Here is a 144,179-nt window from a genome sequence, read left to right on the forward strand (position 1 = left end):
TTATGACCCGAACTGAAACCAAGAGTAGGACACAACTGGCTGAGCCTCCCAGGCCCCCCATTTTTGTATTTTCTATAGCTGTTTTTGTACTACAAATCCTGAGTTGAATAGTTTCAAATGAGACTGGCCTCCAAAGTCAAAAACATGTACTCTAACTCTTTAAAGGAAAAACTTGCCAATCACTGAATTAAATCTTTAGATTTCGAGAAAGCCAGAGAATAGCTTAATCTAGGGCAAGTGATCTTAAACTGGAGTCTAAAAAGAGGCATCAGGGGTCCATCATTCCAAGAAACAATTTGTATTATTTATTGTATATGTGCATTCTACTGGCTAGAGGGTCCCAAGTCTTTCGTCAGATTCTCCAAGGGGTCTTGTGACCCAAAATGTATTAAGAATGAATATTTTAGGTGAATATTGTTTATTTGTTCTTTGGAAGCCTTGTGGAATGGGCTAGAAGATGAAAGCATTTCCTAAAACTGGCCCAACATAAGGAGATACCACTTTGCCCCTATTAGGATGGCCAGAATCAAAAAGGTTAAAGAGAAGGATGGTGAGGATGTGGAGAAATTGGAACACCTGTATCCTAGTGGTGGGAATGTGAAACGATTCAATCCCTATGGAAAACAGGATGGAGGTTCCTCAAAAAATTAAAATAGAGCCCTCATACAATCCAACAATCTTACTTCTGGGTATATACCTGAAGGAAATGAAATCAGAGTCTCAGAGAAATGTTTGAGCATCCATGTTCGTTGTAGCAATAATCTCAGCAGCCAAGATGTGTAAACAACCTAGATGTCCACCAGCGGATGAATGGATAAAGAAAATGTGATATTTATGTATACTGTGGAGTATTATTTCTCTTAAAATGAAGGAAAACTGTGTGATGACATGGAGGGACCTGAGCATGCTGGAAATAAGTGGAAACAAGCCAGTCACAAGAGGACAAACACTGAATGATTCCACACAGATGAGTTATCCAAAATAGTCATACTCACAGAAAAAGAACGGAATGGTGGTGGTTGGGGGCTGGGGGGCGGAGAGGGAAATGCGGTGGCGCTGTTCAACAGGTACAGAGTTTCAGTTATGCCAGATGAATGAGTTCTAGAGATCTGCTCTACAATGTATGTCTATAGCTAACAATACTGTGTCATGTACTAAAAATTCATTAAAGGGTAAATTTTATAACAAGCATTCTTATCACAAGAAAAAACCTGATGGGTTTTTTTTTTTGTTTTGTTTTTTGTTTTTTTGAAAGGATGGGAAAGTAAATAATGTTAGCTCAGGGAATTTTGTGTGTTCACGTGAAAAAATTTTTATAACTCTCTAGAGTTACCTCTAAGTCATTTACTTTTATCGACTGCATGCCACCTATTGTTCATCATGTCTTATTTTCACAACCTTTCCGGAGGGGTATTCATCTCTTGTTTTACAGATGCATGGACTTGAGCTCTTTGAGAATACATAATTTATTTTAAACAGCAGCTAGTAATGGTAAAGATGTGAAATGGAGTATGATTCTCAGCACTGTTCATCACACACCCTGTCCACCAAAGATTCATATATTATCAGAATTGTCTATGACATGTAATTAAGGAAATTGATGCCAGTTTTAAATGGGGAAAAATCTTCAATTGTTGCTCTCCCCTGGGAGCCCCAGGACTTGAGGTCCATTCCCACTGGACCCCTTATACAGCTCTTCCCCCTGAACTCAGATCAAAGAACTCATTGACTTTCCACAGTCTGGGGAAAATTTTTCTCTTGCCTGTGGTCTTCCTCAGAGTCATCCTTTTCTCTCCTCTCTTTGTCCTTGATACATAGTTTGGCCTTAGCAATGAATACAGACTTGCAAAAATGATAGTTTTTTTCAAGTTGCTTCTGGTTTAGACACTGAACAGACCCTTGTATAAGAAACAAAAAATACAATCTTGCTCATTCTCTGTGTGGGAGGTGGGGTGAAGAGAATCAAACCACAAATGAATTTTTAAACACATTATCTTATGATAGTCTTATTGGCAGTGAGAAGCCATTCAGTTCTTTGTGGAGGGAAGTGATGGGTGGACGCATTGCTTTAAGAAATAGGAAACTTACACATTTGCTATAAACTTAGAATCAAGATTTGGCCTTCTCACAACAATATAAACTAGCTCACAAGAAGCAGGTCCTGGTGCTTCCAGAGATCTCGCTACTATTGGCTGGAATAGATGCGCTAAAGCAGATAAACAAACAATGACTGGTAAAACGGATTAGGTAATAAATATCCAGATTTAGACTCGTTGAGGATTTTATTGGGCACCAGGGATTATAAAGGCAAAGGAGGAACCTAACAGGGAAAGCATATTTTTCACTCCGTTTCAATCAACAGTTTCTTCTAAATCTTCAAAGTACCCAAATTTTATATCTATGGTGAAAGCTGAAATTATGATGAAATCAAGTTTACTTCGGTAACTTGAAAATAATTGCAAATACATAAATAGCCACCAGTTATCTAACGTTGTAATTTGCAAATAGAATGGAATTGAATGGGCTTTCCTACTGCCCATCCCCTGCCTTACACCTTTGGTGACTTTTGCACATGAGAAGAATAAATGAAAATTGGAAAACACTTTTGCACTATAAATTCCTACTGCATTAAATCACCCTTTGAAAACTAGTAACTAGTCTTTGCGATACGAGTGTTCCAATGCTACCTTTTTCAAGTTATTTCCTGGGAAAGGCATTCTGCTTCCTGGATGTACAAATCATTCGTATGATGTTCAATCTATCATTCTGGATTAAATTGCCTTTGGTCTTTTTCTATCACTGTGCTCGGAGAACGTAAGGTCCTGGCAACGACATTTGTGCTTCCTGAAGTGGGTTACATCCCTTCTGCGTAACCTTTTGTGAAATCACATGAACGGCAGCTGGCCTAACACTGGTCGTCCTCCTTTAGGCAATGACATTTGAGCTGCTGCTGTTTCATTGCACAATCTCAAAGCCAATTACTCACCCAGGTTTTCAGCAGCATTAATGATATGACTCTTTTCTTGCTGAATTTATAAAATGTGTCTTGGCATTTTCAATTACCCAAGTATTCAAGAAGACAAGCTTTTGTGGGAGTGTTGACTCAGGCCTACACCCACACGGATGATGGAGGTCCTGTAAGGATGCAGCCAACTCCCCATAATAAGGGAATGTTCAGCACATACCCCGAAATGGTTTTTTAATCCTATTATTTTAATCACCAAAGTAAAATTCTGGATTATTCTTACTAAATCAGAGGAGCAATTTACAGCTAATCTAAAATATGTGTGTGTGTGTACACACATATATACATACCTATATACAATTTATATGTGTATGTATATATAAAATTTTTATATTTTATTTCATATTTATTTATATATAAAATATATATAATCTAATACCTATATTTTTATATATCATATTAGGTAATTATATCTCATGAGATTGTATTATATATATTATATATGAGATAACTATGAGAGATAATCATATCTCTATATGAGATAATTAATTATATATCTATTATATGAGATATAATTATTTCATATAATAGATATATTATCTATATATAGCCAGAAGAGAGCTTTCTGGCCAGCTGGATGTGATATATATATATATATATATATATATATATATATATATATTTATATATTTAAAAAAAAATATATATATGTTTATATATTTAAAAATATATATAAATATATATATGCTTTGGTATTAGATTTGGCTCCTTGCTTACCATTTACTACTACTAATATAATAACTGATTAGAGTAGGTAACACAAAAGCATGTTCATTCTTGCAGCTAGAACTCATTTAAGACCTAGAAAATAAAAACTCATTTGCAACCCAAAACAGGGTTTAGATTTAAAAAAAGTCATAGATCCACAATGCGAATAGTCTGTGTATAAAGAATAGGACCCCTGGGTGGTTCAGTCCGTGAAGCATCTATATCCTAATCTCAGCTCAGGTGATTTCAGGGTTGTGAGTTGAAGCCCTGTGTTGGGCTCCAGGCTGCGGGAAAGCCTACAAAAAAACAAAACAAAACAAAACTACAACAAAATCGTTTTAAACACCTACTATAAATAGTGTTTTTAGAGAGTCTGCCAGTTTAGAGAGTCTGTGGGGTTTTCCTTAAACTGTTCCCACATCCATCCCCATCCACCTTCCCACCAGCCGGTGCCTGCAGGGAACTGCCGCTGGGGAAGCATGCACAGAAACGCGGAAGGTAGAAGGGAATGGTATTACTCTCTACCCTCTGCTTCAGAGAAGGGGTTTCTGGTACTCCCTGCGCCTTAAAGTCTATATAGCTCCTTCCCAGGGACCTTTGCTCTTCCTCATGGTTTCAGTCTGGGCTTCGGTTTCCCGCTCTTTGTCCCTTTCACTAGAAACTGCTTATCTGCTTCCCACTTTTTCCTGTTCTCTTAGAATCTTGTGCTCCTTCTTTTTTTCCCTTCACCCAGCCTACACCTGTCATGGTTCCTGCAGTCAAATCTCTTCATTTGAATCACGGGTGGGACCTCTCCGTGACACAGACTAGAAATGAATAGAGGCGGACTGCTTTGATTGGTATCTTTTTATTTTTCATTGGAAAATTACACATTGGGATGTAGGTGTTGACAGGGGAGAAACTTGTGATAAAGGATCTGATTTACAAATTTTAACAATTATGGGTTAGCTATTCATAGCCCTTCGGTTAACCTTTATCCTCATGGTCTGTATTTATAATTTGGTGGCATGGAAGCAGGGATTCTTTCATTTATTTTGTTTGGTAAATTCTCTGTCTGGTACTATTTAAAGGAAAATGGAGTTGTATAACCTTAGCAAGCATAGAATGTCTGCTTGTAAATCTCAGCATTCATAGGTCATAAAGTCAAACACTTCAAGTTTCAAACTGTTATACACTGAAGTTGGTGAGGTTTAAAAATTCTTCAAAGAGCATATCAAAGTAAATAAAAGAATTCAAAATAAATAACTTGCATATTTGCATAAGCAATCTGAACTTGGACTCTCAACTTTTCAACTCAAATACTATTTTCTTTTCACTTGTCCAGATGTCTACAGTTAATGTATCAAGCATCAATGTTAATTTATTATATCCACACCTAATATCAGCATACTGGTAACTATATCTTCTTGTTTACATTTACATTTCAATCTATGTTCATATACATATGTGTGTGTGTGTGTGTTTTAGAGAAGGTATTTAAATTTTTAAAATTTTAAATGGAAATATTTCTCAGAGTTTAAAGTTGAGTCCATCCCAAATAAAATAAAATGGTCCCTCAGAAATGTCTCTTCTTTGCATTTGGTCTCAATTATTGCTTCTCTAAACAGTCTAGTTATCAGAATTGCCTGGAGAGCATTTTTTTTTTTTTTAAGATTTTATTTATTTATTTGACAGAGAGAGACACAGTGAGAGAGGGAACACAAGCAGGGGGAGTGGGAGAGGGAGAAACAGGCTTCCTGCAAGGCAGGGAGCCCGATGTGGGGCTCGATCCCAGGACCCTGGGATCCTGACTTGAGCCGAAGGCAGACACTTAATGACCTGGGATCCTGACCTGAGCCGAAGGCAGCACTTAATGACTGAGCCACCCAGGTACCCCCTGGAGAGCATTTTTTTTTTTTTTTAAGATCTTATTTATTTGACAGAGAGAGATCAGAAGTAGGCAGAGCAGCAGGCAGAGAGAGGGGGGAAGCAGACTCCCTGCTGAGCAGAGAGCCTGATGTGGGGCTCTATCCTAGGACCCTGAGATCATGACCCAAGCCAAAGGCAGAGGGTTAACCCACTGAGCCACCCAGGCGCCCCCTGGAGAGCATTTTTAAAACAGATTAGTGGATTGAATCTCAGTTTCTGTAGCAACTAGGGCATAATGGTAATATGTCTGTCGTATTTGTCATTGTGTACCCTAGAATGTAACATAAAACTTCCATAATCATGTGTGGAATGAATGAACCAGAATGTCTGAAGATAGGGTTTAGGAATCTGTACTTTGAGAACTGCCCCAGGTGATTCTGATGATCAATTGCTTCCAAAAACACTGGTTTTTAACTTAGAATTCCAGACCTGAAGGTGGTCTTAGTCATCATCTGATTTAACTCACTTGTTCTGGAAATGGAAGAACATGAAGTCTGAGAGATCCTATAACTTGTCATATGGAATCATAATATTTTCATACTTATCCACACATTTTAGGAAAAATGATGAAACAAGAGAAAATGGGACTTACCGATAGTTTTTACCTTAAATACAAGTCATTTGGCAAGTTGGTCTTAAGGATTATGAGAGGTCAGCTTCTATGGGCTGAAGGGTATCCTGAGGCTGGACTTACTATGGCACATGCTTACCTTAGATCCTTGGTCAGGACGCTCTGTCAGGGATAACTCTGTCAGGGAGATTTCCCTGCTCTGCTCCCCTTCTCTCCACAGGCTTCCAACCAGTTATGTCAAATACTTGTGCTGTCTCTGTTGGCTTCCTCCATAAGAATTTCTCAAATAACTCTCATCTTCATGCATCATGAATTAGGCAAATAGTAGTGAAGTCACTCTTCCTTCCAGAAAATCTGTCAATAATGTAAAATTCACTTGCTAACATGATATTTTGTGCAAATACACAAAAAATGTTTAATACCCAACCTTTTTACTTTTGCCTGCATATTAACATGATTAGAAAATATTTGTGGCTAGATAGTCATCGGAAAGTCAACATTTAGTCACCTAGCTGTTATTCACAAAATTATTTCACTATGTTTAAATGGAATTCATGGCTAGCCACAGTAACTCTTATCTCTCTTTAAAGGAGCTATGCAGCTAATATCTTAGGAGTATTCAATATCCCAAAATAAAAATGCTGGCCAAAAAAAATAAGGAAAGTAAATTTTAGTATCTGCTAGAAAATGACCCTCATTCTTTTTTTAAAAGGGGATGTATATTGTCTCAAAGATTATAAGTAATAATGATAAAGTAATAATGGTCATCAGCACTGATTAAGGCACTTACTGTGTACTAGTTAGGTGTTAAGCACCACACATAGAGAACTTCATTTATCTAAAAAAATTATAAGATACTTAGGGAAGTATAATGTTTGAATATTTGTATATATGCATATGTACATATACATGAGCATATATATGGCATATCTACCTTTTTTAAAAGAAAGAACTTGAAGTTCTCTCAGCTTATTTATATATATATTTTAAGATTTTTTTTTATTGGCCAGAGAAAGAGACAGCAAGAGAGGGATCACAAGCAGGGGGAGTGGGAGAGGGAGAAGCAGGCTTTCCACTAAACAGGGAGCCTGAGCAGGGCTTGATCCCAGGACCCTGGGATCATGACCTGGGCCAAACACAGACGGTCAATGACTAGGCCATCCAGGCGCCCTAGCACATCTACTTAAAAAAAAAAAAAAAAAATTAGTTACAGGCACCTAGGTGGCTCAGTCAGTTAAGCTTCTGCTTTCCACACAGGTCATGATCCGAGGACCTTGGGACTGACCCCCACATAGGGCTCCCTGTTCAGTGGGGGAGAAGCTCCCCTCTCCCTTCTGCTTGTGCTCTCTCTTGCCCTCTCTCTCTCTCTCTCAAATAAGTAAAGAAAAAATTTACTTAAACACATATAGTTACATATATGTTTATATACTTATAACTTTACTTAAATATAAATAGTTATACTTAAACATATAGAGAAGCAATATCTCTGGGCAGATATTAGGACATAGTTAAGCATTTTCATTTTTGTGGTCACTAGTGGGAGCCTACCCAGTACCCAGTCCTCATTCCTTCTCTTTCTTACCAACAGAAAACTGATTTGGGGGGCATCTGGGTGGCTCAATGGGTTAAAGCCTCTGCCTTCGGCTCAGGTCAGGATCCCAGGGTCCTGGGATGGAGCCTCACATCAGGCTCTCTGTTCAGCAGGGAGCCTGCTTCCTCCTCTCACTGTGCCTGCTTCTCTGCCTGCTTCTCTGCCTGCTTGTGATCTCTGTCTATCAAATAAATAAATAGAATCTTAAGAAAAAAAAAAAAAAAAAAAAGCAAGCAAGCAAGCTAGCTGATTTTGCTCAGGAAGCCTTGTGCCTGGTCCCAGGGGGTGAGTCCTGACTGACCTAAACCAGCCACGGCAATCTCATTTTCTTTTGCTTCTGGTGGCCTGGGGATAGGCAAGTGACTCAGGTCTTCCCTGAAAAGGAGAGAGAAGTGCAAGTCTACTTAGGACTTTTGGAAGAATTTTCCTTCTCAGAAAACAAAGATGTGCCTGAGGAGAAAGGTCTTTCTGCTTGTACCCCTTTCCTTCCTGCTCAGGAGGCTTTCTTTTGACAAGATGCAGCCTAGAGCTGTGACAATGATGTCTGATACTGGGAATGAAGGGTAGCTCCTTGATTGTGTCAGGTATTACAGAGCCAACCCTGAGACGCCTACCTCTGAACTTCCTGTACCTTAGCCCGGGTTAGTCGGGATTTTGTGACTCACAGTCCAAGCATCCGTGGTGTATTTACTGATAGAGCAGCTCCTGGGAAGTGGGATAGGGAAAGCAGAGGCTTACTGTTTATTGCATATCTTCTGTTGCTTTAATTTGTTTTACCATGTGTGGACAATACTTTCATTTTAATTTCTGTCAAAATTTATTTATTTGTTTGAGAGAGAGAGAGCAGGGGGAGGAGTGGAGGGAGAGAGAGAATGAGAATCTCATGCAGACTTTCTGCTGAGCACAAGCCCAACATGGGTCTCGATCCCAGGACACTGGGAGTGACCTGAGCTGAAATCAAGAGTTGACCACTTAACCGTCTGAGCCACCCAGGCAATACTTTGAAAACTATAAAGCAACCAAGTAAATATTTTTCATTTGCATTTCTAAACGACTGGTACGTTAATCTAGGGAAAACTGAGAGTCATAATGTTCCACACAGCACCTTTACTCCTTAGCTCACAGTTTATGCACGGGTGCTCTCTGCACGAACATGAAGCATGTATATCCTCACTTGGAATATCTGAGCTAATCTGAATTTTACCATCAAATTTTTCCTCTCCCCAAATGCTTTGTAAGCCTGTGTATATCTCCCAAACTCAGTGTAAGAGGAATCTCACTAGCGTAAGTTTGTGTGCCTCTTGTGATTTACCTCAGGCCCCAGTGGTATCTTTCTGAGGTAAGAGTGCGAATGAAGAGTGACATCCGCTAGCTGGGGCCAAAACAAGCCAGCCGATATTTATGCCAGGTGGAGACATATGTTGACCTGGATGAGGAAGAAGGGCTGAAGCATCAGGGAAGGTCAGCCAACATGCTCACGAGAGTTTCTCCAAGAAAGGACCTTTGTTTTTGTCCAACCTAATTGATGTTCCCATCAATTTAACCACTACTGGTCTATGAGAAATGTTATACTCCCCTTCTGGAATGTACTTGTGCAAGATTTCTGGGACTGACTTTCCAGGGGCTCCATTACTTCCTTTCCATGTCTCCTCAAGGCTCTCACATCTCAGGCTTCTCGTGTTAGCAAAGTGAGTTTACAGGAATGGGACAGAAGTTGAAACTCAAACACGATTGCTTGGAGAAATGACAAACTACTGTCATCCCTGACCTCATCAGCAATGAGGTCAAGCTGGCATCCCTGACCTCATCAGCAATGCTCAGGTGGATACAGGGTGAGGAATTGGGATCAAGAGAAGTAGAGTGAAGGCTGAATATTGCCACTACTATGAACTTTCCCACGTAACGGTCCTTCAGTTCAGGATCAAATTTACTTCATGTGTTTATAATGCCAAGACCTATTGAATTTTCTTTGAAGTTCTTGAAAATCTCAATTCTTTGTCACTTCTTATACTCTCATAACTATAATATCCTCCTTTCTGGATCTTTACTTCTCCAGGGCATGTCTATAGAGTATTAGATTAATCTATCTCGAAGACCCTTGTCATCATATTTCCCTATTTCAGATTTACTGAGAAATAGAAGCAAACATTTGGACAAATGGAGAGATCCAAAAATCAATCATTTGGTGATAAACGATGGGATCTCCATTTTTGCCATGAGATATTCCTTCTCTCACCTTTTTGTCCCACTTGTACATATTGACTTCTGGGATATAGATAGAATAACCATGAATCTATTTACAACATTTGCTTCATTAATTCACTTAGATACCCACAGGACTGAAAATCACAAATGTAAAATTACAGATAAACTTAAAATATTTTTCAACATGGAAGGCAAAAAATGATTTGAACTTCACGCGGCTTCTACATCAGTGTCAGTGTTGTCTCTACCCTTTGCCGTCTAATAAAGGCGGACATGCACATGCTCTCCCTCTGGGGGATTCACTTCAGAGGAGGAGGAGAACAGAGGATCTGAGAGCTAAGCCCTGACAGGAGATCCGGAAGAAGAACCCGAGTCCCTAGCGTGAGACCCTCTGTAGGCAGTATTCTGAGTAAAGCCCTTCCTGGCACCAGCCCCTGGGCTGATTGTCAAGTCTGTTTCATTTTGTTTGAGAGCTAATAACAATGTCCTCATTCTAACTAGTTCCATCCATGACTCTTTAACTTCCAGAAGATGCTGGAACCTATTTCTTTCAGCCCTTAGTCTGTACCCACTTGGCAAAGGGGAAATAACTATGAGGTCTTTTCCTGGTAAGATAATCTTCAGAATCTCAAAATGTAAAGCAATGTTCCTTTAATTGTAACTTTAACACCATCAACCTTAGAACACTCAGAAGTAGAATAGCTTTTCTGTTGCTATTTTCATGTAATCACGCTACAGTGTCTGTGGGTCTACTTTAGCTGTAATTCAAACCTAATGAGAGTTTCCTGCACTAGGATCTATAGCCAATATATTATCACCTACTTTCTTCTCTTTTATGGGGGAAGGCAGGGTTGTCATAAGGGCATAGAGTGTAATTCTGTAGTGATGAGGTGAGATAATCACTTTCCTACCACCCCAGCATGCCGCCACATGCACAAACTCTCAAAATGAAATTTTTAAACCAAATTGCACTATAACTAATTCAAACATACATTTCTTCCGCCCTAACAGTACGTGCCACTGTGAATCCAGTCTTGTGAAACCATCGGGTCCAAGAATGCAACAGACAGAACACGGTTTGGGAATCAGACATCCCTGAATTAGAAACCAGACTCTGCCACTTACTAGCTGTGTGACCTTTGGTGAGGTACTTAACCTCTCTAGCTCTCAGATTTCTTATCTGAAAACCAGGAATAATCCTGACCTATCAGAGCTGTTGTTTTTCCTGGAAAAGCAACTGAAAAATTCTGCTTAGCTGTCCATCTTCCTTTACCTCTCCGCAAATGAAGGTCAAGGATTAAGTGTCCACCAAGTGTTAATGTCTAATCAATTACACATGCATTTACTTTCTCCTCTAGGAAAACACTAGAAACTGTAGTTGGATTTAAAATAAAGAGTTCTTGAAGTGTTCAAACCATAGAAAATATTGGAATTTTTTTTTTTAGCTTTAGGCTGAAAATGTAACCATCAGTTATACACAAAAGTTTAACACTAGAAGACTTGAACTTAAAACAATGCAGTGACCAAGTAACACAGAAATTGGATTTCAAAAGAAAAATAATCAATAATGCATGCTTCAAACAGAATACAAAATCAAAATGATAGGCAAAAATTAAGTTTTCATTTTTAATATCTGAAAAATTGAAAAAAAAACCCAAATTTTGAAACCCTCCAAAAATGTTTGCAACTATAGTGTCAGACAAATGATTATTTTGCTTCAATAAAATAAACAACCATTTATTTTTAAAAACAGAGGTAAACATTTTAATATTTAAAAGGTTGCATATCCTACATTTTCATTGAAAAATTAGCTGTTAAGAATAATTCAGTATTTTGGGGCACCTGGGTGGCTCACTGGATTAAAGCCTCTGCCTCCGGCTCAGGTCATGATCCCAGTGTCCTGGGATCGAGCCCCGCATGGGGCTCTCTGCTCAACAGGGAGCCTGCTTCCCTCTCTCTCTGCCTGCCTCTCCACCTACTTGGGTTCTCTATCTGTCAAATAAATAAATAAAATACTTTTTAAAAAAGAACAATTCAGTATTTTAGGGGCATCTGGATGGCTCAGTTGTTAAGTATCTGTCTTTGGCTCAGGTCATGATTCCAGGGTCCTGGGATCAGGCCCACATTGGGCTTCCTGCTTGATGGGAAGCCTGCTTCTTTCTCTCCCACTCCCCTTGCTTGTGTTCCCTCTCTCGCCATGTCTATCTTGGTCAAATAAATAGATAAAATCTTAAAAAAAAAAGGAATAATTCAGTATTTTATAAATATAAGAATGTTGTGCCATTAAACTATTCTACTGCCAGAGATAAATTCTCATCCTGAAAAGATGAAAAGTTGAAAGTCAAACCGGGCAATTACATCCCTTAAGGTTCCTGATGTCTAGCCCCCAAGTCTGGGTGGGGCTAGGCTTTGACTCTGAGCTTTGATCCTGTTTGAGGAGATGGTGGCAACAGAAGCCATCTCTCCAGGAATGTCTTGATCTGGGCCCTGCTCTGATTTAGAAGCTAACTGTAACTGGTTAGGTGAAGGTGTCAGATGACAGCTGGAAGTGGTACTCTCTACTGACTTTCCTGAAATTTTTCCCATTGTCCCAGTCAAGCTACAGCACAAGAAAGAGGAAATTTGCTTCCAAATTGTGTATTGATAATTATTGTCTGCACCTGAATTGAATATGTCTGCCTAATGTATCTACAGTATGTTGATCTTCGATATACAGCTTCATTGGTGTTTGCCCTAAAAAGTGCTTAATGTTCAAATATATCACTAAATTTTTATTTCAATTTTAGAACTACACTTCATGGATGAAGAGGGCACTTAAACCTCATTCAGTGGAGTATAATTGACATATAAATGTCCATTCTTCCCTCCTAATGGCATTGTCCCAAAGCCTATCCCCATATTTGGACTTACTCTTTTTTTTTTTTTTTTTAAAGATTTTATTTATTTATTTGACAGACAGAGATCACAAGTAGGCAGAGAGGCAGGCAGAGAGAGGGGGAAGCAGGCTCCCTGTTGAGCAGAGAGCCCGATGCGGGGCTCGATCCCAGGACCCTGAGATCACGACCTGAGCCGAAGGCAGAGGCTTTACCCACTGAGCCACCCAGGCGCCCCTGGACTTATTCTTGGTGATTATCTCAGACACTGAAGATTCCAGGACACCGAAGCACTGGATGGGATCACAGAGATTAGAGACCCCTTTTGAGATTTCATCAGCCCACTCTCTTAAGAAAAAGCCTTTTCCCTTGCCCCGCTGGAGCACCAGTTGGAAGCCTGTCTTCCCATGTTTATACCAAAGAAACCCAGCCCTCCTAGAAAAAAGGTGACACCTGACTCATGAACCATACCAGTTTGAAGAATTTTCTCTTGACAATTTGAACTGAGACACAGGCCGAGAGTCAGGTGGTGATGGTCACAGGAGCTGCAGGGTCCTGTTGAATGAGAGACCGAAGGCCACAACTGAGGGCCAAGCCAGGTATGTGAGGAGATCGCCCAGAGCCAGTCTGTGGGGCAGGGCTGGACAGTCGCGGGGCAGGGGGACAGGAAAGCCTTGGGGGGCGAGAGAAGAAAAGCTGCACGGCTCCTGAAGACTTTCCAGTGTCCAAGTCTAACTCCCCCCGGGGCTCGGCTGTCCTTCCTCCTTTGAATTCCAAGAGGAGCTGCTGGATAATAAAGCCTCTTTTCTTGAAGTCGCTAGATTGCGTTTCTGTTCCCTGCAACCAAATGAGCCCGAGGCAGAATGAGGAATTTCGTGTAGGAATTCTCAACGTCTCACTCCATTCACAGCAACGGAGTATTTGATAATGACATCTTCCTTGAAATACTTCTTCCCAAGATCCATGGATTTATTCTTTGGAAACAACCGACATTCACACTCAATGTTAATTACACTACTGAATCAGAAAAAAAAAACGGCCTCAAAGCAAGTCAGACCATCATATTTCATCATACAATTCCTTTGCAGAGAGTGAGTTGTAAAATTTATGACGCACTTTCCTTTTGCTCCCATTCTTTTCAACGTGGAGGTGTTTCATCTTCCTGGATAAAAAAGAAGGGTAGCCATTGAACAGCTCTGCCTTCTTCCTGACATCTGTTAACATTCACTGTCTTCCCCAAGCAGTCAGTCCATTCTCTTCTCCGTGATTTTCAGTTTTTAAACATTGCTAAACAAGCTCTGGGTGGCTTTAGCATTTGTGTTGAGTCTCAAGTTATTTGGGACCCAGCAAAAAAAAAATTCTGATAGGAAGTCAGTTCATTTACTCTTTAAACTAAGGGATAGGGTCAAAGTAAAATGAAGTTGGGAAGATTGAAAAAAAAATTAGGAGAATAAAAAATATGTAATAAAAATAATTGTGGTAAGGAGATGAGTCTGACTCTGGATTTTGACTCAGGTCAGGGCCTTAAGATCTAGCCCTGCCTTGGGCTCCGTGCTCAGATGGAGTCTGCTTGAGATTCTCTCTCTCCCTCTCCCTCTGCCCTTCCCTCAGCTCATGCACACACTCTCTCAAATAAATAAATAAAATATTACAAGAAAAAAAGGAATTCATTCTGTGGGGAAAATGCACATGACTGCACAGGTTCTGAAGACTGTCCTTCAGCCAAGTGGATAGCTCGAAACTTCCTACGGATCATTTGCCTTTTCTTGGCATCTTTTACAAATATAGTCTTTCAAGAACAAAATGTGTGCTGTTTTGACAGTCATAAATAAGATGCTTCCAGTCTTGTCCTGGTGGGCGCAGATCTCTCTCTCTCCCTCTGCTGCTCTTGTCAATGAATGATAGTATAGCAAGAGTGATAAGCGTGATGATTACAAAATCACCCTGAAGCCAGACTGTCTAGTTTTAGATTCCAGTTGTGCTGCTTAATAGCTGTGTGACCTTGTAAGTTACTTAACCTCTCTGGCCTTGGTGTTTTAGTATGTAAAATGCGATAATACTAGTACCTACCTAGTATTAGGAGAAGGATGTGAGAAGTAAATGAGTCCTGGTATAATGTACGTCCTCAATAAAGGCCTTTGTTATTGTTAGCTTTGTTGTTATTAGTGTTATTTGAGCTACTCATTGACTCTGAGGCCTTTTAAGGCAAGGCAGTGGGAGGGGTCACAGGAAGTTGAGCCATGACTCTCCCATGGCAGAGTTTACTATCTCCACTGGATGATATAAGCCAGGGGGTTAGGAGGAAGGACTATAAAGTTAGGTTTTACTTCTTACTAACCTCATGACCTTAGCAAAATTACTTAACTTCTGTAGGCCATGGTTTGCTTATCTAAAATTGGGTCTAATAATAGGGCTTACTACATCACAAATGCTCCAAGTTTTTTACATATATAATACAGAGCACGCTTTAAGTACCAATGACTATGTACCATCATCAAGTCAATGCTATAAGGATTTTGAAAATGATGACTGCTGCCTCCATTTCCCCAAAGTAACTGACAATAGACAGAAACACAGAGTACAGCAAACTCAAGTGCACTTGCCTATGTCTCACACAGGCTCTCACACAAAGCTATTCTCTGAAAGCACACTTAAGGAAAGGAAATAGTCAATGAATTTTTTGTCTTTTTTCTTTTGCCTGCCTTAAGATTTCTGTCTTTGGTTTTTCCAGTATTGTCTGGGTATGGTTTTCTTTATATATGTCCTGCTTGGGGTTCATGATGCTTTTTAAATCTGTGGCTTGATACTTTTCAAGAATTTTGGAAAACTCTCAGCCAGTATCTGTTCATATGTTTACTCTGTCCTGTTCTCTCTGTCCTAATCTTTTTTCTTCTAGAATTACAATTACATATATATTTGATGTTTTCCCCTATTCCATATACCTCTTACTCTTCTGTATATTTTCACCCTTGATCTGTGAGTCAATCTAAATATTTTCTTCTGACTTACTGGATTCTTTTCCAGTTGAGCCAAATCTGTTATTAAACCCATTCATTCATTCATTCAATTCTTAATATCAGTTACTGTGTTTTCAGAATTCCAGAAGTTCCTCAAATTTCTTTTTTATTTCTTTTTATTTTTTAATTTCTTTTTGTTTTTTTCTTAGGGATTTTATTTATTTGAGAGAGAGCACAGCCAGGGGGAGGGGCAGATGGAAAGAGAGAAGCAGACTCCCCGCTGAAGAAAGCATCCAATGTGGGGCTCGATCCCAGGACCTGGAGATCATGACCTGAGCTGAAGGCAGATACTTAACTGACTGAGCCACGCAGGCACCCCTATTTTTATAATTATATTTTCATTTCCTCTTCTTTGCCAAAATTCTCAATCTCATTTTTTAAATTTTCTTATATGTATTCATAATTTTTAAAAATTCTACTGAATAATAACAAAATCTCTATTACCCTATGAATCTGTTTCTATTGTCCTCTGTTTTTCTTTCTGTCTCATCTTATGTGCTTGATACTTTTTAATTGATTGTCAGACATTGATATAGAACATTCAGCGATAATTTGTGGCCATAGGTGATGTTATCTTCCTCCGGAGAGGGTTTGTTTGGCCTCTGGCAAGCAGCCAGGTTGGGACACTAGCTGACTTAGATCATCTAATCAATGCGACTCTGCTCTTTGACAGCACTACTGTGTATCCCCTGTCCTTGTATTCCTGGGGTACACCCCTTCAGGATTCCAGCTAAACACCCAGATGGTTTACCAGGTCCTAGCCCTCCTGGCAAGCTCTGAATTCTAATTTTTCTTCCCCTCCGCTGACCAGGCATCCATTGAAATTCTGCTCAGTATCTCACCTTCAGCTCCCACTTTAAGAACTGGCTGTCACCTGAGGAAGAAGAGCAGTGCAAGTTCAGGCTCATGTCTTTGGGCTTCCCTGTGTTCCCATATCCAACCCCACAAACTCAGTTCCTAACCACCTAGATAGCTTTTCTAGTTCTCAAACAGAAGGTTGGTTCAAAACATCCTAGTCCACTATCATTAGGAACAGAACTCTTTTTTTTTTTTAATTTTATTTACTTATATGACAGAAAGAGATCACAAGTAGGTAGAGGCAGGCAGAGAGAGGGAGGGGGAAACAGGCTCCCTGCCAAGCAGAGAGCCCGATGTGGAGCTTGCTCCTGGGACCCTGAGATCATGACCTGAGACGAAGGCAGAGGCTTAACCCACTGAGCCACCCAGGAGCCCTGGAACAGAACTCTTGCCTATGTTTTTATTATATATCAGATGACTTCACTCTTCAGATTTCAAGCAGCAGGTAGATTTCTTAGAAAACAAGTGCTAGAGTTCGAAACAGACTGCCCAAACAGAGCTTAATAGAGAAGATGGGTTTTAAAGACATGGGTAGGTCAATGGGAAAAACTGGAAACATCCTTAAGGAGATCCAGATCTTCACCACAGATGGTAAATTCAATGATGATTATATATGTTATTTTATGTTATAAATCACATCACCAACACCTTGAGGAATGCCCTCTGGGATCTCCTTCAGTTTCCAGGATGTTCCTCAAGTTCTTGGGACCCCTTATTCCTGACCTTCTAGGTTTTAAAGTCCTTTCTTCTAGCCTATAATTCCAGGGTTACTCTTGATGAGTTAAAAAAAAATTTATTCATTATCATAAATATGGCAATGGCCTGGTGACAATAACCAATCTTATCTGTTGCTGCTGTTGTTTTTAGGAAAACAAAACCAAAATAATGACCACAGGGATGAAGCTGGAAAGGTTGGATAGGACTTAGGTGTAATACAGTGCAATGCACATAAGAATTGTGCAATAGATAACCTGTTAAATTATTTATTAGACAAAATTAATCTCTCTTCTTGTCTATAAAGAAATTTGAGCTGATCGCACCAAGGGTTGACATGAGGCAAGGGGACATCTCCTGCCTGGCAGGGAGGGTTTGGCACAACTCCTAGAAACTGAACCTGGATATAAAGTCTGGTCAGGGCTTTCTGTTCCTTCCTCTGAGTTGGTATGTATCACTTTCATCTTTATTCCATTAAAAATAACAAATTCTTTATGTCTCTAGTCCAGGTGAATCCCTCCCTCTCTGGAGGCTTAAATTGGCTATTCTGTTGGCAGAACTCATACCTGTTGTTGAAAGACAGGAGCCTCTGTTTCCCACCTCGATCACAGTAAGAAATAGGAAATCCCTGGGGGGGGGGGACAAAAACTAGCTCATAAAAATGCAGAAATGGTCCAGCATTCCTTTCTATGTAGATACTGTGGAAGGAGACAGAGGTGCAGTGTCGGGAGCCAGTACAGGAGGCCTACTCTAAGAGCTGTAAGGGACTGAATATGATTGGCTGTTCATTTAGGTCCACTCACGTGGGAGGTGCATGAGCACTGCGGTGATTGGCTAGGCGGGCTAAGCTGCCGGTGTGTATATGCTTGAATGTACTTGTAGAGGGGCAGGCCCGCCGGGAGCCAGGCTGCGCCGTGCTGGCTGGAGGGGGCCGCAGCCCCGACCATGGCGGCAGCGGCCGCGGTGGTGGCGACCATGGCGGTGGGCACCGAGGGGCGGCGCGCGGCCCTGGAGGCGGCGGCGACGCCCGAGCGGGGCGGCGGGAGCTGCGTGCTATGCTGCGCCAGAGGGGGAAGAAGATAAAAAGAAGCCATTAAAGAAGTTTGCCTCCAGGCGTGTCTCCGTGTCGTTCTTGCTGGCGAGAGCGACAAGTGGTGCCGAAACCCGGGAACTCGTGCAGAAGAGATGCGCGGAGTTAGGCAACGATCAGGTAAAGAGTGCGCCTATTTCTGTCTAGTGACAGGGAAAGTTCCTCAAGTCGAGGACGAGCGTAGAAAGCTTTCCGGGATGGGAAACGAGATGGCTGCAAAGTTCCTAGGATAAGGACGAGAGTAAAGCTTTCCGGTATGGGAAACGAGATGGCCACATATAAAATGCTGGGGCCGCTTTCTGATATCCTTAAAGCAATTGGTACTCCTTTAAAAAATAAAACAGCTCGTTTGTTTTTGAGAGAAGTGGGACAAACGGCTCCCTGGCTTTTGGAAAGGAGCAGAGGAGGGAAATCGCCCAAAAGCCACAAGGTGAGCAAGATGCAAAAGGAGCTTGCAAAAAAGGAGGAAAAGCTAAAGAAGGCTATGGCGCAGCTCAAAATGCAGGGGAAAGTTATGGCGCAGTTGAAATTAAAAGTGAAAGAAGGAGCCATGGCGCAGTTACAAACAAAGACGGAAGTGGTAGATAACTTAGATCCTGTGCCCACGCGCCCAGCCCCAACAGTGCCACCTTACGAGGGGCCTCCTCCGTATAAACCTTGCTGCACCAAGGCCTGCTATTGTGCGAGCTGCACCGCACGAGTGGCTGCCATAGTAGCCTCTCAGGAGTTTGGGTGGGAACAGGATTCTCATTCAGTCCTAAAATCCCCACTTACTCTAACTCCACCTTTTTTGGCTATAATTATACCTACCAAGACCCGGCGCAAGGCGCGTCAGCTCACCTTCTAGATAGGTGGCTGCTCTGCAACGCTGCACAGGCATGTACAGGCTTGGAAAGCCTTCACTTTATTAATGGGTCTACATGGCGTAACTGTACGTACAACTATCACGTAGGCTCTCGATTTGAAACAAATGTTACTTGCAATTGCACCTCAGCTAAGCACATAAGTTACTCACCAATGCCCGTCTGTGTTAGAGCTCCCTTTCTCTTCATAGTTTTTAATGCTTCTACTATTAACAAGTCATCTAGTCTCTCTTATGAGTCCCAGAATTGTCTGCTATCAGAATGTTGGAACGCCACGGTGGGAGACTCGGCAGTAATAGCCAAGATACCAACGTATATCCCGATGCCAGTACAGGTGAACCCCAACAACCTGCTGGTGCTGCTTCGACATACACGAGACTTTGGAATAACAGCAGCCATTATTGCAGCTATCGCAGCATCCGCCGCCGCTGCTACTGCTGCTGCGGTAGCGTTGACAACCTCGGTACAGACAGCCGCCACGTTCAACAACGTCACAGGAATGGTCGCTGAAGCATTGGCTACGCAAGAACAAATTAACGGACATTTGCATGCTGGGATCCTTATTGTAAATCAAACGGTTGATCTTGTACAGGAACAACTTGATATCCTAGAGTCAATTGTGTCGATAGGATGCATACATAATATGGCCAGACTTTGTATCACCCCTATAGCTCATAACAACTTATCCTTAGCAGCTAACCTCTCTACAGTTAGGAAATATGCTTAATGGTACCTGGAACCGTCAATTTCAAAATTTAACTAGGCAATTACGAGCTCAAATTATATCCATAAATTCTACCAAAGTAACTATTGCACCTGTTAGTGAGTGGAAAAAAAGTTACAGCAATCTGTTTCATTCCTCAAACAGTGGGCCGGACTTGGTGCCATGGCTGTCCTCTTAATCACAGCTAACGTATTAATGTTACATTGGGTGTGTGGCCATGTCCGTCGCAATCAACGACAATAACACCTCATGGTTCAAGCCATGATGGCTCTTGAGGCTGGTACCTCCCCCCAGATATGGCTAAGTATGCTAGATCGGTAGTCAAAGACGGGTAAGACTGATCCCACACCATAGCAACCTAAGACAGGGGCTCTTCGACCAGGGAGAGTACCCGATGACGGGTAAGCATGTGTGCTGAGGATTGGCAACCTAAGACAGGCACGATCTCAGCCATTAGTGCAGACACTAATGATATACTATACAGTGGTTAATGGAACCTAATAAAAATATAATAATAAAAAAGAGGTACAGACACTCCACAGCTTTATATTCAGATACACCAGAGCATGGAGTGTGACCAGATCATCGATGTTGGGGTTACGCATCTTATGTTAGACTTACTGTTCCTAACAACTACCATTACTTGACTGTTTTATCTGTAGCAAGAACTGTAATGATGGCATTGTATTTTCACAGTAACTGCAAGACACATGTTGGCTCATTTATATTCTTTATAAGAAGGTCAGTCCAGTATGGCCACAAGAGGATACAGAAGAGAGGGTCAGGCAAAAACAGAAGTTTACTCAAGAGTTTAAAGATTTTCTAGAGAACAGAACTCTAGTGTCCTAAAGACAGGAGGATGCAATGTGGGGCCACATGGAAAACACCAGGGAGGTTAGCAGGCAGAGGATAGGAGTAGGAAGGAACACCCGTCACTAGGATTTCTGTGGGAAAGGCAAGGAAGGACAAGGTAATGAATTTAGGATTAACTAGTTTGAATAATTTTGGTGGGTTTTGGTCTATAGGGCTGGTCCCTGGTCCCCTGGCACCTGGTCCTGAGATAAGGCAGAGTAATATTAGTTCTGGCATACATAGGCCAGTAGCAGAGGGATGCTTCTAGATGGGTTAGTTTGCATATCAAAGTCGTGTTGGGGTGGGGGGAGTGGAGGGGAAGGGGAAAGGGGGGGAATTGGGAGGGCCTTTGGCCATCTGTGAGAATTAGCCAGGGGAAGAGTAGTTTCTCTCCAGCCTGAATGTTTTCCCATGATGTCAAAACAATAAAATACACAGAAAATTATATATACCCAATACATTAGTATTCCTGCATAATAGAAAGAAACTGAGGTTCAGAAGTTACAGTCAGAGCTCAACTAGTAGTTGTCAGAGTGGAATTAAATCTGAAGACTGACCCTAAGTGTTATCTTGCATTAATTTTTCCTTAATTAAAGTTTTTCCAACTCATAACATTATTCCTAGACATCCATTAAGAAAAAATGAGACAATACCATTAAAATGCTTTGATTTCTTTGGTGGATAATTTTGCAGACGAACTGTAGTTAACGTGCACATTTACCAGAGTTGGAGACACTCTGTAATTAAAAACATTCATCTACCAGTATCCTCCAACTATTTGATTTCAGTGAATTTTACATTTCATCTTATTTGGGCTGGACAGTAAGGCCTTGCTCATTCAGTAAAGCATATAGCTTGAGATGTATATGGTATGATGTTTCCTTTTTTCTACCTGGAACAGAAAAAGTAAAAAATTACACATAAGGAGCTTTCAGCCAAGAGTTGTGAGGTCTTGGAACTGCATTTTGCATCTCCATTTAGGGGAAAAAAAAATCTCTTCTATAGGAGACAGATTTTATTGTTTAAACAGAGGGGGAAAAGGGGATTTAAAGAAGGTGAACGACCCCTTTGTAGGGAATATAGTACAATTAGAAATTTAAAGGTTGTCTAGAGAGCAGAACTCAGTGTCAGAAGCAGAAAAAAAAAAACTTTTATGGGAAATACTAGAACAACAAACAAATAAATAAGCAACAGCTTTTAGATCAAGCCTAAATGTTAATAGTTGGGAGACTATATTTTTATCTTTTTACTTATTAAAATTTTAATCCTGCTTTTTTCCAAAATGGACTCAGAGAAAAGTCTCAAGAAATCACAGCATAAAATAAGGGTAATAAAAGAAAATTCTGTTTCTTTCTTCTTATAACACTTCTGATACCAAATGTGTGGGGTTTCCATATCAAGTAATTCTCTAATTCTCTGTAGACACCGGCTGGGTATCCTGCAATTTAATTATGACAGCAGCTACCCGGAATGAGGGTAGACCGCACAGGCTCAGTGCTCAGTCACAAGACCGCTCCCCCTCCAGACACCAGTCACAGGTTGCAGGTTGTCACTGGTACCTGTGACTGACCAGCCATAAATCAGGGGTTCCCATAACTCTCTTCTCGGGTTCAATGCTTCCCTAGAATGGCTCACAGGACTCAAGGAAACATTCTTACCAATTTATGAGGTATACAATTCAGGAAAGACCAGATGGCTGCGTTGCAAAGGGAAACATGTAGGAAGGGGCGCCCTCTCCAGGCTGCCACCCACCTGGCAGGAGGATCTGCTCACCAACAGAGACTCTCTGTTTTCATGGAGGCTGCCTCACGTGGACATGATTTATCAGATGGATCACTGGTGCGTGTACTCAATCTCCTACCCTCGACCCTTCCTCAGGTGTCTAGGATTGGGCCTGAAAGTTTCTGGGCAACAGCAGAATCAGCTTTTTTTTTTTTTTTTTTTTTAAGATGTTATTTATTTATTTGACAGACAGAGATCACAAGCCAGCAGAGAGGCAGGCAGAGAGAGAGAGGGGGAAGTAGGCTCCCTGCTGAGATCACAAGCCAGCAGAGAGGCAGGCAGAGAGAGAGAGGGGGAAGTAGGCTCCCTGCTGAGCAGAGAGCTCGATGCGGGGCTCAATCCCAGGACCCTGAGATCATGACCTGAGCTGAAGGCAGAGGCTTAACCCACTGAGCTGCCCAGGCACCCCAAGAGTCAGCTTTTAACTTTAACTCAGCTATGGTCTAAAGGGGGCTTATTAGGAATAACAAAAGAAGATCCTCTCACCCTTGTCATTCAGGAAAGCCCAGGGGTTTTTAGGAGCTCTGTGCCAGAAACCAGGATAAAGACCACATACTTAGTTCTTCTATCATAACGGCTCATATGATAAAACAGAAAGGGAAAGTGATAGTCAGTGAAAGCAGGAGACCATACGTGCTAACCCAACTTAAGAGTTAAAATGACTCTTGTAGTAGAATTTTAACTCTGGGCTTCCTGGGAGGTGATAATATATATATTTATGTCCCAATACTTCTCCCTTTCAGACACCAGCTACAAGTTTGTATGTGTATATATATATATATTTGATTATATATACACAGTATATATTTTAGAGTAGACCCGCACAGATATGTGTGTGTGTGTGTGCATACACACACACTAAATATATATATTTAATTAGTTTTTGTATGTGTTCTTCCAAGTTTATGTGAGAATTTTAATTGTTGCCTACAATTTTAAGTAAAAACATTAAACACAACTATCATATAAACTATAAATTACTGGGGAAATTCATGGCAAAATATATATACTTTCTTCTTTAAAAATGTTAATAGACTATTTTTTAGAGTAGTTTTAGGTTTACAGCAAAACTGAGTGGAAGTTACAAAGATTTCTCATATACTACCTGCCCTCACACACGAAGAGGTTCTCCCAATTACCAACATCTCCCACCAGAGGGGTTCATTTGTTACAACTAATGCACATATGTTGACATACTGTAATCACCCAGGGACTGTAGTCTAACACCAGGGTTCACTCTTAGCCTTGTATATTCTATAGGTTTTTACAACATATAATGACATGCACCCAGCTTTATAGTATCTTACAGAATAATTTCCTTGCCCTAAAAATCTGTGCTCTGCCCATTCATCTGTCTCTTCTCACTAACCCCTGGCAATGACTGATTTATTATTATTATTTTTTTTTACAGTCTCCATAGTTTTCTGGCGACCATTTTTAAAAGGGAAACCTGATACAGTAAGTTTTAATCTGAAGGTAAAAGACGTAACATTTTCCCAGAAGAGACAACATTTTTTCTTGGCTCTAAATTCCATAAGAAACTAGTTACCTTATGGGATCGAGATATCTGCAACAGTCTTCCAGAAAGTATAGGTGCAGAACTTAATTATATTTTGAAATAAACACCTAAAAGCTGAAAGTCTAACTCAGTAAGAGAAAAGTCTTCCAAGTTCTAAGTTAAGTTCCAAGAGTCTAACTTGATCCAAGGTTGCTATTTGAAAAATGCACAGTTGTGTATAGCACGTCCCCTATCTAGACTGCCTTCCAGAAATATCACTTATTTTAACAAGGACTTTTATAAGCATGAAAATTTTACCTAAAGAACTGGCCTCCCGTGTTGTTCCAGAACACACAGATCCATGTTTAGAGACCAGAGATTGATCAATTTTTATGAAAGGTGAAAAACTTAACTAGTACTTCCCCCATGTGGTAGTGGGATGCAAGAGGATTTGGCAACTTTGAATTGCTCAAATACTTTGATAAAAGCTCAGTTGGGATGAGATATTCACAATACAGCATGTCAGAGTTGGTTTAGGCATGGAAAATGTTAATGTGACTGTCTCCAGTTGCCTGCCTTGGACATAGAAAAGTCTTATAGCGAAGCTTTTCATTGCCAGCCGTAAGACATTTCTTAGAGGTAATCAACTCCTATCGAGCTTGTACTACTTACACCATGTGCTGGATGGAGTATTTTATACAATTTACCTAGTTAAATCGGGTGAATTATATGTTCAGGATCCCAAATACAGTGACTTGTTGTATGATGAAAATCATTGATTAAATGAATTTCAGAGAATGATTTTCAAAGACAATGATTTTTTTTTTTTTTTTTAGTATTGTTATAATTAACGTTAAGCTTTCTTTCCGGCAGCAATTAAATACCAAGTTCACTAGCTACTTGAGGCCAGGACAAAGACAAGGTTAGGTATTCAATTTAAAATTTTCATTTTCCTCCTTGGCATACTGGAAAAACACATTTTCCAATTTTTCTTGCAGCTACCTTGGGAGCGGTGTGATGAGGTAGCGGCCAACGGAATGCCACATGTCCCCAGGTATGTTTGCTTGCACTCTTTCCCCATTATCTGTGTGGCTATCTGTGTGGCTAGGTGAGGAGAACTCTAGGAAGACCACAGGAAGAAAGGAGCTCTGATCCCTGAATAGCCACTTGTAAAGGAATGCTTAGGAGACTGTCCAACCTGCATTAAATTGTACAGTAATGAGAGGAACAATTTTGTGTCAAGCCGAAGATACTGGAGGTGATATGCTAGAGAAGTGTTCCATTCCTGGTTAATGGATCCTAAAAATTCATTGTCAACATAAAAGAACCTTTCCATTTTTAAAATATATTCATTTATCTTAGAGGGAGAGAGCGAGCAGAGATGGGGAGGGGTAGAGGATGAGAGAATCTTAAGCAGACAGCGCTGAGCGCAGAGCCCCATATGGGTCTCGATCTCATGACTCTAAGCTCATGACCCTGAGTTCATGACCTTAGATGACACTAACCCACTGCACCACCCAGGTGCCCCAACGTATCCATTTTTCTATATGAAAATATAAATCCTGGGGTACGTGAGTGGCTCAGTGGGTTAAGCCTCTGCCTTTGGCCTGGTTATGATCTCAGGGTCCTGGGATTGAGCCTTGCATTGGGCTCTCTGCTCAGCCGGGAGCCTGCTTCCCCCTCTCTCTCTGCCTGCCTACTTGTGATCTCTCTCTCTCTGTCAAATAAATAAATAAATAAAATCTTTAAAAAAGACCTGTGAATCCAAATTGCTTTACCATTTGCATCAGATCACTAAGATATAATTCCAAAAGGCTGAAAAGTAGAAGACTAAAGCATGACTCTAACTATTAGAACTGCTTTCTAGGGGCTCCTGGGTGGCTCAGTGCGTTGATCCTCTGCCTTTGGCTTGGGTGGTAATCTCAGTGTCCTGGAATCAAGCCCCACACTGGGTTCGCTGCTCAGCAGGGAGCCTGCTTCCCTCTCTCTCTCTGCCTGCTGCTCTGCCTACTTGGGATCTCTCTGTCAAATAAATAAATAAAATCTTAAAAAACAAAACAAAACACTGCTTTCTAATTTTGTCAGCCATTTGTGTCCATTTCAGTTCTTCCAGTGATATTAAAATAGAATGAAAGGCCTATCAAGTAAAATCTTCTGTTGTCTTTGTCAGAATTATTTGAAGGTAGATGAGAAACACTGACAGTAATAGTTGTGCCTGATGCTTGCTGGTTGCTCATGTGTGTTATATTAGATGAAACACCAGTGCCTTCAGTTTGTAAAAAGAAGGCTGGCATAAAATTTTGGGGTTTAATCTTTTAAGTTGATAATTTTTAAATTACATATCAACTTTTCACATAGGTGTGTGTTTATAATTTTAAATCACCATCTTACCAAACAGTCTTATTTTTTTCCAATAAAATTTCTTAAGACTATTTGGCCATTCGAGTTGCCTAATCATATCATCTGAATGAGAACTTTGTTTCTTGCTTTCAATAATTCACCTTTTTCCTTGTCGGACTGCATCAAATCCTACTTCTGGGACATTATGAAAGTGGTGATATGGGCATTTGCATCTCATTCCCGACATGAATAAGAATTTCCCAAGTATTCACATTCTACATTATTTAGTTATTATTAGTAGTCTATTTATTTTTTAAAATCAGGAATCAATAGCGCTGATCATGGAGTCCGCAGTCACCTCAGGTCTTCTTAGGTTTAAGAAAAGATTCTGAACATTTAGGCTCCCAAGACTAATGGTCCCAGTTGGATTTACGTATTCTGGGTAAGGGACAGGGACCAGGGTTTGCCTGCACAGCGGGATCAAGGGCTTCTCCTCAGTGTAGCTCCTCACACAGTGGAACAGCCCAGGGGCATGATGACAAACACTTTATCCAGATGGGAAACTTCTGGGACTCAACAGACTCACGCCCCTCTGGAGCCAGTCTCTCCTCCGCATAGTGTCCAAGTGCTCTGCAAGGGACACATCCAGTTAGAAGAGTTCCTGAACTCAGGTTCATCCAGTGCTGTGGTTTGCTACCGGGTATATTTTGTCCTGTCTACATGCAGTTGATCAATCAGGGGTCCATTTTTACCAGCAACAGAGCAACATCCTTCACAAACCACCTTATCAGGTTGCCAGGGGAACGGAGCTAGAAAGTTAACATAAGGTCAAATTCTCATATGGCGGGGGCTAGGATTTTGTTAACCCTTTACCCACACGGACATTTTCCGTGAACTTGATTATAATGGATTTTTTTGTATGTTAATAGATTATACTTGTAATCCTTTTTTCAGGGCTTTTTGCATTTATATTTATATCAGAGATGAGCTGTATATTTGTGTGGGAAAGCTATTTTTTTCCAGAATTAATTATCAATGACTCCTTAGGAATAATTATAAGCACTCTTCTTTAGATATTTAAGAGTTTAAGGAGTACTGGAATTATTTACTCTTTAAAGAAATGATGTGCTTTGTGGTATAACTTGAACGGCCCTGTGTGAGCTGGAAAGGCCCTAGACACACTATTTCATAAAATCATTACTGATGATTACGTGAAAGACATAACATTAGGGAATACCTTTGTAAAAAATGAAAATGTTAGTGTATTTCACTGCTCCTTGTTGCTCTGACAAGGCACTTTAAGAAAGAGATGAGCTCGGCCAAAAACTGGTTTCTCTGCAAGCAGGAATGCAAAGAAAATGAGAATGTCCAGAAATTAAGGGCCTCCTAGGATTGAAAAAGACAACAGCTTTGATGCCCCAAACATTAATATCAATATAGGGTTCTAAGCTTTGTGGCAAGGATCATAGTCAGAGTGTTGCCCTTCCAAACAACCCTCTTATTTCAGCTCGCTTCAAGGTGGCCTCCATTAAGAGGAGAGAGTAAGGTATGGACACAGGGAAGCAAAGAATTAAAGCGGGTTTCAGAACTAGGAGTCGAAAAGATTTTGGTTATGGGTGTTGGTACAAGGAACTGACTGGAAACAATTAGATCAGATGCCTATTGGGGTTTTAAAGAAATCTGGTAGCCAAGGAAACCATGAGTCTGGTCTGCAAATATCTGTCTGTCTCTGTTAGCCCCTCAAAGCAACACTCAGACCCTTAAGTTTGTACCAGTAGACAAAGAGCTGTGATTGATGGATAGCCTAGAAAGAAGACACATGTTCCAACAGTCCCTCCTGGTGTGGCCACGGAAGACGAATGAACACAGTTGGAGAAACAGAGGTGACCTGACTGTCTGACCAAGGCATTTCTTCTGCTGTTGGAGCAGAGAATCACCATAATTCTTGCTCAGCTTGGGGTCAAAACTGCAGTGAACAGGCAGTTGCGTGCTCCTCATTCTTCTCTTTTCTTTCTTTCTTTCTTTTTTTTTTTTTTTTTAAAGATTTTATGTATTTATTTATTTGTCAGAGAGAGAGAGAGAGAGAGAGAGAGAGGGAAAGTACAAGCAGGCAGAGGCAGAGAGAGAAGGAGACTCCCTGCTGAGCAAGGAACCCCACATGGGACTCGATCCCAGGATCCTGGGATCATGATCTGAGCTGAAGGCAGTGGCTTAACCAACTGAGCCATCCAGGCGTCCCTCTTCCCTTTTCTTAATAGGAGTTCTTAAAGCAGGTATCCTGTCCTTATGCCACCACTGTATGTGGGATAGGGGGAGAAAGAGCTTGCTGAGAGCCACTATGAGAACTTGATAGAAGACACACATTTTCTCTGCCTCCTGCCCAGACACCATCTCACAACACACCATCACCTTATTCAGTCTCTCCATAAATGTCACCTCTCCAGAGGGGACCAAATCACTCTACCTAAAATCCCACCCCATCTCCTATCAGCTTATCCTTCCTCTACCCTCTCTTCATACCTTTATCCTCTCTTCACAGCACTTTATTCCTCGACATCCCCCATCCCACTCCAGTGTAAATGCTCTCAGGGCACAAGCTTGTCTTTTTCCCAGCGGAAGTCCCAGTACCAAGAAATGGCCAATACACTGTATGCTCTCAATAAATATTTGTTGAAAAAAAAAAAAATAAAGACAAAACAGTGGAGAGTCTCTAAACGTCCAAGTGTCTGAAGTTGTGCTTGGGTGATCCTATTTTGTTATTTATCTGTATCACATTGTGATTAGTGATAATTATCTGTGAATGAGAACACTGCAATTAGTACTTGCAAGGTGGCATTATCCAGTGGGAAACCTTGGAAACGTACAGATATGGTGAAAGGCAAACTGTTTTGAGCTGGTTGTGTTCAAGACTGTTCAGGACTGTCACTCCCATGGGGGCTTCACCTCATTTCAGGAATGGGTGCCAGAGCTGCAGCATACTAACCAGGTAGACCTTGGAAATCCTTTAGCATCTCCTCATGCCACGATTCAACAGAGACTGATCTAATCACCTTCTGCGGACTCAGGGGAGAAGTTAAAGTTCACCAAGAAGAATTAATTCAATCCAATTCAACATTTAATATGTACTGAATTTAAACCTTGTGCCGGGACTTGTGCCTTCCTATTGGTCACTGTCTCCGAGAACTCAGAGTGGTAGCGGAGCAATGCATGAAACACACACTGCTTTTGAAGTGATAGTATGGGATGCATAGTGTTGTAATTATCCCACAAGAGTCTCAGCCTAGCAAAAGACTCAGAAAAGGCTTCCTGGGTAAATGTCAGCCAAACTTGGATCCAAAGGGCAAGTGGATCGTCTAAATGAAGAAGGCAGATGAATGGAGTGTTTTCTAAGCCAAAGAAAAAGATATGGGAAAAAATGCTAAAAGGCCTGCTGATGAGGCATTACATTGTGCTTCAGATACCGTCCTGTTTTCACCTGTCACCTATCCTCCTTTCCTTCTATCTCCAGCTTTTAGCCTATAGGTTAGCCCCTTCTTGATACTCATCCGTTGCTCTGCTAGAGTGTCTTTGCAAATCCAATCCAGGAATCAATAAACAAAGAAAATGGCTAAGGAGTAGCCGCTGGAGCCTGGAACCAAGCCTACATTACACTTACAAAAATTTGATTTTCTGCAGAAAAAATATTTTGACTCCTACATTTTTGGACTTCATTAGAAAGATCTGAAATAGATGACACCAAGCTGTTTGCCTAAAATAATGTCCCAAGCCTGAATTGGCATGGATATTTCCTGAGATTAAAATAGAAACTTGTTTTGCTAACAGAAAACAACTTGGAAATCAAAGAGTCGTTTAAGTTGAAACCATTATTTTTCCTTTTCTTGCATAAAATTCCTGTTTTTATACACACCAAGAAATCTGGATAGTGAGATCACCCTGCCACAGAACTTTCCATTAAAAATCTGAAGTTGGAGAACTCCTAAAAAGAAAACAAAGATAGAAAAAAGGTCTGTAATGTAACAAACTCATTCAACAAATATTTATGAGCACCTACTGCGTGCTAGGCACTGTTCTAGGCACTAACAAAGAGGCACTAACTAGGCCCCTGGAAGAGTTTGCATTCTAGCAGAAAGAAGACATACAATCAGGAAACAAATTATACAGGATGCTGGAAGACCAGGGGTATGGAGTAAAGACAAAGTAGACCAAATCATGGGGCATCCTGAGGGGACAACTTAAATTTGGGTGGTCATGGTTGGATTCCTCAAAGAGGTGACATTTGAGCAAAGCCTGAAGAAGTGAAAATGTGAACCAACACAGATATCTGGGCCCAGGCAGAAGTATCAGCCAGTCAATGGCTCAAAGGCAGGGGCATGCATACCTGGAGGCTGTGAGAAAGGCAAGGAGGTCATGGGCTAGGGGAAGCGTGAGAACAGGAGACAAGGTCTGAGAGATATGAGTGATGGCACATCTCTGCACCAGGAAGTCACTGGGACAGGGTTTGAGAAGAGGGGTGACTCAATGGATAATATTTTAATATGCATTTTAGGATGATCGTTGTGTATTTTCATTTGAACAGTCGTAGTACATTATTATTATTATTATTATTATTTACTCTGCAATAACAGAATGATTGTTTAAAATGGTTTCTAAATGTTCTCCCCAGGATCAGACACCACAGACTGCTAAGTAGTTACAGCCCGCCCTCTCTGGCCTGCACGTGCCCCTGGAGGGGCAGCCGTTGCTATTCTTCTAAATGCTCGAAGTTGAGCTGGCAGAGACAGAAACAGTCTGCACGTTCCTTCTACAAAACTCGACTGGAGAGCCAAACATTTCTTTCGGTTGGTTACAAAATAAAAAACAAGCCTTTGCCAACTCTGCGGGAGAAGCAAACTCCCGGAGTTTGCCTCCGCTAATTTGTCCAAGTCGTCAGTCGTGCTGTGGTTTCACTCCGTGTAGACACTGCTCAGCTCCTGCCCCAGAAACATCTCCCATCTCCGGCTTCTCCGCCCTCCCGTGGAAGCCACGGCTCGCCCCTGCGGTCGCCACCTGTTCGGGCGGAACCCGCGGAGCGCGCACCTACGCCCCGGGCCCCTTCCCTCCTCGGCTCACCCTTTCCTGCTGAGCGCCCAGCGTTCCCTCGCCCAGGCCGGGCTTGCAACTTTCCTCGCAGCCTGGCGCTCGCCCCACTTGGCTGGCCCTCAAGAGACGCCGCTTCCCTCGGCGCTCCGGCTCCCGAGCTTCCCGCCGAGGGGCCAGGCGGCCTCACCCGCGGCCCCGCGCGGCGAGGGCGGTAAGGCAGGCGCACGCGCGCCCCCCGCCCCCTGCGCCCCTCCCCGCGGGCGGCGCAGCTCCCCCTGCAGCACCTCCCCTCGAGGGGAGGGAGCCAGAGGGGGCTCCCGGCGTCGCGCCGCAGACCTGCCCCGGCTGCGCGCCGCGCCGCTCTCTTCCGACAGCAGCTGCAGTCGCGGCGGCGCCCGCACTCCTCCCGGAGCCAAGGAGACGAGCGCCTCTCTCCTCCGCGCCCAGCACCCCCAACCTGTTCCCCGCGCGCCGTGGCGCTGCCGCCCGCGATTCGCCGCCGGACATGGATTTCCTCCTGGCGCTGGTGCTCGGCTCCTCGCTCTACCTGCAGGCGGCCGCCGAGTTCGACGTGAGGTGAGTGCGGCCACCGGGCGCCCTCTTCTTCTAGCGCTAATTTCGCGCTCGCGGTGCTGGGGTCCCCTCTTCCCGCCGGGTTGCGCGGCCATCTGGCCGTCGGCGGGAGGAGAGCCGTCGAACTGCTCTCGCAACCTGCGGCCGTCCCAGGCTGGGGAGGGCGCCCCCCTGAGAGTCCGGGAGCCCAGCCGCGCCTCCGGCTCGGGGACTGGGGCCAGGGAAGGAGTGGGAAGGCTCCTGGAGCCCCGCACCTCGGCTGGGAGGGCGCGGGCTAGCCTCGTAAGCCCAGGTGATGCCCAGGACCCCGCCGGCCAGGAAGCTCTCGCGTGGGATGTAGACGGCTCTTTGAGCCGCGCAACTTCAGGTGGCGGGGCCAAAGCCGGGCTGGACGCTGTCGGGGCCGCTCACACAAAGGGCGGGGGCGTAGGGGCGATGGGGCTTCCCGGGAGGACCCGTCTGCCTCCGCACTTGGTTTTCTTGAGGGAAGAGGACTTAAAATAAGGACTGGGGCGGGGTGAGGAGCGCCCCGTGTGTGTTTGTGTACGGCTACGCACGCACACACAGCTCCGGGACCTGGGGCGAGCCTGGCTGCGGCGTGCTCTGACAGGTTCCAACAACCCCGGCTCCGTCGCCGCTGTCACTCAGCCGCTCCTCTGGCGGCGGCGCGCGGCGCGCTCTGCCCCGCCGCGGGATCCGCTCGGGCGACTGTGTGTGTGTCTGTTTGTGTGTGTCTGTGGGTCAGGAGGGCGTGCTCGCTTACCCCACCTCCGTGCAATTAGAGACCAGACCCGCCCCGAGCGCCGATCGCTGCTGCTCGCGCGGAACCAGGCTGGAGCAGCCGGGGGAGATTTTAACCCGGGTCACGCCGCCATCCAGGCTTCCTCTTTCAGAGAACACCCCTCCACCCCCGCTCTGACCGCGCCACGTATTTCTCTGCGCCTCCCTAAAGACAGCCGCACCTGTTTCACTTGTAATCGTGGAACGAATCAGTTCCGCGATTGATTAGCTTTCTTGTACCTGGAGGCGAACTGGAACCGGGGGAGCCAGCGGAGCGTTGAGGAGGAAAAGCGCAATCGCTTGTTTACCACCTGGTCGGAGGAAATCCAGAGTTCGGGGTTATTTTGTACTTTGGGCTTGAGGGCATAGGAGGAGAGAAAAGAACCAGGAATTGGAAAGATTAGGAGTGTTTTGAGAAAATTTGGGGAGCGGCCAGAGGCTGGTTTATTTTATTAAAGCAATTCTTTGCTCAGAGTCGGGTATGTTGTGCATTTCTGGCACACACATTTGCAATAGGAAATATATCACATGGTTATGCACAAGATTTTAAGGTAGCTTTAATTTTAAAACAGCCAATTAAAACATTGACCCTCTGGGGGCAGAAAGTCAGGTGTGAATATAAACAAAGAAAAGGTTCACCAAATAAGGTGTGAAAGTGGATTCTGGTGGATAAATTGGTTATATACTGAAATTGAATACTTTTAGCCCTTATTTACATGAGTGAGGAAGATAACATGAATTGTTGATGCAGAAAAGTTTCAAACCCCAAGGACACTTGAGATGTTAGCTACCCTTTAAACTCTTCTTGGTTTTATTTATACTGTTTTATTTTTTTCTGGGAACATTTTCTACCCAAGAGTCTTGCAGAGAGGTCTGAGTCATTTGATTTTGAGGATGCTCCCATCTTTCTGCCCTTTTCTAAGGCAGAAATAAAAGGCAGAATTTTTTTTTTCTTTTGGCTTTGACATGTCCTATTATTTAATACTTTTCAGTTTATGATAAATCAGTCAGAACTGGTTTTCCCCCAAGTAACAGGTGTGGGTCTTTGAGGAATCTGTTTTATTTCAAGCTTCAGAAGCCACCCTGTGAGTGTCAGCCTTGAGAATTCTTGGTTTTAGCTGGTGCTTTTTCCATTTAAGAAAGGGTCTTCCGCTCCCTTTCCCCCTACTCCTGTGTGTAGTGTGTGTGTTTAACTTTCTGAAATTTGGAATTAGATCACAGCAGAACTATTTTCGTGAATATGTTTTATCCTTAAATTTCTGCAGGCATGAAGGAGTTCATCAAAAATTGTGGGGTGTGACTTTAATTAAAAAAAAATAATAACAGGAAAATATTTTTTAATTTCAAAGGTGTCTTTATTTATTTTGAATCTTTTTGTTTGGTAGGTGGCCCAGGCAAATAGTGTCTTCAGTTGGCCTGTGTCGTTATGGTGGGAGAATTGACTGCTGCTGGGGCTGGGCCCGCCGGTCCTGGGGACAGTGTCAGCGTGAGTATCATCCCCCAGGGACTTTCCACCTGAGAGGTGCGGCTTTCCACCATCATACATGGCTTCACTCTGCACATCACTGGGCTCATTACTGAGCAAGACTTGGTGGTGTGGTTCCCACATTTCTTGCCCCTTCTCAACCTGAGGCAACAGTCCTAAATTGCCTGCTTTGTTATTCAGAGAACCACCTATGATGCTTATTGTAGCATTTGTCCCCAGTACTTCCAGCTCCTCTTTTCTCATCAGACCTTTTCTGTGCTCCAGACTCTGAGATGGGGGTGAGATAATTAGTCTAGACTGTATTTACACTAAACAGACTCTGAACCTTATAGCACTAATAAAATCCTTACCATACCTGTTGTGGAAAGTGGCCTATTTGTAAACCTTTTTATTTTATTTTTTTGAAGTCAGATTGTATTGACTGTGTTCTAAATGGACCACCCACCATAATAAGTAACACCTGTGAAAAAGCATTATTTTTAAGTTCTAGAAGTAATCATGTAATAAGGGCCAAATCAGAACACTGATATTTACCTTTTCCATGGATATTTTAATGGTAGAAATCAGAGCCACAACTTGGAAGTTTGAGAAATTTGTTCTTTGCAACTTTATCTGGATCTCAAAACTATATTCCACTTCCCCTATGAGAAAATCTGCAATTATCGAGTGAATTTCTGGGGCATTGTGCTAGGTTGGTGTGTTTGGTGAGATGATGGGAACGAAGTTGGATTCCTTAGATCCCAGTGTTTCATTGTTCGTGAGAAAGGAGCTTAGAGTAATAGAAAAGTAGAAAGGTGGGTTGAAGAAGGCTGGAGCTGGACAGGGCAGAGCTTGCCTTAGAGACATGTTAATGGTGGGAGCAACTGGGTAGATTTAAGTTTAGGAAAGCTAAGAATTCCCACAGCTGGTTTCATCTTTGAGAATTGTGCACGTCTATCCCTCCTTTGAGGAGGAGGGAGAGTAATGGTCATGGGTTGACATCCCTCATTGGATACGGAACAGGAAAGCGGATTAATGTTTGTCTTTTACCTGCAAGCCACTGGGCCAGACTTTTGCACGGTTGGGCCATTGACCCTTTTTATAAGGGGAGATGATGGTAACTCTAGTTTCCAGTAAAACAAAAGAATTAGGCAAAGCGACTGTGCCCTACTGGTTAATTGTTTTTAAGGGAAGATGGTCCAAAAGAAGAACGGTACCTGGTGGAGTTGTCTTCTGCCCATTACACAGGGTGTTGGAAGTATTCACACAGCTGGAGGCCACCAGGGTAGGGAGGGGTATTTGAAGAGCAATCAGGCTTTGACAATCAAAGGGTGAAGAGAGGACCCTTCTCTTGGCCCAACACACACACACACTGTTCCCACATTTAAACAAATGAGTAGTTTCTTTGCAGGAATGGAGATAATTTCCTCTTTTGCTGCCTTAATTGGCAGGGTACTCCCAAAATGAAGGTTGGAGTGCTTTCGGGTGTGTACAGTACCCCAGGCCTACCTAGGACAAAGCTGTTTTGGCAGAAGGCCCTGAGCACAGTTGGAGCACACCTTCTCTGGAGGCAGAGTGCCAGAGCATTCGGCAGGGGCAGGGGTGCAGGGGTGTAGGAGTATGTACACACTCTGCCAGATGCACTCTAAGAATGCCAAGGAGAAAATTCCTCTGTCTCTGAGAGGTTCATCAACTGTGGAATTCCCCAGAAACAACCTCTCTGAGCTGTTCTGTCTTTTTACATGTAATTAAATTTTCTCTGGTATACACCAGCTGGGTGATTCTGAATTTGAATGAGTGTAAAGACCTTTCCAAGTTACAGTGGCTTACTGAATTGAAATATTCAAGTAAGTTCCTAGCAAACTAGCTTTCCCAGCAAAGATGAGACACTGTTTTATTATTTTCTATATCTTTGTTTTGCTTCTAACAGAATGCAAAGTGGTGAAGTGTAATATTTGATTGTATTTATCTTTTCTTTCTTTGTATTCCTTTGTATTCCTTGAGAATCTGAGGAAGCTGTAACAATGACAAGTCATTGATTGGTGATGTTATAAAAACGTCTAAGATGATCTTGCATAAATCAGAGTTTATCTCAACTTAGATTTGGTGAGAAGTTTGAGAGGAAACATAATGGAGGGGAAAGTGGACTTTAGCTACACTGCCTGGGTTTAAATTTCAGTTTTACCCCTTTTAGCTGTGTGACCTTGAGCAAGTCATTCAACTTCTCTGTGCTTTATTTTCCTCATCTCTGAAATGGATATAAAATAGTATAATACCTCATAGAACCGTAAATGAGGTGTAAATGGGTTATTCATAAAGCACTTAATGCTGTTCCTGGCACAGAGTAAATGTTATGTATATGTTTGATGAAAGTAAAGAAATATAAAGAAATACTGCTTTTGAAAGAGTGCTCTGGAATGGGGCATACCCATGCTATCAGATTCTTTGTTTTCTAGGCATGATAAATGTATTTTTGTATTTTACTGCCAAAATAAAAACAATGATTCCAAGACTCTCCATGTACAATAAAATAAAATGCTTTTAAATTAGTAAAAGCAAGGTGGATCATTACCATTAATATTATAAATGGCAGAGTTGTAAAAACAAGTTCAAAGATGGATGTTTACTTGTGTTTTTTTGTTTTTGTTTTTTCCAGAATCTCAGATGGTCCAAATGTCTCCCATCAGCTTAGAGCTCCCCTGTCTTTGTTTTGCTATAAACAGGTAGAGGAATGTAGGGGCCAGAGGTCAGCTCAAAGTAGGAAGAACACCAAACAGAGGCTTGCTGGGGACAAACAGAAAGCTCCTGATTAGTTTTTAAAGGAAGCTTTTATGAAATTGAAACTTCTGTCCCTCCATTTATTCAAGGAAAAAATGCTCGCTGTTCATTAACTCTTATACCTGGTAATGGACTACCTACAAAGGTTCCAAAGAGCTTCTGGGAAATTTAAGGTGAAAATTGTTTTTGTCTTTCCGACCCTCAGATCATTTCAGAGTTCTTACCCATGAGGAGCATTCTCCTTCCCTCAGCAAAGGTTTGGTTCTTGTTTTTTCCCAATGATTCACTTAGGAATTTTCCTTCAGACTAGCTCAGCAAAGCAAAAGTAAGCTATGTCCACCTGGACACAGAAGCTCCCACTTTATCCCTTAGAAGATGTGTAAGTCGGGGAGGCCATACCCTCATTATATATATTTTTTTATTATATCTCATATTCTAGTGCCATGACCCTTTGGTGTTTAATCCATTTGGCCGAGCATATATAAGATGTTTTGACTCTCTTGCTGTGAGACAAGCAGATGTATTGACATAGAACATGCTTGCTACTCCCCTTTCCATGGCCTTGTTTGGGGTCACTTGACTTTGCATACAGCTCGGATTGCTCAGCCCCCACTCTTGGTCACGGTGTCCAGCCACAAGCCGCATTCAGCCGGACTTCTCGTCCTTCCCTCTGGGACTGAGGAAGGAAGGATGCTACCCAGACATGCATAGGAGCTATCTTCTGCTTCCTGCCTGTGCCACCTGACATTCTATCCCACCGTTCCTCCCCGGTTGCAAAAAGCAGGACCTAGTCAGGTTGTGTTTTCATAGTTTTTAGAGGTCATACCCTTACCTTCTTTCTATCCTTTGATTCTTTGTTTTATATTCTTTTTTTTTTTTTTAAGTTTTTATTTAGATTCCGGTTAGTTAACATACGGTGTAATGTTAGTTTCAGGTACACAGTATAATGATTCAGCACTTCCATACATCACCTGGTGCTTTTCACAAGTGTCCTCCTTACTCTCCATTCCCTATTTCACCCATCCCCCCACCCACCTTCATTCTGACCCATAAATCGGTCCCTATGCATTGAGAATTCAAAACTTGATTTTCCAGTTGTCTTGAGCTTTATCTTTATCAACTATTGATGTGGCTCTTTGTGGTAAAGTGAGATTTTCTTAAGCACGAACACTGATAGTCACAGATTTACAACCCACTGCATCTTAATTACTCAGATTGTCACAAAGTACTTGTTTCTTGTTCTGTAATTATTCTATTCCTTCACTTTCCCATCATATTAATGATACATTTCACTTTAATGATTTTAACAATTTCTCCTACCAAGTGGAGATCTCTGTAAAAAACGATTTCTCAAGGTTTGTGTATTTTATTTTAAAAAACAACTGTGTATGCTGTGGAACTCTTAACTAAAAGCATTAGATAGTTTGGGACACGTGAGTGTCATTAATGTTTATACCTGTTAACTATTTAAAGAGCTTCCCTAATATAGAAGGAGTATCGAGGATCTATATATTGTATTTCTATATGGTGATTTTTCTGTTTACTTGACTTACAGATTTGGCTGTGTATGTGGCTATGACAGTAGTGTTTCTGTGGAAGGCACTATTTAGAGGTGTGAAGAAAAATTAAAAATACAAGTTCCAGGTTTTAACAAAGCTATTTTCTGAGTTCTTTGACTATCAGTAAGCAGTTTGTGGTTTCTGAAGGAAATATGTGAATTAGGGTGATTTTGTATCATTTTTCCTTAAAACCAGGCAAAATGCAGATGTTCTGGTATATTTTTCTGAAAAATTTGGAAAGATGTAAAACCTGTATCTGGAGTTTGACTTTGCTTTATTAGTTCTAAACCTCTTACCCCGTCCCTGAGGTTAGTAAAGGCTATAACTGTACAACTGTCAGGGAAAGTGAAACTTTTGAATTCTTATCAATGTTAAATAAATGTATAGGTTAGTGCAACAGGGGACGGAGAAGCAGTAATTTATTCTGAAACTGTTTTGAAGTCGTTAAATAATTTTGCTGGATAATATATAATACTGGCTCAGGAATGTGGACCTTTGAAAGACAGAGCAAATTGTTAAATTTCTGTATTTCAAATGAAAAGATTATTAGTTTAAGCAGAGATTTTGATTTTGTAAATGAAACATTTAAATTTCACGTTTTATTCATTACTTGTATCTGGGTCCAAAAAATAGTGAAAATGGAACGTGATTTATTAATTTTTGCTCCCTATACTGGTTTCCTGTTCCTAGTCACAAAATTGTATAAATTGTACCTTTCTTTAATTATTTAAATTTTGAACACTTTCTTTAAAATAATCTAGAGTAAATGAGAAATATTGGAATTGGCTTTGAAGACCATAGGGTTTCCCTCACAGAGAGATTATACCTAGTAAATGCCTTTCCATTTTGAGGCAGCAACTATGATGACCTCCATTGAATGTGGTTTTGCATTTTATAATTAATCTCCCTTAGACCCATACATACCTAGTCCAGGAATAACTGGGGGTCTCAGGTAGGCTGTACTGCCCAGAGCCATGTTGTAGAAGGCCAGCAGGTCCTGGGGTCACCTTAATGGGGCTGAGCACAGTTCACTGCCTTAATGTCATTTTAGCTTCCTTCTCTATTTTGAGTGGTGGTAATGCAGATTCTGTTTTTTTTTTTTTTTCTTTGTTTTTTCCCCAGGTAGGAATAAAAGCAAGGCAGTGGGCACTCCTATAACTACTTTTAGCACTCCTATAACTACTTTTAGCACTACCTGCTCCAAGTCCTGAGGAAGTGAAGTTTTTGATTAAGATTATTCAACTACCTCTTTCTGTGAAAAGCTTATTTAAGAACACCATGTACTTTCGGTAACTTCAAGTGGTCTTGGAATGTAGATTCCAAACTAAAATCGGTGTCGAAGAAGTTTGACCTTTTCAAACAGATAGTTTTGAGTATGTGTAGTGTTGAAAGTTAAGTTTCACAGAAATTACTTCGTTCCTTCGTCTTTTCTCCTATTGGAATTTATCTTTATTTATGTAATGCTCTTAAGATATACTCCTTTTCTACCATCGTCTCTTAATATTAATCTGGGGGGGTCTTAGCCCTTATGGATTAGAAACGTTGGTACTTCCTAAGCTGGGAGGTTAGGTCACGGAAAGGGAAACAACTCGAGTTGCTGCAAGGTCTGCTGCTACATCTGACTTCAGATCCTGGCCTCAGAGATGTCTGCCATGGAAAGTGAAGGAATACAGGCGTACTCATTGCTACCAAGCAGGCACTTCTGGCCCCAGAAGCAACATTGTATTTCTACTTGAAAACTTTCCCATAAGCTTCAAAATACATGGGTGTGTTTTTCCTCCTTTAGTCTCTGTTATAGCAAAGGTAATAGACAGCATTTTTGAAGAGTGCTTTTTATCTGTAGAGTTCAGGTTATATGCATTTTGAGTCTATTTTACTCAACTGCATGCTTTTAAAGCAATCGTCCGGTGATGCTGAATGATTGCATGCAGCATCTCTTAGTGAGTAATGGAAGATACTCACCGTGTGGGAGATGAAAGGGAAGGAGAGGAGGGTTCTCATGGCCTCATCCTTGGTGCTCCCCCTCCTTCCTCAGCACCACACACATAGTTTCAGCCCTTTCCCACCAACTTGATGCAGGTTTAAAATTTTTTTCCCATCAATCCTTTAAAAATACTTACTTTGTGAGAAAAAAATGCATTTATTTCCTCAAGTATCCCTCTTCAGAACAATGAACATTATCAGCTTTTTTTGTACCTTTCAGAAAGGTTTTATATATTTATGGGCAGATTTCTCTCTCTTCTCTACCCCATCTCTTTTACAAAAATGAAAGTATACTGTATACATTGTTCTGTAATTGCTCCTTTTCCTTAACAGTGTGTCTTGGAAAGCTTTATTTATCATCAGTACATGAGGAGCCTGCTTTTTTAACGGATGTATAGTATTCCATTGCATGGCTATATCATAATTTATTAATCAGTTTCTTATTGATGGACATTTGTGTTGATCCTAATCTTTTACTAATACAAACAATTCTAAAATAAGTAACCTTGAAATATACAATGGAGAAATATTGTTTTGAATGTGTGCTAGTATTTCTACAAGGTAACTTTTTATGTGCGATCAAATGGTATATACGTTTGTGGTTTTGACCAACTGGCCAAGTGGTTTCTTATTTGGTAGTGAATAGTTATGGAAAAGACTGGACTGGAGTGCTGACTTAAAGCTCTGGCAATTCCATATCCAGAATCTGATCTGTTGCTTAATTCTAGGATACTCTGATCCCTCCTGTTTCTCCCAAAAGCCTCTCTGGTAGGTCAGTGAAGGACCTTTGTCCTCCTTTTTCTTCTGTTTCCTCTGGGAACAGAGGCAGCTGGCTCATACTGGGAAGATGGAATGTGGTTTGTCCATTTGCCAGGATTTCTACCTGGCATCCTGACAATTGGCTGTGTATTTTTTTATGGATATGAAGTCCTTTTTGCTTGTAAGAAGGATTTACACATTCTTTAAAGAATTGCTTAATTCATTGACCTTTTATTTATAGGTCAGTCATAATTTTTATCACTTTGTATAGAGGATTTTCTTTTTTATTATTAGGGAGGATTATGTAGAATTTTGGTGTCTGAATAAAGTTTTTTGGGAGACCTGTTATAAAAAGATTTTCAGGAAACATTAAAATATTGTTGTGTCAAAATACTTTAATAAAATGACTTTAAGACAATCAAGGCATAACATTTCCATTAGTGATTCTAATCTTTATCTTAATTATGTCTTAAAATCATTTTGCTTAACAAAATAAATGCATGACTAAGTGAAAAATTAAAAGACTTGAAGAGAGAGAGAGAAGGTAGTGAAGGTAAGTCTTTCTAACTTCCGTTTCCCTGACACCTAATTCCAATCCCTGGAACGGTTTCTTACTGCTTTTTGTGGAGATTTGTAAGCATTTGCAACTTATTCTTGTTTATAAGTTGATAGCATAAAGTAAGAACTATTCTGTGTTTTCTTTTTTCATGTATCACATTTTAGATATCAGTCCTTATCAGTTCATGTAAACCTGACTCATTCTTTTATTATTTTTTTTAAAGATTTTATTTATTTGACAGAGATCACAAGCAGGCAGAGAGGCAGGCAGAGAGAGAGAGGGGCGGGGGGGAAGCAGGCTCCTTGCTGAGCAGAGACCCCGATGCGGGACTTGATCCCAGGACCCTGAGACCAGGGCCTGAGCCAAAGGCTGAGGCTTAACCCACTGAGCCATCCAGGCGCCCCTGACTCATTCTTTTAAATGGCTGTATAATACCTCACCAGATGTAAATACCTAATTAATTTAAAAATTCTTATTTGTGCATATTTAGGTGATTTTCAGCATTTTGGTTTTATGAAATGTGCTGTAGTCAATATCTTTGCATATTCATCATCACTGTTATATACATTTGGATGTGGGAGATTTATAGGGACATTCTATTTTTATGGAAGTACAGTAATTGAAGAACTCATTTTATTTTTATAAACCATCTTCTATAAAATTTGTCACTTAAAGGAGATTAAATCATGGATAATATTTACACAGTGGAAACCTTCTGTTCAGCCACATTTTATTTTTGATTCCCTGAGAAGATAGTTTAAAAGAGAAATAGAATTTGTTCCTTTGTTTCTTTTTGTTTATCTTCTACTTTGTTTGGGGGAGGATATGAAGTGGCTGTCAGGAATGCATGCAATAAAATAGGAAAACAGAATTAACGAGGGCTGGGGGAGGGGAAAAAAAAAGAGACAATAAAAGGTAAGCTGGCAGGAGGAGAGTTATTGACATGTAGATATGTCAGGCATAGGATCCTAACTATGTCTTGTAATGTCGCTCTTAGCTTCTGGTAGCCAACAGAAAAAGAAAAAAGTGTTACTGCTCATATAATTCATGATGTTTGTTAGGGGAAAATCAGACCAGTTATTTGGGGGAAATTATGGCTTTTCCCACATGTAGTTCTGAAAGAAGACTTTCATGTGGTCCTTAACAGAGTGGGATTGAATGGTGGAGGGGAAGGGGCCATAGCAACATTTGTCATGAATCCAGTGGTGGTTGTACAAAGCTGTTTCCTAGAAGATGCTCTGATCTAAGATGAGGCCCCCCTACTCTAACAGTGCAGTTCATGGAAGTTTAAGAAGCATTATCCGCACATTAGCTTTCTGATATTTCTGCTCAATCCAGCTCAGAATAGCTGTGATTCATGAACTCTTTAGGGCTTAATGGACAATTCCAGGTTAGAAAAGGCAGTTTTAAGTTAGGATCCCTAACAACATCCTGAAGTTTGCTGTATTATTAAAGTCTAGCCCATACCTCCCCCCCGCCACACGCTTTATATTTCCTTCCTTTCGTGTATTTTAAACATCAGTCAACACTTGGTACAGTGCGTATCCAAAGTCGTCGTGATTGGAGTGTAGATAGATATCTCCTGTGATCCAGTATAAGGAGGTTCTGTCAATAAATCAGTGGGAGAATTTTTTAATATCGATCTTGTATGAGTTAACTTTTGTATTCATTGGTATCAGTATAAAAGTTCATCACAATTTTGCTATGGTCTTATTCATCTCTAAGCAAATTATGGCTTGGAATAAGAGATAAGGCATAAAGATTGCCTCTAGGCATCATTTACCCTACTTGAGCTGTTCCATGAAATAGGGCCAGTGAACCCCAAAACAACAAACTCCTTGATCAGTGCTCATTTCCCCCAAAGCTCTGGATTGTTACAGATATGCAGAGGAGCCCAAATGACCCTTAGTTGTTATCCCAGTTTCCCTGGATCTCATGAAGGACTGCTTTAAATAAGCCTCTTAGGCCTGAATAGACTCAAAGCAGAATCTGTGGTAGGTATTCTTCATGTTCCTAACCAGCCTCAAATTTAGCTCCTTTTCGCTGGGGTGTGAGGAAGCACTGGTTCTCCTGCAGTCATGAAGCCCCAGGGTCAATGGAACCTGAAACAGTGATAGACACATGTCCTTAGAGAGCCTGTCTCTCAAAGCAAGATAGCTCAGTGTGTGTCTTGAGAGGACACTAATCCAGGAGGTACCCCATTTCCTTGGGAGAAGCAGAGAAAGAAAGCAGAGGCTTTAAATGTCTCTTCTCAGAGATCTGTACCACCCCGGGAATCGAACCGGTTTGAGAATTGTTATCCTGTGTCAGTCAACCTCGAAGGGAGCTAAGGAGTTTACATTTTAGAGCCAAAACCTTCTATTCTGTCATGGGAACAAATACATAATCCGTTATCAAAGATAATAGAATACAGCCAAAATAATTTGGCTTGAAAAAATTTCAAAATGATATCAGTCACTACAACCATAGAAAAACGTTAGTAGCATAGCCTATTGTGATTCACAGTGCATTCTTGGAAATCTACCAGGACGAATTAGTTGCAAAATGTACACCCAGTTACTAAAAATTGATGTGTTACAAAGTATAGAGTTCAGTTAAATAATATCAAATTAAATACATTTTATGTTTGTTTTTTTTTTTTTCTTAAAGAGAGATCACAAGTAGAGAGGCAGGCAGAGAGAGAGAGGGGGAAGCAGGCTCCCCGCTGAGCAGAGAGCCCCATGTGGGGCTCGATCCCAGGACCCTGAGATCATGACCTGAGCCGAAGGCAGAGGCTTAACCCACTGAGCCACCCAGGTGCCCCATAAATTTTATGTTTTAATGCTATAAAGGTTTTCAGCTTTCTGATATCATCATTTAATTAATAGTAGTGCATAATTAAAGATATAATTGTGGTCATAATAGAATTTTCTAATAAGATTACTAATAAAGCCAGCATAAAAGAATACATTAAAGCCTTAATCGGATAAAATGTTATGTGTGGTAAAATAGTGCCAGATATCTGTGTTCATTCCATATTCTTTCATAGATTCTCTCAATAATTTTACTTCTAACTTAGTCTAATAATAAACAATGTGAAGTGAACTTGTTATTGTCATTATGCAAGGAAAAAGATATGAATAGGCAAGGCAATTTCTTGGCTTTAGAATACAGTAGACTTTGAAGAAAAAAACCTTTTTTATTTATATATTCATTATAAATTTAAAAATTTATAATTTATTAGATGGGGCGCCTGGGTGGCTCAGTGGGTTAAGCCGCTGCCTTCGGCTCAGGTCATGATCTCAGGGTCCTGGGATCGAGTCCCGCATCGGGCTCTCTGCTCAGCAGGGAGCCTGCTTCCTCCTCTCTCTCTCTGCCTGCCTCTCTGCCTACTTGTAATCTCTCTGTCAAATAAATAAATAAAATCTTTAAAAAAAAATTTTATAATTTATTAGAGACCCTCATTTTCCACCATACCCTGACTAAAGGCTAGAGAGACATCCTTGCTTATGTACTAGATGTACGGGGAGAGGCAGTTTGAGACTAAGGATTTGCCATCAGTTATTTGCATGTGGATAACCTAGAGTCAATTAAATTTTAAAATGGAACACTTCATTTGGTCAGTATCTTTTTAACCATTCTGTAGATTACTGATAATAAATTCTCCAGAGCTGACACGTTTTCCTATTGTAACATCATCCTATCACAAGGTTGGGGTTGCCTTTTATAGATAGTATTGATTTATGGTCAGATTTTAGGAAATATGTCATCATGGATTAAATTTACACTGGTATACACAAAGGAAGAAACAATTGGAAATTTCTCGATTTATGCTTACCTTTTCAAAAATTATGTTGTTTTTCAAAAATATTTGCCTTATTTTCATAGATTAGGGTTCTCAAACTCAGTTTCTAGGAGAGATCCCTAAATGGTCAAAGGTATGTGTTGCGACATTTACAGAAACTAGTTCCACAGATAGACTATCCAAATATAAGCTTCCTGCCACCCAAAATATTTTTCTAAAGCCTTTGGTACTCTTTCATTTCAACATTAAGATTTGTAAGTGCTTAATAATTACCTGCCAAATGTTTGCATGCCAACAAATAGCAAATAGAAGAAACACAAATTGCAGTTTACACTTAGCTGTATATATATATATATATATATATATATATATATATATATATATATTTTAACATGCATGGGTATTTATAGCTGATTTTATATCATACACATTTACTATGGTAATAGTTTCTACTGGATAAACTGTCCCATATCCGTATGATTACATAAATACTTCATGGTGTTTCACATAGATAATGGTGGTTCAAAGTCCTTTGTCCCTTGGATTTTTATTTTTACTTATTTATTTCTGGATTGAGTTTTAAAGTCATCAGTGAATTAAATGTTCATCATATCTTGGTATCTATGGGCAGGAATTAAGACATTCCCATATATAGACATTCCCAACTAATGCAGAATTATTTTTTTTTTGGAAACTATTTGGGGAATTGGGGGAAAACTATAAAGAAATGATTTGTAGATATGTTCTGTTCTCTAATCTTCTTTTGGATTCTGATGAATTCTATAGCTCTAATACTTAAAAAGTAGTGGTCTGAAAGTTAGGATTATCCAAAATACTTAAAATGCTATTCATGGGATCTCTTGTCCTGGATCTTGGTGTCTTAAATATCTGGCATGGGGGAGTTGTCTATGAATAGAGTTTCCTGGGCTAGTATAAATTTTTTGACAATGAGAAATACAGCGTGAAGTTTAAGGTTGGGGTGTAGAGAAATTTTTAGAGCTACTACTTTTCCTAGCTGCAGATTATGGTTGGGAGGTAGGAGGACAGGGTCAGGCAGGACCTTTCCCTTTCATGCATGTACCTGGCGTTTGTCTCCTGTGAAAATGTGCATATGTCAGGCTGTGCTCTTTGCTTAAGAGGCATGTGTGACTCCTATCTGGAGCATGTGGTAATTTTATCTGTCCTATTAGTCTGGGGTATTTCATTATTTCCTTTTCAAAGGTTGTGCTTGGCCTAACATTTGGGCATTTTATAATTAAATTTACAGTAAACTATATTCTAGCAGATAGGCATACCTGTGGATAATAGATGGGGCCAGTTCCTTAGGGCTTTCTTAGCCCTCATTTTTTTAAATGTCCAATTTCAATTCTGAAAACCTGTGTTTTGCAGGCTAGGAAAACTAATCTCCAAATGGTTTAGTTTCACCAGATTTACTTAGATAGATTTAATTGAATTATTAGACTTAGTTTCTCACAATTTCATAAAAGCATCAGAGTGCTTGTTATTTTTAACTATGCCTGTTATTGGTTAGAGCCCTCAGCAAAGTGCATGGTATCAGCATTCAGATGAACTGAAATATTGGTTCGGGGCAGGTCACAGGAGAGAGGTCTAAACTCCTAAACTATGAGTGGCTTTGCTGTCAGAGTCGCATATGTTTACTACTATGGCTGTTTACAGTGGCTATAATATCAGGAGATGATGGGACAGATTTTTCTACATTATTTGCTACTAATGAATCTTATTTTAGCACTTCTTACAATGGAGTTTATACCATAAAAAATACATGTAGGGTATTTATTTGGGGGCAGCTTTCACAAAAATTATGGTGACCACTGCCTGTGAAAATTTCCTTATGCATCAATAGAAAATAGACCTCAAAACCTTCTTGGAAATAATCAACTCTGGGTTTAACATTGCTTTGATTTAAAATGCAGTTTTGTATAGTTTTAAAATGCAAATTTAAAAATAGGCGACATGGGCTAAAATTTCATGCTAGAAATCTTATTTAATGGACGCACATATTGATACCATAAAATTTACTAAATCTGTGTGTGTCAAGGCTGATTTACATTAAGTAGGAGAAATGTGACCCAACTTTAAGATATTATAAGACAAAAATAAACTATACAGAACTGTTTGGCTGCTTAGTATTAATGTAACTAGTTAGAAAATAATGATGTTTGCTATTCTTTATTGTTTACCTTTATTTAAAACCATTTAATGTATTTTTCTTGATAAATTAGATTATTCAAAATTGGCAACCAAAGAGTATTAAAGAAACGGTATCCTTTTATATTTTCCCTTTTAATACCTAACCATAACCAGTTTTTCTTAATACATGATCCAGAATGTCATTTGCAATTTATGCTTTGATTTACTTTCAGCTTTTTGCTAAGATTGTACTTGATATATTTCATTATTCTATTTTAAGAAATGTGTTAACATCAAGGTATGGTGAGTTCTTTTAAAATTAACAACATAAATAACAATAGATACAAAACACTAATTTGTTATGAACCTAATCAATGTGGGAAAAAAAACCTCTAACAAACAGATATATATGTATATATAACAATATGTGGGCCTTGAAAAATACAGAACAATCATTCTGGATCAATAGTTAAATTATTACTTTAATTGAATCAATTTGGTCTTGGACTATTTCTCTTCTGCTATTATCCCAAAGAAGGCTTCATTCACCTAACTTTGATTTATGCAAATAAAAGCACAAATCAAAAATAAAAGTGAATATTTTATGCTTTAAAGAGGGAAGGTGTTAATTCACAGAGAAGTAATAAATCATCTCTTCCCTTACCTCTAGGACCTCTAAGCTGGTCAAACCCTAGCCACGATTAGTATTGTTTCAAGATTCTTCCATTTACTTTCGTTAAACTGGGTTATTTATGTATCTTCAAGTGAAATGGCTGAGCTTTCACGGTAATTCTTGTTGCTATTGACAACCAAAGCAGCCATGCAAGAAGAAAATGCCGTGGAAGGAAAGAAAAAACAAATCTTAACATTTCCTCCCCAAAGTTGGAGAGAAAAGGGAACACAAAGTATGTAAGAAACAGGTAAGTAAAGATCTATCAATTAAAAAACTACCATCCTTGGTTATTAATTGATCCAAAGTTTTAATTTTTTACAGATATTTTGTCCAACACTCATTTAAATAAAAGGATACTGTCTCTTGGAACCAAAATTAATATTCTGAAAATGAAAAATTGGATTGGAAGGTACAGTGCTGCAAGAGGTCCGAAATACTCTGATTTAGAATTTGGACTATGAAAGAATAGCACAACTTCAATTATTGGTCAATATTTTTGTTACAGAATGTTTTTGAATGACAAAATGGTGACTAAAATATTACTATTTTAAACATGTCCTAGATTTTTTTTTTATTTCAGAAAAGCACTGAGCGTTGAATATGTGTAAGTCTCCGGGAATGTAACAAGTTGCTAAATACCCAAGTCCAGCCTCCTTACAGAGAAAAGATCTGGAATTTCTTTTTTTGGACATTTGTTTTGCAGCTTTCTACGTCTTAAGACAGAGACTAGCCAGGATAAGGTGCCAGCTCAAAGGTTAGATGAACATATTTCTTGAAATAATTTTGGCTAATCTATGTCTTGAAAGGCATAACCTCTAGATAATAACTTTACAGAGCTATCAATAAAACTTAATGTTAGTTGTGTTTTTGAGTTGCCAATTTTGGGGAAAACTATGTTTTTTGGAGATGTGTTTATTCTGTTCATAATTATACAAGTTCATTTCATTTCAGTTATTACATTAAACTTTTCCCTTTCAGTTTATAATTCCTTTCTCCTGTCTTATGAATCTAATAAATTGACCTCCATTCTAACCTAAAGGACAGTTTATATTTTTAATACTTAAGGAAGGAAATTAAAAAAAAAAAAAAGTCCACCAAATGAAATTACTAACACCAGCCTATCATTAACCTGAGGGAATTGTATCTCATATTCACTAATTCTTCTTGGAAAAATTCAGGTAAGAAATATTTTTATTGTATGAAATATATAGTCAGACCTATGAGTTTTTATGCTATATTGTCTTGGTACATAGAAGATTCCTTTTTAAAAATATTTTTGGAAGTGAATAATGTGACTTAATGAATCACCCTTATGGCGCTTTAGTGGAAAATTTTGGTGAAATACATGAAATTCTTTTTGATGGAATGGGGGCCGAGAAGACAATGTACTTTAAACTGATAGGTGAAAGATACTGTCACATGTTCTTAAGAGAGGATTTCAATAAAAACATTTGGGGAAAAAATTGATAGTGCTAGAAATAAAAGTTAAGGAATTTCTTTGTTCAGAGACACTTAAAAAAATCTCAGTGTATGTATCTCATAAACTGTTAAGAGTCACAGGATTAATGAGAAGAGATAGGGCTGAGGTTAAGGAGGCAATGCCAAAGAAAAGTACAATCGACTCGAACAAGAGAGGTTTGCACGAGTATGCTTACACATGGATTAAAAGAAAAAATACAGTATAGTAACTATAAATGTATTTTCCTTATAATTTTCCCAGTAGCATTTTCTCTAACTTGTTTTATTGTAAGAAAACCGTATATAGTGTATAACATATACTATATAATACATAGAGCATATGCACATATATGTATAATACACAGTATATGACACATATAGCATAAAACTGTTTATGTTATCAGTAAGGCTTTCAATCAACAATAGGCTATTCGTAGTTAAGTTTTGGGGGAATCAAGAGTTACACACAGATTTTTAACTGTAGGCGGGTTGGCACCCCTAATCCCCATGTTGTTCAAGAGTCAGCTGTAGAATGTGGGCTTTCTCACCAACAGATCCAGGTTCAGAACCTCTTCCTGGGACTTACCAACTGGCCATGAGTGCCTCATGCAGAACAGTTCTTGATAAACGTTTGCTATTATTAGCATGTGGTCAATATATAGAATATATAGAGAGAACAATATATAAAAATATATAGAATACTTTGAATACCACCCTAGTGTTTAATTAGATTCCATCCTAATACTCACGGTATAGCACGTTTTTAAAAACATTTGTTTATATGCCCGTCTTTTTTTCTAAAAAAATATTTATTTTTTTAGATTTTAGTGGAAGAGTGTGGGGGTGGGGGGGTGCAGAGGGAGAAGAAGAGAGAATCTCAAGCATGCTCTGCTCTGAGCATGAAGCCCAACTTTGGGCTCTATCCCCCAACCCTGAGATCATGACCTGAGCCAAAGTCAAGAGTTGGACACCTACCTGACTGTACCATCCAGGAGCCCCTATATGACCATCTTTTGAAAGTAATCAGTTGGAAGTAGGAGATTTCCCACATTATTCATTTCTAAAATTAAACTTTCATTGAATAGCTATCTATGTTTCTGAACCATTCCTTTCTCACTTCTCTAATAATATCCATTTGCAAACCTCAGAGTAGAGTCTGGTTTTGATTGGCTAACCAAAGGAAAAGGAACTGGAAGGAAGTAGAACATTTAGAGTTGCTGTGGTTTATTCCACAAACATTTGAGAGCTTACTAGAAGCAAAGAGGTGCTGAGAGAGGTACAAAGAGATCCATAGACTCTGTGAGGAGCTAATTTGGTAAGATGATTGTCTCTTATTCCTTCCAGGATTCTAAAGTAGGAAAAAGTGGCAAAGAGTTGAGGTTGCTCAGAGGAAAAGACCCTTCTTGCTGGAGAGGATCAAAGATTTTATGGACTTGGTGGTGTTCAGTTGAGTCCTTCATTGACAGTGTGTGCGTGTGTGTGTGTGTATACACACACTGAGTGCTATTACCTTCATGGTATCTCTGAACTACAGATAACCACTTGCAGATATCATCCCTATAAGATGAAGCTCTAGGCATCCATGTTGTTCACTGTCAGTGTTGAAGGCCCACATATTAGGACAATACTGGGTAAGAGGTGTGTTTTGATCTCAGATACTGCAAAACCATATCTTAGGGAGCAGGATCCCAGCCCAGGAGTGATGGAGTAGTGGTCCAACTAAATCCTGAGGGATAAGTCAGTCAGGTGAAGGGCACCCTGGCCAGACAGAAAAGTGCATTGAAATGTTAGAAGCCAGAGTCAGGGGGTAGATTCTAGGAAGTGTAAGCACCCTACTCTGGTATGGGGTATGTGTTTGAAGGGCATCAGATAAGAGATGCAGTGGAAGAAGTAGCAATGGGCTGACTCATGGAAGGCCTTTGATGTCATCTTAACTAGATCAGCCTTTGTCCCAAAGTTGCAGAGGAACATTGTAATGATGTTAAACAAGGAAATTACATAATCAAATTTATATTTCAGAGGTTGTAAGCTGGGCTAATAGGTCATATCTAGCATACAGGTGAATTTAGTCTCATTCATAGAGATTTTAACATTTCTTGAAATAGTTGCCAATATTTCACAAGAAACATAGATATCAGGGTTTGCTGAAAAATCAGTAATCCTGCATTACTGCAAGGAATCAGTGGACTGGAGGGGCTTAGCAGCTGTCTCGTTTGGAAAAAGCACGTAGGTCATTGCCATGGGGCTCACTTCTTCAGGGCAAATGCCTGGAGCCTGTAGGCACTGAAGGTTATAGGGCTAATTTCTGAAAGTTCTCCTGATTGGCAATTTAGAGAATAGCTTTTTGAGGCTTGAGGCTTGAGGCTATTACAATAAACCTGACAAGTTAGGTTTTATCGTAAGTAGTAGAGGTAAGAACAGAGAAAAGGATAGGGATTCAAAGATACTTTTAAAAAGGGAGGCAGGTCACCTGGGTGGCTTAGTCCTTGAGCTTCTGCCTTCAGCTCAGGTCATGATCCCAGAGTTTTGGGCCCACATCAGGCTCCCTGCTCAGTGGGAAGCTTGCTTCTCCCTCTCCCGCTCCCCCTGCTTGTGTTCCCTCTCTTGCTGTGTCTCTCTGTCAAATAAATAAATAAATAAATAAATAAATAAATAAATAAATATAAAAGAAAATTAAAAAGGAGGGAGAGAGAAGCAGGCAGCATCAGGACAGTGGTGGGGAGCTTGGGCTTTGCAGACAGCCGCCGCTGGTGTGGCAGCCGCTGCCACTCAGAAATGTGTTTTTGAGAAACTGACTTCATCTTTCTGAACAATAGCTTCTTTTTGGGAAAATAGAGCTAAGAGCCCCACCTCATAGGGTTTTTATGAGGATCAGATGAGAGAGCACTTGGCTCAGTAATTGGCTCCATGTTAGTTCACATTCAGTAAAATGGTGGCTTTTGGTGATGATGGTGGTTGTGGGAAATGACGAAGATAGAATCAAGGTTGGTGTCCAGGTTCCTGGTGTGTTACTCAGTGACCTAGAGAACATAGAAGAAACTGCAGATGATGACTTCCACATTGGATGTGGTATGTTCTGAGGGCTCTTGAGACTTTGCTGTGGAGGGTGTGGTAGTGGTTGGATTCTGGGTCTGGAGCTCGGGGGTGAAATCTGAGCGGGGCCGAGGCGGTGATTTGATGATCTCTCCAGCACTGTCCTCCTACACAAGGGTTCCCTCCCCAGCTTCTTCAGTCAGCATTGATAAGCATCGCTACTGTGTTATAGAGGATCAACTTTAGACGTGTATGAAGAATGGGGGAGAGGTAAAAACACTATGTTACATATTGGCTGAAGTGTTACCTACTCATTTAAGTTTTGAAAAAAAAAAAAAAATCCTTTCCAGTTTACCATTTTGCCTGGGAGAAAATCACCCTGTATGAATGATACGTCCTATTTTCCCCCTTTTGGTTGGATCACTATGACTTCTAATTCTAAGCAAATATTCAACTAAAAGTGAATCATTGTCAGGAATAAGTGACTACACTTATTTTGGAAGTTTGTATTCTTTCTTAACTGAATACACTGAACACCAGCCCTGCCTCAAGTCCTGGCTTAGATGCTACCTTCTCTTCTCTGCCTTCCTTACTTCAGCAGGGAGAGGTTTCCTTTCCTTGCTCTACACTGAGATACAACATTTGCATAGAGCCTGTCTCGTGCTGCCCTACACTGTGGTGACTTATGGATCTATGTTTTTGGTTTTCTCCCAGACTGGTTGTTCCATGAAGCTGTTCACTGTGTCTTCTGCATCTTTGTACCCAGGGCAGTAGCTTCCTCTGCACCCTGTCCAGTTCAGTTCAGCTCAGCACACTTTTGAAGGTGTAAGGACCAGACACTTCTACATACAAGGGACAAAAAGGATAAATAGGATGTAATCTTAATAATCAGATTGTGGTTTTCAGAAAGGACAATTTACTGGGAAAATGAATATATTTAATTTGCCTATCTTATGACCTATGTTATAGTTCATAGATCTTAACTCTTGATTCAGGTTCCCAAAAGAAGCCAATTTACATGCTTGAAGATGCATAAAATATAATCTGTGGCATCTGCTACCAACAGTCCATTGATTGTTCACAGTGATGGATAGACTCCTGATTCTTTGAGGCCAACGACCTCCAGGCTGACACTGCCTTCACTATGAAGGACTATTTTCGGTTATCTAGACCCTGTCACAGTGGACTTCCCTTGTATTTCTAGACCTTCTGCTGCTGTGTCTCTGGATTTGCCTATGTCGCTGGTTCTCGAATGTAAGGCACTTCACCCATCCACGTGGTGAATTGCTCCTCATCCATTAAGATTCAGTTTACATTTCCTCCTATAAGCCTTTCCTGACGTTTTTTCCCTATCCTTACGTCTTTGCAGAGAAATTCCTTCTCTACTCTCTTAATACTTTGTATGCCTGTCATGTCTATCTTTGCCAAGAGACTGTCTGCTGTTTCAGAGCAGGTACAGTGTTTTAAAGAGCTCAAAGTTGGGGCGCCTGGGTGGCTCAGTCGATTGAGCATCTGACTCTTGATTTCAGTTCAAGTCATGATCTGGGTGTCCTGAGATCGAGCCCTGCACTGGGCTCTGAGCTCAGCGGGAAGTCTGCTTGAGATTCTCTCCCTCTCCCTCTGCTTCCCCGGCTCTGTAAAATAAATAAATCTTAAAAGATAAATAAAGAGCTCAAAGTGTAATGGAACTAGATAAGGAAAATAACTATGTAATAATGATCATATAGCATGATGTGTATATATTTATGTACATATATGTATATAAACATATATAAGTAACTTATGATAGAAGTATGCTTATAAAAGCACTGAGAGGCTTACAGAAAGCACTAAGAAGGGCTTCAAACTCAGAATGAGGGTCTAAAGCAAATCTCTGAGATGGTAACATTTAATCTGAGTAGTACTGAAGCCTGACTGAGTATTAGTCCAGCCGACAATGGAAGGAAGGACATCCCATGGAAAAGCATGGAAGTATCAGAATACGTTGTTTTCTGGGGATTGCAATTGGTTGGTATATATGTGGATGTGATTGCAGAGGAGGCTGGTGGGATCAGCAGGCATCAATTCAGAGCTGTGGTGTCAGCGTTTGAGTCACTAAGATGAGCTAAGTAAACATGCCTATGTGAGGAGTCAGTGACTGAGTGAGAGTAAGGAGGAGAGTGCATAGTCAAGTCACCGGTTTGTGAGGTCCCTCTAATCGTAGATCAGGACTGGTTGCAGTCCACAGTACTGGAGGCTGGGAGGCCACCGCGCCATTACTTACTTAGCCAATCCTTGATCGATGGTCATTTAGGTGGTTACTAAATTTTTGCTTACGCTTCTTCATTAATAAATTTAAGAACAATTAATGAACTAATGTTTTCTTAAAAAACAAAACGAAAACCCAGGAGGCCAAACTGACAAATACCTCATATCCTGTAAATCTCTGCATAGTCACATAGTCATAATCACAAAAGTGATTCCATTTTTTTAATAGTAAATACATGGCTCAACTCATTATAAATATCAGTGGCTCTTTTAAACTTAAGGATTTTGATTGCTGGTGAGAATAGTTACATTAAATTTTGCTGGCCTTCTGTGATGATTGCTCAGTAAGCCTCAAAATTACCGCATCATCTCCTCAGCTAAAATAAATAAAAATAATTTTTAATAAAAACAAATATTCTTCATTATATTCTAATGAATTCTTACATTACAATGTCAGATGTCTTGAAGATTTTTTTGCTCCTTTCTGAAACCCTTTCTGAGTCTCTTAAACTATGTAATTGATCATTTCCTCTTCTGTATCCTTTACATGTGTCTGTTATGAAGACATCTTTGCTTACTTCTGTTTCCTTACTAGACTTACCCTCTTGAGGATGAGGACTTGGCATCTTACTGATTTTTTTTTCTTTTTTCTTTTTTTTTTTAATATAATTTTTTATTTTTTATAAACATGTATTTTTATCCCCAGTGGTACAGGTCTGTGAATCACCAGGTTTACACACATCTTACTGATTTTTATTCCCTCAGTTCTTAAAACAGTGTCTTAGACACTGCTACTTTTTCCTCTTTGTCGTTCTTATAACGCTCATTATAGCTAGCATTGTATTGAGCCCTTACTGTGAGATGGGTCCTGTCCTAAGTACTTTATTTGGATTTTTCTCTGTTGACATTCCCAACAACTCTATGGCTAAGTTCTATATGCACCCTGTGGGTTTACTATTTCTTTAGTAAAAAAAAAAAAAATTCTGGCTACTTTCTCTGGCTTAACCTATGGTATGCATTTTAGAGCAGAGAGAAGCTGGGTAATCTGCATAGGTTACATGTTTCCTAAGTAGTAGAGCTGCGACCCCATGGGTCTCAGCACCTGTATTCTTAAGCCCCTCTCCAGAGTGCATTGATAAGTGAACAGTGGCTCACAAGTTAAGTAATAATATTTATCAAGGTGTGCATATTATTCTACTGGTGTTTTTATAACTTTTTCCCATTTTTGTATTTGAAAATTTTCAAATCCACAGAAAAGTTGAAACTATAGGAACAGTAAACACCCATATACTCTCTATGTATGACTATTAATACATTGTACATTTTTTTTCTCTCTCTTTCACTGAACCACTTGAAAGTAACTTAGAGACATAATGGCACATAATGCTAAGTATTTCACCATGCATGTCCTGAGAGCAAGGACATTCACCTACATACCACAATATAATTATCATACATAAAAATTTAAACATAGATACAATGATATCATGTAATAAACAATCTATATATAGATTTCCCCGACTATCCCAATAATAATTTTTATGGATTTTTTTCTTTTGTATCCAGAGCCAATCAAAGATCACTTAGTACATCTAGTTGTCATTCCTTCTTGGTCTCCTTTGATTTGGAACAATTCTGCCGCTTTCCTTTACTTTCTCTCTCTCTCTCTCTTTTTTTATTTTTATTTTTTTTTTGCTTCTTGACAATGACATTTTTTGAAGAGTCTACATCAGTTGCTTGGTAGAATGTTTCACAGTTGATTCTGGCTAATTTTTTTTTTGCAAGAATATTACAAAGGTGATCATGTATTATGATACTCCCTTTCCACATGGTGTAGTTCTGTTTTTGGTGATGCTAAATTTGATCACTTGATTAATGTTCTGTCCCTTAGATTTTTCCACTGAAAGTCACCTTCTTTTTATAATGAGGAAGCTGTCAGATGATACATTGAAGCTGTTTGAATATCCTGTTTCCCAACAAACTTCTAACCAGTGAAAGTTTTAAGATCTGTGGAGAATTTTTGCTCAAACTAATTAATTCAATGGCGGTTGTAAAGTCGCCTTTTTCAAGGTCTGTCATTCCTTTTACGTGTTAGGTGTCATTCTTCTGTAAAGAGGAACTCTGTCCTGTTTTAGAATCTCTTTGGATGTATGGGTTCTTTTGTTATTTAATTGTTACCAAATACTGTCCTTATTTTCCCTGGTGCTCAAATTATCCCAAATTTGGCCAGTGGGAACATCCCAGCCAAGCTCCTGTATCCTTTTCACACGTTTCCATCACACTTTGAGTTCATCCCTGCTTTTTGTCACAGCAAAATATTCCAGCCTCCCTGGCTCAGCCCTGATTCCTTTTATTATGGTAGGTATTTAGAAAAAAAAAAAAAATCTGGGGCTAGGTATGCTTATTTTTGCTCTTAACCTACTTAAAAAACAAAAAACAAAACCTACTTCACACTTCCAAATAAATAGTAACCATTTCTTATGTGTTCATAAAGTCTCATTTGGCATTAATCTAAATTCTGCCTTTGTATCCCATTAGAAGCAGAAACATTAAAATTGCAAATAAACTCAAAATGATAGCACTTTCTAGAAGGTTTTCTAAGTGGAAAAAGATAGTGCTTAATTATGTTAAACAGCAGTTGGTATGAAATACGAAGGTGCAGATGCAGGCACTTATTTTCTTTGGTCAACTTCAAGAATTAAGAGTAAGGTAGTGAGGGGTGCCTGGGTGGCTCAGTTGGTTAAGTGTCTGCCTTCCGCTCAGGTCATGATTCCAGGGTCCTAGGATCGAGCCCCACATCTGGTTCCCTGCACTGGTTGGGGGAGTCTGCTTTCCTTCTCCCTCTGCCTGCAGCTCCCCTGCTTGTCTGTCCATCTGTCTCTCTCTTTTTCTGTCAAATAAATAAATAAAATCTTAAAAAAAAAAAAAAAGTGAGTGCTGAAATAGGTAATTGGTAAATGACTCTGAATTAGATGTTCCCAAAGACAAAAATAAAGTTGTTGTCACACTACTCTTGGAAGATGACCTTATATAGACCAGAAGCCCTTGGCTATTTTAACTTCATGCTCTTGATGATCAGTTGATTGATTGACCTAATATTTGACTGTAGTTCATGACTAAGGCCTTAGTAAAAGATAATGTTGGGCACAATGTGTGAGATCAAAAAACCCTGATAGCTGTAGCAGTACTTTAGAAGAGATAGCAGTTACAGACTTCAGGAATCTGTTACAGAATAAGCAGTGGGGGTAGAGATCACTTGATATCTATATTCTGGCAAATCTACTTTAATTTTCTCAAATTACAGATTTTTGTTCTCAACTGCAACTTTCATTTCCTATACAGGTAACTTAAATACCTTTACGCCTCTGATCACTTTAGCCTCTCCCCCTCTCATCCTGTCTTGCTTAGGGGTTTTCCTCTCCTGTCACCTCCAAAGCCACTCAAAATGCTAAGCTTTCTGGCCTTGTTCCTAACACAAGAAGAACTAGGAGACTGATCATGAGATGGGGATATGCATTTTTTTCTGAAATTGAGCAAGTCAGTTAACTTTCTGTGCTTTCATTTCTCTGCCGGTTAACTGAGTATAAGGTCTGTCTCTCTCCTGCCTTTTATGAATACTGTGGGAATGAAGCCAGTCACAGAAAATGTGTTCTGTATCACTGAGAGCATTTAACACATAGTATTTTGTCATGATAACAATCAGAGGCACTTTTATTTCAGTTTTTACCACAGCAGGAATTTAGATTTGAAAATAGGATAATGGACACCAGAATACAGAATATTGCGAAGGCTGCAGAGTTGTTTTCCCCTGGAGATCTTAAAATCCATAGGATTTTTTCCTCTAGATTTGGTCGTACCGATGCCATGGGGTAGGTGAAGGCCCTTTCCACTGGAGCGCTATGGAATTCTGTTTCCCGTCCTTCGGCCCCATGAGTACAGCGCTGAGCTGTTTCCTGTTTCTTTCAACAACTGTGTCTCTTCCAAGGCCAAATGCCCCGTGAAAAAGCTGTTCCTCCTCATATGTTCTTATTCCCTCATAATGAGTTCTTCCACAGCTGGGTTCTCCGAAGCTTGTGCGATGTGATGAGAGCTCTCTGAACTCTCCCAGTTTTGTATCTGTTCATTTTCCTGCCTGCCCTTGCCTACTTCTATATCCCCTTTGTTTCTCAATCACACACCCTGGAGGACAAGGATTCTTGTTCTGCTGCATCTGACGAGCAGCTTGATGTAGATGGCAAAAATCACAAGCGATGCTTGGGACTCTAAAGACAATCTTATTTACATTAGAAAGCCCTTCTGAAGTTCCTAAGGACACCTGTGGTTGAATTGGCTTTTCCCTTGTCACTCTCCAGAGCCATCGCCTGCTTGGGCATCTCAGCATGTCCTGATTTCTTCAAATGTTGGTACTGGACACCCACCATAATTGGTTTACGTGAGAAATATTATATAGAACTGAGGTGGGAGTTTTACTGTCCCCTACCTTATTTGAAAACTCATTTCATGGGTCTCTCAGAACCCCCGTTACATCAGGATGAATTTCCAAGGGTAAGATTGTAGATTGCAGTCCCACAGAAGAGATGTGGAGCTATGTCTGCTTTGCCAGTTGAGACGTGTTTCTTTTTCTAGTTCAAAAAGTGACAGGTTATTTTAAGGATGCTTTGGAGATGGTGCTGTAAGAATGTTAGTAAATTTTGAGTGTGGTTTGCCCATTTGGGCTTAATTCTGGCATCCAGTTTTTTGGGGAAAAATTTATCATTATTGGCTGTGTGATCCTCACCTGACTTTTATTTACTGAGCTGCTAAACCATATGTGATAAAAGAGGAACGTGGGCCACCAAGAACGAACGGCCCAAAGTTCTCTCCGATCCATGTGAAGGTTAGAGGAGCAACACTTCTTTTTCCCATGTTAACCTTTAGCACCAAGAGACACGTGATTTTCTTTAAATCGAGTGTATCACCTGTCCTTGATGTTTTTAGAAGAGCACTCTAAAGTGTGTACATGTATTAAACCACTTAATCTTTTGACTTGGGTTTTTTATGCCCCTGACCTGCCATCCGCAGTGGGTTGTAAGGGTTGGTATATGCTGATTGCCGAAAGCTCATGTTACACAGTGGAGAGGATGACCAAGAGGGGGACCAGTTTAACAGAAGTTGGAAGAGTGTTTCTCTCATTTCAAGATGAATATGTATCTTTTAATCTAGTTTTTGAGATTTAGAAATGAAATTCTTTAGATATTTCTATGATGGTTTTTTAAAGATTTTATTTATTTATTTGACAGAGATCACAAGTAGGCAGAGAGGCAGGCAGAGAGAGAGGAAGGGAAGCAGCTCCCCGTTGAGCAGAGAGCCCGATGCAGGCCTCCATCCCAGGACCCTGAGATCATGACTCGAGCCAAAGGCAGAGGCTTTAACCCACTGAGCCACCCAGGTGCCCCGTACTTCTATGATTATATGGTATCATAGATGTAAAATAAATTTGACAAGTTGTATTTTGTTCCTAGGATCTACTCCTAATATTTCTATCCTAAATGTGTACCAAAGAAAACATTTGCAAGCTTGATAATAAACACAGATGAAGTCAGATTCCATGACTTTGTGTTCAAGGGTAGTCCATTAGGAATTGTATTTAGCTGCAAGTAACAGTGACACAAGAAACAGTACCCTAAATTGCTAGGATGCTAAGTTAGGGTAACTGTTATGACTTCTTGCTCTCCTCAGGATCATAAAGTGGTCACTGTAGTTCAGTGACTAGTCAGCCCCCTTTTAAAGTAGCATTCCAAAAACCCCACCCAATAACTTCTGTTTACCTACAATCAGCAGAATTTAGTCACTTGCCTACCCAGATCTACCAGGGAAGATAGGGAATGTAGTTTTCCATTGTTACCTCATTCCCCACTCCCAAAACAAGCAAACAGAAATGCCATCCTAATTAAAAAAAAAAAAAAAAAAAAGGGAAAAATAGATACCGGTAAGCACCCAGCAATTGCTGCCACCAGTAGTGCCTTTTATGATTTGTCCTAATCTTTCTTTTGATCTCCTCTGCTGTTGTAAGCACTTTACAGTGTAGCTCAGCCCAAACACTTGGCACTCACTGAGAAAACCTTCCCCTCCCTTCCCCTACCCTCTGTGCCTATTCTGAAAGGCTTTTGTCTTGCAACCCAATCATCTCAACCTCTTAACCTCTAGGACATTGCTCAGATGACAATTTTCTAGGGGAGGACCGTAGTCATAGTTGTTATGATTATACTTTATAATGACCCTCCTGCCCCTCTCCCCTTTCTTCTTTCATCTCCTTTCTCTGAGTTCTTGGTCAGTTTGGGCCAATGCGTTCTAGCTGCACAGCTAATGTCTCATATCCTCAGTGACTCTCTCATCCCCACTCCCCGACACTTGCCTACTGTAATACATATAGGTAACAAATGTTCAATGTATGTTTATTGAATCCATCGCAGACCCAATGCCAGCAAGATAATAGGAAGAAGTTCTTTTATGCAACATTTTCCTGAATGTTTTCTTTTTGTAAGAAAAAAAAATTGGTGATCCCAACATTTTGAATATCCTATCCCATTAGTAGCTGTTGGCTAATATATAGGTCCTTGGTCACTTCAGTGAACAGTCTGTTGGGTAGAAGTGCAGATAGCAGTTTGTTTGAGAATTACACTCTAAGCATGTAAGAAACATTAACTGTCTTGGCCTCTTGGAATGTGTGCATTTGATGTGCCCAAGATTAGGGCGCTGAAAACAAACAACAAGAAAGGGTGGGGGCAATAAAAACTTTGTTCCTCTACAGCACCTGGAAGGACGATAAATGGATGGTCATCAAGCTAGTCAAGGGGTCAGAAGGCAAAACAGCCTACACCTGGAGTTTGTTTCATAACCTGTCCTCTTCTCAATAAACTTTTCTTTCTTTCTTTCTTTCTTTCTTTCTTTCTTTCTTTTTTTTTTTTTTAAAGATTTCATTTATTTATTTGACAGACAGAGATCACAAGTAGGCAGAGAGGCAGGCAGAGAGAGAGGAGGAAGCAGGCTCCCTACTGAGCAGAGAGCCCAATGCGGGGCTCAATCCCAGGGCTCTGGGATCATGACCTGAGCCGAAGGCAGCGGCTTAACCCACTGAGCCACCCAGGCGCCCCAACTTTTCATGTTCTTAAGTGGTACTTCCTAAACTACTTTTTCATATTTTTAGAGATATTTTCAAATTCCAGCTATATGTGGGGGGATTATTAATTCAACTCATACTTACTGATTTTGAGATTTTATTTTTGTTAAATTATGACCCTCTGGGTGCTTCAGTGATAATTGATTCATTCAGGTTGTGTTCATATATAAATGTTAAAAATTATGGCAAATCTTTTTTTAAGATTTAAAAAACTTTAACTTGTATTTCTTGGTTATGGGGCCTGGAAATTACATAAAGATTGTTTTGTTTCTGGGACTTACTTTAAAAACTGCATCTAAACCATCTACTCATGTACAGTTGGCTGAAGAATAATTTTGGAAGGCCCTTCTATATAGATTATGTCTTCTCACAGATCTGAACAAAATTGCTTTCTTTTTAATTTCATGCCATATCTAAAATGAGATTTTAAGAGTTTTCCAAGGGAAATTTGCATTTCTCTTATCATTTGCACTTTCTACTCTGCTCATCCCTTCTTTCTGCAAGCTTTTTAATACTTCCGAGCAGCACTGTCTAAGGGTTAGTAGTGATAGGGTCCAGGTGGGCTGACAAACAAGCAGGAAAGGCTTGAAGTAAGATTGGCAAATAAGCCCCATAGAGTGCCAGGTGAGGGAAAGGTCAGCGAGGGTTAAGTGAGGAAATGTAGAAAACACCAGAAATAACTTGCCCCTCAGTTTTACAGGAGTATTTGAGTTTTGAAGGAAACGAAGCTTGAGAATTGTGATAGAGGAAACTAGGAGCACATCCCAAAATGAATACAGCCTTGGCTGATACGGGAAGTCAAGTCTGGGACCTTAGAACTCAGAGTCATTGTCAACTCCACTCCCTTTGGGCTTTAAGATGTGTCGACTCTCACTCAGTGCTTCCTGAAGCCCATCTTTTCTGTAGCAAACAGATCATGCCTTTCTCATGTCACCTAGACTTTTTCTAGTCTATCCCTCATATCACCACCAAGTTAATATCCCTAGACTTTTATTTTTGTCAGGTCATTCTCATGATGATGATGATAAACTTGCAGAAACTTCCCATTTCCTATAAAGTATATATTCCTTAGCCTGAAATTTAGGGAACATCATCATTTGACACCACTCACCTATGATTGTCTATGTCTCATTTTTCCACTGACATTAAGCTATCTCTTTCACTTGATTCTGCCTCGGTGCCCTGTGAGTAAATGATAGTGTTTTGCTATATAACTCTCCTTACCTTGGAGAATCTTCCCCTTCTCTGTCTTCCCATGTGTGAAGAACCAACTCAAGTCTTTTCTGAAGCTTTCTGTACGAATCTGTGAATATGCTTATGGGATGATGGCTTCACAAATTTCATATGTGCCGCCCATTTTGCTCGTTAACATATGTTGTGCTAAATGAAAAGTGATTATTTTGTCTCTTCATCTATGTCGTAAGCTCTTTGAGACTAGTGACAGTGCTATACAATGAATTTTCTCCTATTTTCACATCTGGCATAGCACCGTGCACCAATTCAGTGTACAGCAAGCTCTCTAAGTCTGGCGCCATCACACTTTGGCTGGGTAATCTGTTTGTACGACGTTTAGAGCATCTCTGTATTCTACCTGCCAGATGCCAGCAGTACCCTCTCCCCTGGGTGACAACCAAAAATGACTTTGTTTTTATCAAATGTTCCAGAGGGGACAAAGATGGCTCAGTGGAGAGCCCCTGGTATAGAGTAAACAAAAAATTCTGACCAGTGTCTTGGCAGGAATGAAAGACTGAAAGCTTGGAGTGATGTTTTATAGCATTTTGCCATCCTGAGGAAAGACAAACTCGGTTGGTAGAAGATCATAAAAGTAAAATAGAACTTCCTGTTTGCTATGATAGGTCATGGCAAGGGTTACGGCCATTGTACTACGCCAGGGTTAAGAATGATCAGAATGACAGAAGTATTCTTAAGTGGGAGTTCCAAAAATACTGAGTTTTGGGTTTTATTTCATTTAGAACCATTTCATACTAGAAGTAGCATTTCTAGTAAAATAAGTATTATTTAGTGGGAAGTTTATCTTAAGTTCACATATGCCCATATCTTTGGACTGAGAACTACTTTTGAAGCATATTTGGGGGAACACATTTGAAATTTGTGATACAGGTTATTATAAAGTTGTAACTATTGACAAACATCAGTTGTGTTTATTCATAGTTTACCTGTTTAAACATTTTTTTCACTATTTTAACATTCCACTTAGGCTTAGCCAATTTTCCAGACCCAAGTGATTCACACACATGAACACACACACACACACACACACACACACACACACCTCAGATGTATGTGAGACTACTAAGTCTAAAGAGTCCTTACCACTCCAAGACATAGTGATTTTTCATATTTCTGCTACTCTGATGTAAGTTCCTAGTCTTCTCTTTGATTATCAAACTACTACATGACATAGATGCTGTCTGGTTGATGTCCTGCTGACCTAGAAATAATGCATGATGTCCTCTTTTCACAGCTGTCTGCCAGCCACAGTGCAAACATGGTGAATGTATTGGACCTGACAAGTGCAAATGTCATCCCGGATATGCTGGAAAGACCTGCAATCAAGGTAGGAAACCAGTTTGACACCGATTAACAATCATAAGCCCCCTCTGTTTCTGCCTCATGTAAAAGTTTTAGGTTCTCAGGCCAAACCATTTTTCCATGGCTTTTGTTTCTAAAACATGTGATCTGCCATTTTCTGAAAGATAAAAATATAACGGTAAACCTTAAAATACATTTCATCAGATTTCATCCTCTTATTCCTAGTCACAGATTCTAATTAAAATGTATTTTAAATAAGAGAATCACAGCATCAGTCATGTAGAAACCTAATAATCTGCTAGTCCTCGTTCTCCCAGGAGATTAGTGGAGAAGCCCTGGAAAATTGTGAGCCTCCTTGGACCCACCCCAGTGAGTTGGAACCCCTTCAGTGCTCAAGTCAGGTTGGAAGTCTGACTCGAAATTTTGAGGTCCCTTCAAACTCTGGACCCTTGATCTTTGAGATTAAATTCCCTTCAGCTGTTACCAGTTTACAAAGTTCCTCTGAGAAATAAAGATTTTAACAGACTTATTTTTGTTTAAAGTTGCTTATAAAAGCAGATATTCACTTAGCACAGTGCCCCAGGTATTTTATATATATTGTTTATTTTCATTATTACAGTGTCAGGAGGTAGAATGTTATTCATGATAATTAAGTGATAAAGAATTTTTATTTCTCATTGGAAAAGATATCAGGGATATTAAGTGTCTGGTCGAAGTTCATAGAATTAGTTGGTAAAAGACCTAGTATGTCTACTTAGAACTGTTGTCCATATAATTCATATTTTCTCCGTTAGTTTTGTTTCAGATGAGAAAATATTATTGCAAATGTGAACTTCTGACTTGGGCTAACAAATCTGACAAAGCTTGTCTTTTTAGTTAATTTCTACCCCAAATGTTCTATTATTAGGAGTAAAAAAAACCCCATAAATAAAAGCTGGGGTTAGATTTCACCAGAAAGATACAAGGATAAAAGAGTCCATTTTTCATTTATTTCTTAAATTGAAGTGACCCTTTCTGTCCTTTCCAGTGTTGAATGAAACAGTTACATGCGACCTGACTGTCTCATAGATAATTACTTGACCTCATCAGATATGGAGGTGATATTGTTGAAGCACTCCTGTTCTTCAATATCTGATACTCCTTGATATGTCTCGTGTAAACTCAGGATTTATGGGCATAATTTCAAGAACCAGAGCACTGGTGTTTGAAAAAGTATAAGGAATTGTTCCTGAACTATAAGATGACATCTATGCTAATGAAATGTGACATGTCCAATGGTAGGAGAAACTGTCATTGTCAAGTGTATTCTGTATTATCTGTTATTTGATTAACTGATTTTTTTCCAATGCTGTTTTTATAATATATTTTAACTTGGAAGTTACCAAACATACCAGGAAAGTCTTTTAGAAGTAAATAGGGTTTTTGTTATCTCAGTTTACTTCTTTTAAAAATCCTTTTGACTTTCCTTCCCCTGTCTAAGTTTACAAGTAGTGACATGTCCAGTTCTGATTATTGAGTTATCGGTGTGCATCTGAGACTTCCAGCATGCTTCCCTTTTTAAAGTGGAGAAAATAAACCATCAGAGGTTTCATTAATATGTCAGTACCATAAAACTTTGTTGTCCCGATGCCAGGAGTTTTACAAAGAAGGTTATTATAAGAAGCCACTGTTGAGATTGCAGAGAAATCCATTTAAATTTATTTGCAAGAGCTACATCAACTTTAATATGCTTCAAGGACACTGAAACTATTATTGTAACAAGGATCTATCTCTGGGTATCTCCTGTTTTCAGAAAACCAGTTTATCATGTACTTTTTACTGTAATACATACCTGTTTCTCTGAAGAAAAATGGAAATGTACTGAGTTTATGTCTTGCCTCCTAAAACTATATTCCTTAGGGGAAAGAGGATTTCATTAGTAACAACGTGGGATTTTACACCTGCGAAAACTAGTGCTGACACTGAAAATGTAATTTCAAGCCCAATCTTGAATATAAGACTACAGCTTACAGTAGAACTATGTGTTTTGATCATCTTTTTCTCTGTCTTCCATAACAAAAAAGCAATGTGGTTGAGTTCCCCATGGCATGTGGTTTATGCTCTTTTAGACCCTTTATGGTCTCTGATTTCTGGGTCCCTGAAAACTATTACTAAAATGACTTGCACATGGTAAGGGCACGTCAACTATTTGCTCAGTGAATGATAGTTTCATGTAATGGTTCTTGGTCCTGAACACTTGTAAAGGGTTCCCCAGAGCTGTCCGGCACAACACCTTAGGTAGCCTCTGAATCTGTGGCCTGAGAACACTGGTCAGGGTGAGGGGCGGCTGCAAAGGCCTGGTGAAGGCGACAACTGTTGAGAGACACCAAGAAACGTGACTAGAGCAAGTAGTCTCTATCAGATACACGCAAATCAATGGAGACTGTTTTTTATCTGGACCATACATCTTAAGAATCTGGTAAATACATCTCAGAAATATGAGAACTCAAACAGGTTTCTTTTTTCTTGAGGAGAGAAACGTTAAGAAGAGGTATAATTAAACTATACCTATACAGTTCTATACAGAACTATATAGTTCTTTCACAGAACTGGCAATTAGCTTCTGAGTAAAAGTAGGTTTCTATATGCTGGATAATTGAACAGAATGATAAAAGAGCAAAAAAAAAGTAGGTTTCTGAGTAAGGCAAATATTTGCTAAAAAAATTGTTGCAAGTGGTGTACTGTGAGAAATAATCTCCTGGTGGAGTAAATAGCTTGTGTAAATGGCCAGCATTTAACCAGTGCCCTCTCAGAACTGTCTGGGGAGCCTCCCAGAGAGCAGGGCAAGCCCACATGCGAACTGGCTAAATTTAATAGCCTTGTCGCAGGAGGGTGAGTCTGCTGTTGTGGGCTTTCTTTTCCCTCGGAGTCATTTTTAGATTTGCCGTAGCTAGATCACATATAAAATCATAGGCTTGGGCTGATCATTAGCCTGTCCTATATGGCACATGGCGCCTCTCACAATAATGAAACTCTAACTTGGACTCTGGCAAGATTTGCTTTCTTTTTCCCCACCTCATTTCTCTGGGAATTTTTTTCCTTCAGGTCTTTCCTCTTTGAGTCTCTGTACCCACACAAATTCTCTTTCCCTTCAGCCAAAAAGGGATACTGTTATAGATAATAACATTTTTATAACTTTCCCATTAGGGAATGATTTTTATCACATAAAATGTCCTATCATTGCATATTTTCAGAAATGAAATACGACTTAGGTTTTTGAATGCACGATGTGCTTTATAATGATTTCTGAAGAAACAATTTATAAATATCAGATCCTAATTTTTTGACAAAGTTTATGTTTCATATGTTGAATTCCTCACCCCAAGAAAAGAACCAGTAACTTGTAGCCCAGAACTATACAGTAAACTTTAGTGGCTTATGTAAATCTGAAAGTTGATTGCCTTTATTACTCCTAATATTTTTTTTAAAGATTTATTTATTTATTTGACAGAAAGAGATCACAAGTAGGCAGAGAGGCAGGCAAAGAGAGAGAGAGAGGGAAACAGGCTCCCTGCTGAGCAGAGAGCCTGATGTGGGACTCGATTTCAGGACCCTGAGATCATGACCTGAGCCGAAGGCAGCAGCTTAACCCACTGAGCCACCCAGGGCCCCTATTACTCCTAATATTAAGGTAATTTCTGACAGCCTTACTTTTTGAAAGATGAATAGTTTCAACCCAGAAACCAGTGTTCATTTAATTTGACAGTTTAACTGGCTGTTAATACTATGAAAGTCTTAAAACAGGAGGTCATTGCCTTTTTGAGTCCACTTGTGAGTCTTACCCATCTTATATCATTTTGATAAGGTAATAATGGCAATAGTTAACCTTTGTAGGAAGTTTATTGTATATTCCTACTAAATGGGACCTAAACATAACATAAGTTCTTACATTTGAATGAAAACATTGATGAAGTACCATGCTATTTATTTTAAAAAGCTCTTTCTGCAAATCCTAAATTTGCACATAATTTGGGGGTATTTTAAATTATTGGACAACATAATAGAGGAAAAAAGTCTTAAGTTGGACTTTTAAGACCTTAGTGTCACTAAACAGAGCAGGTTGATTGTAATTAATACTTGTGTAATCTGCTTTCTGAGTTTTCTCTCTTTGTTGATGACTAAAATAATGCTTTAAAAAATGACCATCTCTTCTTTGGTGGTTTCTATAAAGAGTGGTGTGAGAATGATGTATGTGCATGTGTGCAAAACGTATGTGTGATTTTTGGGAAGCAAGATGGGAGGGATAAATTTTAAGGAAAAAAAATTCAAATTTAAAAAAGAGAAACTGGACAAACTCGAAACCTGTTCTAAAAAGCATGTACCACATCTTTGCGAACTCCACCAACTTGATGTAATTGTTTAATATATACTTATAAAGATTTTTAGGGTTAAAATGACATCAGTTCAAAGTTGACTCTTATTACCTTCTTCCTGGTGTGAAGATGAACACCTCTACCCAACTCCTCTTGACCAAGGCAGTGAACAGCCTCTTTTCCAACCCCTGGATCATCAAGCCACAAGTTTGCCTTCAAGGGGTGAGCGTGCCTTCTCTCAGGTGGGCTGCACTCCCACCCGCGCAGCTTCCTGCAGTTTTGTCACTTCTTGCAAATGTTCTCAAGACCTGCCCCGGGAGTACCCAGCCTTCAGCATCCTGAGCATGTAAAGCCAGCGGCAGGAGTACCCCCTGCTGAGCCTCCACTGTCCTTCTCACTGCCTCAAATATTGCTTCTCTTTTCCTTTTCTGGGTTCAGAATGTTTTCTAAAAGCCAGATGGCAAAATAACTTTGATTTTCATAGGTGAAGTCAGGAATTCCAGAGCAAAGGAGATGGGGAATTTGATGGCTCGGGCTATGTGGATTTCAGAAGTGATGAAGTCCTCTTCCCCACTGCCACATTTGGAGAGTTTTAGGTTACCTGGAAATCAAACCATACATTAACTTCCTGCTTTTGGTGTGCATTTTGTAACATTGGAAAGCCTAAGTTCTGGTTAAGTATAGCCTTTAAGTCGCTCTGTGATTATGAGCAAGTCATTTAATGGTCTGAGTCTTAGCCAACCAGTTAGTTACAGGGGGAGAATACTTCCTGCCCTGTTCACCTGCAGGGCTGGTGTGGGAACAGGAACACCAAAAATATCTGTGTTTTCATTGCGATGGAAAGTCTTGTACAAAAGTTAGATGGCAGATGATTTTACAGTTTTTGTTCTAAAAAGACGGTATCCTTCATCCATAGGTTTGGTATTTTAGAATGACTGAATTGAAACCATTGAAATTGTTAATTATTGTCTCTCCACTGATAGGAAACTTAATGCAACTTGCGTATCTTCTGCATAAAGAATTAGGGCAATAAGATGAATTTCAATAGCGATAGTTTCAAGAATAAAGGTTATGGCAGTCGACATACTGACGTCTGTTTGCCTGTGACCTCCACTTTAGTCATATAAAGTGTAAAAGGTTAACTTTGAGACATTGCCCAGTTTAAGGATCAAAAGAGAAAAAAGTCCAAATACATTAAATGAATGAAAGATTATTTTCCTTAAAAATCCATTGGATTAGCTTATTGAAGGAGTCTATTCTAGATTTTTCAAGCTACTTTTCAGTGTCTGCATGCTAATAAAATTTCTGATTCTTTATTTCCTAAATGTAATTATAATGCTGTGCAGCTTGCATTTTTGTTCTGAACTAGCTCTCTTTTTACTCCCCTCACCCCACCCTTCCCACCTCTCCAAGCTCCTGAATCCATCAGCCTGCTTAAATATACTCCTCACTGTAATAAATGTTCTTTAAGAATGTATACTTGGTAATTAAAGCATTTGAAATGTAAGTGGTTTAATTGAAAAGTGATGTCTTTTGATGTGATAAGATGGACACATGACAGAATTCATTATTTTTTATTCTAGATTTTCCTTATATTTTATGTTAAAGAGCAAGATTAAAGTGAATTTAAGTAAATGCCTAAAGTTTTCTTTCCTGGGTTCTTTTTGTCAGCTTTTAAGATTGGTTTGAGAAAGTGTGGTCAAGGAGCTTGTTCTTTATATTGTTCTGCATGTTATTCTAGGAGAATGTACTATAAATTGGAAGTGTTTTTGAATTTCTGATTTGATAATAACACAAGCATTACTAGGTCAGTTAGTCTACGAGATTCTGGAAGCAGTACAGATTAAGTCAATTTTATAAGGCATTAGGTCAATAAGAAAATGAAGTTATGATAATAATAGACTAGAAGCCCTGAAGAAAATTGAGAAAAAGAAGTTCATCACCAGGACACCAGATGCTTTTAATCTTTTGAAGCTCCCTGCTCTAGCAGAAGTCTGATATTTGGTAAATATTGATAACGTGGATTATTGTGGAATCCTATTTCATAATTTTTGCAGTGGTTTTTGTAAGTGTTAGTGTGGAGTTTTTAGGACACACATGCCTGTAGCAGATGGGCAGTTATGGCTGTCACTGGAGACAGCTGTCCGGGAGTGTCAGCCACCCCGTCACCAGCTGTTAAGAGTACAGACAGCTTTCTCACATGGCTTTCAATGTCTTTGGATATTTATGTGTCAAATTAGTAACAGTAAAATAGGCAACAAATGTCTCTACATTTACCCATCGAAGGCTTCCTGTTATTTCCTCTTCCATATTATTTCATAGAGTGATTCCCAGATGGGGGCTTGTTTTTGCTTGTTTGTTTTTGAATTACGACATTGTGTTTCACTTCCTTTCAGTTTCATGATTCTTAACCCCAAAGTGCTTTTTCTCATGGGAAGGGAAGGGTAAATCTGGACTGAAGACCACCGGGAGCCCCAGTCTGGATCATGAAAACTTCTCCCGACAACCTTGAGGGGTTCTTTATTGGTCAAGACTAGAGCTGCCTCAGCTTGGCTTCAGCTCTAGTTCATGGACAGGATGAATAAAGAAATTTCAATCAGCATAAGTATCCCTTCCATATGAGCCGCTTAGAGCTACAAACCTCTGACCAGTTTCTGTGGCTGTTTATAAAGAAGCCTAACAGTTCTTAAATGACACATTTTCTGTCCATTAGTATCCTTCCCTTGAGATACAGAATTCAGTCTCACTCCACGGCTTTGTTGTATGTTCTGTTTTATGCAAAAAATATTTAAAACAAAGCCTTTCTCTAATAAGGTACTCAGATTTAAATACCATTTAATATCAGTCAGGGACTTACCAAAGCCAGGCGTGAATCTGCAGGGGTCTATGCATGTATTAGGAATAATAATAAACTTTTATTACAGCATGACAAAAGATTCCCTGACTCTAATTTTTAGTAAATATTGAAATACAAGGTAGAAGAATACAAGACATAGGGTAAATTTCTCTTCCTTCCTTGATTTAAAATTTTTACTTCATTTAACAGAGGGAGAAGTCAAATTTGTGTTGATAACATAATCTGCAAAGTATTTTCTTGGAGAAAATTTTTTAAAAATGTATTTTAAAATGTGATTCTGTTTTGAATGCCCATGACTGGGCTCTAGACAATAAAGTAGAAACTGAAGAAAGCAAATGAGGCGAAGGTTTCTGTTTCACTTAGTTAACCTTCCTAGGCTTCACCCAGCTGGGAACCTGCTCACGGTTCTATTAAGGTTAGAAAAAAGACCAAGTTGGAAAGTCAGTAAAATATGAAAACATTTATAAACATAGTAATTATTAGGTGGTTTTAAAACAGTAAAATCTGGTGGTTTAATTAAGTGAAATACATAGATTTCCAATAAGTGGGCAGGTCAGATTTAAATTTGATTAGATGAAAACATCTTTGCGCCTAGATATATCTATATATCTGATTTGGTGACATAGATTAATAATCAGGTGCTTACACTGGCAGTTCCAGATGAAATAAACATGTGGTCTTATTTCTTTTTAATGAAATCTGCATTTGGGGCCTTACTATTTTAGTGTTTTCCATTATGAGTTTTATGTTCACTTGAAGCAGTATTCAACTTGGGTTAGAAAATTTTTATGTGGAGTTGATTAATTTATGTTGATATTTAAGCCAACAAACCCTAAAATACATAATAATAGTCTGTCATGTATCATCCCTTAGTATTTCCATGTGCCTTTCTTAACTGCCAAATGAATGAAAGTATGTTGGAGGGTAGGTTTTAGGGTGGTTTTTTAATTTTGTGACTTGAATACATCAGGAAAGCAGGAAACTGAAATTTCTCCTTTAATCTGAGATCAGTATAGACTTTGTAAGATTGAACAAGAGAAACCACAATAGTGATCACTGTAATTCATGTAGCTCTTACCTCTGAAAATAAAGCTCTCCTTTGGAAAGGTCAGAGCAGTCGAATGTTTTAAAATACTTCCTATAAACTAAGAATGGCTCACAGAGAATTGTCCTAAAACAGAGACAGAAGGAAATTGAAAGAGGAAGGTCACATAGTCAGGAGTGAAGCCAGTAGTCAACTCCGACATTTGGAGGATATTGGAGTCAGTCAGGTAAATAACTGAGGACCTCCACCCGTGAGGAGGAGGGTAGGGATGGTAAGGGAGATCGTGTCTTTGAGGAGACTTTCCAACTTTTCTTTGCAGACAGAGACCACAGGTACTATGTAATCTGAGCTCCAGAAATTCACACAGCCCTCTCATTGTTAGGAGGCATTTGGTCATTTTTGATAGAAGAAGGCTCTTGGTCACCCCTCGTGTAACCAGCATGGAGTTAAAATGGTATAAACGGGCTCTGTCTCTTCTGTTACTGACTGGTGGCCGCAGCTCCTTCTGCTTTTCTCGTTCATTCTTCAATATAGCGGAGTATTTTAAATGGTTTTGCATCAATGTCGAAGCTTTCTCATTCTGTTGCATCAACCCCTGCTCTTTGCAGATCTAAATGAGTGTGGCCTGAAGCCGCGGCCGTGCAAGCACAGGTGCATGAACACTTACGGCAGCTACAAGTGCTACTGTCTCAACGGATACATGCTCATGCCGGATGGGTCCTGCTCAAGTATGTCAAGAATCTTAACTGTTTGATAAGTGCTCACGTTGCGCTCTGATACGGTGTGTGAAAATAGCCTTCCAGCCCTCCGAACCAGGACGTGAGCCCGTATTTATGTGTGCCTCAGGAATGGAAAATCAAAATACTAGCTGCCCATTGGACATGTCTAACACGGGCGCCAGTGTTAAATGGATTTGGAAGTGGTATTTAAGCATCGTAAAACTAAATGTATTTTCTAGTATTTTTCCTAACACATTTTTGTCTGTCTTCTATCTGGGCAAAGTCCTGTACCAGCTAGAAGAAGAAGGTTAGTGCCTGTGTGAGGACTGATGCTGTTCACGAGCATGGACACTGCCCTGGTAGCCAGTGGGGAGTCCATCCAGTCTGCTGACTGAGCGTAAACCATTCATTCATAAGCGCCTTCTCACTTCACTTTTACAGTTCTTTCTAATGGGCTAAGATAGTACTTTTCTAAAAAAAGAAATTTACATCAAATGAAAAATGATTCCAATAACATTAGATTTCATGTGTCTTTGTGAGGAAGAAATGTATTGTGTTTTCCTATTATCGTTTGGATGTGTTTATTAGATGGCCAATGCCCTGAAATTTTCTATAGGCTGAACACTGAATTGAGTTTGTGTTTCTATGATCTCTGACAATCGAGGACTTGATTTTTTTTTTCACTGAGTTATCTGTTAAGTGAGTTATCAATTAGTTAATTTTCAGTTATCTCTGTCTAACTGGGTTGTATTTTATTGGTAAGTTCAGTTAATCTTATTTAGCATTGCATATTTAACATGGAACCTTTAGAATTAGGTGAGTGCATGTTTAAGACCATTTATTAGTGATGTTAGAATCCTCTAATGTTGTATGATCTGGTAGGGAGTCAACTATTGACCCTAGAAAAATGTAGTGGGAGATTGAGAAAGTTAGAAGACCAGAATTTAACATGAATAATCTGGAAAATTACCTCAATCCTTCACTTTCCTTAACTCCTAGGAAAATTTCTAGATAATTTATAAGAGATAAAGTTTTATATTTGTCTTTTCATCTTTTAAATGCATTAAAGGTCTTCCTCAAATGAAGAATATCGACTGTTGGATAACTGAGGCCTTTTTGTCTTCATTGTTTAAAAAAAAAAACAAACCTGTTATTTTGGTTATAGAATTTGTCCACTGCCTCTCTGTGTCAGCCAGTCACGCTCTTTCCAGGTGCCCTGACGTGCTCCATGGCAAACTGTCAATATGGCTGTGATGTTGTCAAAGGACAGATACGGTGCCAGTGCCCCTCTCCCGGCCTACAGCTGGCTCCTGATGGGAGGACCTGTGTGGGTGAGTTGTAAACTCAAGCATCTCTGTCAGCAGCCCCTGCAGGATAAGAAGAGAAAGTGAAAGGTGATGGGAGTAAGGAAGAGATGCAGTTACCTACATCAGACAGTTGGCTGTCCTTAGGAGACAGCACGTGTCTCAGGAGAGGACCTCTCTGTGAATGGATAATGAGAACCTTGTTTCCCTAAAAATGAGGGACAGGAGGAAGCTTCAGTCAGAGGAAACCTCGTGTGCAAAGGCTCTGAAGTTTAAAAGAGCACAGAATTCAGGGAAAGCAGAAGAGCTCGGTAGTTCTAGAATGTTAGGAAGCAGTGAGTGATGAAGCTGAATAGGTAGGGCTAGATGGTACGTACTGCATAAAAGAGTTGGTTTGTTTTCCTCTAATTTAGGGAGACAGTATAGAATTGTGATTAAATCTGGGCTTTGATTTCAAACCTAGTGCTGCCAAGTCCTTGATAGGTAACCTTAAGCAAGAGACTTCCTTTCTTTGAGCTTGGGTCTCTTCATCTTTAGTGGAAGTAATGCGGGGTACCTCGGTGGCTTAGTCAGTTAAATGTCCGCCTTTGGCTCAGATCATGATCCTAGGATCCTGGGATGGAGCCCCGCATCAGATTCCCTGCTCAGCGGAGAGCCTGCTTCTCCCTCTCCCTCTGCTGCTCCCCCTGCTTGTGCTCTGTCTCTCTCCCTGGCACATAAATAAATAAATAAATAAAATCTTTTTAAAAAAATGGGAGTAATGCCACATACAACCATTGTATGCATTATGTCTGCAAAGAGCTGAGCAGAGTACCTAGCATGTAGTACGTACTCAATGAATAGAGGCAGTCAGTGATTCAAGAGAGACTTATTTAGTACTTTCTGTATTTCAGGCACTGTGACAACTGCTAGGATATATAGTAGTGGACGAGGCTGACAAGATTTTGATTCTCACAAAGCTGTTGCTCTAATAGGGAAGAGGGAAAAGAAGTATCCAATAAAATTACAAAACAATACTCAATGTTAATAGGAGGTACTAAGAGGGAAACACAAAGGGTGTTTTTTAGAAAGTAATGGTCATGGAAAGCCCTGCAGTAAACCTGAACCACTGGCCATGTAAAGAATCACCAAGCAGGTGGAAACAGCGTGGGAACCTCAGTAAGAGAGACCAGGGGCTGGTCTGTGTGAGGGTAGGAAGAAAAGCAGGCCCATGTGGCCTCGTGCACACTGAGTAGGAGGGGCGGGGCCCTTGACATATAACTGGTAGGTTAAGTAAGGATGACATAGTTAGTGCCGGGCGTTCATGGACATCCTGAGGAATGAGGATTTAATTTAAAAAGCAAGTAGAACGGTTGAGGAGTTTTAATATTCCAATCTTAGGTTGCAATAAATCATTTTGACAGTTGATTGGAAATCCTCTGGAGGTGGTGAGATTGGTGGGGAAGAGACCAGTTCAGAGGCCCTTGTCACAGTCTAACCTGGAAGATGGCAGGTCGGGTAGTGGCAGTGGGTGAAGAGAAGATGAGGCCTGATTAACTGGGCCTGATGATTTGGGGTTATGGGAATTGTTAAGGATGTTAAGGCTATTGTTAAGGATGCCTCATGTTTCCAGTCAGAGCAACCAGTGGATACAGGTGTGGTCTGGGCAGAGAGGTGGTGCAGGAACACGATAGCTCCGGTGAGGAGGAAGCGTTGAAATTTGGAGATGGGGAATTTACGTAGCCCGTCGGGGCAGCCAGCTGGATAGCATTTAGGATGCGCCACTCTGTGCCAGGCAGCCATTTGTCGACGTGTGTTTTAAAATCCTATCCACCTGAACATGCTGCTGTTCTTTCTAAGACGCAATTGATTTCTGCTTCTAGATGTTGATGAATGCGTTACCGGAAGAGCCTCCTGCCCTCGATTTAGGCAGTGTGTCAACACTTTTGGGAGCTACGTCTGCAAGTGTCATAAAGGCTTCGACCTCATGTACATTGGAGGCAAATACCAATGTCATGGTAACGAACCTTAGGCATCACTTGTTTTGTTTCTTCCTGGGGTACTGGGATGGTGACTGGGAAGTCAGTGGCAGGAGGCTGCTGGCCATGCACTGAACAGAAACCCATGCGACCGTTTTTGGTAGTTCTGGATGCACGTGTACTTTGTTTCTTTCGTTCATCTGCTGGTTTTACGTGGACCTTCCAAAAAAAAATTTTTTTTTTTAATTCTGTATATCTTTGATGTCATCATACTGCTCTCGCAAATAAACTTCTTTTCCATTTCCTGTTGCAGATATAGATGAATGCTCCCTTGGTCAGTATCAGTGCAGCCGCTTTGCTCGATGTTACAATGTACATGGGTCCTACAAGTGTAAATGTAAAGATGGATACGAGGGTGATGGACTGAATTGTGTGTGTGAGTAATGGTTTTCTCCTGGCTCTGATTTCTAGCAGGAAATACAGGATTACAGGAAGGCCATTACAGGGAAAGATGAAGAACAAGATAAACTATCCAAAAAGTACTTTTTATAGCTAATAATGTTAGTCTTTATTTTCTGCACACAAGCAACTCATTTGCTCAGGTATTTTAAAAAAGTTAAAGACTCAGTAATACATTTAATCTTAAAAGCGTTCAGTTCCTTTGCTGAAACCTCTCAATATGGCTGGCAAGAAATGATGGAGCTCTTCCTGAGAATTTGATTTTGTTATAATCAGAAGTAAATGTTTGTCATTAGCATTACATAAAGACAGAGGGGAAAATTTGGATATATACCAGTTTTTTGTTCCTCTGTTTTGTGTGTCCTAGTTTTATTAAAAAATCATTCTGATATTTATTTTCTCTGAATTTAGGACAGTTTTGCTTTTTAAATCCTTACGAGCCCTGTTTGGAATATGGCTATGTTAGTAGATAAACATGAAAAAAATAACCTCCAAGATGAAAGTTGTACAGATTAAAGGACAGATTAAAGGCATGCATTTCATATGACAATAGATAATTTTTAAAGTTTTCGAGTAAAATATTTACTGAAAATCATGAGCCTTAGAATCATAGAATTTAAAGGATTTTTGAAGGGTCATGTAGTCATATTCCAGGCCTGGAGTGTATCATTCCAGGAAATTAAATGTTAATTCCTTTTGGGGAAGATAACCACAGAAAAAGTTTCCACAGAAAATCATGATAACCTCTGAAGTGTTGTTTTTTTTTTTTTTAAGATTTTATTTATTTATTTGACAGCGAGAGATCACAAGTAGGCAGAGAGGCAGGCAGAGAGAGAGAGAGGGAAGCAGGCTCCCCGCGGAGCAGAGACCCGATGTGGGACTTGTTCCCAGTACCGTGAGATCATGACCTGAGCCGAAGGCAGTGGCTTAACCCACTGAGCCACCCAGGCGCCCACCTCTGAAGTTTTTTTTAAGCAGTTGTATAAATTAGTAAGGGAGAAAGCAAAGAAACTTAAAAAATATACAGAGCAGTTAGGGTACCTGGGTGGCACAGTCGGTTAAGTGTCTGACTCTTGGTTTCTGCTCATGTCATGATCCTGGGGTCATTAGATCAAGCCCTTTGGCTCCACGGTCAGCATCGAGTTTGGCTGGGATTCTTTCTCTCTCTCCCTTTGCCCCTCCTGCTCGTGCTCTCTTACTCTCTCTCTCAAATAAATAAGTAAAATCTTAAAAAATACAGGGGCTCCTGGGTGGCCCAGTCAGTTAATGGTCTGCCTTCATTTCAGGTCATGATCCCAGGGTCCTGGGATTGAGTCCCTCATTGGACTCCCTGCGGGGAGCCTGTTCCTCCCTCTGCCACCCTGCCCCCAACAATGCTCTCTTTTTCTTGCTCACCCTCTCTCTCTCTATCTCAAATAAACAAAATCTAAAAAAAAAAAAAGAAAAACATTTTGGGTGCCTGGGTCACTCAGTGGGCTAAGCCTCTGCCTTTGGCTCAGGTTATGATCTCAGGGTCCTGGGATTGAGGTCCACATCAGGCGCTCTGCTCAGTGGGGAGCCTGTTCCCTCCACCCTTACCTGCCTGCCTCTCTGCCTACTTGCTTTCTCTGTGAAATAAATAAAATCTTTTAAAAAAGTCTTAAAAAATATATATGGAACACTTAATGAACATATTTTGCATGAGTTGAATTTTTATAGAGTATGGAAGAGAAAAGTATTAGTCTTTAGATTATTCAAAACATGATTTTATAATATATGTGTGCCCTGCGGACACTTAATAAAGATTCTGAACAAACATTTCTCATATTTTAAAAACCGTAGAATGTTTCTACATTTTAAAAATCTCAAGGATTGTTGTCTTTTTTCATATTACACTTGAAATTATTTGTGTTGTAAATAATACATATCCATTACAGAAATACCAACATAATTTTTGCATATATCTGCAGGATGGATATGTGTGTATTTGGGTATATATATACCATACATACACACACATAGTTGTTATTTGGAAAAGAGCATGACTTATGATAGAGGAATATTCTAAATGTGAAAAGTAAGCCTTGTTGGCATGAGGTACTCGAATGTGTTTTTCACAATTTGATGCCACAGACTTTTAGAGGGAGACGGTTATACACTAATTTAAATCTTTTGACTCTTTCAGATATTCCAAAAGTCATGATTGAACCTTCAGGTCCAATTCATGTACCAAAGGGAAACGGTACCATTTCAAAGGGTGATGGAGGACATAGTAACTGGATTCCTGATGTTGGAGGTACTAGGTGGCCTCCGAAGACACCATATATTCCTCCTGTTATTACCAACAGGCCCACTTCAAAGCCAACAACAAGACCTGCACCCAGGCCAACGCCAGAGCCAACCCCACCCCCATTCCCAGAACTCGGAACTTCATCACCTGCAACAAGCCCGGAAAGCACAGGCACCCAGCTGACACCCGTAGTGCCTGTTGTCACCACCTCTCCGCGATGGATCACAGTTGACAACAGGATACAGACAGATCCTCAGAAACCCAGAGGAGACGTGTTCAGTAAGTCCTAGAAATGTTAGCACCACCCTTGGTAATCAAACTCTGACCATTTTCTGTAAGGTGGTTTTTTTTTTAAATTTTACATATAATATGTGAGATCATATAGTATTTGTCTTTCTCTGACTTACTCCACTTAGCATCATGCCTCAGGTGTATCCACATTGTCTCAGATAGCAGGATTTTCTTTTTTAAGGCTAAATTGTGTATATATCCCTTTGTGTATTTATACTAGACATTCTTTATCCACTCATCTGTTGGTGAACACTTAGGTTGTTTCCATGTTATGGCTTTTGTAAATAATACTGTAGTGACCGTGGGACTATCTCTTTGACATATTTTAATTTCCTTTGGATAAATACCTAGAAGTGGAATTGCTGGATCATGTGGTAGTTCCAGCTTTAATTTCTTGAGGAACCTCCAATTTTCCATGGTGGCTGCACTAATTTACATTCCTACTGACAGGGCATGAAGGTTCGCTTTTCTCCACCTCCTTGACGGCATTTGTTATCTCTTGTCTTTTTGATCATGGCCATTCTAACAGGCACAAATTGGTATCTCATTGTGGCCTTATTTCCTTATTTGTGATGTTGAGCCTCTTTTCATGCATCTGTTGCCCTTCTGTGTCCTCTTTGGAAAATGGTCCTCTGCCCATTTATAATCAGATTAGTTGGGGTTTTTTGCTATTGAGTTGTATGAATTCCCTGTGTATTTTAGATATTAGCCCCATATCAGATATATTGTCTTTAAATATTTTTTTCCATTCCTCTCATTTTGTTGTCCTCTCATTTTGTTGATGGTTCCTTTTGCCATGCAGAAGCTTTTCTGTTTGTTGCAGTCCCACTTGTTTTTTATTTTATTGCTTGTGCTTTAGGTGTCATGTCCAAAAATTCATTGCAAGTCCCACAACAAGGAGTTTTTTCCTATATTTTCTTTTAGGAGTTTCATGGTTTGAGGTCTTATGGTCAAGTCTTTAATCAATTTTGAGTTAATATATTTATGTTATATAAAATAAGGGTCTACTTTCATTCTTTACATGTGACTATCCAATTGTCCCAGAACCATTTACTGAAAAGACTGTCTTTTTTCCATGGAGTATTCTTGGCTCCCCTGTCAAATACTAGTTGACCTTATATGCTTGGGTTTACTTCTGTACTGTTGATTTTGTTCCACTGGTTTGGGCACCTGTTTTTATGCGAACACCATATTGTTTTGATGACTATAGCTTTATAGTATAGCTTGAAATCAGGAAGCATGGTGCTTCTTGCTTTGTTCTTTTTCTCAGGATTGCTTTGGTTACTGAAGGTCTTTTGTGTTGTCATGTTTTTAATAAGCTCTTTACAATGGCATTTCCATCATGGGCCATGCCTGGAATAAGAATGAAACACAAAAAGAATTAGCTGTACAAAGTGTAAGTCCTATGTCTTTATTGTTAAATATTATAAAGAACTGTAAAAGGAAGTCAGCTGGGCAGATCACAGTGTGTGTAGAAATGGAAGGAGTATCACGAAGTCATATGGTAGATCTCATTTCCTATCCAGTGTGAGACTTCTCCTAACAAATTTAGATTTATTCAGCAACTCTCAGAGATAGGAAACCTAACTATATCGCATCCCATTTAACTATTAATTTAATTTAACTAAATTTAATCACTAAATACGTTCGAATGTGTTTTAGAATTCCAGGCCTTGTATTAGGCATTGGATTTACAAAGATAAAACCGGTAAAGTATAATGTGGGAAAGAGAGTCACCCAGAAGATAACTGGGATACTGTGTTAATGAGAGAGATTAGAGCACCCAGTCAGACTTGGGGAAGGAAGTTTTGGGGTGGGCAGGGGCACCTAGTTTGAGGAAAACTAGGTACTAGAGTTCATAGGGACACCAAAGACACAGAAGGAGGAATCAGGCTCACATAGGCAGCAACCTGCTGGTAAACCTGTCCCTTGTGTTTGCTGTGTCCCGTGGTTGGATCTAGAGGACTAGAGCTAGATCAGATCAGAGACCCCCAGATTTTCAGTGGGTGACTGGGTAAAGGATTGTATCACCCATAGAGATAGAGGCTAGAGGTAAAGCAGCAAGTTTTGAAGGAGGAAGAGGTCATTTCCTTATTAGCGGACCAAAATGTGTAATTTTATAATTTGCAAACTCTCCCTGTATTTACCTGTCACATGTCACCATGCTGGCTGTTAGCCACCTTTGCGTTCACTCCTCCTGTCTCCTCCTCTTCTTTGCCCACCGCTCCCTGATGGAAACAAACTTCGCTCCTTTATATTGAATTCTTGTGCATTTTTTTTTTTTTAAACAGGTAAAAAGAACACTGACATTGTGAATTTTTAGAAGACAAGAAGCTTCTCTTTGCTTGTATGTGACTCAAATTTCTCTTCTAGGTTCTTGTCCATTTAAAGAGAGAGTGAAGTTCTGTAATTCTGATGTAGTTGTAATTGTTTATGCTTTAGGCAATAAATGTAATTTTTAGAGGATTCCAATGGTAGATCCAGTAGTATGTTTCACATGCACATATGTTTTATTTGAAAATGTATTTTTTCAAGATTTTATTTATTTATTTGAACGACTGAGAGCGGGCAAGTGAGCACAAGCAGAGGGAGTGGCAGGCAAAGGGGTAGAGAGAAGCAGGCTCCCCACTGAGCAGGGAGACTGAAGCAGGGCTCAACCCAAGGACCCTGGGATCATGACCTGAGCCGAAAGCAGACGCTTAAACAGTTGAGCCACCCAGGCGCTCTGAGAATGATATTTTTAAATCTTTCTTCTCTTTGCCTTTCCCCCACCCTCCCTTCTTTTCCTTTGCTCTCTGTCTCTGCAGTGCCTCTTTCTTTCTTACTCCTCTGCTTTGTTTTGTTTTCATCTCTTTATCATGTCTGTTCCCAGGTGCTTAAGTATGGCAAGTAATTATATTATTCTGTTGCCTTAAGGTAGGCTCATAAAAACTTGGTCACTTAATATAAAAACACTGTGACAGAGATATCAACATGTTTCTGAGTCTTTTAATATTTTTTCTTTTGTAAAAAGTATGTCCTTTTGGGGGCACCTGGGTGGCTCCGTACGTTAAGCACCCCACTCCTGATTTTGGCTCAGGTCATGATCTCAGGGTTGTGAGATGGAGCTCTGAGTCAGACTCTGTGTTGGGCATGGAGTTTGCTTGGGATTCTCTCTCCCTCTTCCTCTGCTCCTCCCCACTTGGCTGGCATTCGCTATCTCTCTTAAAAAAAAAAAAAAAGTATGTCTTTCTTTCCATCATTCCTTGGCATATCAACACATGTGAATTAAAAGTCACATTAAAGTTTAACAATAGAATTGAGCAGGATAAGGCTGGGGAAACATGGAGTTCCTACGATGTTTGAGAGCTCTCATTCTAAGAGAGTGTGATCTTAAAGACATGCCCTGGGAAAGAATTGAAAGATATATATTTGTTTAATGGAAGAGGTTGTAAAATAGAACTTTTCTTTATAATGTGTGTGTTATATGTGTAATTATGTATTGTCCCCCTGAGGAAGGACTAAAGGTATTTTAGGAAATCAGGAAAATCAAGGAAAAGGAAATCAAGAAAAAAATTATAACACAAATACATCTCTAACCCAGACTTCTCCCCAAACTCTAGACTTAGATATCCCCCTGGCTGTCTAACCTTTCCAGTGAGATGCAAATATATGTATCAGACTCCACATTTCTGATAGACTCTGATTGTCAGCTCAAATACATTCTACCTGCAGCTTTTCCTACCCTAGGAGATGTCACCTCTTTTCTACCAGTTGCTAAGGCCAAAGAACTTGGAGTCCTCTCCAACTACTCTTTGTGTAATCTGTATGGAAATGGTGTTAGCCTTACCTTCAAGTTCTGTCTCAAGTGGGAGCACCTTTCCCCATCTCCTGTGCTGCTTCCCTGACCCAAGCCATTCTTCCCGGGGAGGACAGGTCCAAATTCCTTTATCCGCATGAATTGTGGGATATAGAATTTTTCAGAGTTTAGGAAAGTAGTAAGGTACATCTGTATACTGAAACAGATTAATGTTTCTACAGTGAAACATACGACTATTTATGCTCATCTGGCTACCAAAGACCATTTGGTTGAGTTACAGAACGAGCTTTTGGGTTTCGGCATTACAAGGGAGGAACCACGGACCTGCAGCACAGGAGCCTTTAGCAGGTCTCCCGGCTTCCAATCTGGCCCCTCCATGGTCCCCTCTCAATCCAGTGACCTGAGGGATCTTTTAGAACAGAAATGAGATGTCAGCTTTCACAGCTGTGCCTCAGCATGTGCTTGGTTCCATATGGATGTAAGCCCGCCTGGCGTCTCACAGAGTCCTACAGGATCTCATCTCACGCTGTGCCCTCGGTGACTCCTCACCTCATCCTCACCACTCCTGTCTTAGGACTCTTGCTCTAACCGTTCCCTCTCCTGGGAACACTCTTCCTCCCACTCTCACCTCTCTCCCTCTCTACACAAATGTCAGCTTACCAGGGAGACCACCCTGAGGCTCGTATTCCCTACTGTGACCCCTACCAGCCGCCACCGGTATACTCTCCACTGCTTTTCTCTTTTTGATACCATTTATCACCTTCTAGTGTACTGTGTTATGTACTTACTTATTGTGTCCATTGTATCCACTACTGGAATACAATATTTTGAGGACAGGATCTTTGGTTTGTTCACTGGTGTGTCTCAAGGACCTAGAGTAATGCCTGGCCCATAATTGGCACTTAAACATCATTTGTGGAACAAAGGAATGAATAAATCACTCATAGCATTTGAAAATAAATTACCATTCAATCAGATTTTCCATACAAAACTAGTGTAATATAATAACACATTTAATCTATATTTAAGAATTAAAAAATAATTCTTTTCTGATTGTACTTAGTTTTTTACTGTGGTGCTTCGACCATTTTTCCCCTCTCTTTCTTCTCTCTCTTCCTCTTTTCTTTTTAGAGATTGGCATTCTATTCAGTGGATTATTAAATTTGAAAATTTGATGATAATGAGAAGGCAAATGATGTCAGTGTGATACAATGTCTCAAAAAATATATTTCCTAACTCCTGAGACTAGCTCAAATAATTCTTGCTTTATACTTTTTTTATTTGAAAGTTGGCTTGTAAGAAGTTATGCACCTTTCATTTTTTAATGTGGAAAGGTTTAAGAAACAGCCCCTTAAAACAACATTTCTTGTAGGTATAAACAAAATACCATTGAAGCTGGAATTTTTGTCCTTTTACTACTACAAAAGAAAGGGGTTCAGAACACCAAAAAAAAAAAAAAAAAATCAAACTTCAAATAAGCAATCCAGATGGAATGATTATAATGCAGCCTTTTTACATTGTAATTTGGGGCTAAAAACTTTCATCTAAACCATCATCAATTAATTACCCAAGTGTGATGTCCATATGAGGTTTTTTTTTTGTTGTTTTTTAATATTTTACTTATTTCTTTGACAGAGATCACAAGTAGGCAGAGAGAGAGAGAGAGAGAGAAAGAGAGGAAAGCAGGCCCCCTGCTTAGCAGAGGGCCTGATGCGGGACTCAATCCCAGGACTCTGAGATCATGACCTGAGCCAAAGGCAGAGGCTTAACCCACTGAGACACCCAGGCACACAAGGTTTTAAAGAAGTGATTCCAGTTATATCTCAAATCACTAAGGGAGACTAAAGTCCCTCACAATAACACATCTTACTGTTGAGATATTCTTTCTTGTATTTAATCTAAATTCTTGAAATGATAGTTTATACCAGTGCAGTACTGTCAGGTAATTGTGGCTGATGGACACAGCTGCTCAGTGTTTCCAGGCCCTATCTATATTCCATGTATTCAAAGAACACTCTCTAGAAATTACTTAATTGTCTCTTATTTGGGCTCAGTAATTTCTGTTTCCTAAACCTTTTCTTAGAAAGACTGTTTTTCAAAGAAAGGAAGACTGTTTTTCAACCACTTAGCAATCTTTTGGGGTTGCCTTTGTACATCCTTCATTTTTCAGATCTGTCTCAAATGATAGGGTCCAAAGATAGGTAACAGTCACATCTGACCCAATATTGACTGTAAGCAGAATTTCTTTAAATATGTTTTTCTAATCTAAATCATTTCCCTCTGTTGCCAACTATATTATAGTGCAGATTTGTGGGCAGCCATTAATTCCCCAGGTATTTTTCCCCTGAAATAGTCACATAGTGGCTGGTACAGGGACACCTGGGTGGCTCAGTCAGTTAAGCGTCTGCCTTCATTCAGCTCAGGTCATGATCCCAGGGTCCTGGGATGGAGCCCCACATTGGGTTCCCTGCTCAGCGGGGAGCCTGCTTCTCCTTCTGCCTTACCCCTCCCCCTGCTTGTGCCCTCTCTGTCTCTCCGACAAGTAAATAAAACCTTTAAAAAATAAACAAACAATGGCTGGCACATAGTAGGCACTCAAAAATATTTATTGAATAGAAGGAAATAAAATTTTATGTTGGAATCAACTTTTTCTCAATCTAAGTTATTCTTTGAATGCTTGAACTTGCTATATTTAACTTGTTGATTCTGATAGTTTGTCCCCAAATGATCAAAGTTATTTTAGCTTTTTCTTACCCCAGTACAGCTTAATATAGTCACTGAAAACGAAGTTTCTCTAGAAAACTCTCATATACCTCTAAATTTTGAGCATGATTTAGGGAAATAGCGTTGAGGCATATGAAACTGAGGAGTTTTTAACTCCTGCTAAGGAGAGAAAACATTGAACCAGAAGATCCAGTTTTGACCCTCACCTCTATTATTTATGCGATACATGACTTTGGACAAATTCTGTGCATTAGCTCTCATCTGCGTGGTTTCTGAGACCAGAGAGCTGATCTTGGACTCTGGAAGAACCTGGTGGAGGGGGCTCAGAGCAGAAAGACACCGGGCACACTTAGGGCAAGAAAAGCAGATTTAATTGGTAGGATGCCTATTTGTACACCAGAGATAGGCTGCAGGGAATTGCTAAAAAGTCAGAGACTGAGCACCACAGACAAAAATCTGGGATCAGAGCATGTAGGAGTTATCCCAAAGCAAAGAACATAAGAAAAGCTTTATGTAGAACCTGAAGTAAAGGAATTTAGGGGGAAATGCGTTTCTAGTCTAGCAATATGATGAAATATTATGCAGCAGTGTTTTCTGAAAAATATTTAATGTCTTGGGAAAACACTGATGTTATAAAAAGGGTAAGTAAAAAGAAAGTAGAGAACTGTATATACCATTTGGCCCCAAGCAGGTGCAAAATACATGTCTCCATATGTCTGGGTGAATATGGATGTTTGGAAGAAAAAAAGAGCAGATTAGTGCTTGTGAATCTATATCCAGTTGATGATATTTGGGGTGATTTTCCTTGTCCTTTCATTGTCCTCACTCAGTGAGGTTTACTATTCTCATTCCCACTGCTGTTGGCCACTAATTCACTTTAGGAGTGATTCCTTAGGAGAGACCGTCAGTGCTCATAGAATCCCACTCTCCCCAGGAAGAGAGTGAGCTGTGTGTTTTGAAAAAGTACCCCATGGAATTGTGATTCTCAATCATATTAATATTATTTAGAATATACTGGCTTTTAAAAATGCATTAAAGATTTTATTAACTTCTATTTTTAGCTTTTCAAATGGTCTTTACAGTCGAGTGTCAGACATATCCAGTTTGGGCTAGGAAGCTCAGATTACTGCAAGGTCTGTAATACCACTTGGACGAGGAAGCAGATTTTTTTCCAACTTGTCAGCAGTTCAACTTGTTTGAACCAGCATAACCTCGGGTGCTTATTTAAGATGTAGATTCCTAATCTGTACCGCACATTTACTAAATCAGACCTGCTAAGGAAGTACTTCTTTGTCTTGGTGTGTATACAGGTCACATGGAAATGTGTTAAAGTGAAAGTTTTGACTCAGTGGGTCTAGGATAGGACCTGAGATTCTGCATTTGACAAGCTCCTGGGTAGTGCTGTTGATCTGCAGACTGCACTGAATAGCAGGCTTATTCCACACTAAGCCCTAATGGTAGTTCCAGTCTGTAGAAGAGTGTCTCGAATGGAGACAGAACTGGCCAGCTGTGGAGTGTTTCAGATGTAGCAGTTGTGCCTAAAATGTGGTATGAAGCATTTGGGTCACATAAGGAAGGAAAGTGTTGCCAAATAAAGATTACAGAATATAATGTAACGTCTGTCAGGTGCTCTTAGGAGTAGCCTTATCAGAGAACCAGACTCCCTGCTGCTTTGTTATTCTAGATCCTGAGAATGTGTTGAAATTCCAAGTATCAGGCAGTCAAAAGAAAACTTTCCATTTTATTGATCGTTGCACTGCTGGGCTGTGTACGGTTTCCATGTCTTGTCTTCCTTCTGTGGAGTTTATAGTCTGTGGCTGGTGTGATCACATTGTTCTTAGTCATGAAAACAGGACCTCTTTTCTGATGCTGTGTGGTAATGAGTAAAAAGATTGTTTCTGCTGAGGGGTGAAAAGGTCTTCAAACTAGTTTGTTTTCTCGTATACATCAAGGCCCAGAGAGACCTCGAGAAGATGCCCAACATCTCCCTGTAGATTACATTTCTGCTAGCATTTTGGAGGAGTGAGTTGTCACTGCTTACAGGTCAGGATCTGGCACAGTGAATTCTGAAAGCTTTCAAGATTTTGGATTTATATTTAATTTGATTTGATGGTGGCTGGTAAGAGAAAAAATAGCTCTCTCCGGAAGGTACAAATTGAATTCTTGGTGAACGTGACCAAAGTCAGAAATCAAAAATTTTTTAAGTTGAATGCACATTTGTTGATAATGTTGTAAGGAAAAATATCGCGCTTGTAGCCACACTGTGACTTAGGGCCTGCTTTTTTTGTTGTTGTTGTTGTTTTTTTAAAAGATGTTATTTATTTATATGACAGACAGAGATCACAAGTAGGCAGAGAGGGAGGCAGAGAGAGAGGGGAAGCAAGCTCCCCACTGAGCAGAGAGCCCGATGAGAGGCATAATGCGGGGCCCAATCCCAGGACCCTGAGATCATGACCTGAGCCGAAGGCAGAGGCTTAAACTGAGCCACCCAGGTGCCCCGACTTGGGGCCTGTTACGGAATCTTCCTATATCTTTGGTTCCTCATCTGTAAGTGGGGATAGTAACAGTATCTACTTCACTGAGCTGTTGTGGTTGCACATGAAACTCTTACCATGTAGGAAGAACTCAGTACATGGTAGCCATTACCACTTCTGTTGCTGTTGTTGAATTAAATTATCGAGTAATGTTACCATTCCCTACTTAACTCATAAAAATATAGCCCCATTTTATGTTCGGTTCCAAATCTACGTTTTTATGGTGTTTTTTATTATGGTTTGTTATATTTTAATATTATTATTGGCTAAACAGATCCTTTTGGACCCAATCGATTTACTAGTGTGAGCTGTTGGGTGAACAGAGAAAATAAAAATGGAAACCTAGCTACTTCACATGCCCTTTAATTTTTACGAAATAACTGGAATATCATGCTTTATTTAGATGTTCATAGTTACTAGGTGAACAGTTTTGGTTTTAGAAGAGATAGGATCCCATCAACTTCTGTGCTATGTACATGGTGACAACAGCCTTTTGAGAGATTGAGTCTATCTAGGTGGGAAACATGTTACAGGCTGTGTTTGATAAATACCAAAAATAATAGCTGTTTTTTTTTTAAAGTGATTTCTTTGGTCTTAGGGCATTGACAGTGTCCCACACAGTAGGTGGGTTTGCTCGCCTCTCCCCACCTCACCTGGCTCCTGGCAGGGTTACCCTCCAGTTTCTTTGGCTTTGGAAGAGCGAAAGAGAATAGAACTTGTCAGGCATTCTTTGGCTCTGGAAAAGTTGTGTTCTCACCCTTATGGTCATACTTAAAAAAGAATCTCTTTTAGATAGTTTCTTCTCCTGGGATTGTCCTAGGCAGTAAGTTGTTCTGAAATTTTATTAAAGGAGAAATAGGTGAGCCATGTAAATGGGGCTCCTTACTGAGTACTGAAGCAGTGTCTATGTTCCACCTTTCACCAGAGATTTAATTTTTTCCAGCTCTGCTCTTTAACCCAAATTGAACATTTTAGATTCTTCCTATGGGATGAAAGCTTTGGCAGACAAGGGCTTATATCTGTGGAGCCCAGAAACCCTTTTCTTTTTACTAGTAATCAGTATATGGCTAAGAATTTTCTCTAATGTGGTTAAGAAAATTTCAGAAACTCCTTTCCAATCCTTTTATTTGTTTCTCTCTGGTCATTTAAAGCTATAAGGCATATGTTCTTCATCTGGAGAGGGAAAGAGAGGGCTGGGGGTATATATAGAGAGAGAGGCAGGAGACTGTCTCATAAAACCCCAGTGATTCATCCCCACTGTGTAGTCTTTAAAAATCCCCTAGGTTTTGCTTTCAGAAAGAGCCTTTGGACTATTGAGAGTTACATATGCACCATTCTCTTCCACTGAACCAAAGCCCTAGCCATAGAAACAACTTAGGACAGTGTTATCTTTAATCTTTTAGTCTCACAACAAATGCCAGAACTAGCTAGCCTGGGTAATGTCAAGGTAGCCACCCTGGAACACAAAGAGAATTTGCAAAGCTACCTTTAATAAACAGTGCTTACATTTTGCTACAGTTAACTCTTCAGAAGAAGTCTGGTGATCGGAGGGGTGTATGATAATATTTACTTTTACTTCACTGTGCTTACTCTTAATGCTTTTTGGGTAAAAGTATTGTTGATTATTTGGGAAACCTCATTTATGAACACAAGCTATATATTAATATTATGTTCCTGGGGAAAATATATTTAATAGAAAATGCTAAGCCAAAGGGTCTTTTTCAAGAGATTTCCTGCTTATTCATGTGGCCAGTTCTTCTCACGGGCTCTAGGGCCCTCCAGCCACAGGGGAAAAGTACCAGGTCCCTAAGCACAGTCCAACCCCATTTTTACCCGGCTGTCTGCACGCTTCATGCCTACACCTTTCCTTTGTTTTAGTTCATGCAGAAGGCTGTAGGAAGCCCTGGACAAGTGATATGTTTTGGTGGGTAAAACACTGGCCAATGGGAGGAAAAAATGTAGGACATGAATCTTCTAAGACTATATGACCATTCTTTAGTTTATGCTCATTTGGTCATAATGGCTCTCTGACCTTCACTTTCACCTCCCTCCTATTCATTCTCCACGCTACAGCCAGAATGTTGCACCTGACCTGAGATCTTGTAAAGGCTTCCAGCTTCTACCAGTATAAAACCCCAAATCTCTACAGGGCTTTAATCTGTTCACATCTGTCTCTGGCTTCACTTGGTGCCCTTCCTCCTGAACCCCCCACCCCCCACCATGAGCTCTAGAGCTAGAAGGATCTTTGATTTCCACACCCTTTCATTCTCCAGGGCACTAGCTCGCCTTAAGGCATCCTTCCTGTGGTGCTGTGAGAGATCTTCATGCATCTGTCCTCCCCAGGCTAGCTTAGTCTGCCCCCAGGCCCCACCCCCATGCTCACACAGCCTCCTCTACTTGTCTTTAAAACATTCATTACCTGGAGAAATTGTTAGAAGTCTGCCTTTGCCTCTGGAAACTAGACCCCATGAGGCAAGAGTAATCACATTTCTTCGTAAGTTCTTAGCCCAGTGCCTTCTACCCAGTGGATTCTGTTTCTTGACTGCATTAAAAAGTGGATAGAATAGAGGGAGAATAGATAGACAGAAGAGGAATTCTATTGTTAGCATTTCTCCTATCCTTTTTTTTTTTTAAGATTTTATTTATTCATTTGACAGAGATCACAAGTAGGCAGAGAAGCAGGCAGAGAGAGGAGGAAACGGGCTCCCTGACGAGCAGAGAGCCCGATGTGAGGCTCGATCCTAGGACCCTGGGATCATGACCTGAGCCGAAGGCAGAGGTTTTAACCCACTGAGCCACCCAGGTGCCCCTCTCCTATTCTTTTTTTTTTCCCTAATTAAACAAACTTTATTATATATATTATTTATTATTCTCTTTGAAGCAATGAATGGCTTTTTCATTATCTTAACAGCAGATTTTGAAAACACTAACTTAATATTTTTTATGGTATGAAGGTGTAATTATTATTATTTTGCATATGGATATTCAGTATTTCAGCACCACTTATTTATCTTGGGTTTTTGAAAAAGCTAAACAAGTCCCAACTTCATCAAATAAAAATAATCAAGTTCTATTACTATTTCTTTTTAATTTTAATTTTTTTATTTTTTATAAACATATATTTTTATCCCCAGGGATACAGGTGTGTGAATCGCCAGGTTTACACACTTCACAGCACTCACCAAAGCACATACCCTCCCCAATGTCCATAATCCCACCCCCTTCTCCCTACTCCCCTCCCCCCAGCAACCCTCAGTTTGTTTTGTGAGATTAAGAGTCACTTATGGTTTGTCTTCCTCCCAATCCCATCTTGTTTCATTTATTCTTCTCCTACCCCCTTAAGCCCCCATGTTGCATCACCACTTCCTCATATCAGAGAGATCATATGACAGTTGTCTTTCTCTGATTGACTTATTTCGCTAAGCATATGCTCTAGTTCCATCCACGTTGTCGCAAATGGCTAGATTTCATTTCTTTTGATGGCTGCATAGTATTCCATTGTGTATATATACCACATCTTCTTGATCCATTCATCTGTTGATGGACATCTAGGTTCTTTCCATAGTTTGGCTATTGTGGACATTGCTGCTATAAATATTCGGGTGCATGTGCCCCTTCGGATCACTACGTTTGTATCTCCTATTCTTTTTTAAATCACTATACCACTCAAAGAATTAATGGTCCAATTACTACACAGTATCAGATATGTTTGTTTTTATAAAATATATATATATTGCATATTTAAAGTGACTATTAGCTAAAATACAAAGCAGGGAAAATAATGACAAAAATCATGTACAAGTGTTTATCCTGGTTATTTAGGCAAGACTCGTATTTTACTTTATTTATTTTATTTTATTATTATTATTTCTAAAAGATTTTTATTTATTTGTCAGAGAGAGAGCACAAGCAGGGAGGGTGACAGGCAGAGGGAGAAGCAGGCTCCCGTCTGAGCAGGGAGCCCAGTGTGGGACTCCATCCCAGGAACCTGAGATCATGACCTGAGCCAAAGGCAGACGAATAACCGAGTGAGCCACCCAGGTGTGTCCCCACTAGTCATTTATTTTAATTAACATTTTCTACATTGATTAAAATAGTTTTCTTGAACCAAAGAATATGTCCAAATTCACTAATATATTTCAATTTCATAGCCTCACATTTAACAACAGGTATCAAGACACTATTCAGAGTTCTCCTTGAGGGGCCTGAGTGGCTCAGTTGGTTGGGCATCTGCCATAGGCTCAGGTCATAGTCCTGGGGTCCTGGGATCAAGCCCCACGTTGGGCTCCCTGCTCAGCAAGGAATTTGCTTCTCCCTCTCCCTCTATCCCATTTTCCCATTCATCCTCTCTCACTCTCTCTCTCTCTCTCAAAAAAAAAAAAAAAAGTTCTCTATGAGCAATCGAAATACAATGAACAGATATATAGTTGCTGTGGGGTAGGGAGTCTATATATGTGTTCTCACAGAACCCTTTTCTTTTGATGTTTTAGGTAATTTTTTGTCCACAACAGAATTTTTTTTTTATATACACTGTTCTAAAAGTTTACAATTATAAAAGATAAGGCAAACCAAACGAATGGGAAAATATCACTTTCATTTCCAATACTCAGACCACCATTAGTACCATAGTGGTATATATATATATTTTTAACTGAGTAGTTATTGACCTACTACATTATATTAGTTTCAGGTGTACAACACAATGATTTAATGTTTGTATGCATGTTGAAATGATAACTACCATAACTCCAGTTAACATCTATCATACTTCGTTACAAAATCGTCTCTTGTGTTGAGAACTTTTAAGGTTTATCCTGTTAGCAACTTTCGAATATGCAATGAAGTATTACTAGCTACAGTCAAGATGCTCTACATTATATCCCTCTAACTTACTTACTTGATAACTCAGTTTGTAACTTCTGAGTCCCACTTGCCCACCCTTCACCTCCTGCCTCTGACAACCACCAGTCTGTTCTCTGTATCTATGACCTTGTTTCCGTTTTTAAGATTTCACATGTGAGCCAGATCTTGTGGTACTTTACTCTGGCTCGTTTCACTTACCATCATGCCTTCAAGGTCCTTCCACCTTTGTCACAAGAGGTGAGATTTCATCTCTTTTTATAGAGAAATGATATTCCTCTATGCATATACAGACCACATCTTCTTTATCCATTCATTTGTCAGTGGACACTTAGGCTGTTTCCAGGTCTGGGCTGTGGGGAAGATGCTGCCGTGAATATGAGAGTGCTGATATCTTTTTGAATTCGTGTTTTATTTTCTTCAGATAAATACCCAGGAGTGGAATTGGTGGATCATCTGTCAGTTCTAGTTTTAATTTTTTTTTTAAGACTTTATTTATTTATTTGACAGATGGAGATCACAAGTAGGCAGAGAAACAGAGAGAGAGGAGGAAGCAGGCTCCCTGCTGAGCAGAAAGCCCGATGCAGGGCTCCATCCCAGGACCCTGGGCCTGAGCCGAAGGCAGAGGCTTTAACCCACTGAGCCACCCAGGCGTCCCTAGTTTTAATTTTTTTGAGGAACTTCCATACTATTTTCTATAGCGACTGCACCAATTTGCATTCACATTAACAATGCACCAGGGTTTCTCCACATCCTTGCCAATGCTTGCTATTGGTCTTTTTGATTGCAGCTGTCCTAACAGGTGTGAGGTGATACTTCATCAGGGTTTTGATTTGCATTTCCCTGATGGCTGGTAATCTTGAGCACCTTTTCATGTACCCGTTGGCCTCTTTACGTCTTCTTTGGAAATACATTGATTTGGTCTGCCTTTTTTTTTTTCCTTTGCTATTAAATAGTAGGAGTTCTTTTTATATTTTGGATAGTAACCTCTTAGCAGATATGATTTGCAGTTATTTTCTAATTAGTAGCTGGCCTTTTCATTTTGGTGATGGTTTCCTTTGCTGTGATTTTTAGTTTGATGTTGTCCTACTAGTTTATTTTTGCTTTTGGAATCAGATCCAAAAAAATGACTGTCAAGACCAGTGTGAAAGAGCTTACTGCCTGTATTTTCTTCTAGCGGTTTTATGGTTTCAGATCTTACATTCAACTCTTTAATCCATTTTGAGTTCATTTTTGTGTGTTATGAAAGATAGTGGTCAAGTTTCTTTTTTTTGTTTGCCTGTGGCCTTCCAGTTTCCTCAACATTTTTATTTATTTATTTATTTATTTATTTATTTATTATAAACATATATTTATATCCCCAGGGTACAGGTCTGTGAATCGCCAGGTTTACACACTTCACAGCACTCACCATAGCACATACCCTCCCCAATGTCCAAAACCCACCCCAACCTCCCCACAACCCTTGGTTTGTTTTGTGAAATTAAGAGTCACTTATGGTTTGTCTCCCTCCCACTCCCATCTTGTTTCATTTGTTCTTCTCCTACCCTCTTAACCCCCCATCTCAACATTTCTTGAAGAGACTGCCATTTCCCCATTGCATGTTCTTGGCTTTTTTCTTGTAAGTTAATTGACCGTATATGCTTGGGGGGTCGTGTTGTTTTTGCCACTCTTGTTTCTAGTCCGTTGTTTTGTTTGCTTATTTTTCTTGTACATAGTTGAGATCATACTGCTTGAATGACTTTTTCCCACTACTTATTTCACTTAGTATTTTCACATAAAACATAAAATATACCAGAGAGTGGGGTAGTGAACCTTCTCTTGACACTGAGGTGGAACAGTCTTAGCAATCCATAGCAGTATGTGTGAGAAAGGAGAAATAGTTGAACAATTTGGCAGGGTTACAGAGTAGAGGACACAGAATTTTAAGCACTAATAGCTGCTGAGCACGTCAGGTCTCTAAATTGCTTGGAATGTTTCCCAATGAACTGCAGTGAAGGTGTGCTTGATCAGCTCCTGCTGAAGTTAGTGTTTTAGGTACTTGGTTTCTAAGAACTATTAATGAAACATCTGGCACTTTGCAAGTTGTTAGATGACACATTCTTTGAATTGCTGTTTTCCAAGCGTGTGGTCTCCTCCCTTCCTTTCTCTCTAACCTCATCCCATATCGCTTTCCCCATTTCTCAGCATCCTTCCTCCATGCTTCATGCAAGCCTTTCTCTAAATGTTCTGAGCACCTTCTTTGTAATGGCTACCTGAAACATTCCTTCTTCCCCCCTCCCAACACTTTTTTTGTTTTGCTTTGAAGTTTTCCCATTCTTTCCCTCTTGGTCTACATGGTGCTTCTGTAGAGAGGTTCCCCTTGATCTTCCTTTATGACCAGTTTATTATCGTGAGCGGAAGTCACCCTCATTGTATAATGCATGCAATGAATTTTTTGAAGAACACTTGTGTTCCTTAAGAAGGATATTTGCAAGCTGTGTTCACACAGTGTTATATTGGTGATGGAAGTGATACCCCCTAAATAAGCATGAAGTATTTAAGTGTATTTGTAGTACAGAGGTTTCTAAGAACACATCTTACAAGTACCATAGGGCACAGTGTTATGTGCATGCAAGCTGCACTGACTGCATGGGACTCTCGTTCTAGAAAGAATGAGGTGATGAGATCACTTGTACCATAGATGTTTCTAAGACGGCTACTTACAAACTTTCTGTGACAAATGTTATTTCAGTGACTGGAAGTTATCCCCATGTTGTAATACCTGTATTACAGTGTTAAGATCCCCTGCCATAAGGTAGCGCCACCATATGGTACCGTAAGATTTGAGCCATATTCCAATTGAGAGATAATTTGTATAAGTTACAATAGAACAAAAAATGATTGTTCTATAGAATTTTTTGAACTTTCTCTGTATCGTGAGAAACGAATCATGTTTGCCTACAACTTTATAATATTTCTAGCAAATAAGAGGCAGACTCCCTCTTAGAGTCTTATGGGAAGCCAGGAAAGCTATAAATGGATGTCTCTCCTGTCAGTCATTTGGGTGTACAAGAAGGTGACCAGTTACCTCACCCCAGGACACCTGTGTCAGCAGCGTGTCCCCCAGAACTTATCTGTTGACTGGCTTCTCTTCTATCCCTTTCAGGCTGGGTATATGTGAGTGTCTGTATGGGGAGGGGATGGGTCTTCACTGTTTGGACTTTGGAAACAAAAGAAAAAATTTTAAAAGCGGGAAGCTAGAAAAAAAAAATCAGTGCAAATATTATGGGATTGTTAATTTTAAAAAATTCTTGCAAAAATAATAGAAATAGTATTGAAAAAGAACCCTTCTGACTGATATCTGTTTCTTGGCATTTGACATCTTTTACTCCCTGCCTTATAAAAAAATACAGATGAGATTCTGGCAAAGAAAAGGGAGTAGCCCTGGTGTTTGGCCAGGAATTCCCCTTCACTGACATTCCCACAGACCCCCCAGCCTCCAACCCAGGTCCTCTTCAGGACATCCTCTGGTGTTTTTCCTTCTCAGCCCTCATCGACATTTAGAGTTGTAGTGTGGATTTATGTTTAGCGTGGTTTAATGTTTGCCTGTGTGATTAGACTGCAAGCTCTGGAGGGTCGGGTCCTTCTTGGTCTTGTTCCCCCCTTTACCTGTCTCCCTGGACTGCCGTGGTACTTGGCATGGGAGGGGAGGGCAAATATACATTGAATAACTATGCTTTAAGTGACTCCATTTTTTAAAAACGTAGATTCTTAACCTCTGTTTCAGTTGGCTCATGTGAGGAAAAGGGTTGACAAAATAAGATTTTCACCTCTGTGCAGTACACACCTTGAGGGCCTGTCACCAGGTCAAACGTTGGAAATGCCACATGAATAAGGCATGGTTGATGCCCTCCAGGACCTCAGAAGCTAGCAGAGGGACACACACACATGTATGTGAATAACTGCAATTCTCCACAGAAGAGTGTAAGAGAGGTGTGCCCATGAGCCTTTGGAGAGTGCGAGGGAGAAGGATTTAATTCACCTTGACACCTACAAGGGGTGTCAAAGTTTTCAGCCAGGCATGATGTTTACATTGGGGTCTTGCATGAAGAAGGGAAGTTTGGCAAGTTAATTAGTAGGAACAAGAGGATCCCAAGCTGGGGATGGGGTCAGAGAAAATGAATGGCATGGTGTGGACAGTGTGTGTGTATGTTCTGGAGGGTGGGTTGTGAATGCTGCACCAGGAAGTTTGGATTTGATCTTTAAGGGGCCAGGGAACCCTGCTGAGGTAAGATTTATAGATGGATGTAGCAGTGGGCAGCCTTCATTGTGTGGGGAGTTGATGCTGTGGTTAGAAAGCCAAACCATTCACTGTAGCTGCAGGCATTTTCTGTTAAACCACTTTCATTTAGAGGTCATAGTGTATCTTTCAGAGAAACAAATTCTAGATTTTGACAAAGGTGAATATTTTGCTAGAAATTGGTAGCTCTTTTAAGATGTATTTTCCTGGTAAAGACTTATTAATATATTTTTATATTGAATTTTAGAAACCTTTGGAAAACATGTTTAAAATTTGTACTCAGATAGTATAAGTACCTATAGAACAAACATCATGAATCTTAATGTGACATGTAATGAAATATTTTGGATTCTTCCAGATGTGTGAAATACATAGGTGTTCTCCCACTGTGCCCTGGTTAAGGCAGGTGTCTTTATCAATACTCACTCAAACCAAACCTCCCTCTTTTGCAGTTCCACGGCAGCCTTCAAACGACTTGTTTGAAATATTTGAAATTGAAAGGGGAGTAAGTGCAGATGATGAAGCAAAGGATGATCCAGGTAGATACTTACATTTTTACTATGTGATGATGATATTTTATTGTTTCCTTCCATTTCCTGAAAGTGAATTTTAAACTGTAGATTGTTCAGTTACATCTGGGAAAAGTGTACTTTTTTTTTTTGTTTTTTAAACAACTTGGTTTCCTTTGTAATATAGTTGGTGATTGAAAATAATTATATGTCATCATTATCTTTTTAAAAAAATAATAAAGCACACTTAACTTGTGAAGAGGAAATCCTGTTTTGTAAGTGGTGTAACAAGGTCATAATTTGGCAACATTCTTGTGTTCTACTTTTATAGCTGAACACACATGCACAATTGTTCTAAGAAAGGATTCATGTAATCTTCCTTTGATCTCATGGAGAGAAGTTCTGGTCAGATAGTTAAGTGTGGCTAGAAGAGAACACTTATGCAGATCGATACTCCTAGTTCACAAGTTTGTTTTTACAAATTGTGCCGTTGTGGACTACTCATTGTTCTGGTTATTTTTTTGTAGGTGTTCTGATACACAGTTGTAACTTTGACCATGGGCTTTGTGGATGGATCCGGGAAAAAGACAGTGACTTGCACTGGGAACCAGTGAGAGATCCAGCAGGTAAAAGCAGTTAATCTGTATCTGTTTGAGCCTATCTGGGGACCCTGGTTCTAACAATCAAGAATACTGTTACACATCTCTGTTTACCCTCTTTATTCAGTAAAGAAAGATCTCTTCCAACATTTCTTATTTCATTTTTTAAGTGAACTAATTAGCAATAAACTAGAATTATATTATGGGAAGACAAGTAGTACATTAAAGGGCCAACTAGTTTCTCTCAAAGAGCTTGGTAAGTAAAACCTTTAGACTCATTCTAAAATAAAATAAAATAAAAACTTGAAAAATACAATTTTCAAGTTACTTGTAGTGCCCCATTCCTAGGCATGAGAGAAATAATGTAACAGTACATCAGTTCTGGTGGTCATCCACAGTTGTTTTTTTAATTATGTCCTTTTTTAAAAAGATGTGACACATAGCAAAAAGACACTAGAAGATTCTGTGAAGTTGTGAATATTTCTCTGGAAAAAATTTCAGTCTAATTTAGATGCTGGAGAAATTAGTTACAAATTACCACCATTTATTCCACAAAAGAATGTTACTAGAGAGATAGATTTAGATGTAGTTCCTTGGAAAACTAACAAACTTTTAAATTGCATGCTTCCTACTGATACAACATTTCAGTGCTTACAAGACAAAATGTCTTCTTGTTTCAGAAAGCAAAGTTACTTACATATTTTTGTTGGTTTTTTCCCCTCCCCTCAGGAATTAAATCTTTTGTGGGTGGGGCCAATTTAATGGGAGGGTGAGGAGTTAGGTTTCTTTTCTTCCTTTTACACTAGTGGTTCTAGACTTAGGAATGAAAGTTTTTGTCTTAAAAGCCTAGTTCTTGAATAGCATTGCAGGTATATAGGTAGAGCACAAAACACATAAAAGTTAACTTGAGAGAAGATATGCTCTGTTAAACCAGTTCTTAAACTTCAGTGTGCATACAGATCAGTTAGGGGCCTTGTTAAGATGTATATTTTGTTGCATTTCTAACATGCTTCTTGTGGATATCTATGGCATTACTCCTTGTTGTAGATTGTGAGTAGAAAGTTTTTTAAAAAATTAGCTCAAAATATATTCATTAGATTCCCCCTAAGGTGGAAATAGAATAGATTTTTTTTAAATGAAAAATTGAGGGCACATGGGTAGCTCAGCTTGTTCAGTGACTGACTCTGGATTTTGGCTCATTTGTGGTCTCAGGTTCCTGGGATCGAGCCCCAAGCTGGACTCCCCACTCAGAGGGGAGTCTGCTTATCTCCCTCTCCCTCTGCTCATTCCCCCACTCATGCACATGCATGTGCTCTCTTGCTTTCCCTCTCTCTGAAATAAATCTTTGAAAAAAAAGTAAAATGAAATTTTGAGGTAAGCTTTTAAAAATATGAATATTCAATAAATTCACATGGGGTTTTAGATTTCTCTTACCTATAAAACAGATTTTAGTGGAACACCCCCCCCCCCCAATACAGTGACATTCCTCTCATTTAAGGTTGACTCTGAGCAGGACATTATTATTACGGTCACAGATATCTGTGGGTAAGAGAGAAACCATTTATTTAATACCTACTGTAATCCCAGCTCCATCATCTCAGTGGTTCAGTTTAATCCTCTCACCTGCCCTTTGAGGCAGGTAATTCTGCTTATGTTTCACAAAGGAAACACTGAGACCCAGAGGTTGTACACATTTCCTAAAGCCACAGAGCTGAAGAGTGGACTTCATATCGAGGCCTCCCTGTACTTCATGTGGTTTCCCCCCTTCGGTAGTGGACACTATCTGCTTTGCAGATCTCAGGCCTATAGATTTGACTGACCCCTGACCTGGGGTCGTTTGCTACAGAATGGAGCGTCTTTGACAGTCATATTGGATAGAATGGTGAACGTTGCTCATGGTTATAGTCAATAACCCCTTCGAGTAAGGTACCCTGGTGAGTTATTCATGCTAAACTCAGAGGAATTCGTTATACTTCCATGGAAGCATCCAGTGTAGAAAATCCGTGTGAAGTTCTTGATTTTTACAATTTCCATACTCTATTTTAGAACAAGTTTTGCATTTTAACACTTTTTATTTTTCATTATATATGTAAATATTTAAATTTGTGGTGACCCAAATTCCACTTGCCCTCTGCTAAAAAGAGAGGGTTAGAAATAGAATGGTAGACCAAAATAAAAAAAAAAAAGAAAAAAAATGGAAGCAGTCATTTGGCAATGGTAGCAAAGAATGCATTGAAAGGATCGGTGGCCATTTTTGTGACTCGGTAGCTCTTGATTATTGTCTCTGGCCCCTGGAAGGGGGCCATTCTTTCTGTTTCGTCCCTTCCCCTCTTCCCTTCTGCTGATAGTTAAGATGCAAGGGGAAGTTACTCAAATAAGAGGGGTGAAAGCTTTTATTGTTTTAGCAAGTAATTATTAAAACAGTATGAGGGAAACCTCTGTCATCACTGCTAAAGAGTTGGGTCATTTCCATAGAAATAGAATATTTTTCCCAGAATGACAAATCTACTTGGTGGGTTCTTTCTATCTGAGAAGAACAGAGATAATTGTAGGTCACTTCTAAGAACACGACCTAGTTGGAAAGGTATTCCAAAGCCTGTGGGAAAACAAATGAAGAAACCACAATGTTCAGCTTGGAGAAGAAATAATGGAGCAAGACTGATTTCCAAATATTTGACGAACAACGTCTTTCACAGCTATTCTGGAACCTCAAGGGGATGAGAAGTCAGATCAGCAGGTAAAAGCTAAAGGGAGATCCGTTCTGGTTCACTCCCAGAAAGAACTTGCCCGTCATCAGAGCTGTCTAAAAAGAGAACAGGATGACAGGGCGATAGGGAGCTCTCCTTTGGTGGAGAGGTTTTTGGGTGACTTGTAGCAAGATGTTGTTTTGAGCACTGGGTAAGTGTTGGATTAGAAAATCTGCTACACCACCTTTGAGAGCCTGAGTCAGAATGGAATGCCCCCACGTCTTCCCAAAGAGATTGCGGAGCAGCCAGGCTCTAGCTTGGGGAAGGGATGGGAGGACAAAAGGATGGCAGAGGGAGGACAGGGTAGGAGGACATGGCATGCGTCAGGCTGGAACTGGGACGGAGCTTTTGAGAAGGTGTTGGGGAAATCTAACCAGATACTGATGGAAAAGTACTAATCAGGCTTATCATGAAAAATGCCAGTTTTCCTTCTAGGAAGTTTAGGGATCTGAGTGTGTGTATATCACACGCTAAGACCAGAGAAGACAATAACCAGTTTAATAAATTATTTCTGTGTATTATCTAATTACCAAGCTAACTTTTTTTCTATCTAGACTGTGCCATTTGTAAGGGAACATATGTTTGGATTTTCACAATTGTGACTGATTTTTAATGTGCATGGTCTTGAACTTCATGGTGAGATAGTGAAATTAATACATGCCTCTAAGGGGCGGCAGATTGCGCTGCTGACAGATGTGGTGACGCCCTGAAGACACACCCTTCTGTAAATGTCAAGGCTGGACCCTGGGGGCCCTTTTCCTGAAACCCTGATCTCTGGGGATCAGGGTTAAAGGAAACTGACTCAGTGCTGTGTCTGCTACTGACAGCTACAAGTTATTCACTTTAGAATATGTAGCAAGCAGGCTGGCTTGTACATGCAAGTATGTCTGTTGCAGCATTAAACATTATTTTGAAATACACAAATGGAAAAGTAAACCAACTGTGAAAAAATAAAAGCTTCAGCCCCCAGCTCTGGCTCCTCGTCACCCTCCCCAGATGCAACCAGTTTCTTGGTTATCTTTCCAGAGATATATTTTTCTGCCCCTGCTCTGTACCTTGCTTTTGTCACTTAAAGATCATATCTTCTAAGAGTTAACACATGTGGACTTTGCAGCCAGAAGGCTTGGGCTGGAAGCTAGTGCCAGCATGCAGTAGCTTTGACCTTGAGCAAGTTATTGAAATGGAGATAATAGTGTCTAGGAAACGTATGGGAGGCATTTAAAGCAATGCCTGGCCACAGTTAGCATTAAAATAGTATTAGCCATTGTCCTGTGTTGGTACTGAAGAGCACCTTCATTCTTCTTTATGGTAGTTTCTCCATTCCTTCTCAGATGTACCACCCTGTATTTCAGGAGAACCGTGCTGCAGTGAATAGCCTTGTACATGTCTCATTCCATATATGCTTGAATCTATCTGTGGGATATTCCTAAATATGGAATTGCTAGGTCAAACGGAATTTGTGTTTTGAATTTTGATAGTTTTCTCAGTTGTCCTTCATAACAGTTACAGCAATTTATGCTCCCACCAGTAATATTTAAGAGCCATCCCCAATAAATCTTATTAAACTGTTTTTTATCCTTGCCAAGCTTATAGGTGAAAAGCCGTCTCCTTTGGATTTTAGTTTGATTTTCTCTTACTGTGAAAAGTTGACCATCTTTTCATATAATTACTCTTCTCCTGTGGTGCCCTTTATTTTGTGTGTTCTTATTGATTTGTTAAGTTCTTTATATAAAAAGAGAACTTAGTCCCTTTTGTGTTTTGCAACTTTTTTTTTTTTGGCTTTTCTTATTGTTTTATGGTACTTTTATCTTTTTTTTAATGATTTTTTTTAAAGATTTTATTTATTTATTTGACAGAGAGAGATCACAAGTAGGCAGAGAGGCAGGCAGAGAGAGAGAGGAGGAAGCAGGCTCCCCGCTGAGCAGAGAGCCCGATGCGGGACTCGATCCCAGGACCCTGAGATCATGACCTGAGCCAAAGGCAGCGGCTTAACCCACTGAGCCACCCAGGCGCCCGGTACTTTTATCTTAAAGTGAAAATTTGGAGGGCACTTGGGATGAGCACTGGGTGTTACATGTAAGTGATGAATCACTGAACTCTACTCCTGGAAGTAATACTATGCTATATGTTACCTAACTGGAATTTAAATAAAAACTTGAAGTTACAAAAGAAAAATAAAATTAAAAAGTAACAATTTGGAGACTTCAATAAGAAATTGGCTAAATTATTAATGGCATCCTTGGAGCTATGAAAAATGTCTCACACCGAAAAATGACAGATATATTTAATGAAAACAAGTTATTACCCTGAAAAAAATGTTTATACTCATGTGTGTTCGTATTCATGGATATACATAGGAGAAGTTCAAATGTTAACATTAGTAATTATCTCTGGCTTTTGGGATCATGCATATATTTAAATCTTCTTTATGCTTTTCTATTTATCTTTTCCTGCAGTGAGCATTGCTGTATTATATCTCATAAAAAACAAAAAAATAAGGTCTTTGCATTTGAGATATAAATACCAGCAAACCATAATGATCTTAGTTCTACCTGGGCTGGTTTCTCATCTAGGCCAAAAATATAAGAAAAAATCACTGCAAAATTCCCCCTCCTTTTTATGACCACACAGTTAACATGTAAAGTAATAGACATTATGTTGTTCTCTTTGTAAGTTGAAATTGTAAGGGCACCAGCCAGTACAGAGTTAAATTTTATCACCTAACTTTCTGGCAAGTCTTGTTTTGTTTTGTTAAATAATAAATGCTACAGAAACAAACTTTAGATATTGCGATGCTTTAAACTGAAACCATGAAAATAGTTAATATAATTCTATATTTAAACTAGTATTTTGGAACGGAAGTTAAATTTTTTATTTAATAGGTAACTTATTCGGGGTGCTAGGTCAGTTTTTCCCTTAGCTACTATTCCATCCTTGTAACATTTTCTTTTATTAAAAAGGGAGAGAATTCTTTATGGTAAGACTAAAACCTGGTGCCCACAGAGAAAGAGCTGTTATAGCCTCATTTATCATGATTTACATTTTAGTTTTAAGTATCTATACAAAAGGACTATTTGGCTAATAGGATGCCTTGGTTTATTAGGTTGTTTGCAGGCATGTCTGCCATAGTGATATGAGCGTACATTCTGCAGGGTCTTAAGGTAATCCTTGTTTTCTTAAAACTTTCAGGTTAACTGTAATACCTTATATCTTAGTCTTAACCTAAATACCTGTGATGATTCAAAGCTGACTTACAGGGAGACATTTAAGCCCCATCTAAATGTTTTAGCCCAAAATATTGTTTGGATTAGTTCAATGGGGCACAGGGTGGGGGAGGAAGAAATTCTTTGTGTTTTCAGTGAGTCAAGTACATGCCTCAAAGACCTATTGCCCTGCAGTTTTTTTCTATATTCTTAGAACCTTATTTATTCAGCAAATGACATCAAAGCCCTACCATGTGCTAGGATATAAAATGGGGTGGTTTGGAGGGAAAGCTGAGGTTTTCTTTTTTGTTGTTGTTACATTAGTCACCGTACAGTTGATACCATTAGTTTTTGATGTACTGTTCCATTCTGACCTCAACGAGTTCACAGTCTCCTGGGGGACAGAAACCTGTAAACCAGTGATTCCAGTCTGAGAGCAACAAGGGCTGAATTAGGGGGTCAGGCAGTTCTGAGCTCAAACCATGACCCTGCCCCTCACTGGCAGGGTGACACCTTGGGTGCCTTCACCTCCCCAAGCCTTAGCTTCTGCAGAGGCAAAACAAGCCAAATGAGTGTTCCTCTCAAGACTCGTTAGCAGGGCCAACAGTGCTCACGGTAGAAAGGCTAACGAGCCTGGTGCAGGCAGAGTACACACAGATTACCTCTTTGGTCCTTTGAATGCTCAAAGGGGACTCATTAGAGAAGTCACTTGAAGAATAAGTCCTCCCCCAAATTATCATGTTTTATACAAAGTCTAAGAAAGAAAGGATGGTGTATCTGTTAACTGAGAAATAAGTAGCATTTCTACCAAAACAGGTACAGGTGTTTAACATTCCAAGTACATATTTCTTAGGGATAACTCAGTGCTGGAACCTTGTTTTCCAGTTAGCTCTAATAAAACAGCTGGGGGGAAGGTCATGTACACATGGACGGAGTTTCAAAATACCACTCCCTACTTTCCCTCTCTTGAGAAGCAGTATCCCCGACCTCACTGCTGCTTAAACAACCCTCTGCCCCCTCCCCCACACTGCAGTGGTGGTTAATCTAACAATAGGGGGACACAGACTCTGCAGCCATAGGGATCTGAGGACATCGTCAAAGTGACTTGTCCAAAATGAAAGTTGTTCTTCATATTTTGGGTATGTGCATATGTAAAAAAAATATTTATATTATATGTAATGTTATAAATTTGTTTTGATGTAAAAGTGTCTTAAACTAGTTACCCACAATAAAGTTAATGCTCCAGGAAGATGTAGAGGTTTCCAGAACACCTCTGCATCTTCTTGGGGCTAGGTGTACTCTCCAGTGTGAGAAGCATAGCAAATAGACCTTTTCAAAGGAGAACTTCTTGCTTTAGAGATTTTTTTAAAAAGAGAGAGAAGAAGAAAGAACAAACATATCTAGTGCCCGTTTAGATTTACTTCTGCTCTACTGCTTAGAGGTTAATTATCCCCATAGAAAATTCTCCCTGGTAACTAAGAGTCAACCGGCCAGCCAGGTTGATGGCAGAAACCTACATTGGTGAGGATTGAGAGATGGTGAGCTTGTGTCTGCCTTTGTATGTCTGCTCATATCCAACAGGAAGTAGTCCTCGTGTTAGGATTCCTGATCATGGTGTCCTGGACATAATTTGCACTCTCCCTGAGCCAAATATTTTCTGTAAACACAATGCATAGAGTTTGAGGGAGGCCTAGACCTAAATCCTAACTTCTCTTAAAAAATCTGGAATTCTGTACAAATGACGATCTCAGTTTGCAGTTTATTCCAAGTAAACCTGCCTTGATGCTGTCGGTGCTAGAAAGGGATGTCGGCACGTACACACACAGCCCTGCTTTTCCCATTCCAGGTGGACAGTATCTGACAGTGTCGGGAGCCAAAGGCCCAGGGGGAAAAGCCGCTCGCTTGGTGCTACCTCTTGGCCACCTCATGCATTCAGGAGACCTTTGCCTGTCGTTCAGGCACAAGGTGACGGGGCTGCACTCCGGCGCGCTCCAGGTGTTTGTGAGAAAACACGGTGCCCACGGAGCGGCCTTGTGGGGCAGGAATGGTGGCCGTGGCTGGAGGCACACACACATCACCTTGCGAGGGGCTGACGTCAAGAGCGTAAGTAGAACCGAAAAGGAGGCAGAGCCTGGGAGGTTTTTCTTTCATAGGAGAACTCTAGGATCTGCATCTGAAGAAGCCTCGTTCTCCTCATTGGGGCACAAAGGTTTGTGTTTTTCTGGGAAGGAGAACTCCATTTCCCTTCTCTTCCTATAATCCCTCCTTGCCACTACTTCCCTTCTTCATTGCCGCCTGCGATACCACCACCACTCCCCCCTCCCCGCCCCCAGTGAAAGCCCCATTTTTCATGAAAAAAAAATTCAGGAATTAAAAACAGTTAACTCGAATGGGTGGTGAGCTTAACTGTACCTGCTTTTCCTTTTTCTGCAATGCCTTTACTTTTCAGAGTCACCCTAAAGGGTTTTGTCTTTTTTTTGGTTATTTCTTTTTTTTGAAATATTTCTTTAAAGTCTAATTTTGCCTCACAGATCATAGTTAAGCAGCCTTGGGTGGAAACCGAGAACAATATGTTTGGGAAGTTCTATTCTATTCGGACAGGATGTGGGAAAAGCTTTGATTGCATATATAAATTTCATCTTAAGTAATCAAGTCACAGGTAGCAATGAAATAATGTTTTGGGAAAAGCATCTTTATGCTCATATTCATAAAACTTGCTATTAGGAGATTCTGCAGCTATGACTCTAGGTATGGTTTCTAGAAACTGCATTAAAGGGGATACAGCTTTTATCTGTCTTGGATTTGCTTTGCTCTTTGAAAAAAAATACTCTTTGGAAAAATAAAGCCATTTCAAATTACAGCATAGAAAGGTTTCTGTTTCCAAAAGAGCGAAGATGCGCTACAGAAAATAAAATACAAGAAAGTGTTTGTGGTTTATATAAGCAAAACAGCGCTTTGATTGGATTGTGGCGTTCAGTTCGACTTCATTTTAGGCAGCAAAGCTGGCTCAACCCACGGAGGGAAGAGCGGGCGCCTAGGATGGGCTGCGCAATTACTGTCTCCCAGGTCTGCGGCTCTGATTCCTACACCTCTAGAGACCATCTCATTTTTTTACTCCTAACCTTGGTCATCTTTGGCATGGTGTAAGCATTCCTTCCTAAGCATTCCTAAATGGAAGGAAGCAGCCTGTCGCCCAGGATGGCTTTTTTAAAAGAGTAACCGCTTCTGAATGATGTGGTCTGATGACCAGTTGACTGATGACTGGAGTTTCTACCAAAAGGCAAGCCTCAGGTGACACGGGTCATGTTCTAGTCTTTTCCTTCTGTTGAGTAAGTGCACCCCTCGGTTTGTGGGGAGGGTTGCCTTTATTCTGTGACGTTGGTCGGGAAGGGGCAGAGGAAGCTTGACGGGTGTGTGCGTTCTCTCCCCAGGTCATCTTCAGAGGGGAGAAAAGGCGTGGCCACACGGGGGAGATCGGATTGGATGATGTGAGCCTGAGAAAAGGCCACTGCTCTGAAGAACGCCAGCGGCTTCCAAACTAGCAATGAATTCCCTGTTGCTCTTCTCTGTTTCCGGTCTTCACCTCCTGTCCTCTCCTCCCTCTTGTCAGGCCTGGGAGAAGAACGGGCCAGTGGGTCAGGAGAAAGTCTGATGGGGGACCCACACCCGTGGCCTGCTTTTGTGCAATTCCAGCGAACGGTGACTCCCCCCTTGAAATACGCGGGGCCCCTGCAGACGCATCCAAGCCAGCTTGGGTGTTACCTTCCAGCCTGCGGCTCTTTTAGGAAGGCCTTTGGCGCGCGCGCTATCTTCCGTCCTAGTTAGGAGGCGTTTGCAGTAGTAGCAAATGATGGGAGACGTTTTCAAAAGAAATCCGTGCAAATGGCCGCTCTGTTATCTGTTCAGTGTTGTACCCTGAGTAGTATTGACTTCTTTTAAGCTATGTTGTACAAAGTGCTTGTGAAGTTGGTTTCTCCCCTTCCCTTGTTAGCTCTGGCCTGACCTGAACTCTGACTTCTACTGCCATTCACTTTATAAAAGAAGGGTGTGTAACATCTCAAGATGCATTTATTCTCGTTATCTGTATTTTTTTTTTTAAAGACAGTTATGTAGAGTGGGCACGTAATCCCTCGTTAGTATTGTATTTTGTGTAAATGTGCTATTGATATTAAATAGTTAGGTGTTCTTAATATTTACAGACTCTAGTTGCAAGGGGAAAGGCAGCTTGTGATCTCTTGAATTAAAAACTACCCAGTGAAATGTCATCCAGTTCCATGACCTTATTTTGGCAGCAAGAGAAAAGCAGAAGAGATGTCAAGTGTGGTAGTGGAGGGATGAAGTTTTCATGGCCTTGAGTCTAATCACTGTAAAGGATAGTGAACCATTCAGGTAGACAGGAAACTGCAGTTACCATATAAAACCCTCACTGTTTCAGGTTATGCTTTAAAACCAACAGTTTTCACAATAACATGGCTCTCTTTGGTAATTTGTAAAAAGCTCTGTAAAAGTTCTGGTTGTTTCAAAAAAAAGATTCTGTTTCTGGAAGGCTGAGGGGAAGCATGGGGAAAGCTCTGTTGGAACAGATTTTCATACTAATTTTTAAGTCCATATATATTTAGGTCTTGAATTATGACTTACATGCTGTCTTGTCAGAACGGGATTGGAGGCAAGTCCTGTGCTTGGAGGCATTTTGTGGGGATTCACACACATGTCAGAGCAAGAGAACAAGATTGGAACTCTAGGATCTAGGAAACCCCCCCCCCATTTCCTCCCTGGATATTTTACCTTCATGTTAAAAAATATTTTAAAATATACAACTTTTCTAGGGCAACTTACTCCTGAACCTTTTCTTCCATTTCTGATGAAGTAATCAAAATATTTTCTGCTGTTTTTGCCAGGAATCACAAAGATGATTAAAGGGTTGGAAAAAAAGATCTATGATGAAAAATTAAAGGAACTGGGATTATCCAGCATGGAGAAGAGGAGACTGAAGGGCAAACCATTGCTGGTTTTCCAGTGTATGAATGGTTGGTACAGAAAGGATGGTGACCAGCTATTCTCCAGATGTGCTAAGAATGGAACGAGAGGAAACAGGCCTAGACTGGAGTGCAAGGGGGCATTTCCTGGCAGGGACAATTGTTAAATGAGAATCCTTTGTTTAAGAAAAAGTGACTGTCTCTCTCTCTCTCTCCCTCTTTCTCTTCTCTTTCTCTCTTTTTGAGGCTTTTTAAAAAGATCAGATAAGAATCTATTTAAGAAGGCTAAAGATGTTCTTTTGTCAAGGCAGAGTAACAGATTACAGAATCTTCCAAAGGATGTTTTGATCCTATTACCCTGTAAGGAAAATCTTCTGAGTCATTTGGGCGAGGCCAGGGTCTAATTTAGGCATTTACCTCTTGGCCCCTAATGGAGGAGAACCAAAACGGGAAAAGCCCACCAAGTGCAGAGCTCACTCAAGATCTCACTATGGCAAACCTAGCAGGATCCAAACAGGAAAAACAAAAACACAACAAACTTGTATTCTTAATAGAGTATGATGGACATTATTTTAGTATCTTAATAATATCCTCATGCAGTAGGATTCAGTTTTTTTTTTTTTTATGGTAAAGGTATAACCCTTTCACTTGCTCAGTGGAGGATATTTCAAGTTTTCAAAGAGACCGTAGTAAAGAACAGAGATTTAGAGGTTTTTATCTGATGCATTCTCTCTGCAATGTGTGTGACTACTTAACCTGGCCCCTGGGAAAGAGCCCTCTGCTCGACGTCACTGTCCGGATCCTTGCTTCACTGAACCACTGTAATTCACTTTCTCTTGTCAATTGGAATCTCCCAAGTTCCGCAAAATGTTTTTTTTTTTTTTTTCTTTTGGTGGGGGGAGGGGGCTTGAGAAGTAGTTATAACAGAATATCTTTTGTCATTTAACTTGGTCGAGGCAGGACCGGAGCAGGATGTAAAGCAGTGAGCTTTCGAGTAGGGGCCAGGCAACAGGGCTTTAGATCCATTTTTAATGATTCATTGCCTTTGTGGTCCTATAACTGCACAACTGAAGAGGAAAGGGGGAAATCATGGAAAATGTCACTTTTAGGTGCCAATACGACATTGCACTAAGTTGACAGAAGTTATCCAAAGTACTGTATAACATCTTGTTTATTATTTAATGTTTTCTAAAGTGAAAAATGTTAGTGGTTTTCCAAATAGCCAAATAAAAATAATTCTTTGTAAATAAAAGCACTGTTAATGATACCTATTGTCAGTTATTGTTTGGCATTTTGTTTTGTTTTTGATTGGGAGAATATTAGAGTAGCTTGAAGTTTCACAAACGTCATCTTTTACTTTTTGGAAAACTGGGAGCAAAACTGCTGCCCACACCAGGATGTTTTCTAGGCTATGAAATAGGGGAGACCCTTTTATCGGCATGCCCAGAGAAAGGGGTCTGGGGATCACTATAGCAACATGTCATACCTTGGCAAATTGCTTTGTTTTCTTGTATCTCACTTAGTTGTAAACATTAGTCTTAAACATTAGCCTTTCATGGGAAGTCAGGATCAGCTGAATAAATATATATGAATTCTAAGCAAAAAGTCTTTTACTAGTGTTGGTTTTGTTAACTTATAGTAGTTCACTCATATTCCAGGAACCTTTCCTGATGGAGAAAACAACTATAAGGAAACGAACCTAATGAAATCGTGCAGGATTAAAAGTGAGTCGTCCTGACAAAATGAGAGGAACTCCCCATTCTGGCACTGCAAACTGCAGTGGAGAGGGTTAGAACTAGGGACCCTGAACAAATTTTCCTGTCCCAAGACACAGAAGACACACTAGTTTAAAAGAGCAACTAGTAGGGGCATGGGGGTGGCTCAGTCATTAAGTGTGTGCCTTCAGCTCAGGTCATGATTCCAGGGTCCTGGGACTGAACCCTGCGTCCGGCTCTCTGCTCGCCGGGAGGCCTGTTTCTCCCTCTCCCACTCTGACTGCTTGTGTTCCCGCTCTCATTGTGTCTCTCTCTGTCAAATAAATAAAATCTTTAAAAAAAGCAACCAGTATACAAAAGATCCAGCCCTAGCCAAGGATGCAGAGAAGGGGGAACCCTCTTATAGTGTTGGTGCAAATGCAAACTGGTGCAGCCACTCTGTAGAACAGTATGGAGGTCCCTCAAAAAGTTAAAAATAGGACAATCTTATGATCCAGTAATTCCACTACTACAGATTTACCCAAAGAATACAAAAATACCAATTTGAAGGGATACATGCACACTGATGTTTACAGCAGCATTATCTACAATAGCCAAGTCATGGAAACAGCCCAAGTGTCCATTGACTAATGAATAAAGAAGAGGTAATACATACACACACAGGAATATTAGCCATCAAAAAGAATGAAATCTTGCCAGTTGCAACGACAGGGGTGGAGCCAAAGAGTATTATGCATAATGAAATAAGTCAGAAGAAGACAAATACCATATGATTTCACTCATACATGGAAGGTAAGAAACATGATCATGGGGGGAAGAAAGAGGAAAACTAAAAAACAGACCCTTAACTATAAAGAACAAGCTGATCGTAACCAGAGGGGAGGTGGGTAGGAGGATGGGTGCAATAGCTGAGGGGGATTAAGGAGTGCACTCGTGATATGTACCACGTGTTTCATGTAAGTGTTGAATCCCTAAATTTTACACCTGAAACTGGTATTACGCTGTATGTTAACTGGAATTTAAATAAAAACAAAACAAAAAGAACAAAAGATCCAGCCTTAGAATGCTGCTAACTGATAGAGTGGTTGGAACTTTCCACTGGTCGGAGGGGCTGGTGAGTGCCATGGCTTACAATCCCAATCCACCTTGGTAGAATGGATGAAAACAGTTCAGGTGCACAAGCCAGCTTCCCACATCAGGAGCCCTGGGCCCCTAGCCTACACCAGCCCCCGCAGCTCCACACCAAGGCAGCCCCAGCACAGCACAGCATTCAATAGGACATCCCTGGTCAGCATTCGCTATACCTCCAGCTGTCTCACCAAAGTAATAGGTAAAATGTACCCCAGTACACTCCACGCCTATACCACTTCAGCTCCAGTTAACTTGCTAGGGTGTCCCATGTGTGGAGCATCCCAGGACCCCATGGCCCACACTGCACCTCAGCTTCAGCTGCCATGCAGGGAGCTCTCTCTGCAGAAAGCCTCAAACCACACTGGCTTGCATCCACTTCAGCTTCTGCTGTCCTGCCAACATGTCCTCTGGGTGGAGAACCCTGGGACATCCCAAATGCATGCCCACTTCAGCTCTGGCCATCCCCCTTGGGGAGTTCCAGCAGAGAATGCCCTGGGACCTCCCAGCCCATGCCAGCCACTGTTCTAGCAAACCTAACTTATCAAGCATACATAGTCTACACATGGGATGACCATACACAAATCAATCCTTCAAGTTTAGAAGTAGCTGTTCTGCCAAATTTATAGAAATAAACACAGAAAGTCAAGCAAAATGTGGAGACAGAGGAATATGGTTCAAATGAAAAAACAAGACAACCCCCCCCCCCAAAAGTAAATGAAATGGAGATAAGCCATATACCAGATAAAGAGTGTAATGATCATAAAGATGCTCACTGGACTAAGGAGTGGAAGAACTCAGTGAGAATTTCAACAAACATACAAAATGTAAAAAACTGAAGTTGAACAATACAATAATTGAATGAAAAAATACACTAGAGGGAATCAGCAGTAGATTAGCAAATGCAGAACAGTGTTCTGGGATATAGGGTAATGGAAAGCAACCAAGCTGAACAGCAAAAAGAAAGATTTTTTTTCTTTTATTGAAAAATGAATTTTTAAAATAAGGATAAGTTTAAGGGATCTCCTGGACCATATAAGGAGAGTGAACATTTGCATTGGAGGGTTCCCAGAAGAAGAGACAGACGAGAAGGGCCAGAAACTTATTTGAAGAAATAGCATCTGAAAACTTCCTTAACCTAGGGAAGGAAATGGACATCCCATTTCAGAAAGTACAGAGTTCCAACAAAGATGAAACTAAAGAGGTCCACACCACAATACATAATAATTAAAATATCCAAGATAATAGAAAGAGTTTCAAAAGTAGCAAGAGAGAGGCAAAAAGTTACAAGGGAAATGCCATGAGGCTATCAGCTGATTTTTCAGCAGAAACTTTGTGGGCCAAAAGGAAGTGGTATGATATACTCAATCGCTGAGAGGAAAAAACCGATAACCAAGAATATTCTTGGTTACCATAAAGAATTGAAGGAGAGAGAAAGAGTTTCCTAGAAATATAAAAGTTTAAGAAGTTCATCACCACTAAGCTGACCTTACAAGAAATAAAGGGAGTTCTTTAAGTGGAAAAGGCCATAAATAGATGTAAGAAAATTATGAATAAAAAAGATATATGACATATGCATATAAAACATGGAGGAGGGAATAGAAAAAATTTTGGGAATGTGTTTGAATTTAAGTAACCAACTGAATACAGACTGCAATATACTTGGGATGCTATTTATCTATATATGAACAGCATGGTAACCACAAACCCAGCACCTATCATAGATACACAAAAGTAGAAAAAAAGCCAAGCATAACACTACAGAAACTCGATCACGAGAAAGAATAGAGAAGAAAGGAAAAGAGGAGAACTATAGAAACAACCAGAAAACAACGAACAGAATTGCTATAATACCTATAAATAATTACTTTAAATGTAAATGGTCAAAATGTTCCAATAAAGAAGACATAGGGTGGCAGATAAGTGCACCCCTATGCTTACTGCAACATTATTTATAATAGCCAAGATGTGCAAGTAACCCAAGTGTCCATAAATAGATGAATGGATAAAGATGTGTTGTGTGTATACATTTACATACATATGTATAGTGGAATACTGCTGAGCCATAACGAGATCTTATCATTTAAAACAACATGCATGAACCTAGAGGGTATTATGGTAAGTGAAATAAGAGACAGACAAATACAATAATTTCACTTATATGTGGACTCTGAAAAACAAGTGAATAAACAAAATGCAGGACCAGACCCATAAATACAGAGAAATGATGGTTGCCAGAGGAAAGGTAAGGGCAAAGTGGGTGGAGTGGAGTGGGAGACACAGACTTCCAGTTACAGAATGAATAAATTATGAGGGTGAAAGTTATAACATAGGGAATATAGTCAATGGTATTGTAATAATGTTGTATAGTGACATATGGTAGGTACACTTGTGATGAGCATAAGAGAGAATTGTCAAAAATCACAATTTTTGACAACAATTGACAACAATTCTGTTGTACACCTGAAACTAGTATCACATTGTGTTTCAACTATGCTTCTATAAAATATTAGCAAAAAAAATTGTTCTCCTACAGAATTATAAAAAATATGCTCAGTGGCTTCTTTCTAATAGAGAACACTCATCAGCTGGGAATCTCAAATTTTAGCTAAATGAATACTTAAAGCAAAAGGTAAAGCAGAACTGGTGTCCTTATCTCAGAGATGTTTCTGAATGATCCTTAGGAGATCCAAGAAAACTCAGGTTTTCTGAGTATGTTAACTAAGAAGATAAACTTCTTTTGAAACCGACTTGAGATTGGGGGTTGGAAGAAGCAGATAAGTATGAGATTCCAGGGTCCAGTTCACTGATTTCCTTAACAGATTTTATAGCACTTAACTATGGGCATGACTCTTGTATACAATGGTAAGCCGACTTCCCTTTGTGGGGTTGCAATCTAGAGAGGAAGATGGACATTTATCCAGTTATAGAAAATAAATGCTAAATTACCATTCTGAAAAATAGAATGTGGTACCTCAAAGGTTCTGAAAGCATGGTGGGTTCCAAGACATTCAAACTCTGATGTGCATGGGAATCACTTAAAGGTCTTGTTAAAATTCAGCTTCTGATTCAGTGTATCCGGAGTGGGACTTGAGATTCTGTATTTCTAACCAGCTCCCAGGTGATGCCCACCAAGTTTGGGGGCCCACTTTGAGTAAAGGGGCTTAATGCTCTTATATGGAGGAGCACAGGGCCTCTATCTCTGTCGACATTCACCATTAGAAGGACTAAAGTCCCATGGTTGCAAGATCTACATTCACAAAAATTTACTAAGAACATTTTTTCTTTCAAAAAATATTTGGGTCTTAAAAATAGAGAATATCAATAAATAGACACATATTTTAAAAGAACAGATATTCTGAATATAGTTAGTACTATTACTAAAATGAAAAATTCACTAAGATATTCAACAGCAGATCTGAGCTGGTAGAAGAATCAGATTGAAAAGGGGTCAGTTGTAATCATCCAGTCTGAGGAACAGAAGGATAAAGCTTCAATAAGGATAAAACAGCTAGACTTAAGACCAACAAGGAACTAGAAGTTTCCAGACCTAACATACATCTGTAGAACACTCTGCCCAATAACAAGAATATACATTTTTCTCAAGTGCACAGAGATGCTGGCAAACCATAAGTTAGGCTATAAAACAGTATCAATAAATGTAAAAATAGTGAAATTATACAAAATATGTTATTCAATGACAATGAAATGAAATTACAAATCATTAACAGGGAAATTTACAAATATATGAAAATTAAACAACATGATCATAATCAATGGATGAAAGAAGAAACCATGGAAAAATTAGTATTTTGAGACTGAGAAAAATGAAAACAAATTATGCCCAAACTTATGGGTTACAGCTAAAGCACTGCATATAGGGACATTTTTATTTGTAAATAGAATATTTTCTTTCATATTCAATATATTAAAAAATTTATTTTATTATAGTATATTATAACACAATATAAATTTATATGATGTAATAAATATATAAATATATAATACAATCATATAATATATAATATATTATAAAATATTAAACATTAAATATATTAAAAATATTATGTCAAATCAATAATATAAACTGCAACCTTATAAAATTAGAAGAGCAAATTAAATCACAATAAACAGAAGAAAGAAAATAAAGATTTGAGTAGACAAAAATGAACAGAAAAACAATATAGAAAATCAATGAAAGTAAAAGTTGTTTCTTTCATAAGATGAACAGAATTTATGAACACTTACCTAGACTGAACAAGAAAAAAAAGACTTAATAGAATCAAAATGAAAGAGGGGACATATCACTGACCTTACAGAAGTAGAAAGGATTAGAAGAGAATACTCTGAACTATTTTATACCAAAAAATAAGATAACCAAGATCATATGCAGAGTCTTAGACACAAACTAAGGCAACATTCAGAGGGACTTATTGCAGTATACACCAGTAAATACTAAAAGAGAAGATCTCAAATCAATTTACATGAAGAAACTAGAAAAACAAGTGCAAATTAAACTCAAAAACTAGCATAAGGAAAATAAAGATTCAAGCGAAGATAAATGAAATACAAAATAAAAACAACACACAGTATCAACAAAAAATATTTTTAAAAAACCCAAATTTAAGAACAGTTAGCTAGACTAACAAAACAAAAAAAAAAAAAAAAAAGAGAGAGAGAGAGCGAGATAAGACAACTAAAGTCAGGAATGAAAGTGGGATATTATACCAACCTTACAGAAATAAAAAAGATGATAGGAGAATACTATAAACAATTGTATGACAACAAGTCAGATAACCTAGATGAAATGGACCCATTCCTACAAACAAACAAATTACCAAAAAGAATTCAAGAAAAGAAAGAAAATCTCAGACTTCCGACAAGTAAAGAGACTGAAGTAATAATCAAAACCTCCTAGCAAAGAAAAGTTCAGTAGCAAATGTCTTCACTGGTGAAATCTATCCAAATTTAAAGAATTGACATGAAATCTTCTCAAACTCTTCCAAGAACTAGAAGATTGAGGAACACTTCCTAACTCATTCTATAAGGCCAATAATGCTCTGATATGAAAACTAGATAAAGACATCACAAGAAAATATAGACCAACATCCCATATCCCATATAGCTGCAAGTATTCTCAACAAAATACTAGTAAATCAAATCCAACAACACATTAAAAAGATTATACAATTATACATCATGACAGGGATTTATGTTGGGAATGCAAAGGTGATTGAAAATAAGTAAATCAAACATTCAACACTTTCCTGGATGTTCTAGCTAAAGCAAATAGACCGGAAATAAAAAGTATTGAAAAGCAAGATGTAAAACTACCTGTATTTGTAGAGGATATGATCCTCTAAATAGAAAACCCTATGAATCTATAGGAAGACCACTAAAGCTGGTAAACAAATTCAGCAAATTTTCAGGCCACAAGAGTAATACTGAAAACTCAGTTGATATTTGAAGCATCAGCTATGAACAAGATGAAAAGAAAACTTTAAAAAAATTTATTTATAATAACATCCAAAAGAATAAAATAGCTTAGAATAAGTTTAACCAAGGAAGTAAGAGAGTTGTATACAGGAAATTACAAAACATTGCTGAAAGAATATAAGACCTAAATAAATAAAAAGACATCTTACGTTTATGGATTTAAAAAACAATATTTTTAAGATGGCAGTACTACCAAAAGTGATCTGTATGTTCAGTAAAATCCCGATCACAATTCCAGTGACTTTTTCTGGAGAAATTGGAATACCAATGCTCAAAGTGATAAAAAATTTAAAGGAATCCTGAATAGGCAAAATGATCTTGAATATGAAAACAAAGTTGGAAGACTCACACTTCCCATTTTCAAAAGTTATTACAGAGCCACAGTAATCAATACAGCATGGTACTAGCATAAGGACAGACATATGGACTGGAACAAAACAGAGTTCAGAAGTGAATCCATAGCTATGGTCAACTACTTTTTGACCAGGGTTCTAAGACCATTCAATGGGGAAGGAATAGTCCTTTCAATAAATGGTAGGACATGAGAAAGAATGAAGTTAGATTCATAACTCACACCATTACAAAAATTAACTAAAACATGATTACCTAAATGAGAGAGAAAAAACCATAAAACTCAAAATATATAAGTAAATTTTCATGATCTTCATATGAAGCAATAAATTCTTAGCTATGACACCAAAAGCATGAATAATAAAAGAAAAATAGATTAAATGGACTTCATGATTATTAAAACATTTTATACCTTAAATGATAGAATCAAGAGAGTGAAAAAACAACTCACAGAATGGAAAAAATATTTGCTAATTGTTTAAAGGGTCTAGTATCCTGAATACTAAAGAACTTTTATAACTCACCAAGACAAACAACCCAATTGGGTAATGGATTTTAATAAATGGGAAATGGGTAATAGATTTTAATAAGCATTTCTAAAACAAAGATCCATATGAGTACCAATAAGCACATGAGAAAGTGCTCAGCATATTTAGTCTTTTGGTCTTCTGAGACTTAATTTCCAATGTGTGTGTGGCAGGGGGTGGGGGGGGGAAGTGCTCCCCACAGCAACAAACAGTTCTAGGAGACCAGCAGGGTGTCCAAGAATTCAACTTCATTCTGACCCTATCTATCTGGAGAAAACATCAGATTACACAGGTTAAGTGTTCAGCTTTCAAGATCCCCCTCCCAACCTTGTGCCAGACACAAGTTGCAAGCCCAGGCCGTTACCTGCGCTTCTGACCAACTGGCTATAAATCAGAGGTTCTCTTAATCCCCTCCTGGGCTTTGATTAATTTTCTGCAGCAACTCAAAAAACTCAGAGAAACATTTTACTTATAGGTCCACCAGTTCATTATAAAAGGACATAACTTAAAAACAACTACATGGAAGAAATGCCTGGGGAGAGTCTGGGGAAAGGATATGAAGCTTCTTTGCCCTCCCTCTCCAGGCTTGCCACCCTCCCAACACCTCCATATGGTTGCCAAACTGGAAGCTCTCCAGATTCAATACTCTAGGGTTTTTATAAGGCTTCATTACATGGGGAACTTGATTAAATCATTGGCCATTGATGATTGCTTCAACCTCCACCCTTCTCCCCTCCTTGGAGATCAGGGGGATGAGACCGAAGGAATATTCCAACCCTCTAATTACACTGTTGGTTCTCCTGGCAACCAGCCCCTATCCTCAGATGTGATCCAAAAGTCGTCTCAGTAACATGACAAAAGACACCTTTAACGCTCTCATTAAGAATTTTCAAGTATTTTAGGAGCTCTGTGCCAGAACAGAAGGAGGACCAAAATCTATTATAAATCACAGTATCCCAATTAGTTATTCAGAAAATGCACATTAAAGCCACAGTGTGGTATCATTTCCCACTCACTAAATAGGGGTAATCAAGAAAATGGAAAGTTACATGTTGATGAAGATACAGAGAAACTGGATATTGCTGGTGCAAATGTAAATGGTACAACCACTGTGGAAAACAGTTTGGCAGGTCCTCAGAAAGTTAAAGACAGAATCCCTCTGTGACCCAGAAATTCCACTTCTGCGTATATACTCAAAGTATCGAAAACAGATATTTAAACAAATACTTTACACAAATTTTCATATTCATTAATAGGCTAAAAGATAAAAAGAGCCACAATGTTCACTCACAAAAGATAAGCAAATTAGGGTGCATCCATGTATAGAATGTTATTCAGTCATTAAATGGAATGCTACAGTGTTGATGAAACTCAAAAACATCATGTGAAGTGAAAGGAGTCAGATACAAAAGTTCACATATTCTATTATTCCACTTAATATGAACTGTCCAGAATAGGTAAATCAATGGAAACAGACAGTAAATTGGAGGTTGACAGAGGGGAAATGGAGAATAACCACTTAATGGGTAAAGGATTTATTTGGGATTATTAGAATGTTTTGGAACTACACAGAGGTAGTGACTGTAAAACACTGTGTGTGTAGTAAATGCAACTGAATTGCTCACTTCAAAACGGGTAATTTTACACCAGGTATGCTTCATCTTAATATTTGTTTTAATTTTCAAATACTGTAGCAGAAAAAGGGAGAAAGAACAACAAACAGAAGAGACAAATGGAGAGGAAAGAGCAAGTTGGTAAATTTAACCAACCTCTAAAAATAATCTTATTATATATAAATAGTGTAAACACCCCAGTCAAAGGGAAGAGATTGACTGGATAAAAACGCAAGAATAAATCATATGTTGCCCATATGACACAAATAAGAAACAAAAGAAAACTTTTCTGGGCATGGAATATTTAAATTTGCTAACCTGGTGCAGAATATTGGTCTGTCGAACAAATGGTAGGGCCTTCAGAAAAAGGAAGTCATAACTGAGTGCACTTAAATAAAGTTGAGGCAGGGATCCAGGAAGCCTATATTTTAGAAGACAAAGCCACATTCATGAATTGAGGATGATTTACTAGATAGGATTTTCAGGGCTCCAGGAAGCAGAAACCTGAAAACAACTTGGAATTAGAGTGGAGATTAGTTCCAAGTTGATTTTCTGGGGTTAATTCACCAAAAGCTGATAATTGAGCCCTCACTCATAATCTGGAATTTAATTTCAAAGAGCACAGATTACTACACCAGACGCTCTGTTCCATTGTCTCATGCCTATCTTTATTTCCCAGACCAAACTACCTCAGATATTCTGGATTTACCCACAGACAGTGTCTTTCAGATGTGTTGAATTCTCTAAAGCAGTGGTCCCCAACTGGGGGCAATTTTGACCCTTGGGGTATAATTTGGTAGTGCCTGGAAACATTTTAGTTGTCACAAATTGTTAAATACCCTAGAAAGCATAGGACAGCTCCACACGACAAAGAATTATCTGGCCTAAAATGTCAACTGTGCAAAGTTGCAAAAGCCTGAACTAAATCAATAATTCTAAATCAATGATTTCCAAATAGCAGTCCCCACGGACCTAGCAGCATCAGTACTGGGAACATATTAGAATCACAGATTCTCAGACTCCATATCTGAACCAAGATTCAGGAGCTCTGGTGGGGGTGGGGGGGGAAGCCCAGAAATCTAAGTTAATAGCAAACTCTCCAGGTGATTCTGGTGTGTGTCGTCTTGAGATTAAACTTCCTTACTCTTTTCCATTTTCGACTCTTCTAGAAAGAGTGCTTTCCAGGAGACCAGTCATCCAGTGCCTTACTCCCACTACCATCTCCTTAACTCTGACTTTTAACATCACTGTTCTTTAGAACATCACTCAATCCACACATATATTCCATCACTCAATCCACACGTATCATTACACCAGGAAGCATGTGGCAATGGTTACTGCTACACCCACTTCCTTGAAGTCTTCTTCCTTGGCTTCCATGAGCCACACTCCCATATTTGCAATCTACTACTGGAAAAGTCCAAGGAGCCCCAAATTTACCAAGTCCAAACTGTATTAGGTGTTCATTATTAATCCTCCCCAAACCTGCTCCCCATTGCTAATCACCTCTTCTCTGAATGGAAACAATATCTTACCAAGGCCATTCATCCTTAAAGTCTGCCATGTCCCTAAACTTACTTTGATGTATCTACATCATTGACAAACTTTAATAGCTCTACCTCTGAAATAATTCTTCTGCCTCCATCCCTCACCAACCAAAAAATGCAAAATTTGGGGGGACACCGCCCATGGTGCACGGTGCACGGTGCAGCCTCCCAAAGGCCCGCTAGGAGTAGGTGAGTGTGACTGGCTTTGGGGGATTCAGCCGGGTTGTGGGGTCGCACAAGGCGAGACCATTTCCATGATAGAAATTAGAGCTAGTCCCTGGACCATGGGCAGGCTGAACCAGTTGTACAAGACAGGCTGAAGCAGGTTCGTGAAGGATGTGTGTTCATTTACTGCGAACGAGGAGAAAAACTTTTTTGGAAAGAGTCATGTAATGACTTCAGAAAAAACTTGAAAGTGACTGCATTGCCTCTACTGCATAACTATGGAACACCTAAAGACTGGTGGAATCTGAGTGTCTTCAGACCAACCTCCTGGAGGCATTGTTCTCTGAAGGTTAAGACTTGAGGATGGCAACTGTGTCTTAAATCCTGACTGCGGTATAAAGGCAACTGCATACTTGTTTGAGTTCATATTAGTAACCAGTCAATAAATGCATTAAAAAATGGTGTATGCCCAAATAGAAAGTATTATAAAATGTTCATGAACTCTCAAAAAATGCAAAATTTGAGGGATTACTTTTTTTTTAATGTAAAGTTAAGAGAGAGGGTGATGATTTAATTCAGCAGGCATTGTAAATGATGGGCCAATAGTACTCCTCTTATGAAGGCGTTTTTTCCCTTGGGTTGGCAAGAGCCACTAATGCAGAGCAGAAACTTTTCCCCTTTTTGCATCATATGTACTTTTGTAAGCCCATTTAAATCTAATTATCAAGTAATGTAATTAGAACAACTAAACATACCTCGGTTCTTGCAGGGTTGAACTCACCATCCAAGTAATCTGAACACTGGCCAGAAGCAGGAAGTTTGGGATATTTAGGAATAAATAGGGAACAGCCTTTTTCGTTAGTAGCAATCAAATGCATAGCCTTGAGCTGTGCTTGTCAGCCTTGTTACTCAAAGCTTAGTCAGCAGACCGGCTGCAAAAGCTTCACCTGTGTGCTTTCAGGAATAGAATCATGAGCCCACCCCAAACCTAATGAAGCAAAATCCACATGTCACAAGAATCCCTGAGTGGTTTGTGTATTCGTTTAGTGTTTTGAAGCACGACTGGAGAGAACCAAGCTTTTTTATTTAGAGCGTTGCTTTCAGCCACATGCAAAGCCCTGGGAACTCCTCTGCCCAGTTTTGCCACGCCATTTGCAGCCTGGGGTTCTCAAAGTTCCGGGAACCAGCAGCTTCAGCATCACCAGGGAACTTGTTAGGAAGGCAGATTCCCAGGTCTGCTCCAGATCTACTGAGTCAAATGCCGGAGGTGGGGCCCCGAAATCTGGATTTGGACGGCCCCCCAGGGATTCGGATGCCGACTCCTGAGTGAGAACCACCGCTTTGGAGATGGGGGCTCAGGCTGAGGGCGATGCACAGAGGCTCCCTGCCTTCACTAATGGTTTATTGAGTATCTGCCGACCCCTGTACTGCTGCGGGCACCATCAAATTACTAAAGAGGTTCAATATGGCTTTAGGGCTAATTCCGAATTAGGAGAACCTGAGTTAGTGTTAGTCCATTGGTACTGTGAATAATAATATTCAGGCTCACATAGAAAACATACAGTTTATAAAGCATTTTCCGTGCTGTTTGACTGAATCCTCATTGCAACCCAAGGATATAATATAATTACTGCCGGCAACAGATGAAGACACAGTTTGAGAAAGATTAAGTGACTTTTTTTAGGGTATATTAGGGGGCAGGGCCAGGCTTTAATCCAAAAAGCACCATTGTAAAGAGATCTTCTACCAGCTGTTTGAAAAGTTGAATGAAGTTTCACATGCTGTTGAAAACTCCAAAATTTTTTTTTTTTTTAAGTCTTTTGGGGAACCAATTTCAGGTTAATGAAGGAGAACTCATAAACAATAAGATTCACAACTTCTGCTCTAATGGTTCAGTCACAGTAAATATATGAAAGCATAGAGTGAGAAAGCAAATGAGGCCAAATGTTGACATCCAGTGCATCTAGGTGAAGGATTGTAGGAGTTTTTATTGCTCAATTTCTGTAATTTTTCTTTAAAAAACATAAAATCCTCAGGGCTGCCAACATTTATCTGTGTGGTCAAGTAGGTGGACACTATACTACGTACCTGTCCTTGAACACGTTTTCAGGGCTTCTGTCAATAGCTTCTAAGTATAAAAGAACTTGTCTCTGCATTGGGAGAAAGCACGGAATGGACATAGGAAGAACAAGCAAGATGCATCTATGTTTTTTTCCCTTTCGCAGTGAAGCTTATTCATTTATGTTAATATTCTTTATTGGGGTCACTCCTACACTGTCAAAGGGCAATTCTGGGTTGCAATTTTTATTAATATGGTTGTGTCCTGCCTAACCCCAGGCAGAGGACCAGTTTCACCCAGGGACGTCCTGGGGATTTTCAGAGAACCTGGCTTTTGATGAGCTGCTTGGCGCCTGGTGTTGTTATTCTCAATCACTGTAGCCAGCGGCTCCATTTGGCTACATCTCGGATATCTCAGAGACAGTCTTCCCTTTCCGCACCACTTCGCTCATGTTTCACAGATAGTGTTTCTGAAAGCCTTTTTGATTAAATACGGGCTTGGGAAAAAGACGTTGTTGAAGACAACTAGGAGAATTTATTTATTTTTCAAGATTTTTATCTATTTATTTGAGAGAGAGAGAGAGTGCACATGAGCTGGGGGATGGGTAGGGGAGAAGGAGAGGGACAAGCAGACTCTGCTGAGCACAGAGCCTGTGCAAGGGCTCCATCCCACCACCCCGAGATCACGACCTGAGCCAACACCAAGAGCCGGAGGCTCAACCGAATGTCCAAATGAATGACTAACACCTCCCCATGCCTTGAACCCACTCGTAAGGATTCATCCTGCTATATAGCTTGGGTCCTCTTGTATTCCTGTGAGGAAAGTATTCAGTAAAGTATTATCACAATGAGGTTAAAGGAGTCATTCAGATGCCCTTGTAGATAAGTCAGCTTTATTCTGAAAGCTTTATTCTCACAGCGAGGAGAGGAGGATAAGAGGTCACAACGGGACAGCGTTGATAGTTGCCACATTCTTTGGCATTTGCTAGCCTACTTGGCCGCCTAGCCGATGATTCCCTCATTTGACCACAGCGCTTGAGCATAAGTAAAATTATAAACAGGGAATCGGAGGGTCCTTGAGTAACCACATTTCCGAAAGTCACTTGGATAATAGATACCAGCACCATGACTCAACGCCAGGACTGATCTTTAACGTTCTCTTCTCTATAGCAGAGCGGTACAGTGGCAAGTCACAGAGGCCGTGCTGTCTGTCATCCAACCGGGGAGCAGGAAGAGGCTTTCAAGGTCTGAACACTCACTTAGTTGCACCCAGAGAACTCATTGAACATTTTTGGCATTGCCAAAAATTGTAACTGCTGATTGTGGAATATTGAGAAAATTCCAAAAGAGAGGAGAAAGAAACGAAGGAGGAAGGGAGGAAGAGAAAGAAGAAGACGCCTATCTCAATCTGGAAATAACCATTGCTACTACTTTGGTATGCATCCTCTAGGACTTTTGGTTTTATTTGTACCTTTGCTATCCAAACCTATACGTAAAGGCCTCTAATTAGCATCGCTTAATGAATAGCTTTCCCTGAAGTTGAACACGCTCCTACTACCGTCTTCATAATATTCTATGGAAGGGATAAACCAGAAACACTGAGTTGTTTCTCTGGGACTTTGGACTGCCTCTCTAGAGAGGCCCTCTGGGGACTCCAGAAGTCTTATTATGCTGCAGGAGATGATTCACGATCCGTTTGTAATTGCTGGCCTCTTTCCTTTCTTTCACTTGCTCCACTGAACCGTGGAAACATTCCCTGGAGGCCTGGGGTGTAATAATGCACGAGGTTGGGTTCTCAGAAAAGCCAGACCTGAGTAGTTGGTAGTCTTTCAGATATATATAGAGGGAAGCCCAGGCCAATAGGAACCTTTCTTTTTCGATCCCAACCCGGCAACAAAATTTGGTGCTTCCTCCCGGTTGTTCTGGGACCACCTGAAGGGGAATTAGCAGTGAGCATTAACAGAAGTCATAGATCTGGGGGACTCAGTTCATTTCAGACTCCAGTTCCTCTCTTCTAAGTTTTCAGTAAAGTATTATCACAATGAGGTTAAAGGAGACATTCAGATGCCCTTGTAGATAAGTCAGCTTTATTCTGAAAGCTTACCTCAGAAGGCAAAATGCCTATGGGCCATATAAGAGGTGGAAAATCAGGTAAATTTGTGGCCAGACCAATGTCAGTGTTGGAAAAAAGAACTTGCGACTGTATCTCGAAATGACTGTGTGCAGCCCTTCTGATAACCAAAGTGCAGTACTTTGGGTTTGCTTTAAAATGGTGTTTCATTCCAGCCACTCCTTAAAGCTGCTAAATGTTAGTGAACATTATGTTGTTTAGAATTAAATGCTGAGAGAATTCTCCATAAAATACCAAAAATGTCCGGGACTTGTGGGTAATATGTGAAAATAAAACAAGCAAAACAAACCCCAAAACATCTTGCCTTACTATGCTTGGAAAGCTGTCACTTTTTAGCCGGGCTGGTGTTCATTGAATAAAAGAAGGGTTTTCAGCAGAGGTTAAAATCATTTAGGAGGTGGTGTGGACCCTCCCTGGGGTGACTTGAGTGAGCGGTCCTTGTGTGTCCTTGGACACGTAGGATAGCTTCGCGCCCCTGGCTCGCGGGGCCCTTGGACTCCAAGCACGGGGGCCACCCCCAACCCCCACCCCCAGATCACTCTTCCAACCCAGTGGATTCTGCCTTAGCAGATTCAACTTTACGATGAGTCTCTACTCCCCACTCAGGCCATCCTTTCCAGTCAGTTCAAGCTGCCATGAAACATGGAGACCTGGAGTGAGAGGCTGTACTTTGGTTTCCAAACGAGGCTCCAAATGGTCATGTGCCTCTTCCAAAGAGCTAGCAGGGCTCCTCCCGACCTTCAGCACTGCTTCTGACCAAAGGCGATCTGGGTCAGGTCACTCCACTCTCCCTCCCATTACACCCAGCTTGATCTTCTCCAAGCAGAGTAGAGGCCTCTTTACAAACCAAAGGTCCAGGTCCTCATTTGGAAGTTGAATGCCATCAAGCTCTGTAACACATCTTCCCTCGGGTCAGGAGAGAAGCCGGGCTCTCTGTTGTCCCTGGGGGCATGGGGTGATGCGAGATGAGGGGCTGTCTCGGCCTCCACCCCCTCTCTCCTTGTTGCTGGTGGCTGTTGAGAGCCCCTTCAAGCTATATTGGGTTGCTCCAAAGGACCCCTTGCTCCTGGCAGCACCATGAACCTGGAGCATTCATGCTCCAGAGGCAGAAAACAAAATAGGGTGAAAAGAACTCGCTTTAAGTAATTTTCGCTTCCCTCTTAACTTTCAATTCCCCACATCACATAATGCCGCTAACAAAGATAAATAATGACTTTGAACCTCTGTTTTCCCTCTGTCTTTTGTTGCAAGGAATGAGAAAGATGTACCAACGCTTTCTACATTTGCATGATGGTTAATTTTTAAAGGTATCTTTTTGGTCTAATAAGAACTATGTGGGAAATGGACTTCTTCCAATGTCGTCTCAAAGCATGCTGAGAACATAGTGATGAGTATTGTCTGGTGTCTGAGGGCGTGAATGCTCTGTAGCTCCAGACCTTCCGATGTCTCTGCACGGAATAGGTCCTGGTCTGAGTTAGACCCTCATTCTGCGACTCGAGGTATCTGTGCTCCTGTCTGCTCATTTGACTTTTCATGGACTTCCTCTGACACCCATGACTGACAGTTACTCCACCATAAGAAGAAGTAGATTATATCAGTTTTTTGTTGCCATCCAACAGCATTTCCACAAACTTGGCAGCCCGAAAGAGCTCCCGTTTATCGTCACAGTTTCCGTGAGTTGGGAGGAGAGGCACGGAACAGCCAGCTTCACAAGGTGGCAAATGTCAGCCAGAGTTGTGCTCTCACCCAAGACTCCGCTGCGGAAGGAGCTACTTCCAACCCCATGTAGTTGTTGGCAGAACGCAACTCCTTGAATCCACCTCATGTTCCTGCTGCCTGGATGCGGGCCTCAGCTCTTGGAGCCCTCCCACCGTTCCTCGCTGCAGGGGGCTCCCCCCTCCATGACTGCTCGCTTCCTCAAAGTGGGCGACAGAGAGAGCCAGCAAGATGAGTACTAAAATAAAACGCAATGTAATCACAGACATGCAATCACCCAGAGGTCCCTTTGAACACATCTACTTTGTAACCCACGCAGAGTCTCCTAAGCACTGTCCTTTTAATGTGCTGAAATGTACTTTGTGTCCGTGGCACCTGAACTGGAGTCAAAACCTTGAATTCTTCCTCCGTCCCAGTAGTCTCTAAGATCGTAAGAGAGTCCCCCGGCCTATGACACGTTTTCAAAGTGCTGTGCTAATTCTGGGAGGAAAACTTTGCAAAGAGTTTCTAGTCTGACATGCTAGCTTTTACTCTATATTCAAAAGCAAATGTCTCTCTATTCATATTTTTATGAGATCACTGCAGAACTGAGCTGCCATAAATTTCTCCTTTAATGGATCACACTTGAATGCAAAGAATACCAGGATATTTTTATAAAAATTGTTAAGTCTCTAGGTATTTTTAAAAATAGTATTCATGGGCGATTCCGCCTCAAGTGTGCACTGCTGTTCTTAACAAGTCTCCATCTTTTCAAGTTGGTTCCAACCTGATTAATCCATGAAGATTAGCCAGCTGTTCTAAATGAGTTTTTAGCTCCTGAGTTGTGTGGCCTTATTAGAAAAGCTCTGGGAAGGCCTGCGAGCACACACTGTTGAAGACTGTCTCCATTCCCACTCTCCTGTTCTCCTGCTATACAAAATCTGTGATTTCCTTGGCCGTGACGGAAATCCTCTCATTGGTGGGAGTGGTTGGCAGCTCCTGATGTGAGATCACTGGCTATTTTGTTCAAGGAGTAAGATTTCCCTTTGACCTGACAATGCCACTTCCAACTCCTAGCATTTTCAAAGGAAATCAAAAGTGCCATATGGCGGGGGGTGGGGGTGGGGGTGACTCTCATTATTTTAGCAATTTTTAAAATCCTAGGCTACTTGAATAGTGAAAATATGACCTTAGTTTACATTCCATGAGAATGTTACCTGCTGTCATAGAAAAGTATTGGTCATTAAAAGAAAATATTCCAGCCTCAGCAAAATTCACGAAAGGTGTAGTTCTTTTTTTTTTTTTTTTTTTTTAAAGATTTTATTTATTTATTTGACAGAGAGAAACCACAAGTAAGCAGAGAGGCAGGCAGAGAGAGGAGGAAGCAGGCTCCCCGCAGAGCAGAGAGCCCGATGCGGGGCTCGATCCCAGGACCCTGGGACCATGACCTGAGCCGAAGGCAGAGGCTTTAACCCACTGAGCCAACCAGGCACCCCACGAAAGGTGTAGTTCTGAGTAGAGTTTGGTTCTTGAGCAGGTTGACCATTCTTCCCCTTGCCTGCTTACTTGGTAAATTTAGTGTGTTTAGGTTATGGTGCCTAATGTTCAGTAATTTAAAGACTATCCACAAGATAGCAGCTATTTGGATCTTTGAATTGTTTCCCAGGATGTTTCATATTTCTAATATTTCCTTCTGTTCTTAAACTTCCTTTTCACTGCTCGTCCACCACAAGTCTTGGAGGTGTGGGAGGAGGTAAATGTTTCTTGGTGTTTGCTGTTACCCCTTCCCCAGGTACCCAACAGCCCACCCATGTAGGAGCTTCCACGTTCTCCAAAGTGGAAAGGAAGTCACTGCATTCTCTCTTCTTACTTCTCCCTTCCCTCTCCTCCCCAGGAGCAGTGACTCATGTCAGGCCAGATACCTTGTCCATGATTGCCTGGTAGAGGAGGTTCAACGGGCTTCCCTCTGTCCCTCTTTTGCCTCCCTCAAGTCCTTCTCCACCGTGTAAGACTCTCAGGGAACACCTTGCCTCTGGGAGGGGGAGAGGGATGTTGCCCTGTAATCCCTCAACTGCTCTGGCTAAGAATATCTCTTAGATAAATGAGGAGAAGTCATTTGGTTGGCTGCCCACATTGCATTCTCAATGCTTGCTTTAGCAGTGATACGACGAGTGTTTTGGTCTCTATCTGATAACTGGGTCTCGTTAGTTTCTTCCTCATGTAGAGGAGAGAGGGAGGCTTTTACCTACCAGTAAAGTGGTCTAAACCTGCCTCTGCCCTCTCCTTTAGCTCCTAGTGAGAGAGACTGGAGGGAAGGGAATGGGAGTTTTTTGGGCAATAGAGCTCATGAGCTACTTCACAGGGCCTGGTCAGGAAGGCAGACAAAAAGCCGGATGTCCTGTGAAATGAGGGCACTTGGGATGCGGGCCACCATGCCAAGTTTAGTTCTTCCTGATTCCAGCCAACTCATAGAATGTAAGCCAAAGTTTCAGTGGCAACACTGGGCAGGAAGCCAGGCTCCTCAAACCTGCTAAAAACATGCCTGGCAAGTGCCCAGGGCACAGCCGAAGAGACCCAAAAGATGGACATCCTCCGTGAGTCATGCTGACAGAAAAGGATGGCCGGCCGTGGCCTCTGAGGGGAGCAATGCTGACTCAGTGTCTGTATGGTGATTTCCAGCCTATTTGAGTCCAGAGGAACAATATGTCCCCAGATTGCTATCCTCAAATGAAGAATCATGACTTCGGCCAACTCAGACTTCAATAAGGTGGCCATATTTCTTTATGAGACCTCACAGATTTCCATAAAAAAGAAGAGGAAAGTGGTATGGCCAATGACAGGATGTAGAGAACATAGAATCTGAAATGTCCCGCTGCATCCAAAGTGTGCCTCAAAAAGAACTCCCCTCCAACCCTCTGTTGTCATTGGCTGTGGGGTTGGCAAAGCTAGGTTTCTGGGGCAGATAAAGAAAGAGAAGGCACCTATGTTATTCCCTCTTTGGTGACAGAACAAGTTTATTGAATGAGATGCCCTCAGGACAAAGGAAGCAAAGTGTCTGCCCCTGAGTGCTTTGGAGAGACCTCAGTCAGCTCCCAGAGTAATGGCAGAGTCTCTGGGTCCTTTCACTAGGACCTCTTTTGAGCACCGGAACGTAAAAATCTTCTCTTTCTTTCCAGGATGTGGCCATGGGCAAGAGGTGCACATACAAAAAACCGACATTTTCAACTCTCTCTCTGCAGCCTTGTCCTTTCTCCAGTGGGTGTGCACTTGCCTTGGGAAGTGGAGGGTGGATGGAACCAGGGCGAAGTGGCTACCGAGGCGGCTGTCCCCACTGGCATTAGCCTTGTGCTCATTCTCCTGTACCAGATGGGGCTTCATCCTCATCCCGCTGCCCATGTCCTCCTTGCTCATGGGCTCAGGTGGCTTCTCATTATCATCAGTGTCACAGTCTTTTTCATGACCTAGTAATGCCCATGGCTGCCTATTACCAGCTGTGTGACCTTGGGCAAATTAGTCAGCCTCTCTGATCCTCAATTGCCTTGTCTTAAAATAAGAGACACAGTGGGGCGCCTGGGTGGCTCAGTGGATTAAAGCCTCTGCCTTCGGCTCAGATCATGATCTCAGGATGCTGGGTTCAAGCCCCATGTCAGGCTCTCTGCTCAGCGGGGAGCCCGCTTCCTTTCCTCTCTCTGCCTGCCTCTCTGCCTACTTGTGATCTTTGTCAAATAAATAAAATCTTTTTTTTTTTTTTTATTTATTTATCAGAGAGAGAGAGGGGGAGAGAGTGAGCACAGGCAGACAGAATGGCAGGCAGAGGAGAAGCAGGCTCCCTGCTGAGCAAGGAGCCCGATGTGGGACTCGATATCAGGACGCTGGGATCATGACCTGAGCCGAAGGCAGCTGCTTAACCAACTGAGCCACCCAGGCGTCCCTCAAATAAATAAAATCTTAAAAAAAAAAAAAGAAAGAAAGAGAGAGACATAGTACTTCCTTCAGGATTTATGCACAGATTGATTTGAACAGTATAATATTTGTATAGCACTTAACACAGCATCTGGCCACAAGAGACATTCCATAAATAGGAGCTATTATAACTATTATTATCATTATTATCATTGGAACTATTTTTGTTATTATTGCTGGTGGCTTATTTAGATTGTCGAATGTTGATATTTTTGTTATATAACACACACACACACATGCGCGCGCACACACACATACAGCAGTTTCTGATTCCAAACACTTAGATCCTTGAATGTCTAGCACTTGCTTTATGAGGCATAACAAATGCATTTTAAGTATAAAACATGTCTATTATTTGAGGGCAACAGGACCAGTATACAATCAACTTTTATTCCCATAGCTAATTTTGGGATAAAAGAGCCATATTTTGGTTTCAATTCCTCATTTTCATCATATAATTGGCTTGGGAGAAATATGACCACTGTCTCAGTCTGATCATGTTGCTATAACAAAACACTAGACCGTGTAGCTTAAACAATTGGAATTTATTTCTTGCAGTTCTGCAGACTGGGAAGTCTGAGATCAAGGAGCCAGTCATTTGGGTTTCCTGATGAGGGCCCATTCCTGGCTGGTGGATGGCTACCATCTCACTGTGTCCTCACAGGGCAAAGCTCCCTGGTGTCTCTTCTTATAAGGGCACAAATCCCATCACGAGGGCCCCACCCTCATGACTTCCTCTAAACGTCATTACCTCCAATACCATCACACCAGAGGGTTAAGGCTTCCTAACCATATGCTTTTCAGGGAACACAATTCAGCTCCTGACAGACCTGTTCAGTATCTCTAACTGAGGTATTCATCAGCCCAGCAAAGGATTTGGGATCCTTCAAGATGGACAAAGTAATGTAAGTGAAAACAGCTCTGTACACATTCTCTTCAGGAAATGGATCTAGGGCAAGGAAACTCACTGACTGGTAGTTATGAGACCGTGACTGTTTACCTTGGAATACTCAGTCATCTTAAAATACCCATGAGTCAAAAGGCATGGGGAATTCAAACCCCATCTGAGATGACAGGCTCAGATTCTTAAAGAGTATAAACCTTTGGCATCTGAACTAACTAAAATCATTAATTAACTTATAAGTCAAGACACAGTGTTAGAGATGAGTTACACATTTTTCATGTCGTATGAATCTAGAAAAGGTAATGTAGGGACAAAGTGAATGCAACCAAGGCTGGCAAAGAGCCAGAGAAAAATTAGGAAGCCCCCAGAACACAAAAAAGAATAGTAACTGATTACTGAATCTCACTATGGCCGAAGCTGCTGAAATATATCGTTTTAACATTCATAATAATCTTTAAGGAAATATTATTATTCTGATTCTATAGATGAAAAAAATTGAGGCCCAGAGAATTTCACTTGATCTTAGCCAAAAGGCCGAGAAGCGATTGAGGCCCAGAGAATTTAAACAACTGGTCTAGAGTTGCAAGTAAGTGTAAGTGCAAGAGCAGTGAGTGGCGCTAGGGCTCTGAAGTTCACATTTTTTAAATAAACCACAAGCTGCTTTGCTATTTATTTCATCAGAGCCATGACTGTTCTAGTCAGTTGTACATATAAAGCCACTTAAAAGCTGTCATCGAGGGGCTAGCGAATGGGGGTGGGGCAAGGCATGTGGACAAGGCATTCAAATGACTCCCTGGGATTCTCCCCTGTTAGAAATCCTGTGATGGGTCCCTTGAACCATGATTTCATTAGCATGTATGTCTTGTTGACCACCAATGCCTCAGCCATGTTTCAAAAATAATACCTGGGCTTTTTGACAAGTTGATACAGTTAAAGCAACAGCAACACTAAATACTTCTCAGTTTATTTTATCTGTCTATCTATCTATCTATCTATCTATCTATCTATCTATTTTTAAAGATGTTATTTATTCTTTTGAGAGAGAAAAAGAGAGAGCACACAAGCAGGGGGAGATGCAGAGGGAAGGGAGAAGCAGATGGGCCACTGAGCTGGGAGTCCGATGAGGGACTCAATCCCAGGACCTGGAGATCATGACTCCATCAGAAGGCAGATGCCCAACCTTCTGAGCCACCCAGGTGTCCTACTTCTCAGTCTAAATAACTTTCTTATTTAAAAGATAGTATAATTTTCAGAGTCCAAATTCCAAAAGATAGCAATGATTCTGTCTGAAACATTCTCATTTAAAGAGCTCACCTCTCATAGCACCTGCAAGCCCAGGCCTGCCCCTGATGCTATGTGCCAGGAAGGGAGTGAAGGACTTTCCATGGAACTCAACCCCACAACCACCTTGCCAGGGATTGCGGCCCACACCCTCTTCTGCAGAAGAGGAAACAAATCGACCCTCAGGGAATGTCTCAATATCTTGCTTAAAGTCACAGGGAGGGGAGGAACTTGAAATCACACCCAAACCGTGGCTTCTCCAGCCCTGGCCAGACACGGGACTTCATGCGGAAGGGGCCAAGGGGCCGGTATGCTCCTCGGCAGGGCAAGACCTTCCTACAGGGGAAATACTCAGAAGCTGGGAGCATTTCCCCTAGTAATTATTTGAAAAATTTCCTGACGGGTTTTCTCTCCACACAGAAGCTGATGCCTCTGACTTTCAAACTCTTGGAGTGGGAAAAGTGGCTAGTCATGAAGCGGGAAATCTTCCAATAAGAGTAAGGAGATCCTAAAAAATAAAAAATTAAAAAAAAAAAAAAAAAAAAAAAGAGTAAGGAGATCCCCTCGGTTTAGCCCGTCAGCCCTGGATCCCACGTGGTCGGCCCACAGCCCTCTGCCGCTGTGGCCCTGCCCTATCCTCACTGGAGGAGTGGACCTGCCTGCTCCCCTGAGCAGGGGACTTAGAAGCTGGGGTTTGCCTCCGCATCTGCCCCCCTGTGCGAGCTTCTATTACCCACACTCGCTGCCCAGGGTCTAGCCCTTCCACAGACAGAACACCCCCTCTCTTCTATGCCCTGGGAGATTCATCGCTGTGTCTAAATGTGGGCTCATTTGTCTACCTGGGAGCAAAGCAAGATGCAGCAAGTTTCTATACCAACAATAAGGGCTCTTACTTCTTTTTTACAGAGGAGGACATTTGGGATCAAAGAGGTTAACTCATTGGCCCAAGGTCCAACAGTTAGGGACAGCAGAGCCACGGACTCCAGAGCCCACGTGTTGATATTGCCTCAAGCCCGACCAGAAGCTGAGCTTTTCGGTGTCCATTTCGAAGCTCTTCCCAGTTTTATACCGCTTTCCTCACAGAGATGAGCTGGACACGATGTCACCTTTTCCTAACACCCCTCAGTGCCGATGTTATGAGTTGTGGTACAAAGGTATATCGGAGAAGGAGCTGCCAGCTCGGTGCTGTGGGACATAGAACAGTGGGATTCTGGCCCTGGGAATAGACCCCGAGTCTGACTGTCCTCCCTCAGGGCCGACCACAGCTTGCTTTGTAGTTCCTAGCCTCCAGCACTTCGGTGAGAGCGGAACACATCTTTTGTAGCACAGCTGCCTTCCTGCAGCAAGAGCCCCCCATGCCCACCCCCACCCCCATCAAAACTGAGGCAGCCCTGTCCTCCCGAATGCCCTCATGTGGCTACTGTGGTGCTGCTGAGGGGCAAGCATGAGGTCAGGGATGACATCATGGGGGTGGGCACAAATAGCTCCCAGTAAGGGCATCTTCATGCTGATCTCACGTTGGGTTTACCCTTGGGCGTGTGTTTGTATTGGTGGAGGTGGGTCATTTGGTGCTTCTTTCCCTACTTCCGGTTTTCCTCATCTAGATGACAGATGCCTGTTGTTAATTAGGTGAAAATGCTCCTTCCCCTCTCAGGACAAGGGCTTTGGTGGAGTCGACAGTAGATAGATCCTGCTCCCATAAGCTGATCTGTGGTTCAGACCATGACCCAGGCCACGCAGAGCATTCCCCTTGCTCCAGGGATGGCATCAGATGTGGGCCACCCACCCAAGCCAGTCAAACCATGTGGGGCTCCCAGGGGATTGCCAAGAGAGACTTCCCCTTCCCTGCGTGGGACGGTGTGACAATGACCATCTCATAGCAGTGACAGCCACTTGCCGTCCTCTGAAGCTGTCACTAGCACTTTGGAGCCCGTGGATCAACTTGATTCTGTGGAAAACAGAGGAAGAGAATGGAGGTCCTGAGAGAGAAGGCCGAGCCACTAGACTGAGCCTCACTTAAAGCCAGAATTCTCTGTTGGCCTTTGAGTTGCGTGAGCCAGGCAGGTGTCTTCACGGCCTCAGCCGGTTTTCTCTCCCCATAGTAGCCTTCTTCCTGAGAGCTGCTCGCATGACTTGTCTTCCTCGGTATCCGCTCACAGTGTGCTTTGCTCCCACGAGATGCTCGGTGAATGGGCTTGGAATGACTGAAATACATTTTTGCAAAATAAAAAGAATTTCATGATTCAGAGCTCAGTGCCACTGTGAAATTGCCCCATGTGGTCATTGCGTTTACAGAGAGAGCTTCCTGACGCGTCCAGTGTTGTTCGGAGCCAGACCTGTGACACTGACCTGCCACAGCAAGGTTGAGAATATTTAGTTTCCCAACACATGCTGCACGCTGCAGGTACAGAACGGGTATGTAACGTGAGATCTGTGAGCTGGATATTGTCGCCCTAAACAGGAATTATTTCCTCCTCCATCAAGCACAACTGGGACCCCTCAGAGAAAGCTATAAGGGAATTTTTATTTATTTGATGGGTTCTTTACCCTGTAAGGAATTGTCATAGAAAAAAAGAATTCCCGGAGACACTTCTAACTAGAATTATGTGTTAATTGTGTTAGAATTTTCTACACAACTGAAGGAATCAAGTACTTCCAGTCTATTACATGTTATTCCATGTGATGGAATTATTATTACAATTATTTTTTGTAACAATAAAATAACAACGTAACAATAATTATTACATATTATTCCATGTGATGGAAATCTTGACATGTAACTATTTTACTGAACAATGTATTTTTGTAGTGCCTATCACCGAGGAATACAAAAGTTTTTATACCTTTTTGCAAAAAGCGCAGTGATTTTTAATTCCTAAAAACTACGTGTGGCACCTGAGCTGTGTCATTTAGCTTCTCTGGGCCAGCACTCCCCCTGTAAGGTGAGAAAGTGGGTCTCAGCAAAGTTCTCTGTCTTCATGCTGTTTAGAAGCTCACGGTACACAGTCAGCATTTTTGAACATTTGGTGGTGGTTTCTCCAAGGGCCTCCGAAGGGGTTGGGATTGCCGTTGTCCATGAACCATGTTTTCTGGAGCCTGGAGCCCGTGGGCCCTTCACCCATGTTAGCCGAAGGAAATTTGAGCCAGAAGGCAAGAGCCAGTTCTGTTTGAATCAACCTGTCCAAAGAATTGCTTGAGCAATTCTACCTCTCTATGCTTTACTCTGGCTCAGGGAGGGGAGGCAGACGTGTATCTGGACGTCACCTTAGAGAGTTTATCTGTTTGTGGACACTAACCCAGTCCCATGAAACGTACGTGACAGTTCATGAGATGATAGCTCATGATGAACCAGCAGTGTGTATGGCATAGGCAGAAATGCTGAAAGAATTTAGAGGGCTGGATATCTGAGAGGATGGAAAAGGTCAGAGGTTTATGGAGGACGGAGGACTGGACATGGTCCTTCAAAAGAAGAGTAGGCCACACAGGTGTGTGTGCACATGCGTGTGCGTGGTGCAGAGGAAGTCTTGGGGAGTGAAGACGAAATTGAACGTCTGAGGCTCTGCTCCGCCTCAGCTTCTGGTTCAGTAAGCCAGGACTCCTGCCGCTACTGTATCTTTAAAGCTTTTTTGCTGCTGTGGAAAATCACCACTCGCTGGGGTCAGAATATTCTGGCCCTGACTTAAGCCTCAGCCTCAAAGAGTGTGCACATTTCCCGCACGGCAAGACAACATCATCAGTAACACAACCAGCACATTAGGGAGCCTGTAAATAAATAAACCTTTACATTCCAGATCAATCCATCCAGCCCCTCACAGTGACTTCTGGCTTGTACTGCTAGGTTAAATATTAGTCAAGGGTGCCCTAGGCAGTGCCCACACTGAGAGTCCTGGAGGAAAAGGCAGGAGCCTGGTCTGTGAACACAGCCTGGGCCCCTAAAATGAGAAATCTTGGACCTGAAACACTAGAAAGGTCGGGGAGAAACTCTAGGAGTCAGATGTCTTCAAAACACAGCAAACTCACTCATCCCGATAAGGTGGAACAACATCCATACCATTTCTGAAGTTAATACCAGCCAACAGAGAGGTCCTCAAGGACTCATCATCTTCATTTTCTATTGTAACATCTATGTAGGTGTACCCATCAAAATGATAATACCAGCTCCAGTTCTAAAATGCTTTATAGGTTTTTATATTCCTTCACTGATGTCAGTCTTATGACCCCAAGGGACAGGCTCCATTTCCATTTTAAGACGAGCAAAACAAGTATCAGAGAAAAGAAATTCCTTATTCAAAGTCACATAGGTGGAGGTGCTAGTACCCATAAGAAAAAACCTAGGAATGCGTCTGTCTGAACTCTGCACCAAGAGGCTATTTATAATGACAGAACATTGTCCACAGCTGGAGCTTCCTGAAGTACATTATAGTACATCCATACAATGCAATACTCTTCAGCCATTCAAATCTATTTAGAGGACTTATATCTACTAACATAAAGATTTATACTACATTGTTTAGTTAGAAAGCAGTTACCAGGTGCCTCAGTTGTTTGGGCAGCCGACCTTCCGTTTCCACTCAGGTCATGATCTCATGTGCTGTGGGACTGAACCCCACATGAGGCTCTACACCCAGCAGGGAATCTGCTTGAAGATTCTCTCCCTCTGCCCCTTCCCCAACTTGTGTGCATCATAAATAAATAAATATATATATAAATATATAAATAAATAAGAAGTAAAAGCAGTTACCAAACTGAGGAACATGGGGTAAGATTCTCCATTTACAAATAAGTGTGTGCATAGCAAAAAAACACTGACCTCCATGTCAGGATTATTAGTAACTGTGGATGTTTTTATGCTTCTATTTTACTGTCTTTACATTTTTCTGGTTTGAGATTTTGCTTTTTGAAATAAGAATCAAGAATCAAAACAGAAAAGCAATGAAGAGAAAGATGAACTCTCAAGAAAAAGCCAAGAAGTTACCTATGCTGAAATGTTCATCGTACTGATCTGGCATTTCTACCATTATTCCTTTTTGTGCATGAAAACTGTTTCAAAAGACGTAAGTCCCAGGGAGCAGTGCCACTGATCCCCATCCTCATGCATCCTGGCTGAGAGACAGACGAGCCAGCTCGTCTAGAAACACCTCGAGCAGGGCCTTGCAGGAAATGCCCATTTGCATCGTATACAGGGGCTGCTCTCAAGGAGGACTGAACTTCCCGGATGCTAGGATCTCAAGTGGGTAATGGGTGATGGGAAGGGGAAGCAGGGGGTAACAACAGGATGTCTCCTCATACCTATTCTGGTGATGGCAGGGGGGAGGACCCCCTTAACAGGAGGATGAATCCACAGGGACTTGGGGCTGTCTCAGCAACCTGAGCCAGTGTTAGAGGGTTTGTATAAGAGAATGCATCTCTTTTGCCTTCTGGTAAAGTCAAACACTGGACGCTGGACGTAGGTCCAGAACTATTTGAAGTATGGGGCACAGGGCAGGATTAAACTCTGTCAGGAAGTGGTCCAGTGGGAGGTACCAAGGTGGAGGCTGGAGTGGACAAAGCCACCAAGCCCTTGAGGAATTAAACTTGAACTGTTGGTGGAGCCACATAATCTTTGGTCTTACTATTGGACATAGTCCTTTCTGCTGTTCTTTAAACTAGTTGAATCCAGGTTTTCCGTTACTGGCAACAAAAGCATCTGTAAGGGATCCACCCACATTTAATGAGCACATGTATGTGCCAGGAATTGTGTTCGTAGTTTCACGGGTATGACTTCATTCAATCCCCACGGAAGCCCATGACAGGCGTACCATTGTCATCCCCGTTGGAAAACAAGGAATCAGAGCCTGGGGAGGTTTAGGAACATGCCCAGGTTACCCAACTGCAGAGGGACAGGTTTGTGTTTGAACACAGTCGGGCTGACTGTGGGGCCCAGTCTGAGCCGCTCACAGTGGTTCTATTTACATTTCTGATTCATTTGCTGGTCACCTGTGAGATTGGTTGATGTATTTTGTCCAAGAGTTTTTAGTAAATGAAAAGAAGGAATTGGAGGGTAACTCTAGCCACCATCCCAAAGCACATTCCCTACACCATGCACACCGTGTTCCCTGGCAAAAGCCAAATTCCATGTGACTGGCTTGTCCAGGGAGAGACCTTGGAGGGGGTGGTGGGGGTGGGGGTATGGGCAGAAGGCAGCCTCAGAAGTTTAACTCCTGGCTCTGGACTTAATGACTGTGAGATCTTGGGCAAGGTATTAAAGTCCTTGAGCTTCATTTTCCTCATCTGTAAGGGAGGGGGGGTAGGAGAGACCTATCTCCCAGAGTTAGTGTATGGGATAAGAGACAGACCGCAGATAATGCACTCAGCAGAGCATGTAGCCTGCCCCAGAGAAGGCACTTGCCCGGGAACATGTAAGGAGCACAGGTTTGGGAGCTCAGGCTGAGCTGTCCTTCTAGTCTTGCCTTAGTGTTCTATTTTCTCTCTAAGATGAGAGAAATGTTATGTAGTGTATCTGTTGTTATGTAATGTATCTGTATTTTGGCCTCCATTATGGACTATACACAGAGATAATGCCAACTTACAACTATAAACAAATTAGAGTCTCCATTACCTTGGAAGTTACAACCCAGCACAGGAACAGAGACCAAAGGGAGAATGAGTGCAGCACGGAATGTGGAGATCCACGACGGAGACGTGGGGGGGGTGGGGAGGACGGGGGAAATGCGTGGGAGTCAGATCCAACCTGAGCTTCAGAGGTCAGTGGAGGCTTCCCGGACAGAGACCTTACTTTGATGGTGAACCCTGACCATGAGTTCAAGTGATCCAGGTGGAGGTGGGTGTGGGAAAACAGGGAGGGGGAAGAGTATTCAGGTCTCAGGTTGTTGGGAAGGTGAAATACAACAATGTGTATGGATTGCTCAGTGCAGTGCCTAGTGATGTGTGTGTGTGTGTGTGTGTGTGTTTGTGTGTTCCATAAACAGTAGTAATTTCCCGACTCTAGAGCACTTGAAATACAGGCATTTTTCTATTTGCATTTTCAACTTCAGAATGAATGTTCTCCATTAACGTTCAAGTGGTTTTCTGAGTCTCACCAGTGTTATTTTATATATAGTCATCTAAAGAACCACAGTCAAAGCTGTGGACTCTCGGAGTCTTTGGAGCAGCAGGAGAGACGATACCATTCTCCTCTTCTTCACAGACAGTAAGTGGCAGATGCAGCCAGGCCCTCCTCAGTGAAGGTGACAGACAGGCAGCTTGCTGAGCCTGCAGAAGCACATTCGTAGCAGCCTTTGCTGGCAGCTCCACTACTTTTTAGTTCATCTGAAAGTAAGGGAAAGCCGAGAACTTCATAATCACTAGGCAACTGAATCACATTCACCTTGCAGACAAAGACTAGTGGGCCGTGTCTTGCTTCTGCTTCTGCTCATTTGACCAGTAGCCTGAATCTTGACATATCTTTAGGATGCTTCAGAATTTCTTCTTGAACTGATTCTCCACACCCACAGGATCATTAGGGAACAATAATATGGATTTATGAGAATAACATCTGATGAGAGGCATGAACAATGTGAAGTATGTGCACAGAGAAGGTCTCAGACTGTGCAGAACTTAGGAGCCACAGTAAACGAAACTAAATGCTGGGCCACCTTGTCACTTGGAAGGAAGAGGGCGAGAATACTAACGCAGTCACTTGCTCTGCTGGCCTGGGCAAAGAAAGATGGTGTACAGTGAGGACATTATACTAAGCTTTATAATCTTGTCTCATTAGAAGTGAAGGTGGAAGCTTTTAGAAAAATCCAGTCTTATGAAACACTGTTGGCAAAAATATAGAACCAAAAAAATACAGTGCTCTCAGCCACTGCTGGTTTAGTACAAGTACAAGTCAGGACATATACTTTGTACAATGGATTGTCTGCCAGATGTGAAGATCTATGTCTTCTGTGCCTAGCATCAGTTTTCCTCCCAGAGAATTTCATGCCACAGGGACACAAATGCACACATGTCCCAGAATATATGTACGAGAATGTTTGAAGCTGTGTTCTTCATGATTGCTTGTTGCTAGAGCCAACCTAAATGTCTACCAAAAGTAGAATGGACAAAGGAGCTGTGTTGTGGTCATACAATGGAACACTATACAGCAATGATGAAAAAAGTACATTCTAGTTATAGGCAACCGTGTGGATTTTATAAATAGAATGTAAAAAAGAAGCAAGTTCAAAATAATCCATACCTTGTGATTGCATTTATATAACGTTCTAAACGAAGGCAAGCTGAACTATGATTTCAGGGATGCCTGTACACATCCGTGGTGAAACCCTAACAAAAATCAGAGAAGTCATAATAATAAATGTCAGGATAGTGGGGGATGTGGCAGTTGCTCTGATTGGGAAGGGGCACACTGGGAACTTCTGGGGTCTTGCAGTGGTCTATGGCTTCATCTGGGGTTTGTTTTATCATTTTCTGTTAATTGTACATTTCTTTCCACTTCTCTGTACTTCAGAGAGACTATGGAGACTAAAAAACAATCTGAGAGGTTTGAAGTGGTGGGGGGTGGGAGGTTGGGGTACCAGGTGGTGGGTATTATAGAGGGCACAGAGTGCATGGAGCACTGGGTGTGGTGAAAAAATAATGAATACTGTTATGCTGAAAAAAAAAAAGAAATGTAAAAAAAAATTTTTTTTTCTATGACCTTCTGAAAAAAGAACAGCCCGTAAAGCAAATCATTAATAAAATCATTCTCTAATGGATTTTCAAAGAGAAGCCTTTCTCCCAAAGAACCTCTGTTAGGCACCTAATTTATCTCTTAAATCCAGGACCTTTGGACACACCGGTTTTGCTATAACCAGGAAACACTTCTTTCCGGATACATCAGATAAACCGGCTCTAACTCTCTGAAAAGCATGTTGGAGCCCTGGAGG

The 144,179-nt window shown here is 40.5% G+C and overlaps 1 protein-coding gene across 4 annotated transcripts; it reads left to right on the forward strand.

The window, feature by feature from the left end:
• Positions 1–32,103: 32,103 nt before the first annotated feature.
• Positions 32,104–111,966, forward strand: NPNT (nephronectin). Of its 4 annotated transcripts, XM_059376889.1 has the most exons (14): positions 32,104–32,274; positions 34,437–34,537; positions 49,466–49,516; positions 65,145–65,237; positions 69,694–69,786; positions 74,075–74,194; positions 75,397–75,516; positions 77,352–77,486; positions 77,761–77,883; positions 80,071–80,454; positions 99,118–99,204; positions 99,702–99,800; positions 107,570–107,826; positions 109,155–111,966. In XM_059376889.1, the coding sequence occupies exons 1-14, from the start codon at positions 32,204–32,206 to the stop codon at positions 109,263–109,265; spliced, it is 1,845 nt and encodes a 614-aa protein (XP_059232872.1). In that variant the 5' UTR covers positions 32,104–32,203; the 3' UTR covers positions 109,266–111,966. The 4 variants fall into 4 exon arrangements, with proteins under 4 accessions (XP_059232872.1, XP_059232888.1, XP_059232877.1 ...); XM_059376905.1 differs by lacking the exon at positions 69,694–69,786; XM_059376894.1 differs by lacking the exon at positions 49,466–49,516.
• Positions 111,967–144,179: the final 32,213 nt, after the last annotated feature.

This window comes from Mustela nigripes, chromosome 1 (genome assembly GCF_022355385.1).
Source record: "Mustela nigripes isolate SB6536 chromosome 1, MUSNIG.SB6536, whole genome shotgun sequence".
Classification (NCBI taxonomy): Eukaryota; Metazoa; Chordata; class Mammalia; order Carnivora; family Mustelidae; genus Mustela; species Mustela nigripes.

What these genes read in the sequence shown, in the direction of transcription:
- NPNT (XM_059376889.1), top strand. Translation starts at nt 32,204, where the DNA reads ATGGATTTCCTCCTGGCGCTGGTGCTCGGCTCCTCGCTCTACCTGCAG. An exon ending in CACAAGTTTGCCTTCAAGGG is followed by an intron (nt 69,787 to 74,074) that starts GTGAGCGTGCCT and finishes TGCTCTTTGCAG; the next exon opens with ATCTAAATGAGTGTGGCCTG. An exon ending in GCCGGATGGGTCCTGCTCAA is followed by an intron (nt 74,195 to 75,396) that starts GTATGTCAAGAA and finishes CGCTCTTTCCAG; the next exon opens with GTGCCCTGACGTGCTCCATG.